At 34.0% G+C, this 108,866-nt stretch overlaps 12 protein-coding genes and 1 pseudogene across 17 annotated transcripts; 9 read left to right on the top strand and 4 right to left on the bottom strand.

Moving 5' to 3' along the window:
- Positions 1-3,114: 3,114 nt before the first annotated feature.
- On the bottom strand, positions 3,115-11,492 carry LOC128185388 (immunoglobulin-binding protein 1-like). The gene is made up of 10 exons (XM_052854995.1): positions 11,293-11,492; positions 10,041-10,153; positions 8,980-9,073; positions 8,608-8,720; positions 8,166-8,301; positions 7,980-8,049; positions 4,442-4,521; positions 4,071-4,213; positions 3,650-3,795; positions 3,115-3,412 (listed from the first exon to the last, which is right to left on the bottom strand). Exons 1-10 carry the CDS (start codon positions 11,398-11,400, stop codon positions 3,372-3,374), a joined length of 1,044 nt encoding a protein of 347 aa, XP_052710955.1. The 5' UTR covers positions 11,401-11,492; the 3' UTR covers positions 3,115-3,371.
- A 2,120-nt stretch (positions 11,493-13,612) lies between these two features.
- LOC128164099 (protein FMC1 homolog) lies at positions 13,613-17,693 on the top strand. Its single transcript, XM_052827870.1, has 3 exons — positions 13,613-13,712; positions 16,812-16,964; positions 17,327-17,693. Exons 1-3 carry the CDS (start codon positions 13,629-13,631, stop codon positions 17,414-17,416), a joined length of 327 nt encoding a protein of 108 aa, XP_052683830.1. The 5' UTR covers positions 13,613-13,628; the 3' UTR covers positions 17,417-17,693.
- A 1,829-nt stretch (positions 17,694-19,522) lies between these two features.
- LOC128182356 (GATA zinc finger domain-containing protein 1-like) lies at positions 19,523-23,838 on the top strand. Its single transcript, XM_052850957.1, has 4 exons — positions 19,523-19,948; positions 22,387-22,449; positions 22,562-22,742; positions 22,911-23,838. Exons 1-4 carry the CDS (start codon positions 19,637-19,639, stop codon positions 23,228-23,230), a joined length of 876 nt encoding a protein of 291 aa, XP_052706917.1. The 5' UTR covers positions 19,523-19,636; the 3' UTR covers positions 23,231-23,838.
- Positions 23,839-25,529: 1,691 nt separating this feature from the next.
- On the bottom strand, positions 25,530-35,437 carry LOC128182347 (serine hydroxymethyltransferase, mitochondrial-like). Its single transcript, XM_052850944.1, has 12 exons — positions 35,307-35,437; positions 32,722-32,871; positions 31,429-31,508; positions 31,095-31,295; positions 30,240-30,321; positions 29,917-30,039; positions 29,602-29,741; positions 29,172-29,334; positions 28,773-28,872; positions 28,511-28,666; positions 28,107-28,214; positions 25,530-27,963 (listed from the first exon to the last, which is right to left on the bottom strand). The coding sequence occupies exons 1-12, from the start codon at positions 35,343-35,345 to the stop codon at positions 27,836-27,838; spliced, it is 1,470 nt and encodes a 489-aa protein (XP_052706904.1). The 5' UTR covers positions 35,346-35,437; the 3' UTR covers positions 25,530-27,835.
- A 1,072-nt stretch (positions 35,438-36,509) lies between these two features.
- Positions 36,510-38,339, top strand: LOC128192492 (uncharacterized). The gene has a single exon (XM_052865214.1). It carries the CDS (start codon positions 36,510-36,512, stop codon positions 38,337-38,339), a length of 1,830 nt encoding a protein of 609 aa, XP_052721174.1.
- Positions 38,340-38,516: 177 nt separating this feature from the next.
- On the bottom strand, positions 38,517-46,649 carry LOC128183994 (alpha-glucosidase-like). 2 transcript variants are annotated; one of them, XM_052853263.1, is made up of 12 exons: positions 46,534-46,649; positions 46,119-46,204; positions 41,708-42,009; positions 41,322-41,501; positions 41,078-41,214; positions 40,861-40,989; positions 40,641-40,760; positions 40,437-40,540; positions 40,117-40,312; positions 39,670-39,948; positions 39,416-39,567; positions 38,517-38,877 (listed from the first exon to the last, which is right to left on the bottom strand). In XM_052853263.1, the coding sequence occupies exons 2-12, from the start codon at positions 46,193-46,195 to the stop codon at positions 38,667-38,669; spliced, it is 1,887 nt and encodes a 628-aa protein (XP_052709223.1). In that variant the 5' UTR covers positions 46,196-46,204; positions 46,534-46,649; the 3' UTR covers positions 38,517-38,666. The 2 variants fall into 2 exon arrangements, with proteins under 2 accessions (XP_052709223.1, XP_052709231.1); XM_052853271.1 differs by lacking the exons at positions 46,119-46,204; positions 46,534-46,649 and adding an exon at positions 42,812-42,991.
- On the top strand, positions 43,175-46,048 carry LOC128184017 (uncharacterized). 2 transcript variants are annotated; one of them, XM_052853303.1, is made up of 5 exons: positions 43,175-44,203; positions 44,357-44,491; positions 44,723-44,837; positions 44,928-45,321; positions 45,442-46,048. In XM_052853303.1, exons 2-5 carry the CDS (start codon positions 44,382-44,384, stop codon positions 45,579-45,581), a joined length of 759 nt encoding a protein of 252 aa, XP_052709263.1. In that variant the 5' UTR covers positions 43,175-44,203; positions 44,357-44,381; the 3' UTR covers positions 45,582-46,048. The 2 variants fall into 2 exon arrangements, with proteins under 2 accessions (XP_052709263.1, XP_052709255.1); XM_052853295.1 differs by having other exon boundaries at positions 43,175-44,491; positions 45,442-46,047.
- Positions 46,650-48,632: 1,983 nt separating the features above from the next.
- On the top strand, positions 48,633-53,541 carry LOC128184008 (uncharacterized). The gene is made up of 6 exons (XM_052853283.1): positions 48,633-48,992; positions 50,115-50,377; positions 51,247-51,382; positions 51,548-51,814; positions 52,062-52,182; positions 52,290-53,541. Exons 1-6 carry the CDS (start codon positions 48,905-48,907, stop codon positions 52,420-52,422), a joined length of 1,008 nt encoding a protein of 335 aa, XP_052709243.1. The 5' UTR covers positions 48,633-48,904; the 3' UTR covers positions 52,423-53,541.
- Positions 53,542-54,302: 761 nt separating this feature from the next.
- On the top strand, positions 54,303-58,430 carry LOC128183093 (lathosterol oxidase-like). Its single transcript, XM_052851959.1, has 6 exons — positions 54,303-54,494; positions 55,426-55,649; positions 55,787-55,904; positions 56,441-56,704; positions 56,971-57,058; positions 57,152-58,430. The coding sequence occupies exons 1-6, from the start codon at positions 54,338-54,340 to the stop codon at positions 57,270-57,272; spliced, it is 972 nt and encodes a 323-aa protein (XP_052707919.1). The 5' UTR covers positions 54,303-54,337; the 3' UTR covers positions 57,273-58,430.
- A 915-nt stretch (positions 58,431-59,345) lies between these two features.
- Positions 59,346-74,703, top strand: LOC128177981 (protocadherin Fat 3-like). Of its 4 annotated transcripts, none has more exons than XM_052844935.1 (29): positions 59,346-59,561; positions 61,095-61,226; positions 61,447-61,600; positions 61,682-62,245; positions 62,396-62,491; positions 63,371-63,751; positions 63,863-63,961; positions 64,067-64,177; positions 64,292-64,539; positions 64,696-65,112; positions 65,344-65,565; positions 65,718-66,297; positions 66,428-66,605; positions 66,752-66,855; positions 66,952-67,086; positions 67,389-67,524; positions 68,153-68,245; positions 68,820-68,999; positions 69,134-69,297; positions 69,513-69,681; positions 69,768-69,994; positions 70,203-70,409; positions 72,044-72,167; positions 72,532-72,656; positions 72,764-72,888; positions 73,080-73,229; positions 73,491-73,638; positions 73,879-73,907; positions 74,121-74,703. In XM_052844935.1, exons 4-29 carry the CDS (start codon positions 62,093-62,095, stop codon positions 74,308-74,310), a joined length of 4,791 nt encoding a protein of 1,596 aa, XP_052700895.1. In that variant the 5' UTR covers positions 59,346-59,561; positions 61,095-61,226; positions 61,447-61,600; positions 61,682-62,092; the 3' UTR covers positions 74,311-74,703. The 4 variants fall into 4 exon arrangements, with proteins under 4 accessions (XP_052700895.1, XP_052700909.1, XP_052700901.1 ...); XM_052844949.1 differs by having other exon boundaries at positions 59,350-59,561; positions 61,477-61,600; XM_052844941.1 differs by lacking the exon at positions 59,346-59,561 and adding an exon at positions 59,617-59,767.
- Positions 74,704-75,604: 901 nt separating this feature from the next.
- LOC128177972 (uncharacterized) lies at positions 75,605-79,662 on the bottom strand. Its single transcript, XM_052844913.1, has 3 exons — positions 79,543-79,662; positions 78,251-78,363; positions 75,605-77,047 (listed from the first exon to the last, which is right to left on the bottom strand). The coding sequence occupies exons 2-3, from the start codon at positions 78,357-78,359 to the stop codon at positions 76,239-76,241; spliced, it is 918 nt and encodes a 305-aa protein (XP_052700873.1). The 5' UTR covers positions 78,360-78,363; positions 79,543-79,662; the 3' UTR covers positions 75,605-76,238.
- Positions 79,663-92,213: 12,551 nt separating this feature from the next.
- Positions 92,214-93,344, top strand: LOC128192484 (uncharacterized; annotated as a pseudogene).
- A 5,587-nt stretch (positions 93,345-98,931) lies between these two features.
- LOC128158681 (thyrotropin-releasing hormone receptor-like) lies at positions 98,932-104,616 on the top strand. The gene is made up of 2 exons (XM_052821622.1): positions 98,932-99,052; positions 102,615-104,616. The coding sequence occupies exon 2, from the start codon at positions 102,630-102,632 to the stop codon at positions 103,833-103,835; it is 1,206 nt and encodes a 401-aa protein (XP_052677582.1). The 5' UTR covers positions 98,932-99,052; positions 102,615-102,629; the 3' UTR covers positions 103,836-104,616.
- The last annotated feature ends 4,250 nt before the right edge of the window (positions 104,617-108,866 follow it).

Here is a 108,866-nt window from a genome sequence, read left to right as displayed (position 1 = left end):
AAAATTCCACTGATGATAATGAAAAACCAACTATTGTGTGTTATAGACCTTATATGGTAGTGTTATTCTTCACCTTCAAAAAAGTAGGTCAATGACCTACTTTTTGAGTTAATGACCATTGAATATATTTGGGAAATTCAAGAAAAATCCATAAAATTTTTACACTATGATTCAGATTTTTTTAATTGTGAAAATAATACAAATTGCTTAACTCTTTAAGAAATGAAATAAAGTTTATGAATGGTAGTGACATTAAATAGATACAAAGCATTAAGTTTTCATTCACAATTTTTATAGATATTCTAGTCCGAATTTCCTCTATCAGTTTTCAAATTACTACCCATTTTTGATTCAATATTAGAGAAAACTGAATGATGATAATGCTAAAACATTTATAGTATTAAACGAAGTATATTGACCTTTCTCTGCTGGTATATAATTTATATGAGGTCAATGATCAAAATTTTGAGATATGGTGTCTTTTATCATTTCAAGGCATTTTTCAATATTTTTGTAGTGTGTGCCATACGATTATCTAAACGAAAAAGCAAGATAAAACCAACAGAAAATATGCAAAATTATGTTGACTAACAAATAAAATCTTAACTTTAAATATCATAGTACTACCAAAAATATTTCAGTGGAAAACAAAATCTGAAAAATTTAGTCCGAATTTCCTCTGTTTTGCTAAAAGTCAAACTTTGTCAGAGCCTAATTCCATAATTTAGTAAAAATATCGATGGTTATATTAATAATAATTCATTTCATAAACACTTTTTGTATTTAAAACAAATTTTACTCATGAAATTGAACTTTTTAACAATCCGGATTTGAGAACTCAAACCCTGAGTAAACAACGTCCTTAAATATAAATAGGCCTAATTTAATTCTGGTTGTAACGCGCTTTCTGATTGGCTAAAAAATTATTTTAGATCATATAAAAAATGTTGCCTACTTCATAGTAAGACTACCGTCAAAAACGTATCAATACGCCTGACATTACTTTTGAATTTTGTACAAATTTACGTCATTTTAAAGGTCAAATGACCATTTATCTACAATGAAGAGTAAAAAAATTAAATTATAAGCAACGAATTCAATATTTATTAGTTTTATACGATATAAAATGGTTTAAAACAGTTTACGCTTTTTTATAAACCGCTTTGTGGTTTATAAAGCATGAACTGCCCCAAACCATTTTATAAATATTGAATTCATTCCTTAACTATTTGAACAGTTGCTATAGTATAGATCCAAAGTCTCTTATCAGGTCTTATCAAAATCTTTGTTTTTGAGATAGAGATAGATTATTTGAACATTATTTGAGAGAGAGAGAGAGATCTGCAAAACGAGATTAAGGAAGCTGAGAGACAATAATAGCTATGTAGGATATGCTAACTTGTACGAAAGACGAATAGGGCCACTTAAAAAAATATTTTTATCTCGTAATTACGAGAAAAGATCTCGTTATTACGAGTTAATTATCTCGTTATTACGAGAAAAGATCTCGTTATTACGAGTTAATTATCTCGTTATTACGAGAAAAGATCTCGTAATTACGAGAAAAGATCTCGTTATTACGAGTTAGTTATCTCGTAATTACGAGAAAAGATCTCGTAATTAAGAGAAAAGATCTCGTTATTATGAGTTAATTATCTCGTAATTACGAGAAAAGATCTCGTAATTACGAGAAAAGATCTCGTTATTACGAGAAAAGATCTCGTTATTACGAGTTAATTATCTCGTTATTACGAGAAAAGATCTAGTTTTGAAATGGCGCGTTCCATTATTCTATTCTTTTTATATAAAGTGTATGAACTACTGCAATGTCTATTAATATACACTTACTTAGCATGATCATCGTTTAAAAAGCATAATTTGATATAAAATCGGACCAAGCAGTTTTAAAGAAATTCAGAAGAATTAGCAAAGCAAACCGATTAAAAAATTCATTGAACTGTATGTCAATTATTAAGAAGGATACGTGACTGTTATTTTTTTTCAGACTCCAAAATGTTTATATAAAATCAATTATACATATAAATCACAAATTCGGGTAAATCCTGTGTATCCATATTCATGACTGAAACTATATAGTCATTAAAGTTATCTGTAACTAATAAAACTGTGTTTTTACGACTATAGGACTACCTGGTATTTACTTCGGATGGGATTATAATATATATGAGTTGAATAGAAAAATTACATAAAGTTCTTTCCTTTTATTAATACCAGATAAAATGTCGAAACCAATCATTTTGATATGTAGAAATTAATGAATAATGATCGTTGTTATTTTTAAATATTGATCAAAATTGAATCAACGTTTCTGGAATGAAAAAGATAGACTTAAAGTGTGATCCAGTCGAATTCTTTTTCAGAAACGCACCATTTTATATAGATCTTTTCTCGTAATAACGAGATCTTTTCTCGTAATAACGAGAAAATTAACGCGTAATAACGAGAAAATTATCATGTAAAAACGAGATCTTTTCTCGTAATAACGAGATCTTTTCTCGTAATAACGAGATCTTTTCTCGTAATTACGAGATCTTTTCTCGTAATAACGAGATAACTAATTCGTAATAACGAGATCTTTTCTTGTAATAACGAGATCTTTTCTCGTAATAACGAGATAATTAACTCGTAATAACGAGATCTTTTCTGGTAATAACGAGAAAATTAACTCGTAATAACGAGAAAATTATCTCGTAATAACGAGATCTTTTCTCGTAATAACGAGATCTTTTCTCGTAATTACGAGATATCTAACTCGTAATAACGAGATCTTTTCTCGTAATAACGAGATCTTTTCTCGTAATAACGAGATAATTAACTCGTAATAACGAGATCTTTTCTCGTAATTACGAGATAAAAATATTTTTTTATGTGGCCCTATTCGGCTTTCGTAAACTTGAACTCATAAGGTGAGAATAATAAGTTTTCATTTTTTGTTGAAAGCTATCAATATGAAAAAAGTATCTTTATAGCATTACAAGGAAGTTCATTAAGATTATTCAATAATTATTCTTTTAGAACCCAGTAAACATTCATTTATGTATTACAATTATATATAGATTCTATAAATATTACTGCAAAGAAATAATTCACAAATCTAAGCAAAGTGATTTATTGAATCAGTGTATATTTTTTATCACAGGCGAAAGGTCTTAAACTAAACTTCCTCATAAGTTCATGTTAATGTCCACACTTGTATAAAACATCATTTTTTCATCCTCTTGACTCCGATTGTTGCGATGTTCTTGATTACTGGAGAGCACATTCAGGAATCCGGAAAACTGACACAGATGTAGCATAGAGACTGCAGCAGCAAAGTCTGTGACTTTTCCTTGTTCGGAATTCCAATTTTTTCATCCCATATTTTTCCGGTTTCCCCATCCTCTTCGATGATCTAAATCAAAATTTCAATTCTTATTAAAACTTATGCCGTCTATTAGCCAGATTACTATTAAAGGTTGGATACTTCCTTATACAAAATAACCCCGTTATTAACTTAAAAATTATAAATAAAGTTCATAACAAATTAAAAGTGGTCATCAGAACTGTCACTTCACTATAAACATATTTTGCATTATCTGATTGACAATTTTTACAATCTATAAATATTGATAACTTAATGATGTCCCACCATCTTTCCAATCATCAAATGCTCTGGTTTTCTGAATCTCTTCAGGGTCATCCTGCTCTTCTTTCCTCTCCTTTTCCTCTGCTTCCCTCTCCTGGGCCTCTTTGTCTTTTTCAGGGTCCTGCGCCCAGTTCTGCATACTGTGTCCTCTAAACCATTCCAAAATATCACTCATTAAAAAGGAATTTCAGAAATATATACTAGAACTTTTTTCCAATATGAAAACTAAATCATTTATAGTTTTAAAATATACCATGTTCATGTATGTGCATATGCAGATCATAACCTTTATGTTTTGAAATTGAGAAAAAAATGCCTAAAAGATTGTTTCCATGCATTGATACAGAAAGATATTACAAAGTCCTGGGGATAAGATATGTCCTCCACCTCAACACTTGTCTCCCATCTCAATGCTTTAACTTACTTTGAGGTAGGCGGTTGGAAGGTTCCATCTTTTACTTTCTGCTCATAGAACTCTTCGATAGTCAATGACGGAATACTGGGATATCCTGCACCAAACACAGCCTTCTGAATCATGTCCTTGGTTATAATGAAGGGGCGCAGTGCCTAAAGAGATAAGCATTTAAACAAAGAGTTGACTTGTGAAGTACGGGAAATCAGATCTTCTTTTATGTGAAACTTTGTTGAAATGAACCATCAAGTAAAATTTCTTATTTACAACTGACTTTTTTTTTAAACCACCACATACAGTTCAGGAAATAGAGATATGTAGTACAGTGAAAATGTATCAAAAGGGGGCATTTCTACAAATACTCAAACATTATTTTATTTTACCTTTTTCTTCTCCTTGGGTTTGTTTTCTGCCTCAACATCATTTAGTGTTTGACTACGAAGATCCAACATGGTGACTTCCACTAAAATAGAAAAAACATTTGTCTTTAAATTTTTCAACAAATCCTGTACTGTAGTTCTGCCAGGTAAATAAAAATGTATGCATTGCAATATACACCCCAAAATACATTTCCTTAGTTTATAGCATTGCTAACAGCCTAACATACAGTGAATATGCAACTAATAGTACCTTTTCCATATCACTGCCAGTATCAGCCAAAGACTCCAATATCAGCCTGAGGGCCAAAGGCCCGAGGAGTGATATTGGTTAAGGGCTGATATATGCTGTGGTCTGGAAAAGGGGTATGTATTATTATATCTATTACATACTTAGTAATAAAATAAAAAAAAACCCATCAACTTGAACAAATTGATTTTAAATATCCTTTGAAAGTAGTCTATACATGTATTAAATAAAAATATGAGATCTTATTGTTTTACGGTACCAAACAGAACAAGAATTTCCCTTTTCAAATTTACTGCTCCAAAACATTCGCAAGCATTTGTTGTTTCAAACTGCACTTAAAATGTCGACTGTAACAAATGTATTAATTTTCGTTTGTAAACATGCCTAAATGCCAAAACAAAAGAAGGCAGGAGTTCCACAAGGGGTGTGATACGTATCCGTATCAGCCCAAGGGCTGAAAACCTGTATCAGCCCCAGAGGCCGATACAAGTTTTGTGATGTTATCTGTATCACATATGCAAAACATAGGTAATCACAGATTACAAAGCTCACCGAGACGAGACATCACCCTTATGAGACTTCACCTTTAAGAGACCACCTTTATCATATTAAATGAAAATCATACTTTATGATCTTGGATATTCATGGATTCTGTTTTGACACAATATCGTATATCATCTGTTAAAAAATTGTATGATAATTATATGTTCATTTGTTAATCAATACAATATAAATATAACATTAAACATTGCATCCTATCATATTTACAACATATATCATATAGTACAATAAAATACCATAATAAACAATGATGAGATATGATATTGTAACATATGAAATAACATTGTATTGTGTTATATGTTATTGTATTTGATCAAATAAAATACAATATCATTATATATAAAACAATATAGTATTATATAACAATATCATAATACATAATACATCATAACATTGAAACATATGATATTATATTGTATAATATAGTATGATATTGTATGATACTGTATCATTTTTAATATATAATATGATATTGTATCATATGATACAATATAATTTGATACAACATTGTATCATATCAAATGATACAATATTATGTGATAAAGTAAAATATTATATAATACAATATTATATTATACATATTGTATCATATGATACAATAATATGTTTACAATATCATACAATAAAATTTCATGTGATGTGATAATATATCATATTATGAACCAATATCATATCATACAATATTGTATGATACAATATTATATAATATTACAGTATCATATTATACAATTTCATGTGATATAATTCTACATTACAGAAACTAATATCATATTATACAATATCGTATGATACAATATTATAGAATATACAATATTGTATCATAGGATACAATATTATATTTTGCAATATCTTATGCAATAGTATCATGTGATAAAATAATAAATTAATAATACAATATAATATTATACAATACTGTATCATAATATACAATACTATACATAACAATATCATGATACAATATCATAACATAAAATCTACAAAAAAATTGATACAATATCATATCGTATCATATAACTTTTTATAATATTACATATGATATTATATTGTGTCATATTAAACAATATTGTTTCTTACCAAACAATAATATATCATAGGAATCATGTTATATCATTTATCAACAAACACATCTATCTATCGAGCAGGTTTGAGTGAGGTAGGAGATTTCTTTAGCATCCTTGATAATGGAGATCAGGCTCTGCATCTGAAGCAACCTCTGCGTTTCATTTATAATATAGTGAAATCAACTATGCAGGTTAAAATCTATAAAACATGTGACGTGTTCCGAAAAAACTAAACCTCATCCAGCATCCGAAACCTATGGCTCAGATTCAGCATTCAGGCCTGTCAGGTGCATCAGTATACATAAGACGCATCTCCATGCAAGTTTGGTGAAGTTCAGACCAGTAATAACTAAGATATCATCATCAGAGGACACTAGCAATTAAAAGCCTTAACCTGCTCCAGCATCCGCAACCTATGGCTCAGATTCAACATCCATGCCTGTCAGGTGCATCTGTATCATAAGACACACCATCCATTCAAGTTTGGTGAAGTTAGGACCTTTAATAACTAAGGTATATTTTTAGCATCCTTGATAATTGAGATCAAGCTCTGCATCTCAAGCTTCCTCTGTGATTCATTCATACTACAGTTTAATCAACTATGCAAGTTTGAAATAGTACTATTATCTATCAAACATGTGACCTGTTCCAAAAAACTTAACCATATCCAGCATCTGAAACCTATGGCTCAGACTCAGCATTCAAACCTGTCAGGTGCATCAGTACCATAAGACATCCATGGAAGTCTGGTGAAGTTAGGACAAGTAATAACTAAGATATAATCTTCAGAGGGTACCCGTTTCAAAAACTTTAACCAGCTATAAAAACCTAAACCTCCTCCAGCATCCGAAACCTATGGCTCAGATTCAGCATTAAAGCCTGTCTGGTGCATCAGTATCATAAATCGCACCATCCATGGAAGTCTGGTGAAGTTAGGACAAGTAGTAACTAAGATATAATCATCAGAGGGCACCTGCAACAAAAACTTTAACCAGCTCCGAAAACCTTAACCTCCTTCAGAATCTGAAACCTATAGCTCAGATTCAGCACTAAAGCCTGTCTGGTGCATCAGTATCATAAGACACACCATCCATGCAAGTTTGGTGAAGTACGGACCTACAGTAACTTAGATATTGCTATCAAAGGGCACCTGTAACAAAAACTTTAACCAGCTCCAAAAACCTTAACCTCCTCCAGCATCCGAATCCTATAGCTCAGATTCAGCACTCAAGCCTGTCTGGTGCATCAGTATCATAAGACACACCATCCATGCAAGTTTGGTGAAGAACGGACCAGCAGTAACTTAGATATTGCTATCAAAGGGCACCTGCAACAAAAACTTTAACCTGGTCCAACAACCTTAACCTCCTCCAGCATCTGAAATTTAGGACTCAGATTCAGCAGTCAAGTCTTTCAAGTCCATAAGTAGGTCTAGATGCATCATCCATGCAAGTTTGGTGAAGATAGGACAAGTAATAGCTTAGATACAGGACCTGCAACAAAAACTTTAACCAGGTCCGGACGCCGACGCCGACGGTATAGCATAAGCTCCCCCTGACTTCGTCTCGATGAGCTAAAAACCCGTATTTATTAATATGTATGTTATGTACACACTTTATAATGTAAAATCCCCTTTGTTAAGGAAATAAACAAATGACATAATAAGACCTACCTTGTAAAGAATCTAAACTCTCTTTTGCATTTCCAATCCATTTTTTTAGTAAACCAATATAGTATTCCCTCTGTAATAGTAATTCAATATTAAGTTGAATCGAATAACATTACCATAAGCAATTGAAAGTCAATAATTTTTGTAAATTTTAGAACAGAATTTGTCCAATTTTAAAAGGCATGAGACCTTCACATCCTCATCTACATGGTCCTGCTTCATTTTATCATGGAGTTCTTTGACTCTGGCATCAAGTTCCTTTTTCTCCTTGAAGCTTTTTATTTTTTCTTCCCTTGTCTGCATCATACCTGCCATACCTTGTGGTCTTGATAAATACAATAAAATTAACTGATTGATTCTCCAAACAAACAAGCTTATTTGATATACATGTATACAACTTTAAATACATGTATTTCTTTAAATCTCAAATACTGTAAACTGAAAATGAGAGCAATTGTTACAAAACCAGTAAATTCTAGAAAGTTGATACTGGTAGAAAAAGGATTCAAAGACTGCTTTTTTCCCCACAGAAAATGGTACAAAACAAATACTTCATGAACATAAATTTCCAAAATATGATTTAAAGTATTCTTGTTTATAGTTCACTTTAGAAACATCCGCTCATGCTTACCCCCCTGAGAGTTTTGCCTTTTGGTCAGCCTCTGGGGTCAGGTTCAACAATCTCTTATCAAGCTTAGCTATTCCATAATTGTCACAGTTCCTGAGAAAATCTATGTAATATGCCTGGAAACCAAAACAAGTACCATATGAATGAATTGAGGATATTTTGTGTGCAGGAATTTCTTTCCTATTTTGGTGTCATTGATATACATGCATATGAGCATCAATTCTGAAGGGTTTTTTTCAAACACATACAGTAGTTTTGAAGAATGTAAAGTCATAGACAGTGAATTTAGCATTAAAATTAACTGACATATTTCTTCTTCGATGAGCATTGGTTTCTTGAATTAATTTATAAACGCATCTAGGAATGTAATTTTACTTTTGCCTCTTTGACCAAACTTCCTCGTTCCTCCATTTTCTTTACAGTCTTTCTCTCTGTAAAATAACCCATGAAAGCAGGCAGGAGAAGGTATCTGGAATAAATGTAAATTGAAAATTAGATTTACATAGATTTGTACATTATATTTCATACAACACTTCAAAAAAAGAGTGGTGAGCAAAAAATTACAAAACCACATGCAGACAATGATCAAAATACTTTTATTATATTATACTTTGATGACAGATACTGAAATCTGATTGGTTTAGATGCAGATTATAATCCTTTCTATCATCCTCAGCATTAGCAACACACTTGGCAATTAATGGGTAACACAATGAATTGCTACATGCACGCAAATTATACACATACGGTTCGCCGTAGAATTCATGTCAAGCAGTAACATTTTTTTTAAACTAAGACATTTAGTATAATAGAATAAATAGTGCCTGTTTGGAAGGGCAACAGTTGAAATTGACACCCATGAAAACCATAGTCAACCGATGCCAAGCGGACGTTGATAATGTTTTCTCGGGGTGACAATTTCAATTGTTATACCCCTGTCAAACAGTTACAATATAACTCTATACGAAAAAAAAGTCCCGCATTTTGACTATTGGACCGGAGCTGTTGGATTGGAACTGTTAAAATTGACTGTTAAAAAAGACTGTTGACTGATGACGTCACATTATGCGAAAACGTGTTATTGATTAGAAGGGGTATAACAAAACAGTTGTTGACTGTGTCTTGGGCAACAATTGATTTGTCGGACCGGCTCGCAAACTGTTGCCTGCGGCCTTCGGCCTTGGGCAACAGTTTGCGAGTCGGTCCGACAGATCAACTGTTGCCATTGACCCCAGTCATCAACTGTATACTGTTACCCTTCCAAACAGGCACTATTTACATGTATATAGTGGTACATTATATGTAAGTACCAGTAGGAGGTTGATTCTTTGTTGATATTAGGCATTGGTCAGCCTGCAAAAGCATTTACCCATGTGCAGTAACACAATGTATACATTTTTTGAAATACCCAGTACATGTTTATGATATTTCCTTACTTTATTTCATTTGCTGCCACTTCATCTAAATCTTCATTTGTGCTGAAGAGACAGAGATCATTGACCATTCTGATTGCCTTTATTCCAGCTGTTATTCCTGTGATTATTGTTTTCTGTCAAAGAAGTCATTATATGGAATATCACATTCATTACTTAGTACTTTCATTACTGTAGATTCCTATTTAAGTGCAAGGAATTAATATCAACATAAAATCATGAGATGCACATCTTGCAAATTAATCATTATTATTCATGAATCTTTGGTGTCAGCAATTTTAGCACACCCACTGCCACCTGGCATCATGATGCAGCATTCATACAACTTGTATTTGTCTCAATTGAAAGTGCTCTATGGTTTGCATGATTGAATTCATGTTTGGAATAGAGATAGAAGTAAGAATTAACACAAATAATAAGAGAATATTGCAACATAGAATTAAGAAAGCCATAAAGAATTAAAGAGAATCAAAGTGAAATTGGATGAGTATGAATGTGAAAACAATAAAGTGACTTGCAAGTGTAACTGTACTGAAGAATAAAGAATAAAGCATAATATGAATAAAAGCAAGATACATAGACTTTTGAAGGTGTAACGGATTGGGAGAAATAATGACGGACCAGACCGGGTTTCGAACCCGGGCCCCCTGAATCTCTAGACCGGTTCGTATACCAGCTGAGCTATCTGGCAACGGTATTCGAACCGGTCTGACAGTCACATTCCCCCCCCCCCCTTAAATGATCTTCGTCCCCGAAGATCACCCCAGGCTCTTCCCTTAGCTGGAGTTCACCTGTCAGTTCCAGGGGTTGGTCACGGCACCAAATGTAATGGGATGGGAGAAATAATGATGGCCCAGACCCGGTTTCGAACCCGGGCCCCCTGAATCTCTAGTCAGGTGCTCTACCAACTGAGCTGTCTCACGCCGGTATACGAACCAGTCTGACCGTCACAAAGGCAATTCCCTTCCATAGATCTTCAAAGTCCAAGATTATATTAAGGGGGAGTAATAAGATGGTTAGACTACTACATTCACAGTCGCCAAATAGCTAATGTCATAGAGCACCTAACCAGAGATTCAGGGGCCGGTTAGTTTCGAGTTTCTCCAAATCCGTTACACAAAAATTGTAATTGTTACAAAGGCTTAACGTCTTAAATAAGATTTGCTTCGCAATTAAATATGTATGTCTTCTATTTGTATTTCACGTGCGTGTTCGATCATTTTCAGACAATGTTTATTCGTTTTGTTTTTTGTACCTGCACATTGTATGAGGATGACGGTTCTTCTGTGCTGTCCAGCGTTTCCCAACAAGACCAGATTTTCTCATAGAGGTCAGGTAGTCTCTCTTCTCCACCTTCTGCCATTATCTCACGTCAAAGTGGGCTCATCAGACCAATAATTCTATAGTTAAACACACCGTCATAATCACTGCAAGGCTGAGGTTTTTCGGGATGGGATATGGGTAATAATAGTGAAATCAAGAGATTTATTTGCTTACAAAACATCGAACAGAAAGGTTAAACCTAGATTGATTTCATTATAAGATGAACATTTACCTAAGTGTAAGTGAAGATGATAATCTTACTATTTGATTATTTTATTTTTTCATGCAGGAAGTTTTCATCTGTACCATGTTTACACCGGGAACGGGACGTTTCGCCCCTATTGACGTTTCGCGCTGAGACGTTTCGCTCCTAAAGACCTTTCGCACTGAGACGTTTCGCACCTATATTATTTATTATGTATATTGCGATGTTTTCAGGCAAATATTATATATATGCATGTAATTAAAATTGACTTTATTGAAAACATATCTACAAATGATCATGTTTAATGTGGTACATTCACTGATAATTTTAATAATGTAAAAAGCGATTATCCTATCCACGTTCCAATATAATTATGTTTGTTTAGCAATCATTATTAAGTGTCTGAATCGGTTTTCTAATTAAGATATTATAACTAATTTGGAGGCTCTCCATGTCAAACTAAGGAGGAGAAATTAATTATGAGACGGGTGTTAATTATGAGAACTAGCGGCTACATATGCGAAGATCCCTTCTCCATTTTCATCATCATCAATTCGGTGTTGAAGTTGAAAGATTCATCTGAGAATGTCTGGTAAGTAATACAAATTTGTTATAAGTTATTGTTAAAGCAATATGAGCTGTATTTTTTTTATAATTTAATTTTGCTGCAAAAACCTGCTAGGTTGATAAGTCTGTGTGTAACTTAAATTTTTATGATAAATAAGATTTGAATAAATCATTAATTTTTGTCAGTAGAATGATTTCTCTTCTAAGGAATATACAGCAGATAAATTTTTGTACAGGGCGACAATAATTCAATTTTGCTCGGCATTTCCACAAAAGTATGGCTAACAGAAATTTAAAACCGAAGATATTTTTGTCATTTTATTAGAAAAAAACATTTTCGGGGGGAAAATTTCACCGTGAAAATTGCAGCTCATATTGCTTTAAATTAATATTGTGATAAATTCAACTGGACAGTGTTGCTGTGGAGATGATGACAGCAGATTTTGAAGCAGGTGTGTACTATTGATTTAAAAAAATTTCTCTATATGGCTAGACTAAGTCACTTTACTAAAGGTGAAAATTGTAGTTATAATTTATATTCATTTGTTCTACGAGTAAGAATTTGTATATTTATTCACTATTTATTTTTCAGGTTGGCATCGCAGGATGAACGTGAAGGCCCAAGGACTCTCTCTTCCTTTATATCACCTGATCCCCCTGCTGCTGAGGGAAGCAGAGTTGGTGAAGACAAGGATCGCCGCATGTGACCTGGAGAGGAACGTGAGGCAGATAGTGACAACCACGCAGAAGAAGATAGAAGATGCGGCAGCCAGATACATGGAGGACATCATCACCGCGTCCCATTTCCTGAAGGTCTGCGGATCTATCTACGCTGGTGTGTTTGACGTTTGAGGTGCGATGTGATGTACTGTGATGTACTGTGATTCTGTGAAACATTGTGTTTGTGTTGAGATAACTTACTTATTCATGTTTGTATATGATATTGTTTATGTATGTGTTATGTATTCATGTTTGCAGTTGAAAACATTGAAAATAAAAAAGAATATTTATTTTGCCTAGTTTTGTTGTTTTATCCAGGTGTTATCTCTAAATCATTGTGAAGGAAATATTATTTCATTTATACAAAATATTATAATTTGAGTAAATATTAATATGAAATATATCGTAATTCATCATATAAAAATTTATAACTATTTATATAATCCGATGTTAATATATATATATATATATATATATATATATATAATTATAATCATATATTAGAATAATTTGATTAGCCAAAGGTGTTAAAACTTATTTGGAGGCTCTCAATGGTAGGTTAATATCAATTTACTGTTACCACATAAATGTGTCTCATCAAATTTTTAATTACCCTAAGGTGTTATAACTCATTATTTGGAGGCTCTCCATGCTGATATCAATTTACTGTTACCACATAATTAATAGGCGCGAAACATCTCGGGGCGAAACGTCTCAGCGCGAAAGGTCTTTAGGGGCGAACCGTCCCGCACTCGTTTACACCGTCCCATAAGAAAATGGCTAATCAACAGAAAGTTAACCTGGGGCGTCTGCTATATAAACGATTAAGTCGTGAGATGAAAATTACAGCAAACCCAAAGGTACGAAATAAGATTTCACAGATTTTTATTATAAGTCGTTTACTTGTAATTATATATTATTGGATACAATTTTTTTAAAATAGGTATAAAACTTTAATCCGAATTTTCTCATTTGTATTACTCAGTTTCATGGCTTTTTAAAGCATTTTTCCTATTAATAACGTATTGCAACCCATATTTTCAATTACAATATGTAGGCCTCGTGCTATTGTTCACTGACTGCTTGTTCCTTTGTAATAAACAAGTGAACTTGGTCTGAAGATACGTATAGGTTGTTAGGTTTTCTCTATACTGATATATCTTGAAGGACAACAATAGATTCTATGGTGGCATATCTCTGCCCCTTGTGTGAAAGTTATTTTTCCATTAATTATGACGACATGCAAGATAAAGATGTTGACATGCACGATAGTTATGTCAACATGCAACATATAACTGTTGACGGCTTGGGGTAAAATGCTGACGATGGACCCTCCACTTTGGAGGGTCCATAGTGGAGGGGGTGGAGCTTGGTGTGTCAATCTTAATTTAGAGTTTGTTTGATCTGTCATTCCAATTTCATCATGCACCTTATAGCAAAAACATAAGGGTTGTTTATTAGAAATTGAAAAAAAAGGAGACGGAGGTCCTAACATTTAATGAATTTAGCAACTTCTAATGAACGTTATCAGGATACATAAATTACTCTATGTTTGTGTAACAATTATTCTGAGTCCAGTGAGACTGAACAGGAAGTTAACTCACCTCAACGTTGGGAGAGATTTATCTTTTTTTCCCCGAGTAACATTAATTGTATAAAAAATGCTACGGATGTGGACAATTACTTACAGAAAAATTTAGAAAACCACCCAATGATCCTGTTCTCGAACAGTATGATTATCGGAAAAATCTAAGTCTGAATTCCAAGTCACCAAGAGTGTCAGCTTCGTTGCAAAATATGTATTAATAATGCGGATTGTTGTTGGAGACAATGTCCGGTGTTTGAAATGTCTCATCCTTGTCATAGTGCATTTAGAAATTTCAGCACAATTATCTTCAGGACATAGGGACATTTAAAGGAAATGTAATATAAAATAAATTAATTATTTTTACAAGACTTACACTTTTGTAGAAAATTTGACATTATCATATTGAATATTTTCATAAGCTGTTATAAATTTAAAAAATTTTGTCCATTTCAGCAATAATGCAACTGTAATATTTTTACTATATATACATCTTGTGTAGAACTAATGAACAATATGTACTTTTAAAAAACCCAGCACCTAAATGAAAGTGCCATCATTCGTCATCGTCAATTAGGGGAGAGAAGTTTTATGTGCTTGTGTTTAAAAACAATGTGCCCCATTTTGTTTCTGATAACATAATTGGAATGACAGATCAAACGGACTCTGAATTAAGACTGACACACCAAGCTCCACCCCTTCCACTATGGACCCTCCAAAGTGGAGGGTCCATCGTCAACATTTTACCCCAAGCCAACTGTTGACATGCAAGAAAACTGCAATCAAATAAGAGTTATAAAAAATCTCAAATTTCGCCAACATGTGACATCCAAGATGCTTATTGATGTCAACATGCAACTTATTTATGTTTACATGCAAGATAAATATGTTGACATGCAACTTACGTATGTTTACATGCGAGATAAATAAGTTGACATGCAACTTATAAGTTGTATGTCAACATAACTAAGTTGTATGTTGACATAAATATGTTGCATGTCAACATATTTATATTGCATGTTAGCATAACTAAGTTGCATGTCGACATAAATAAGTTGCATGTCGACATAAAGAAGTTTCATGTTAACATAAATAAGTTGCATGTTGACTTTTAGCTATAGCATGACATATATGCAATAGGAGGACGAATACACGATGAAATCAAAATACATTGCTTGATTTACAAGCTATAAGTTTTAGTCTTTTTTTCACTCGGTTTAGCAGGGAGTTTTATTTTATTTGGTTACAGTGGTACAGTGGTTACAACTGTATTCTCTTGGTGACAAAAGGTAACATAGGTGACAAGCCTTTTTCTGTTAAGCAGGAGGTCTTATTTTATTTGGTTACAATGGCTACAGCTATATTCTCTTGGTGACATTAGGGTAACAGTAGTGACAGTCATTTTCTTGATTTACACCCCGGGGCTTATTTTACTTGGTTACATTGATTACAATGGTTACCCTAGCCCTATATGAACCCTAAACTAACTCTAATCAGACCCTAACTTACCATAACACCAAACCTAACCCTAATCCTAACCTAAACAAATTTGTAACCAATGTTACTAGAAACCACTGTAACCTGTCATAAGGACACCAAGGTTTGTAAATCATCCAGTAACCAATGTTACTGGTTACAAATAGAAAGGGGTAAAAGTCATGCAGGACTAATTTCTGGCCTTGACATTGACCCATACGCACATTGTATAATGCTTAAAAACTTATCCAGGTAAACTCATTCACTATTATAGGGGTATAATTTGTACCTGGTTATCATTTCTTTATGAGGACTTGTATAAATTTTTTTGGTTACATGTCAGTTTTTTTATTAGAGGTCAAGGTCAAAGCAGATCTCAAAGTAAAATCCTTATCCTTTGAAACAATTTTCTCTCCCTTCATACTTGGGCTTAACCTTAAACTATCTGTTAGTAAACATGTTAAAGTCAATGCAAATTTCTGTGCAAAATCATTTTTTAGCATACTTTGTTTGTTTTATTTGATTCATACTTCAACCAAAGAGTACCATAGTAAAGTGACCTTGATTTTGAACAAAGTTTCAATGTCAAAATTAAAAATGAAGTTAAGTTCCTTATATCTCGATAGTTTTTTGTTTTTTGTTGTTGTTTTTTTTTGGGGGGGGGGGGGGGGTGTTTCAATGATTAACAACTCGCCACTTTAAAGATATCCAAGGCTATATCACATATACCTATATACAGCTATATTTGATTTACAAATCTAAATAATATTATTGTTTTTAATTTCATAAGGGGTAGAAAGCAAATGATATGGATATAAATAATATTTAGTTATTAGTTATACTAAAAATAGTATACATGTAATGCGTGTATGACCAAAATCTTCATTTTCTTCAATAGGAAAAATTGTATGACACTCCAGCATTTCAATACATTGCAAATCAGTTCAGAGAGCATCAAGTTACCACCCAGAAATTATGCAAAGGACAGAATGAAGTGATGATGGTAGGTCAGACCTATCTTTGTATGCTGGAGAGTCTGCGAAAATCTGAGGTATGTCACATTCTTCCTCCTAGACTTACTAGGTAATTATTGACATCAAGATATCAATTTCTTTCCTGTTAATGCAATGGTTTAATGAATCAGATATCTTGATGCCAGTTTGAAAAATTGTAAACTTAAAAACCAGGTAACAGATTTGAAGAACAATCAAAACACAAACCAAACAAAAAAATTGTGAATACACATGCATACATGTACATTGACTGTAGATTTACTATTTTACCAGATCACTTATTATTATTAATTCCACATAAATACACTGTATATTTTTTTTTTTACATTTTTAAAGAGGTACACACACAATTATAATGATATCTATGAGGTTTATTCCATTTGTTTTCATTTAATTTCAGGAACTTGCTCAGATGTACAAAACCACAGAGAGATCTGTTGAACAGAGTGCAAATCTTGTTGGACTAAAAGTACCGACTGTTGACCATTGAAAGTAAAAATCAGAGGCAGCTATGAACAATGTGTCTAGCTATCTAACAACACCATTTAATGACGTTGCCTTATTTATTTTGCTTGCTATATGGACTGTCTAGAACTCGAAATGGATATTTGAACAGAGTTAATGATAAAAAAGAGAAAAATCTCCATAGAATATTTACAAGTAATTTCAAGTTTCAGATAACCAATCTATATTATATTTTCCAATTTTTATAGCAAATTTATTGCCATGCTGTTATTATTTTCAATGAATAAAGAATTTTGATTTAATCAGGGTTTTTTATCACCAGAATATTGGTGTCAAATTTTCTTTGATACTGCAATTTTCCATTTGATTATTATTGTCAACCTTAAGGTAAAATATTGATATATTTGTACGTTGCTTGATATTTTTTAAAGCTGCTTAGTCTGATTTTTTAGTAGTTAAAGGATAAAATTATTTTCATACAAACTAAATCTTTTAGAGAGTTACAAACTCTAAAAAATTGCAATCACAGAATCAGCATTCTTTGGAAGAATTGAAGCATATAAGAAAATGTTTGTTGGGGTACACAAAAATTGAGAACTTTTTTGTTTATCTTTGGACACCTGGTGAATCTTGCTTTGGGGCAAAAGTTATTCCTGCTTAATACTTGTATATTGTTCCAATCAATATATTCTAAAGAATCATCACTTGGTTCGCATGCACCCTATAAAGTGTAGATAGCTCCAGTTAATTTGAAGTTCAAAAGGTAAAAATGGTCTAGAAATTCACTGGTAGATTACTAATTATTAACCACTCAATATCTTGAAATTACTTTGCTTGAAAACACTTATACTTGTGCCCCAAAAGTAAAGGGGCACTTACTGATGTCCAGGTCATGTGGTCAAAGGTCAAATCACTTTAGATATCGCACGTTAATCTAAATACTGACCATTCAATATCTTTTTGAGAACCTGTTGCATTATAGTTATCAAATATACTACAGCAAAACTTGAATATAACGAACACGGATAACGCGAATTTACGGCTTTAATGAATTATTATTATTTCCCGGCAAATTTCTTATATAAACTTATAGAAAATTGATGTATATAACAAACAGGGCTACAACGACTTAATGGCTTTACCGAAGTAATTTTAAGACCCCCGCTGTCAAAATTTTAACTTATTTTATCATTTTTATAACGATTTTTTTCATTTCAAATTTCATTGAAAAAACATGCAATTTTAAGATGCATGTATAAAATACTCAATTTCAAATAGTATACAGAATTTTTTTAAAAATTGAAATGAAATGGTTATATTGACATTTTTTGTAAATGACGGTAAAACAAATTTTATAACTTAAGAATTAGTTTAGAAAACTGTTAGCCGGAAAAACCCTTAATTATTTTATAACGAATTCACTGTAATATTTTTTACGAATTCGTTATAAACATATAGCGAATTACGCCTATAACGAAGTTTTTCCTATGGTCTCTTGAAATTCGTTATAAACAAGTTTTGCTGTATTGGTAACTATATATATTAACTGGTTTCTATAGACATGTAACCACATAATTAAAGTACAAATCCTAGTTATTAATTTTAAAGTCACATTGTCAAGATTCAATCACCTCAGACAAAATGACATTGTTCATTAATATCTGGAGAACCTAATGACTGATGTCAAATTCAAATTAGGGGAGTTAAAAAAAATAGGTAAATGAATTATGTCCCCAATAAACATTTAAATGATATACGGTTACCCTCTATGTATTTATTTATAGATAGTATACAGTAATATTATATAGAGGGTATATAATTCATATATCACCCCTTACATGAAACAATTTATTGATAGAAATTTAGAGACGTGATTCGGGTGAACATAAAAGCCCTTGGGCATCTGGTGTAAATGTACACAGTAACAATATGCCGCATAAAATAAGAGGTCGGGTGTTTTTTCAATGTAATGTTCCAACTATTCATTTGCAATATACTTCGTTTGAATACTTGCAATGCTTTTGATCTTTTGGGATAATATTGTAATTTTTGCACCTTTTCGGGTAAATATTAGTCCTAGCTTAATAGTCTCTCTCGTGTGCACGCTTAATGATTTTATTGAAGATCGTACAAAAAAACACCAAGAAGACCAAGAAATTAAAAATGGAGGCAAAACACTGAACCTCTCAAGTAGAAAATATTTTATCGTTGATTTTGATATAGTTGGATCAAATTCAAAGTAAAAATGCCACTCGGCAATAAACCAACGTGTGAATTATGCAAATCCACAAATTCCACGATGTGGAGGAAAGGTAACAATGGAGATGTTATCTGCAATACTTGTTTTCTGAAACAAAGTTGCCCCGGTGGCGAAAAGGACGGTAATGATAGCAATGGAAGCATCCCCGAGCGAACGAAAAGTAACGGCAGCAATAGCCTAGCGGGCCCAGTGCTTAGAAAAAGTGCAAGGATTAAGCCAGCGAAACACAAGTACATAACAGCAGCCAAGGCATTGGCAACCAAGGGAAAAAGCAGACGGATGGTTTTTAAGAAGAGTGTAAATATCCTTTATATTTTTCCTTATTTTTTTTTTTAAACAACAGTTTGTTTTTTGGAATGTGTCCTTAAAAAGTGGCAACTTCAAAATTCAATAGACATACCGTTATTTGAAGGAAAAATAAAATGATAGCAACTGCATGGTTCTTCTAATGAACAGGTTGGGACCAATCTCCGAAATGAATGCTGGAGAAAACGTACCCAGGAGAAAACGTACCCAATTTATAGGGTACGTTTTCTCCAGGAGAAAACGTACCCGGGTACGTTTTCTCCAAGAGAAAACGTACCCTATGGAAATAATGAATAATGGTTTTCATAGATATTCTTAAATGAAATAAAATATACAATGAACATTTGTATCATTTGTTGCTGTAGTTTTTAAATGCATAGTCATAATGGTCAGGTACTTAAATTATTAAGACAATAATTTGTAACATAAACGAAACCGTTAAATAATTAGTTTTTATTGCAATTTCATTTGGAGAACTTAATAATGAGGGGTTTTCATAATGAGTATCTCAAGAAGTTGATATCGCGTTTTTTAAAACTATTTTTGAAAATTATCTATAAAACAAAGTTGCTTAATAAAACCAAGTCCAAGTCTTTTAAATATTTGTTTGATTCATATATATGGAAACTACTACGAGATGTAACATTAAACAGTCAATTTGCTTCCGACGCCACTGACATGTATAATGTGTGGAGAGTGAATATTTCTACCTCCTGCGCGGGGAGGCAATACATAATATTACATAATAACTCCTCAGGTATTTAATTGATTATCACTATAATTAAAATCGGGATCTTGCATAGAGAAACTCAAATCGGTAAAGCTACTGATAAATGGATAATTAGAAGAGGTAGACTAATATAAACACTTTATGACAGGTCATTATTTTGTACTAAAATAAAAGTTGCTACAATTATTATAAAGATATCATTCATAAAATGAATATATTTCTATACATCTATGCATTGAAATATGCATTAAAGTAGCATTTGAAAATTATTTAAAATGTCCAAATTATAAAATATTAAATTCCTTTATCTATGAAATTCTTACATTTCTGTATATTTATAATGCAAAATATTATTTAAAAGTATTAAAAACTATTAAGTAGTATAATTATGATTTTCATAGGGTACGTTTTCTCCAGGAGAAAACGTACCCGGGTACGTTTTCTCCTGGAGAAAACGTACCCTAGAGATTGGGTACGTTTTCTCCTGGGTACGTTTTCTCCTGACACCTCCGAAATGGGATAAAATAGCCCGTTTTGGGATATAATAGCCAAAATGGGGTATAAATTTACAGTGCTGAAAATAAAAAATTTTGATTCTGAAATTTTTGATATAAATCCGCATTAGAATAGATGAAATACAACAACTTTTGGTAAACAACTTTTTCTGTAGCTGTACTATTACGGAGATTGATCCATCAGTATTTCCAAAACTTCTTGGGGATCAATCTTATAAACTATAGACATATAAAAAAACATCTTAACCAAGGTTGTTGCATTTGATTCACATTAATGCAGATTTATATCAAAAATTTTCAAATGAATTTTTTTGCACTTTAAATTTATATCCCATTTGGGCTTTTATATCCCAAACGGGCTATTATACCCCATTTGGGAGATTGGTCCCAACCTGATTAAGGGTTGGAACCAATCGCTGAAAAGGGATGCATTACTTTAGATTCCATATTTACGTGAGTACTTTATTCTGCGTGAGATTTTAAAATCTGCAAGAGGTGCTTCTGGCAATTTTATGCAGATATTAATTCCTCACGTTTTATAAGGAATCTGCAGTAGCCTGTTCAGGATATAATAGCCCAAATGGGATATAAATTTTAAAGTGCAAAAAATAAAATTCTTTGATTTGGTAACTTTTATGGTAACATTAATGTATATCAAATGCAACACATTGGATTAACAAGATGTCCTATAGACCCCAAGAGGTTTTGAATATACTGAGGGATCAATCTCCATAATAGTATAGTTGTTTATTAAAAGTTGTTACATTTAATCTATCATATCATATTTTGAGCAAAAGAAAAATTTCCTTTTGTTTGCAGTTGAAATTTATATCCTTATTTGGGATATTCCCAAACAGACTATTTCATCCCATCTGGGCAATTGGCTCCAACCTGTTCAGTAAATCTTTTGTGAATAAGTGAATGAGATGATGTGTATGTTTGATATTCATTTCATTTGATTCACTTTTAAAGTAAGGCCCAAATAAAATATTGTTGGTCATTAATTGTTTGCATGTGGTTGCAGATTGACCCACTTAAAATATACCAGACCCCAATTTATTTTATTTTTACCTAGGCAGCTGCCTATTTATCAAATTTTTTTTAGTAGACTGTATGCCACATGTATTTAAACAAACTTAATAACATTTGATGAGATTAAAATATGTACATTGTTTTCTTTCCAGCAACCAATTAAGGCCCCTACTGCTGTGTCCACAGTTGTAACTGGAGAGAGCATTTATTATGATGTAAGTTTAAAAGATTAATGTATAAATTATTTTGGTGGTATTTAACCTCTTAGTCTTAAATCATAATCCTATACTAGATTTATTATATCTTTTAATTTCATTTCTTTTCCAGGGAATGTACTATCAGGCAGGTGATATTGTATCATTAGTTGACCACGATGGATCGGTATATTATGCTCAAATCAGAGGATTCATGCAAGATCAATACAATGAAAAAAGTGCAGTGTTGTCATGGTTACTACCCACACAAAATAGTCCAAAAGTTGGTTTCGACCCCTCAACATACATTTTGGGTAAGTTGTCTTCATGATTGCTTCAAAGCCAGACTACTTAAGTTTACACATATAACACTCGACCCACATGTATTTTATTACAGTTATGCTGCCTAAATACTGGTATGAATTGTCAAGATTTTCCTGGTTTTATATTTTCTTTTTATTTGTCATGTTTCATGCCCACAGGTCCTGAAGAGGACCTCCCCAGAAGAATGGAGTACATAGAGTTTGTGTGCCATGCTCCATCAGATTATTACAAATGCCGCACAGGTCCGTACTTAACTATTTCCCGTGAGCCAGAGCTGTGTTATATATGGACAACCATGGGAGAGAAAATTACCCCCGTTCCTAATTCCGATGAAATGTTTGGAATGAAAGATACCATAGGTTCAAAGGCACCAAGTATGAAGTTTAGTAAAGAGGACAAGAAAGGTCAGAAGAAACAAGACAAAGAAAAAAACTTTCCAGTGGAGGTTAAAAAAGAAATTATCGTTGATGACTCTTGAATGTTTAAACCTAATTCACATACTTTGTTACCAATAAATACTTAAACATGTTATTTAGAGTAGAAAGTAAAGGTCTGAATTAAAAAGAGAATAGAATATCACTTTGTAGTGCATCTCTTTTAGCTTAAGAGTTCTTGTTTTTAAAGAAATAAAACCACTGATCATGGACATTTCTGTTAAATGTGCTGATGATCAGTATTAATGTACATCACCACTATACATTTATACCCCTGCTCCGAAGGAAAAGGGGGGTGTTCTGTTTTACCTCTTGATGTCCTTCTCTGTTTGTCCATTTGTCTGTCCGTAACAAAAATATCTGCCGCATTTTTCTCAGCAACTATTCAGCAGATGCTTGAAATTTTAACGCAGTCTTTGTTTAGGCATGCCATATGGTGGGATCTCATTTTGTAGGAATCAGATGTCAATTTCCTAATTAATGTGGACAATGTTTATTTTTTGCATATATTTTCATTCAAGTTTTCGTCAAAGCAAAGATTCATTGCAGATGCTTGAATTTTTAAACACTATTTTTTAAGACACGCCATATGTTTGGATCTATTTTTGTACCAATCGGATGTCAACTTCCTATTAAATGTCACCTTTGCTTATTTTGTATATGTACATCAGAGCAGGGGTATTACTAGTGAGCATTGGCTCACAGATATCTTGTTTGGCATGCCCCATTGTAGCCTCCTATGCACAGCTGTGTAAATCAAGTGAAGTGGTGTAGCAATTCTGGAGTACACCGAGTGTACAGTTTTCTACACCAGTCAGAGGCATTTGTTATTGTGTGTAACACTGAAACCAGTATGTTAGGTGAACGTAATGATTAGAAACTTGACAGGGGATTATAAGTAATGTAATGGATTAGAAGTCCCATATATATTCTCCTTTTTATGAGAGCCATTACATTTGAAGTGTTTTTATTATATTGCATCTACTGGTATATTGGGAAAAAGCCTTAGATCGTCGCTAAGCATCACGGTCATTTGTAATATCTGCATCCTTGTCCACCATTTTTATGCCTATCTTCCCTACACTACACCATAAAGGTGTACTTGATATACAATTATACAAAATGTTTACACCAGTGTTCCTAATTAAGCTAAGTCAAACTATGACTTGACTAGATTCTATGACCGTCACGGGGTAGTGGGGAGGGGGGAATCTAGAATATTCTTATAATGATTTGACAAAACTCAAACCTGTATGTTCATCAGTAGATTGTGAAAGAATATTAATGCATTTCAGTCACAAAATTTAAACCCCAAAGGAGCCAATTACAGACCCCTAGAGACCATTATTTGAAATTATATACAATGGCTTATGCATATTTATTAGATGTTTTTTGTTATTTGATTTTTCGTCATAGGATTTTTATAACACCATACCTTTCAGCATTCCCTTATTATCTCCCCTATGAATAGAAGCCCGTTTTCTTTTTTTTTAAGAAACTTAAAAACCCTTTACCCAAACATGATTTGTGCAAGTTTTCTTAAATTGGCTCAGTGGTTCTGGAGAAGTCTAAAATGAAAAAAAAAAAGTTTCTTGACAAAAGGCGATCTCTCATAGGAAAGCGGTGTGAAATTAGTCCTTCACCCAAGAATTCCAAGTGAAATAGCCTTCAATTTCTGGACAGGGTCAGAAACTAAAAGACAATGAATGAAGGGAAAGTGCTTATCAGAAAAAACTTACTTGAATATTTGTGCTGCATTTGAACTACTAAAGAAAAAAACCAAACAATATTTGGGGCATTCAAAATTTTATTCCAAAAAATCAATTATACAAGTAAATGGTTTTGATTTCACTGACTAATTGAAATAAAATTCCATCCAATTGTAACAAAATACCAACCACTCCATCAAATAATAATTTATAAACAAATTTTTAAGGACTCTCCCTTGGCAATAAGAATTTGCTTTACTTGTACATGTATTTCTAACATGAATTCTGATCAGTTGTCCGACTTTCATTGAAAATGTTAATTTAAGCTATAGATATGTACATGTACTTTTAAATTACATGGATTGGTAAATACAGTCTAACACCAAATTAAATTATCCATCTACATAAACACATCATTGAAAACAATGTAAGCTATATACAGAATAATTCAAAACCTTGCAATAAAATCAGTTGGAAAGCTTTTTAATAGAAAAATTTAGGCAATAAACTGCACATAAAGATGCCCTCAAACCACACCCCAATGACCCCATACATACAAGCATGTCATACCACTCCAAGAAAAAAGTACATTACTCGTAGAGTGTACATGAAGAGAACTAATCTATTTGTAAACTCATGAATAAAAATGCTGCAGAATTTAAAAAAAAAAAAAACAGATTTGGAAATTCCTTGTTCTCTTTAAATGGGATGGTTAGCGAGTACATAGAGAACAGGTTATTTTTCTGTGCTTGGTCTAGATGTTACAGTGATCAATAAGTGACCAGCAATTTAAATGCATATTTACTAAAGTTTGATTTAACCACCCCCATTCTTCTGACTCTCTTCATTTCTCTCATCAGTAGTCTGGCCAGAGTAAAAGAAGGGGATGATTTAAATTTTGTCAGACTATATGTTCTACAAAATGAATTATACTCTTATCTTGTCATACTGTAATACAGCTTTCCTCATTAAATTACAAGTATTTCACTATCGATAACAATCTCTAACAATTATGACAAAAGTAAACAAAGAACTTGCTAATGATAATGACACCTAAGCAAAGCAGCAAAGAATTTTAGTTGAATCCAAAATTAATCAATACACATATACATGTATATTAAGGTGGTATGGGACATCTGTTGATATTAATACATTATTTTTACATTATCCAGTGTCTCTGTCTGTTATAACATGTACTACTTGTATCGATTTTGTACTATATAACCCATAATACAAATGACAATTGGCGGGGTTTGCTTAATTATATTTAAAAATTTAATCGTACGATGGCCTGAAATTATATAAATATAAGTAATAAGGAATCATTCTTTGAATATTATGAGGTGATAATTTCGGCCGGGGAATGATCAAATCTATCATAAAGCCCTCCCGGCTTTATTGGATTTGATCACGCCTCGACCAAAATTATCACCTCATAATACTCAAAGAATGATTCCTTATTCCTTATATAATTAAAATACTTTAACAGTTATGAAATGTTAAAATATTTGACCCCAAAAAATGGAAATCAAGACTTTAAACCCATTGCACTATGCTTTTAAGTAACAATTTCCGGCAAGAAAAAGTACAGGTATATAAAATTATGCTTGATTCAATTGGAAGTACAGTGTATGTCACAATATGTAGGTGTCCCATACCACCTTAAACATATGTGAACAAAATGGGTAATCAAATCATCATTGTTACGAATTTGGCAATTCTGGCAAACAGACAAAAGGAATTCAACCTGAGCACAAGGAATAGTTAATAAAGAGGTGGTGGATTAAATGGAAGTTTTAGACATGTTTTTTTTTTTTATGAAACCATACATTCATATGAAACATATGCACTTGCACTATACATGTGTGTATATCACAACACACTGTGAAACGTAATACTTTTTCATACGATTTATTGTGGAAAAGTTAAATATGGAAAAGTTGTGATGTTCATGTCTTAAAGTACTCCAGCCCATATTTTCATGTATAACATTTTAACCCCAATATTTTCCACATAAAATCACATACAAACTAGTACATAATAACTTTATTTTCCTTCAATTTAAGAGCAGTCTCTGAAAGGTACAATCAGTACCTCTTTGAGAACAGATCTAAAGCACCAATGTTTTGCTGAAAGTCCAATACACACAATGTAAAGTCATTAGTTACCCGGTCTTGTACTTTACCGAGATTGCTTATTAATTATTGTCTTTTAAAAGATGGTACAGGATACATGAATTATTAAAAATTAATTACCGGTATAAACAATACTAAGTGTGTATCAAAGAGAGAAAAGTTTTCATCAAATGCTCAAAATCAGTTCATTAACACAGATTTCCAACAATGTCTAAAATGTTTAACCTCTTGTGAATCTTAACATCATTTTGGCACTGCAATATAATACAATGAATAACATAGCACTTCAAAATTACATATTCTATATGCATTTTATTAATAAAGAACATTATCTTTTTAACTAACCTTAAGAATCACAAAATTGCAGGTATGGGTGTAAATATTCACACAAAAAATAAAAACATTCACCAAAAACAAATCATCTCACTGAAATAAAACACATCTTAACTCTTGGAATTGTTCAACAACTCAATTTCTGATCTATATGATGAAAATTTGGGAAAAAAATACCAGTTGCGTTGTCAAACTTAAGTCAATAAAAGAAAAAAAAAATTTACAAAAACAAAAGTTTTTAAAAGGAAATCCAAACAGATCTTTTGATAAGAGAATTCCAGTTGTGAGATTCTTTGCATTCAAATGTCAAAATAGGATTTTAAAATTGAATTTTAAGAAAATGATGAATCATTTCTCTTATTGTTTAAAAACATCATTATAACAAAATCAACATCTTTGGTAAAATTTTGAAGAATGTTTAGATTTTGGGTTGTTTTTCAATTCATTTGACAGATCAGATCTACACAAGAAGTTATCGTTCCTCTAGTCCTGGCATGGGGAACTGGCTGGCAAAGCTCTCCACCTCTCCCCGCAGCTTGTTGATCTGGCCCTGAATATCCTCATTCTCTATCACTGCATGGCGGAACTCTTTCAAAGTTTCTGTGGAAAAATATAATCCAAACATGATCAAGAACTAATATTTCTATGTTCAACAGGACAAGTGTCATATCTAAAATCACAAAAGAGAGACTTTTTCATTAGTTTCATTCAATAACAAAATACTTCACAAACTGAATGCTTACTTGAATACTTTTTGGCATTTATTCCTATCTGCACTCCTCGATCTAGAAATTCACAGATTTTCTCAAAATCCTTCTCCTTCATTCCACGGGAAGTCATTGCAGGGGCACCTGAGATTCAAATGTTCAAAATGCAAGAGCCATATGTACATGTATGTACAGAAAATGGTTATCATATTCATATCTCAAACAAATGATCAGATAATTTCTATCTATGAGCAACAAAGCATTGGAATCGCCAGACTTCATTTAAGATTCCCTAGGAATTAACATCCCCATCAATACTGTGACACTGCTTTACATGTACTTCATTTTAAAAAAAGAACATGTATAAAATAAATTGAAATTATACAGTTATGGCAGTATATGACTTTATCTTCCCAGGTGATTGTACAGTACATTTGTACCTATTCTGAGTCCTCCGGGAGTCATGGGACTTTTGTCTCCAGCACAGGTGTTCTTGTTGACAGAAATCTCGCACAGCTCAAGAATCCGCTCCACTCTAGCACCATCTGTTCCCTTGGATTTCAGATCCACCAACACAAGATGATTATCGGTACCCCCTGAAAAATCAGTCAGCTTTGTTGTGAGAAAGTACCAGTACTTTAAAACATCAGGCTGTTTGTATGTTCCATTAAGCAATATTAAACACTACTTGATATGACTTACCAGAAACTACATTATATCCTTTATCCAATAAGACTTTGGCCATGACTTTGGCATTTTTGATCACCTGCAGCTGATACTCTTTGAACTCCGGAGATTTAGCCTAAGAGAAAACCATAAAATAAACACAAACATACCAAGTACACATTTCCTGCATAAGTTTTATAAGCTTAATATTGGTTACCACCTTTTATTTGATAAAGAAATATTAAGTACATAATTTAAGCTGTGCATTACAGTAAAGAACAGTGTCTACAACATTGCACTTTTTTCACAATTAAATAACTTTGAAGAGCAATCATATACCGTAATCTGTCCCAGCTTATCAAATCATTTACTATCAATTCTTAACAGAATTCTGTTTTGTGAGACTGACTAACGTTTCCCAACAGAAATCATCACCTGTTTGAGGGCGACTGCTAGGGCCCCAATCTGGTGCTGATGAGGTCCCCCCTGTAGGGCCGGAAACACAGCGTTGTTTATCTTCTTTTCCAGGTCATACATGATGTCATTTCCTTTTTTGTCCACTCCTTTTTTGCCTTTACGGTAGAATATCATCCCAGATCTAAAGTAACATACAATTAAACCAATTTATATAAAATTTCTCCTAAATAAAGTTTCCTTTCAGAAGCACACTATAAAATATGATGAAGGTTGCAGATGGAGAGTTGGATAAACATATTATGTATGTCCAACTCTCCAGCTGCAACCTTTGAACTTAGGATTTTTGTTACATAATCCTTGGTTCCTGGATCTTGAAACTTGGGGACATTTAAGATAACCAGATAAAATATAGTGCTCTCTCTTCTGATGCTTGGACTGAATGCTTTACCTGGGTCCCCTCAGTGTCTTGTGGGTGGTGGAGGTAACAACATCAGCATGTTCAAAAGGACCAGGAATAACATCAGCTGCCACCAGTCCTGATATATGGGCCATGTCAGCCAGCATGTAGGCATTCACCTCATCACAGATCTGTCACAAACAGAAAGAACACACGCCATCAATGTTAACCAAGATCTTCTGGCACGAGACTTAATATAGAGGGCATTCATTGAATCACAGTAGGATAGCAATGGGGAATATGTTGGCTAAATGGTACAGAGTACACAACATTTTACGACAAAGAATTTCCCTTAGACATCAGTACCTCTCTATAAGCTTTGTAGTCCAGTAGGCGAGAGTAGGCTGTGGTTCCTGCAATGATCAGCTTTGGACGGAAAAGACGAGCAGATTCCCTGAGTTTGTCGTAATCAATGTACCCTGTCTTGGGCTAAAGGAATAAAAATGCTTCATGAATAAGCTATCTAAGAATACTGTTTACTCAAATAAATGTTTAATATATGTTAACATTCAGTATCTAATCAAAGATCCAATTTCATACCACTTCTCATCGACAAGAATTTAAAACTGCAGATGTAATTATGTAGAATTCTATTTTTCTATCTAATTTTACTCTTAGCATTTTCATACATCTATTCTGTATGGCATGGATTCAAAAAACACTGAAGTAGCTGAGATCCTCCTGGTATCAGTCATAAATCCATGAGTTAAACTGAAAACCAAAGCAAAAACAATGCATTTTTATTATTTCATTGTATGTACATGAATTTTTCTATATGTAACACCAGGCAAGAATGGAATATATAGTTCAGCTTCAAATGACCATCAATAACATGAACACTGCAAATACATGTATAACCTTGTTTTAACAGAATCTTAAAGGGGCATGGTCACGGTTTTGGTCAAATTCTATTTTTCTGTTTTTATTAACGTATTTATAATGCTTTAGGAATGCATTTCTAGTGATCAAGTCAAATCTGACGGCCAGTTGTAGAGTTATGAGCTAGATACAGGGCTCATAAATTTTTGTCATGTAAACAAGGCTCGTGCCCTGTTTTTGTTTACATATGTTCAATATACCAGTCAAAAATCATTTTCAAGTTGATTTGTCTGTCTGCTTATTCATTTTAAGCATGAATAAACAGTTCCTAACGTTTAACGCATTCATTTTAGGTCTACAACTGGAATTTTTACTTCAACATTCAAAACATAAACAAAAGCTTTGTTTACATATCAAAGAATTGTAAGATCTGTAACTTGCTTATAACTCAACGATGGACACTCAAATTTGAAATGACAATTAAAAATGCCTTAGTGAAGCATTGTAAACATTAATATTGGGGATATAATTTTTGACCAAAATCGTGACCATGCCCCTTTAAATCAAGTTCAAATACTAAATACATGTGTATCAATGTGAAAGCTAACTTTTCAGCATTACATATACCATGTAAAAGTGAATTCATTATGATCAGCAATACTCACTGTCCACCATCCGGTAGATCCAGGCCCATAATTCTGTCATGTGGCTTCAGTAAGGCAGTGAAGGCCTCAAAGTTAGCAGGACTACCAGAGTAAGGCTGTACATTCACCCCCCACTGGTGAGGGTCCAGGCGGAAAGCCTCCAAAGCTCTCGTCTGACACAGACTTTCGACTTTGTCGATGAATACATTTCCTCCATAGTACCTGTAAAGTGCCTCATTTCTTTAGGTCACTAACAAATTTATATACAATTATGAGATGATACATGTACAGTGTTTTAAATAAATTGTGATTGTAGGATGGTTAATACAGTGAGTTTACAGAATTGGTGACTGACCTTGCACCAGGGTAACCCTCGGAGTACTTGTTAGTAAGACAGGATCCCAATGCTTCCTGGACCGATCGACTCGCAAAGTTCTGAGATGTGAAAATGAATAGTCTTATATTAACAGTTGAGCAGTTCTATACTTCTGGTTAATCATGGTTCTATACTTCTGGTTTATCATGATTCAATACTTCTGGGTTATCATGATTCAATACTTCTGGGTTATCATGATTCAATACTTCTGGGTTATCATGGTTCAATACTTCTAGTTTATCATGGTTCTATACTTCTAATTTATCATGGTTCTATACTTCTGGTTTATCATGGTTCTATACTTCTGGTTTAACATGGTTCTATACTTCTAGTTTATCATGGTTCTATACTTCTAGTTTATCATGGTTCTATACTTCTGGTTTATCATGGTTCTATACTTCTGGTTTAACATGGTTCTATACTTCTAGTTTATCATGGTTCTATACTTCTGGTTTATCATGGTTCTATACTTCTGGTTTATCATGGTTCAATACTTCTGGTTTATCATGGTTCTATACTTCTAATTTATCATGGTTCTATACTTCTGGTTTATCATGGTTCTATACTTCTAGTTTATCATGGTTCTATACTTCTAGTTTATCATGGTTCTATACTTCTAGTTTATCATGGTTCTATACTTCTGGGTTATCATGGTTCTATACTTCTGGTTTATCATGGTTCTATACTTCTAGTTTATCATGGTTCTATACTTCTGGTTTAACATGGTTCTATACTTCTGGGTTATCATGGTTCTATACTTCTGGGTTATCATGGTTCTATACTTCTGGTTTATCATGGTTCTATACTTCTGGGTTATCATGGTTACTTAACATAATTTTCATGTTTGTTGACAGCATTTCTTGAAATTGATTTGATGTTGTTACATACTTTTATGTTGTTTACACATTTCTTAATAAAAATCAATTTGATGTTGTTTGGGTTTTTTAATTTGATGTCATTACATTTCATAAGTAACATCTATCTTAAGGAGAACACTGACCTTTGTACTTAAAATTCTTTTCAATTCATTATCTCAAGGTGAATATAAATAACAGAATTCATAATGAGCCCAATTATACATAATACACTGTTCTGATTTACATCATATGCTCTCTCTATTCACATGAGCTCACATGACCTATCACACACCTTACAAAGCAGTAGAGTTCAAGACCATTGTCAACATTTCAGTTTACAGGAGTTATTTATAGACAGTGAGGCACATGACAAGCTCCATTTACTACCTAGACCATTGACAACTTCAGGGATTACCTCAGATGCTATGAGTTCCAGACCATTGACCTGCCTCTTTTTCTCCTGTTTGATGATGGACATCAGTTCCGGATCATCCTCCTCCAAACTCTCTCTCCCAGTCCATAAGGTCCGTATAGCTTGCCTGGTCAAAAGCCTCCGGGACAGCATCTAAATTGTATAAACCAACATAACTATTCAAGAATCAGCAAACCAGTGCATTCCCTCACAAGAAGAGCATGTTTCCGTTTCTTTATATCTGGATGCAAAATATTTCCACTATAACACACAGATTGCTAACTAAAGGCATATTTTTTATTGATATTTTGTCACTGATAACTGCTACTAAGTTTGGCTCCTATGGTAAGTTGGTAACCGACATCTCCATTGAAGAAATCAACAAGGTGATTTTTATAACAAGTTACATTTATCTCATCACTTTGTGCTTATTCATGGTATTCCAGCATGTCATTTATTTTTAATTGAAATACAATGATTTTCTTCATAGATTTACATGTAGCTCATGCAAACATACTGCCATAGAGAAGTGATGTACAGATTTCCAAGTAAATGTTCCAAAAGCTAATGAATATTTACTGAAATTATAGTTCTTAAACCAGTATTTTTCCTGAAAACAAAAATAAAATATTGTTTAATCACCAGGTGTCTTTAAAGCTGCTTGGTCCGATTTTATATCAAATTTTATGCACGCTTTTTAACGATGGCTATGCTTAGTATATGTATAATAATAGACATTGCAGTAGTTTTTCCAGTCAATTATACCAAATTTCAATAAAGAAAAATACGTACAAAATTTGCTAACAAAACAAACGACATTAAAAGGTACCGCGTTATTTCGCCTCATGTTAAATTTCACCCCTGACGACGAGACGGCTATGATTGTATTACGACTTTGACCTCGCTTTAAAAAAAGGTCGAAATGATCAGACAAATTATAAATAAACATGTGTACGTTTTGTTCGCTAATATTTCTGAAGTCTGCTTTCTTTACAATCGATGCATAGCATGCGGGTTGAATAACCCCAATCATTTGGGGGACGAAACCAAGCCGTTTCCTTTTCTAAACATTCCCGTGATGCGTTTTGGTTTGTTTTTTCGTTTGCCCAAACAGAAATTATTTTTATTTACTTTGAATATTTCTAACTTTAAAAGGAGACTGATTCTGCTGGAGTAAATAGGAGAAAGTCCATAACTTTCTAAGATAAATGATTTGTATGGAAACAAATTTGATACTGTAATAACAAAAAAATCGGACCTAGCGGCTTTAAAAAATCTTTTTCTGAATGAACACACCTGCATTTTTGCAACACATACACTAAAAAATTGAAGCTTCCTTCTATCTCATCAAATATACCTTTTTTATTAACATTAAATATTCATTTTCGCATGTTTAGTAATGGTACATAACAGGTGATAACCAACTTAATATGAACAAAAAATTTTAATAACCTTTAAGTCTCCTATCTTATTCTTTTCAGATACTTTAAACTGATACACTCAATTACAAGGAAATTGAATGCCAATTGATATGTAAATTAGACATTAATCATGTTCATTGTTATTCTTAGATGTTAGACCTGGATGATTATCAAAGACCAGCAAAAAAGCTGGCAAAAGGCAGTCATTGATTTTCTAAAATTCAATTTATAACCACACAACATTAAGTCAAAACTCTGAATCTTTTCAACGGTCAGAATTTTTTTTTTTAAATTAATACTTTAAGAAATAAAACTTTACCTTTATGCTGTATGTTGTATTTGTGTACAGTATTAAATCAAGTTTAAGAATGACATTAACATTTTTTTATGTAAGACTCAACTTCTAACATCAAAATATCAAGGACAAAATACCAGTAACTGTTCAACATTCTGAATGATGTATTTTGTGCCAAACAAATAATGTGCCTGCTTAACTGCTTTGGAAACCTGGGGCCTTTTTTTTTTTTTTAATGAATTCTTACATTTTTCCTAGAATGACCATTAAAACACATTTATACATTTTTATTTTATAAATGCTTTAATAACTAGTATATAGTTGCAATATTGAGGCAATATAGTGTTCACAACTTGGTAATGTCACACATTAGGCCTATTATGTAAAACAATATACCGATGATAGAAATACTTAAATCAAGTAATGTCTTTTAATATTGACTTGCCAAATCTTTCCTTGAAATAACTGGTTAATTTTCAATTGAGGTCATTGTATCTTTAAAAAAAACCTACAGCCTGCAATGCCAGATAGGTCTAGTACAGACCAGTCAATGATTTTTAGTTACCATTGTGCAGCAGACAAACTTTTAAGTTTTCAGTCAAAATGTCACAGTGACGTTCATGAAAGAAAGATAATAAAAGCAAACAGATCCTGAATATGTCCGACTTTGAATCGAATTCCTTTGTAACATTCTTTTCTGAAATATGATTTACGTAAACTTCTACAACCTATGTCTTGATTCAATATGTGCACTGATATTATCAATCATGCGGGTTTAAAAAATATTTTATTTAGAAAACAGCTAATCTTCAAGCCAATCGTCATTTTCTCCCTAGAGTCTACTTCATGTTATTGAACTTATTCATACTTACATCTCTGATGCTGAAGGATATTATCCCGACACGAGCCATTGTAAACTGGTAGTCCGCAGATTCGTAATAAAGTCGGGAACCAGCAAAGACTAAATTACGGAATCCAGTACCTGCTACAATATTCGACTTTCTTTAAAGGCAATGACATCCGATAAAATTACCTATAGGAGTTTAAAGTAAAACGAGAAATTGTAATTGTATGACAGGAAATTAGGAATATTCATTTTTTTTATTTACAGAATTAACTATGTACAATGAACTAAAAATGCGATTCTCAGAGAGAGAGAGAGAGAGAGACAGAGAGAGCATTCAAATTCAACCCCCTCCTGTGGTAAGGATTATGATTTTTGAGGTTTAAACGTGAACAAAGCTGTGGGTTTTTTTGTGATTCTGTTTGTTTGTGTTTATGGTCGTTGTAATTTTTTTTATTTTAACGGGGAGGGGGTGTTATAATTACACCCCCCCCCCACTTGACAGAACGATGCTACGTGCATGATCGAGTATAAGATAAACATGAAGCATCAAAACAACGCCCATAAGTCTGCAGAATGCTCCAGGAAATGTGCATACGCGCTGTTTTCTCATACACCGGGAAGTTCTTTAGACACCATTGTCTTAAAATCTTTTTATTAAACCTGGCATTCTGTTGCATATATTTGTGAATTAATCTCTTTTTTATTCGTAGCTAGTCGAATATCGGTATATGTATTTACTTTTTCGCATTACAACGCAACAATACATATCTTATACTTAAACTGCTTAAAAATAATTAAATTAGTTCCTTATATTCCAGATTGTTTTAATATTCATTTAATATATATATGAATTGATGGAACTTGAAAAGATTTTTTTTAGAGCAACAAACATACTTCAGACTAAATGTCCTTTAAGCAAGAGCTCCTGGACTATTTCGGAATTAGTCTTCCCTTGCACATCATGCTAACCCAAGTCAAGACTATCAAATAACTCTGACTGTTATTTGAAACCACTGATTCTGTTTACGGTTTTAAACAACTACAAACGAAGAAAAACAACGCAAGTGAAGCATTGCCTTTTGGGTCACAAAAAGTCATTACAATGGTTTCCAACGAGCAACGCGTATTTAAACTCTAAACAAATGCAATTTGGTGATATCAGTTCAAATATGACCTGCGAATGACCAGTGATAATCTGTGAAGGGGGATTAAAAAACCATCTGCAGCCATGGATTCAGATGGTAGTTCACATAAAATCAAAGATGCCAAGGTACGTCAGCTATGTGGAAATTGTCAGCGCAAGATTAACATTGCGTGGAACTGTACAAACTGCAGGAAAATTCTGTGCTACAACTGTAAGTTTTTACACGCGAAAAACGAGTCAACACGGACCCATAAAGTTGTGGAAGCGCAAAATCTAAAAAATGGCGACGAGGATTCAACATCAAATAAGTCTCAAGACTGTTCCAGCCCTACCGATCGGCCTCAGTCAGCCACAAAGTCCGTAACAGATCTAAGGATACGAGAAACCTGCAAAGACCACGATGGCCCGCTTCTACATCATTGTAATACCTGCACAAAGCCCCTTTGCGACGAGTGTGTTCGAAACGAACATAAAACGCACGACTTGATCAAGATACAGCAATTTATAAAAACCGAGAAACATAAGTTACTACAAGAAGCGTCGGATGTCAAGAAAACTCATCTTGTTGAATTGAATGCAATGCTTGAAAACTGTGCCGCGAAAAGGAAAGAATCAGAAAATGGATTGAACAAAGCGTACGATGAACTGAATGAACACATTGAAAAACTTATTGCAGAGGTAAGGAGTGTGGCAGATGAAGTTACCGATGATTTTAAAACCGTCCACGTTGGAAACGAGTCCGAAATTAGCAAAACCGAAACCGAAATTAAGGAAGCAATTGGCGTTGTCAATGAGGCGATATCAATATGCGAGAACAGTTTGGATGCATCTATTTATAATGTGTATCAAGCTAAAGAGAAAATGTCACACCTCAATGAAGGAATGGTATTTCCGAAAGAACCTACAGTTCATCCAGTTGATTTAGAAAAGGGTCAAATCAATAGGTCTCTTTTAAGTAAAATGATATGCACGAGTATAGTGAAAGAAGAAGAGGAGGAGGAGGAAGAAGAAGAGGAGGAAGTAATAGAGGAACCCGTCAGACCCGAAAGCAGCAAACCAAAGATTCCAAAGGAGGAGTTTGATAGGTTTATCCTGTGTAAGGTCGGCATTAGCTGTTTGTCTGTTGGTGTGGATCACTCCATAACAGTGCGAGATACGCAGACTGCAAGAGGTATTCAGAAGGTGTTTATCAGACACGGAACGAAAGTGGACATCAAGGAACCGTTAGAGTTCGATAAGTTGGTCACAGATGTTTGTTGCTATGACCTCAAAATCACTTTGGTTACTTTTGTAGGCACAAGTGCCATAAAGGTCGTCAATCAAGTAAATGGCAAAATCGCGTCTTTTACGGATTTAGCTCCCCTGTTTCCGGTCAGTTTGTGGAAGACAGCAGACGGATCGATTCTTGTGTCCGTTGTAGAAAGCGAGGAGCTAGAGACCAATGAGGGCAGTACTCGCGCAGTTTACATTTTATCCCCCAAAGGACGAATCCTGAAAAAGATCGAGTATTTCCAAGGAAAGCGAACACTGAACAGACCACACCGGGCCGTGGAGAACAGCAGGGGAGAGATAGTAGTGGCGGACTTCATAGACCTGGACGACAGGGTGATCTGGATGAAGAAAGATGGAGAGGAGATCTGTTCCTACAAGGGACACGTTTCTCCCAAGTACCCACGACTGATGGCAGCCCAGGGTCTCGCCTGTGACGGACATAACAACGTCTATATTTCAGATGCTAGAAACAATGTGATTCATGTAGTGGATGGCTCGGGGAAATTTGTTCGCTTCATCGAGAACGACATGGACCGGTTTTTCTCCCCTTGGGCTCTCTATATGGACAGGGACACACTGTGGATTGGTACGACCAATGGACGTCTGTATCGTACCGTCATTCAGGGCATTGACATTAAATGATATATTTTATAGTCTTAAACCAATTTTTGAAAAAAGATACTGACAAATAACTAATTCACAATTTCATTGATTTTGCTGTTTGATATTATAATTTGTGTTTTATTTTGTTGTTTTTTATAGATTTATATTATTCATTATTGTAACAAACCAAATAAAAAATATTCATACAATAAAACATATTTGCAATTTGATTTTTTTAATGAAGAAAGGTATCAAGAGAAGAGCTGTAGAATTTGTTTCAACGTATCCAATTTGTCTGGATTAATGAGGTCATACATAAAAAAGTCACTCTTGATTATCATATTTGCAGTAAAAGTTTAAAGAGAATCAGAGTTCCTTGGCCACGTAGTCCCACGAGACTACCACTCCTTGCTGGGGACCTAGCGTAAGACTGCTTGTGTCCACGTCAGTGTCCGCGTCAAAACTCTCGGATCCGCCCGTCGTCAGCTCAAACGAGGCTTTGCTCTGTATGGTGCTGTGGGCTTTCGCAAAATCACGTGACTGTGCCGTGCTCGCAAAATTGATGGCCACTAAATACCTTAAATGATTAAAGAAAAACAACTTACTATATAGGTTAGGTATAATTACTTGCTTAAAGCAATATGAGCTGCAATTTTCATGTTGAATTTTTTTTTTTTTTTACGAAAATGTCATTTCCTGCTAAAATGACAAAAATATCATTGCTTTTAAATTTCTGTTAGCTTTATTTTTGTGGGAAAAGCCGTTAAGAAGACTTAATTGAAGCAAAATTGAATTATTGTCATCCTGTACAAAAATTGATTTGCTATATATTCCTTAGAAGAGAAATCTTTCTTCCGAAAAAATTACGGATTTTTTAAATCTTATTTATCATAAAAATTTTAAGTTACATGCAGACTTATCATTCTAACAGGTTTTTGAACCAAAATAAAATTCTAAAAAATACAGCTCATATTGCTTTAAAATGTAAGCGTGATTTTAATGTATTTTTGATATATAATATATATATATATATATATATATATATATATATATATATATATATATATATATATATATATATATATATATATATATATAATGTAGGGGAATCATACCCTTTCTTTCCATCAAATTCTCGAACAAAAGAAAACACAGCATCATCAACCACGGTTGGATAGTAGTCTCCTATATGGAAGGTGTCGTCTGATCTCAGGGTGGTAAGGTTTTTGAAGAAAGACATCAGAGAGTCCCCTTTAGCACTCTGATTCTGAAAAGTAAAATAATCAAAAACATAGGATACTTGTTTGAACCCAATCTAACAGAGAACAGACAAAGGCTGAGGGATATTAGAGTCTTCAGGAATAATTACCTTCACATTATTGGTTTGATAGTCAGCACCAACACTGATCCACGGACTTGTTCCGTTGGTGAAACCCCCATTGGGTGTGTTATCCCACTGCATGAGTCCCCTCATCGGTTGATTCCGCGATGTGCTGCTGCTGGGTTGAATACTTAGGTCGACCATGTTGATTTCGTCCCCATAATACAGGATTGGGGTGCCGGGTAGCGTCATTGACAGCATTGCAAAACAGCGAATAAAACTCTCGCTGTGATTGGTTGCAAAACGTTTTGTCATCTCATCACCAAGCTAAAGTTATTAAAAGTTAAAAAAGTGCAATTTACTTGTATACCGATATACCTTTAAAAGACAATGAAAAAGATGGCGATATCATGGTTCCATCAATAGTTTCTTCAAATCAAGATCAAAACAGACGTATATTCCACTTGCGTTGCGTAAATATGATTGGATACTTACGGACCACGTCGGCCAGCGACCTGAGGGTAGGTTGTCCATCCAGCCATTGACATATTCCCTAATGCACTGACCGCCACAGTCTGTAGGAAACTGTCTCCTCTTGACGGGGAGATGAACCCCGTCTCTCTGAAAGTGGCCGTAGTACTTCATCATCTCTACGTTGTTGGACATAGGGTCTGGGTCAGCCATTAGAACTCTGTGAAGGGGAAAACTCCTGATTTAAATTTTGGCATTCTACGTTGTCTGCTAAACAATTTGTTTTGCTTGTCTTTTCATTTACACAGTTTTTAAATGTTTTATGTAAATTCTAAATATCCTGCCTGTACTTATCCGTATACGCGTCAGTTGTTGTGCGCCATCTTGCAAACATGTCATAAATTTCTGGGAGATTCTTTGTGTAAATATGGTTGTAGTCACCGTATTCCTGAAAAAGTTAAATATAAAAAGTACAAGGACTATATAGAAATATTGTAACTATTGTATATAATAATTACTCACTTCTAAAACAAAACGGTGAAACTTACATCTCCTACAGCACTTGGGACTTTCGATTCATCCCGTAGGTCATAGTCCGTAAAGAGATAGGCGCTGTTCCTTATGTAGAACCCGTCCACCGACTTGTTCAACCAATGCGTCAAAATTTCCTGCAAAATACACATAGACGCGGTGTAACTTTAATCTTAATCCTACGATATAAAGGATCAAACTACTCACAACACCCTGATGGAAATTTTTTGATCTTACATTGAGTTTCTCCTTGACCTGCGGACTACGAAGGTTAAGGTCAGGCTGGTTGTGTAGAAATTGATGTAGGTAGTATTCTCCTGACCTCTCAGAAGACGTGTTCCATGCGCCACCCCCATACATGGATTTCTGCAAAAGAATCCATGGTATTTGAAATAATTGGCCATTCCGATTTTGTCTTCAGGTTTGGTCATGTCTCTTGTACAACTGAACATACCCAGTTTGTTGGTGTGTTTGTCCATACATAGAAGTTTCGGTATGTATCGTTCCTGAATCTGGCCTCTTGACTCCATTTAAACCAATCACTCTGGTCGCTGGTTTGTGAAGGGACGAAATCCAGTATCACTTTAAGACCTAATAATTACAACAAACAATATGTTATTCCAGAATGTAGAAATGAACCACAATTCAAGATCTTTCATATCACAATATGGAGTTTTGAGAACAGGAATTTATTGAACCTTTCCCGTGCGCATGCGTGATAAGTCTTTGCAATGCGTCGTCCCCGCCAACGGATCCGGCAATCTTCATGTGGTTCTTGATGTGGAAGTCGCCATCAGTTCCGTCATCTTCGTAGTCGGGACTCAGTGATATTACACCGACCCCAAGGTCCTTGATGTAGTCCAATTTAGATGCCACTCCTGGAAAGAACAATTTGAAAGGTATGTTTGACAATGATATCGATACAGAACATAATGCACCATATGAATGGCATAGGTACAGTTACCCAATGTTTTTGGAAGGGCTCTTTCATGAATTACAAGATGGTCCAACAATGAGACTTTCGCACACTTTTTCCTCATATAATGGTCAAGCAATGAAATATATCCAGATTAACAGTCATTACCATCTAAGTCTCCTACGCCGTTTCCATCGCTGTCCTTGTAGCTCCGTACGTAGATTCGGTAGATGACCTCGTTTTGCCACCAGGATCTGGAATCCGGGGATTTGCATTTCGGGTAAACCAACACCAGCGCCACCACGGTTATGATCAGCGCCAGCCAGCCCAAGAGGATGATGGAGATGCATATCATGCGCAGACGCCTCCAGAACGGTTTGGAGGAGTGTACCAATAACTCATCCTTTCCCATGCCGCGGAATGGGCTGCCATTGTTATCTGAGAGCTTGACATCAATGCTCTCTGATGATCTTAAAGAGAGAATGAAGAGCGAATTAGTACACGGGCAAATAATTGATATACACATGTACATCTAAAAATTGGTAAACTGTGTATTGCTAATTTAAAGGGACTTCGACACGATTTTAGCTCAAATATTTCCATATTTATTTTTTTCATTTTAACTAGAATAGTTATTATGGTGTTTGTTTTATATTATTTGCCAAAATATATATATGAAAGTCAAAGCGAGTAACAGAGGTTATGTCTTTGTTTTGTAAATAAATATCGAGTCCTGTTATTGTTTATATATGTGTTGGATTGTACATGTATAAGTTCTAATCCAATGTTAATTGGTTTTTGTTGTTGATGAAATCATTTATGAACACATTCAATAAGTTTATCCTTTTGACCACAAGTTATATATATGGTCAAAAACAATTTCTTTGCATTATTTATAAACAAATTTAAGACCTGAGCTTTGGATAAAACCTTTTTCCTCCGTATCTCGCTTGTAACTTGACTTCGAACATTCAAGTTTTGGTAAATCATTCTAAATACTACTACATAAGTAAACCATTTTATACCAAACAATAAAAGACATTTTTTCATTACAAATCGTGCGAAAGTCCCTTTAAAACCATATGCATATGTACAAGTCTTGACTTAAAGTTTCTATGTCATCCATAAAGAACATCTTGTACGGATTTATTTGCAACATAACTTGTACATAGTCAGACTTTGGATTTAGTAAGTTAGTTTTGCGAGCCAATTACTCAATGATCAGTACTATAAACGTCATGAGAGTACAGTACATGTAGAGATAATACTTACGAAGGTTTTTCTGGTGCATATGAAATAGTAGATATTTCAGGCATGATTTCCACCCAACTTACAAAGCAAGTGCTTATCTTAAAGGTTAACCTTAAGATAGAAGAGTTCTCCAAATCACAGAAGGCAAACAAGTCCTAGGAAACCCAGCTATGTAGTCTAGACCATGCAGACTGTTTAAAAGTTAGTCCCGTTTACCGGCCGCGTACAAAATTGGGGTACTATCACGTGAATAAGATACACATGTGTTTATTGTATGATGTATTAACTATTTGTTTATCGGTATTTATCAGTGAAACATTTGCGTCAGAAATCTGATTAAGAAATGACAAGATAATTCAGACTTGTTCGGCATTTAAACCATGTCATCTTAGTTTACACAATCATGTACATGTAAAAAATGCGACTTTGGGAATTTTGGTTAATGCACTGCTAAGAACAGTTTAAGGGTGTACAAAGTATGTTAGGCCATTGCAAGTTTTTTCTTTGTTTAGCGTCCACCCAAAACTCAAAAACCTGTCTTTCTATCAGGAAAAAAACCCACAAACCCAACTAAAGGTTCAACAAAATAAAATTTGATATATATTTTGAAGTATTTTCTTCATTTTGTAACAAAAATAACAAATACCTACTATATGATTTCCATTTTAAATGTTTTTATATTTGATTTCTGATCCAGATTTAAAAATGCGATTCTGAGCCCGACATATGAAAAAGCGATCTAATTTTATGAACAACAATTGTGTTTTTTACATCTCAAAACCAATCCGTCCGCGGACGCTAAACATAGAAAAAAAACTTGGAATGGCCTTACTTAAAAGACATGAAGATTTGTATAGAAGTAGAATTGGTTAGAATGTGATACCCAATTAACCTTTAATTTTTTCATTCAAATGAACGATTTGCTCTTTATAGTTGGTTCATATAAGTGCAACAAAATGGTTCAAAGTGTATGAAAAAACCCAATCGTTTCATGGGGAATACACAAACAATAAAAATTAAGGGAAAACAACGAAATGGGATACATCAGGCTCCAGGATCATGAAGCAATTTTAGTTTTAAGTGAAAAATTGTACACTATCTTAATATTTCCTGATTGAAAAACACTAACAAAACTGAAATGCCATTAAAAGAGGGCTGATATAACGTTGTTAATTAATAATAATAAACGTCATTTTATGATAAACAATCATTTTATAACTACCTGAAATTTTGATTTAAGTCTGAAATTGCTTCATGATCCCGAAGCTAGTTCTAAAACATATAATTGTGACGTTATTTGGCAAAGGACCCTCGATAAACGTAAAAGTAACGTCACAATTAAACAGGTCTGGATTGTTACGTCATAAACACGCCGTAACGAAGGCATTGCTGCATTGTTAGCTGTACACAGAGGTATGTTGATGAAATTCTCTCATCTGTTTAAACAATAATTGACATTTTTAGTGTAAATGATAGAAAAGATGCATAATATTTTGTGAAGTGAATGTAATTTGATTGAATAAGATGTCGTTTTCAGCTTAATAATTGGTCCAATTACTTGATTAGATTGTTTTGGGGAGACTTTTTAAAGATGGCTGAGATTGGTTCCGATGAATTTCCATTCCGATTGGAAATGTTTATAAAGAACAACGGAGAAATTAACGTGAGGGCGTTAATGGCTGCTGATCTGGGGGACTTCACGTAAGTCCCTGTTATAAATTCTTTGTAAAAGTTTTGATCTGGTTTTAATATACAAAAAAAAGCTATAAACGGTTTAGTTTCTATACGTATGATTATGATGTTAATAAGTCTATATTCAGTAGTTCTTTAAATATTTTGATATTTATACAGAATATTTATCATTTATTCATTGTCTGTATGTATCATTTTTTGAATGTATTAAACCTTCTATGTGCTATATTATTATTGCAGCCCCGAAGATCTCCTGTACGAATTCTACACGCGGACTTCTGCTGAGATTGCCGACATGAAAAGAGACAGAAGACGACTAGAAGCAGAAATCCCGCAGGCGACCAGGGGCATCTTGGTATGAAATTTTGAAACTCGAAATATAAATTGGCGTTAATGGAAATGAACCTCGTTCGATACAATTGCACATACAACTTTCTTTTTACAGATGAAGCGTAAGGAATGTGCAATTGTTCAATCAAACATCACCAAATTGAAAGCAGAATTCACCGATCTGAATGAACGTAATAAGTTGTTGAAAGAGATCATGAGGCTAAATCTGTCCCTGAAACCACGATTGGCCACGCAGAATCCCACAGAGCTCGGCGGCTGTGCCACACTACCAGATATACACCGGAGGGGAGCCCAAGTCCTCAGGGTCCATGACTCACAGAATCCCCGAGGTCAGAGGCAGCCTTCCCTCTGGGCCAGGGACTCTCGCAGTACACCGAGTCTTCCGTCCATAGACAAGGCTAGACAGCGACCAGTACCAAGCTATGCCCAGGAACCAGCTGGCCTCTGTGGTCAAAGAGGAACAAAAGCAAGCCATTTGACCAATGAATGTAAGTAAAGACTTTTCAGTAAACTCATTTACTGAAATGTAGTATGTGAAGAAATGCATGTCTGTGAATGTTAATATCATATACCGGGTATATAAGTGCTCCGTTTTTTTTTAATTTCAGACAAGCGGGTCAAAAGCTTAACAAATACCATAGAGAGAAAACGACAGTGTTCTCAAAGGAAGAAAGATGCTTCTCTGTCCAACCTCAGGAGGCGAAACGTACCGCTAGGAGGCGGTAGATCCCAGAATGCCATGCATTGATCGAATAATGTGTAATGGTTGGATGTAGATGTCTTTTTCCTATGCACTTCCACTCTAATTTAAACTATCCATTTCGTCTGGTTTTGCTCCTTTTTGTAATTGCCAATTCTGATTTGTGTTAGTCATTAAATGTAAATGAACAGTGTGTATTTATAACTTCGATTCCTTCACCTTGCATTTACTTACATGGTATTTTAGATTTTATCGCAAGTAACAAAGAGATGTAAGGTTTACCCAGGTAGGCTGCCAGAGCAATAAAAGGGCGGTCAATTGGTTTCGGGTCTGTTGTATAGCTTATTTTAAACACTTAACTGAACATCCGACGTCTGTGGTAAATCATACGCAGGCATTGTATTTTCTACTTTTTACCACAGGGGCCAAGCCCGTTTTAACATTAATTTCAATGTAACCATCTTTATTTATGGTTACATTGAAATTAATGTTAAAACGGGCTTGGTCCCTGTGCTTTTTACTAAACAGAGAGAGAGAGAGAGAGAGAGAGAGAGAGAGAGAGAGAGAGAGAGAGAGAGAGATTACCTTATATCTATTTCATCAAACTTATCATTTGACGAGGGCTTGTATGCTAGAGGTTCTATATTGTATGACTTGCTCATATCTACAAACTGAATAAATTAAAGACATGGTAATATAAGTTGCAACACACACTGAAGATAGATACGTAAAAGAAAAATCTATATAGTGTATGCGTTATACCGGTATCATCTGAATAGTAAGAAGTTATGCAGGGTCACGTTTGTCCTACTTTACGAAACCGCTGTACCCGGGTTTTCTTAATTAGCTACCTTTATTTTTTCTCTAAATCACAACCTGACCTTTTACTTCTAAATTTTAGAAAATGTTAGATTTGTGTACATAATCATTACAAATCCCACATGTACAAATATGTTCACATACAATAAACAAAAGATAAAACGAAAACACAACAACCTACCTGTAGGGAGGAGATAAGACAAAAATGGCGTTCACAGGTGAAACTTGTATCACTGACACACCTGAGTTACGGTGCACAGATATGCAAAGTTTTTAAAGTATTTACCTGCTTACCTGAGACAAGGGAAGATAACCGCTGAAGTTTTTTTAGTTTTTTAAAAGTATTTAAAAAGATGGTTCAGTTAAAGGAAGAAAGACAATTAAAGAAAATAGTCAAAGGATTTTATATGATATAAACCTAATATGGCCCCCGTCATTCGCAACTTTTAAACGTGTTTCAGATATATTAAATTGTTACCCGTTTATTTAGTTTATTTGCACTCGCTTGCAGCATATAACGTCATATATGACGCTATTTTTGAATTTCAATCATAATCAGTCCCAAATTGACATACATCTTATCTTTTTTTTTAATGGAAATAAATAGCGACGCTTTGAAAAGGAACATTTTTTTGTCACATAAGTCTTGGGTAAATACATCTTTGATGAAAAATTTTGTTTGTTCAAACATTCTCTTAAGGTTTTCTAAAAAAAATATTTGAAAACAAACCTTTTATGCTAAAAATGCAAAAATGGCGGGAGAAGGTTTACTTTATGATGTCATATTTCAAAATTGTGGGCATTTGGATCAAAATGAAAATTAACAAAAAACTGCACATAATTATCCGTATAAAAAAGCAAAGAATTACAGAGAATGGATGATGTTCATTTTACGGGGCCATAATAGGCCCATACCATATATTGTCGTTTGTTTAAAACCATATTAACCCAATGGATGTATTGCGCCCAAACCCTGTTAAGGGACATAGTCATGATTTGAGCTGAAAAATTTCAAATTCTAATTGCTTCCTCATTTATGATTTTAAGAATGTCTTATTGAACTATTTTTAGTAACCATATTTTAAGTGTAAGTCATCGTGTTATAAGCGAGATGTAGAGACTGTACAAACAAATTTTCTGATGATAAACAACCGACAATCTCAACTTCCTGGGTCTTTCTCATATTCGGGAAACCCAAGCCGGAAAGACTCGGAAAAATATGCGATTAAAGCGACTGACAGTTCCGAATAATAGTATCGAAACATTTCAATATTATTGTTTTTCGCAGGTCAAATTAAAAAATAGCATGATTTTGTATTATATACTATTAATCTCTGCGTTACCAATGGCTACCGAGGATTTCAAAGTAGAGATATGAATATCATAGATATTTGTATATTCCATTGACTTGTATTCGCACAATAATTATAATGTGGATTTCGATCACAATAATTGTTGGGTGACATTTTTATTATTTTGAACCAGAACACAATTATGATTTGATGATGAAAAGTAATTATGTTGGTATTTTTTCTTTTAAGTTAAGATTATGTAACTATTGTGAAAAGATAATAATAGTGCAATTTAAGTGAGGTTTGGTGAAATTATAAACAGATTTCACTGTACGTCCTGGTCCAGCACCCCCCCACCCCCCCCCCCCCCCAAACTTCTCATCCGCCGAATCTACTGAAATTGAAATATTTCATGTTCTTTAACTTTAAAAATTCCATACTGTTTAAACTTATAAAAATATTTTTGGAACGTTTTATTGAGTTTCAAATTTTACGTCTAGTCTAGATCGAGAGATTTAATTGTGTACTAGTGGCAGATCTTTTTTAAGTATTTATTGACCCGTATCAAGTTTTCTGGCAGATACCCTATGTACATGTATTTATTAATTTTGAGAAAAAAAAATATGCATTTTATTACGATGGGGAAAATCTATTTATAAACAATCTTACACTAAGCATCGGTATTGCAAGTAACCACCGTACGCGTACGTACGTTATCGCTAAGGAAAATTCCTTGTAATCCTCTTTCATAAATAGTTTCGATCAATAGTACCAACTTTACCTTACAGTGAACCATATATATATATATATATATATATATATATATATATATATATATATATATATATATATATATATATATATATATATATATATATATATATATATATATATCAACATTTGTTTAAAATGTTAATGTTTGTATTTAATGTACCGAGTATGTTATATATATTTTTTTAAATGAGACATATTTTGCTGAGGACGTAAGTGGCGATACAACATAATAGTGATGATATTACTATACAGAGAAAATTTCCCCTTCGTTCGCCCCATTTAGTTTTGATCGCTTCTTGCCCCCAGAGCATTGACGATAAACACCGGTATCATCAACAGTGGGCCCAGTTTTTGACTTGACGGACGCTAAAGACAAGCAATATTTCGAGGATGTGATACAAGTGGAATTTACTGGTGAATACAGGAAGAAAACCTCATCCGGCTAAATACTATACATAGAAAAGGTGGACTCATTAATAAAAAAAGATGGGGCTAATAGGAGAAAACATGTCGGAATCGTTCTCCAAGTTTGCATTCATGGTCATTGTTTTCTTTTTGGCGACTGCTACAAGAGGTTTGTGTTTATTTTCCATGCTAATAATTTTATAAATAATATATTTTCATTCATAACTAATGAGCATAAGTGTTCATTTTCAAAATTATGGAATGTTTATAAAACTACAACGTTAAATTTACATGTTATTGTTAGAATGATTCAGGGAAAATTCTACAAAATTCTTGATTTTTCCTGATTTTGTACTTAGATAAACATAAATTCTTTTATCTCTCACTAAGACTGCATCGACGGAGAGTTAGGGTATTTAAATTTTATCGATTTGACATATATATTGAGTGAAAGACCCGGTAGGATTATCGATACGTGCTCTAGTTTCTAATAGGATAACAAAATATTTATTCAAAAAATTTCATCAACTAATAGTTATTGTTTGTGGTCTTACAATACAATATTGAATTTAGACGCCCAGTATTTAATTTAATTACATGCCACTGAATGTTTCTGACCTGCTGATATTTGTTGAGCAAGAGGGAGACAATGAAATTAATAAAGATTCGAATTCAATGCGCTTTCTTTAGCATGTCTCCCTGACTTGAAGATTGTTTTTTCTCATATATTTAAATCGATGTAATATAACTTAGAACCCATCCTGCCTCCCAAATGGAGAGCCCTTTTCCAGGCTTAAACATTGCTTCAAATCATTTAACTGGTAGTTTTTGACAATGGCATATTCTTTATTTCATGCAAGATGATGTTTTGTAATATTACAAACCATATAGAACATTCATATTCCGTTTTATTACTAAATATTGAGTAGACCGGCTTTTTCAACAATAGAACAATTTATAGATGATTCATAGATGCAATAAATTGCACGAATAGATGGATTACCTGACAGAATAGATACTATGGTTGTTCGTTTAATATGGAAATAGAATTGAAAATCTTTTTTTACGCTCTATTTTGTTATAATTTTAGAAACGCCTTGAATACAGGTTCTTTCCTAAATATGTTCACTTAGAAACTATAGCGCCTTTGTAAAACCTAAGGAGCTTTTTTTTTAATTTTCCAGAGCTGTGGGTTGTGTTATCAAAGCAGCTTATTATCAAGATTTTACTTTGAATATCATCTATTTATAGAATGAAACGGACACATTAATCATCTGTAACACTATTGTAGGAGAATGGCTCCTGGTGATAGTATACATGTTCAGGGACCAGCTTCAACAAATAACGGGCTTAGGACTGGATGAGCAGGTGCCTACTGTGAGCGCTGACAATGTCACCACCGGCACCACCCACCCTCCCCAATCCCTGCTGGAATCCCACCACCTCCAGAACGTGCACTGGTTCGTTCTGATGGCCGTGTCCACGTCTTTCATTATGTACTATGGCATGGCGTATGGGTGGCACTATTACTACTATGTCAACCGCAGGCACTTGGTAATTAAGCATTTATTTAAATAAATGTAGTTACACAATATTCAGAATCGTGCTACCAACACACCCTTGGTTATGATCCTAACGTCTGCACTAGATTTCTGTTAGCAGATACTCACATGGCTGTATAAATCATCATTCTTTTTTGTTATATTAGAGAAATTGTTTTTGTTAACATGTTTTGCAGTTTTACAAGAAATCCTTCTTTTTCTAGCAGTCGGGCAGGTAGGAAATCGATTTATGTCTAGGAATTGTATGTTCTAATATCTAAGGTCTAATAGCACCTTTGGGTAACTATCGATTCCTTGGTTACTTTTATCTGTAGCAAAATATACAGATCTCTCCATATTATCAGTCGATATGTAATCGTTCCTAAAACTCCATACAAGACAATATCTAGCATGCATCTGTACTAAATTTACACTTACGATACCTAAGGATGTACCCATCAAAGCGAAATGCTATATTGTTATATTGGGGTTCTTTTCAAGTGGACGTGAGGACTTATTGCGCTACTTAAATGTAGGAACATTATTTACATAGTTTTATATGTAATGGTTAGCTTTTGGTATCTCAAACTAAATTTGGCATTGAGGTAAACATTGTGAGATTCTAGACATTGAAGCTGTCCATGAGTAAAACATTAGCATGAATTACATTTCCTTCACGCATAACAATGTGAAACTAGTGAAACAAAAAACAACAAACAAAAACTGAAAAACCCATAAAATTCATTTTCTTTGAAAATACAGTAATTATTATATTTATATACAATGAAAAGGTAGAGTACTCGAATATAAAGAATTTCTGTTACATATGTTCGAATGGTGTGCTGTGTTGTAACATTGTCGACTTATTGTTTTCCTGTACAGGCCAAGGAGTGGAAGTGTCAGCCGGACAAGTTCTTGACCCCCGAGAACGAAAGACACGAGATTCTCCTGGGCTCTTTGAACATGTTAATAGGGTCAACGGCTTCTGGGGTCATTGCCTGTTACATCATGAACGGCGGTAAAATAGTTTACATGCATTCAACATCATCAACAGTGTTTTATAGAACTGCAAATTTTTCATTTAAATTATGCAATTATTGTTTTTTAATTTGAATGCATTTTTAAATCTCTCAGTAGGTAGGGTCTCGATTGGTTTCACCATGGTTTCTTCTTTGAACTTCAGGGCATTCTAAAATGTACTACAGTGTACCAGAGCGAGGCTGGGCATACTTCCTTTTCTCTCTAGTGGCGTTCTTTGTCTATAACGAGACAATGGCCTACTACCTTCACCGTCTGTTCCACAACCCTTGGCTGTATAAAAAGATCCACAAAATGCACCACCGGTACCACCAGCCCACGGCCTGGAGTGCAGTGGCAATGCATCCTCTGGAATTTATCATGTACCAGGGGTATCTGGCGGCCACGCCCTTCCTTGTCCCAATCCATGCTTGTAAGTTAAAATGAAAAGAGCAGTATACGTCTCGAAGAAAAGTTTCCAAACCATATTTCAGCATTAGTCATGGCGAAGTCACAATGATGTTTTATCATCTTGAATATAGAAGGAAGAGAAAAAATAATACGAGTAACGTTGTCATGTTTAATTATTTTTTTTGGAAATTGCTTATATCACATCTGTAAAATTATATAAAAGGATGGGGTTTCAATGGGCTATATCGGTGACCTTGTCCTTTTTCCAGTCCCCTTCCTGTTTGTGTTGCTTTATTCCTACTACTACGGACTCTGCGACCATTCCGGAATCAAGATGGGCGCCATCTGGCCATGGCAACCGCATTCCTATTTCCATGACAACCACCACAAGTAAGAACCATAATGAATAAAATCAATAATACTAGTAAACAGTCATGATTTTATATGACTTACAAAACAGGCATTTGAATTATATTTATTTTTCCTTTGTTTACCAGACATTTTCACGTCAATTTTGGATTCAACACGTACTTTTTCGACTGGTTCCATGATACTCTGAGGAAAGAGAGCAGAGTTTATGGGGAAGAGGTTTTTGGGGGACGAGGAAAACAAAGCCAGAAATCGGAATAGTCATTTAGAACAAAGCAGTCTTCCTGTTGGTGCCACTGTATGACCATAAGATTCTGTTGTTTGTGAAAATGGTTAATTGTGAAGATAATGTTCTGTTGAAATATTAATGAATACTTTTTATCAATGTAACTTTTCAAGGGTACTGCAAGAACGTAAGAGAATGTTTATATATAGGAATTTAGAGATAAATGGGGATATTTTTTTTTTGGGGGGGATGGTCAGAAATATTATTTAAGTCTATTTCAACTTGATTGAAATGCAAGGACATCAAACTGTTATTTTAAAAGAGATAAATATTTTCTGTTTGTATATAAGATTGGCACGTACTGTGTGCGTGTAACTGTGTGTGATTGTGATGTAACACGTAACAGGTAACCAGGTACACACCAAAGAACAGAGTCTGTGTGAGGGCCCGATCTGGGCTGGTCAGGTATTGATAATCCACTATGACGTGTAATCTGTGACACAGATTTCACTGATACTCAGTCGTGACTAGCCACAGGAGAGTGCTGATATTTATTTGTTTTCACTGACTGTAGTTGTATTTTGTTAACTGTGCTATAGTAACTTATTTTCATTGTTGTTATGGTTTTTTTTTTTATTTTACGCTAAGATCTCTGTCCACGTACCCATATGACAGTTATACGATCGCATTACTTGATGGGTATTTGGAGTGGTCCGTATTGGCAGTATTTACACAATATATTTACATGGAAACATCCCAGTCCTCTCCCGCGCCCAAATGACAGCGAATACAACGACATCCCATTTGTATTGCTTGACGGGTGCCAAGGATGAGGTTAAGGGATTCTAGCATCAACCCACCCCTCTTATTCCCTACCCCAATCATAGTCACCAAAACATCAAATGACAGCTAATACAGTACTATCTCAGATGTATTGCTTGATGAGAGTTATGGTTATGAAGGACACCCCACCCCCACCCCCAATCAGAGGTCAGAGTATTTTGACCGACCGATATTATATTGTTAAAACTCCAACAAAGATATCTATTTTTTTTAAAACACAAGATAGATTGTTAAATTCAATACATGTACATTGAATTTGTAGTTTGAAAAAGTTTAGCTCTATTTGTGGAATTTAAATTTAAAGTTCAAAATCATAATAGGATTTTTTTCCCACAGCACGACCATTCAAAATTAATTCCCCCGAGTAGAGTGTATGTGGATATGGGGTATTTGTATGTAAACATAAGTTTAAATAGAATTGTTATGTGTCGCTATTTAATTGACAAATATTTTTTCCCCTCTACGCATATGACGGTGCTAAGGAACCTGATACCTAGCGCTTGATGTGTAGTCGCTTTTATGCTTATGTCTATTTTAATAGATAATTTTAAAGTACTTTCTTTCTGAGTTATTCTGAGCTTCAATTTTAATTTTGATTAAGTAGAGATTTATGTAGTCTTAACACTAGTCAGCGCCAAATCAATGGTTTACATTATATGGAATTTTGTTAAATTTTGTTTTTCAAACATTTGTTGTCAATAAAAAGATAAATTTCAGAATTTTAAGTATTTGTTCTTTGTCTACGTTCCTAATAAAATACACTGTAAGTATATCAAGAACATTCATCAATTCCTGTATTCTCTTTTGAGAAATGGACAGGCATAGTAGGCTATGCCTGTCCACTTCTCAAAAGAGAATACAATTTCAGTATCGATATTGATTTTGGTAATTGATAAATAAAATCCATATCCCATGTAAAGACGAGAATCTGGGATTCTTCTATAAATTATATTCGGACTTTAAATTTTCTGAAAACCCTGACCCGATCAAATTTTTGATAATAAAAGATTTTTTTTGTTCGGATACAACACACAAAGTGCGCTCAACCAGAAAAAAGATTGCGAGTGACCTCCCTTTACAGTTGTTTACATTGGTAGCAGAACCGACATGATTTTCTTTCAACCACCTGAACGAAAAGTCCGGCGGAAAAGGATTAAGCGATCCCCGCCTTCAGAGAATGATGAAGGCCTTTGTATGGGAATATTCCAGACCTCACTTAACATGGGCTTCATTGTTCTTGTTTTTATAATTGCATCGACCAAAGGTATGTGAGATCAATGCCTTCTGAGTTGTACAGTGTTGTTTTCGGGTACAGTGTACTTACACACACGGGAACCTATAACAGTTTCTGTTGAAATGCGGAGGGTAATATGGTTTTTATCAATTTATGTTAAAATTGGCGGGTAGAAACACAATCCACTGATATTTGTCGGACGAAGTCCTATATGCTTTAGCCAAGTTGAAAGTTCAATTACATGATCTAGTCTGTAGGCATCTATATATATACGTGATGCTGTTTACGGTGACAAAATTCAATGATTCTTTTAAAAGACGTTTGTTTGGTAAAGGAGAGAACAAACATTGGAAAAAAAAATTTAAATAACGTGAGTTAGAAGTAGAACTACATACTAAACTTGCTCAAGAGATAAAAAATAAAATTCCGGTGATATTGTAGTATACTATATGCTTATACAATATTACACTAATTCAGTGATCTTTAGTAAGTTTGTGCGAATTGTATTTGCATGTATTCATGGATTGGGGTAATAAACAGATCGTCAATATGGGTCGTTGCGGCCCGAGAGTGAATAAATAATTGACGGAACATGCAAATCGATCGAGACTGGAATGAACACAACGCTGAATAAAAACCGAACAGATAGCCTAGACACATGCTGAGAATTTGCTCTGGGTTTCTTTTTATTCTGTGTTTTAGTTTAAATGATGAAAAGAATGGGAAGGAGCTATGGGACTATCCAAAAGTGAAGCAAGCTGGCAAAAATCTATAAGCAGGAAAAACCCAACATACATGTAGCAGACCAATTAATGGTTTCTGTTTGAAGTCTTTTAGAAGACAAGCGTTATGATGTTTTCATTGTATCAAGCTTTTTAATTATCATTCTCTATTTCATATAGTCTAAAACACTGTAACGATTATAGTATGATGCTATAATATTAATATACTTTCAATGTAGGAGAATGGATCCTTGACGTCATCAGGTATTTCCAAAACAAAAACAAAATCACCTCACAGATACCGGTCCTCGATGACTGGTTACCCTCCATACAATGGCCGGAGTTTAAGAGAGTCCAGAGCTTGCCAAAGTTTCTATTTTATTCGGTCATACTTTCTGTAACATCATACAATGTCATAGCTGGAATCTGGTACTGGCTCTTCGGGAGTGCAAAGCGGAAAAAGGTAGTCCACGTTTGGTTTGTGTTTCATATTCATCTACCACAAATACTTGTATGATATGAGATGACATTAAACATTTCATATATTAATTTCACTGTATACTAGTAAGTTACATGTACAATACTTTGTATTTGTTGAAGGGATATGGTGACATCGAGGAAGATTCTTCACTCTTCAATGACGCAATGTTCAGCTCCTTTAATGTCGCAGTGATGTCCATTGTTTCTGCTCTATTGGCCTGGTTCACATCAAATAAAGGTATTGAGATACATTTACTAAATGTCAACTAAAATTTGCAATGGTTTGTGTTTGAACTTATGTGATTATACACCTTTACACACGTTACGAAATATCCTTCTTATCTGAGCTTCCTCGAGCTTATTTGATCCTTTTTCCTAAAGAAAAATGTTTGAAATGTTTTTGCTTAATTTTATCTTATAAACATTTCTTGTTTGTGTAAAATACCATTTTTTGTGAAAAATTTCGTTGTCACATTTGCGATTAAGTTGTTATGAACCACAGGCCCACGGTTTATTCATGCTACATTGTAACTATTATACACAAACTTTCGACAGAAATCACAGATTTGTATTATTATTGAAAATATTGACCATGTCTGAGCTAAGTATAAACTTAAGCTCCTCCCTAAAAAGAAATTGGTATGGAAAGATGAAACAGAATTGCACTATGTACTTAGTGGCTCTAATAAAAATTTTAAAGTGATAAAGGACATCGATGAACATGTAAAAAATCTAAAGCCTAAGTTAAGTATTCTTCATTTCCCTGTATTCCAGGTTATTCCCGCCTCTATAATGATGTGTCAGATTGGGGTTGGTTGTATTTTGCCGTGTCAGTTCCCGCGCTATTTTTGTATCACGAAGTCTCCTCATACTATCGCCATCGCACTTTTCATTCGCCAATGCTGTATAAAAATATCCACTTCTGGCGCCATCGGCCCAAGGAGACCACGTGGAGTTTAATGGTGATGCACCCAGTGGAGTGTGTGGCGATGTTGTTGCAGAGTCTACTACCTATGTACATGTTTCCTACACACATAGGTAACAACAATTTTTCAGCAATTGTCATGGAGAAAAATCGGATAAACGTTTTGGTTTTATATAGTAATAAAAACTAAATTCAATATCAAGTTCTTATAACAAAACAAACGAGTTTTACCAATAAATTGTCTTTCATTTTTCATAACAGATTATTGATATCATAAATCACCGTTTTGCTCTTTCGTACCGTCTCTGCAACAGTAAGTTTGTTATCAAACTAACAGTCCATCCGTTATATATTGAACTTCTAACATTTTTATTTCAAGGGGTTTACTTGTTCCTGACTATGGTCACCATGTATAATGACCTAATGTTTCACTCGAGTGATAGTTCATTTCAACAGAACCATAGAAAGTAAGGCAGTCAATTATACTCATCCCATTCGTAATAAACATACTAAACTATCCCCTACATCAATGGTATAATGCTGATACTATTGACTTGTAGGTACAAAGACGTCAACTTCGGCGTGAACTCAATACTTCTGGACTGGGTCCGTGGAACACTGCATCATGACATTTATGACACGCTGTATGCCGAGGCCAACCACTACAATAAAGAGGACTAGAAACATGTCCGAATGTAGGAAGTCTAGAAAATTCCTGTATATTGTTGTCTGCCTTGCTATCTGCATAGGTTTAGGGAGTCTACAGCAAAATGACTTACTTCGTTAGACAGCCAAGCCGAATCGGATATCTCGAAGTAAAAACGACAACTTCAAACATCTGGTAGATATCGGTGATAGGAATCCCTTGGGTACTCATATCATATAGATCCTAATTTTATCGCATGGATCGAACTTTTTACAGAGAGTCTGCAACCAAAGTAGAACAAAAACATTCAGTATTATGTATAGAAAAATAATCTTGTAACAATTCAGAACTTACAGTTCTAAATTAGTTGAATATTAACCGCAAAGCAGTGGTCTATTAAACATAAATGAATATTCATTTAATAATAGTTTAGGCTGTCATTGTTGACCCTTATAAAGGGATAGGGTGTTTAAGGTGTTTACACACGAAGAACCATAGAAAATTCAAGTCGTAGAAAAACTAGAATAAACTAGATATCTCCATGTTCATATTAGTGGTTAAGAAATGCAGTAATATTTAATTTATGACCTTGATAAGGTGATACAGATTAAAGACAGATATCGCGTGATGAAAGTTTTAGAACTGGATATTTTTAAAAGTTGGTATTGACTAATAAAAAACTTGGTACATTCATACACCTGCGTGTATATCATTTATATGTACGAGGAATTTATAATAACCATGATATGTAATGCTCGATCCTGTCACATGATGATACAAGTAAACAAACAGGTTTTACCGGCACATGTATTATATTATTATCTATGGATTTTTAAAAATGAGATATACGTTGTCATTCATCGTAATCTTAAATGATGAGTGTTTGAAACACGCTTATACCGGGTACTTGTGTACTGGCACATTTGTACATGTAGCATAATTGCACTGAGTATGAATTTCATATTTTTTATTTTGAATTTATCAAATATTACGTATTTATCAAATCCATTGTTTAAAAGATGTATGAACATGATGCTGGTGCCTCAAATTATATGCTGAAATTGGAACTCAAGATAATACAATGTACTTTCTCTGGTACAAACGAGCATTGACTGTCCATGTGAACTTTATATTGGTAGTTACATAATTGAATCTCAAGGTGTGACCTAGTCATTAAAGACACAACCAAAGCTTTTGTCAACTCGAGTTGTTTTTTGTTGTTTTTATTTTGCCACATTCTGTAAATTAGATATATACAACTATACAATATATACAACACTGAGCGGGCATGTTTTATTGTACGTTTGGAATTGCAAAAAATTATCCAATATAATTACGGAAAACTGGAAACTCGATACGAAGCAGTTTACAATGTCCATATCCCGTACAGAATGCTTTAATGTAGAAATAGATATAAAGATGTGGAAGTAAATAGCTTTCAATTAATACCGGTGGAATTTGTGCAGTTTCAGCCAAATCGGAGAAAAAAAGTTTGTAACTGCAGCAGCTAGTGGACTTGCATTTCCAAATATTCGTTTGAAAATGTACTATCCGGTGATGCAATACCGGTATCTTCATTTATTCTATTTATGGTTATTCAATTTTTGTTCAAAATACAATATTAGTATTTTATCTATCTTAAATTTTCATATTGTTGGAATCTGTACGTTAGATTTGATTTCTTTCATGTTAGATTAACAAGACAACTTCAATCAATAATCTGTCTTGTTCACGTCCATGAGCTTTAGCTTTGTAATACGTAATTACATAATTTGCTCGAGTTGATATAATGCCACTAGATAAGTTTTATACATAAACCCATATCTAATTTGGCGCTTTTCAAAGTCTGCACAATGGAGTTTGGCACAAGAATCATGTTTTGTGGGGCTAATTGCAAAGCGGTTTTAAATTTACATCCATGATCTATATTTGTGTAAAGATTTTGAATGGAAAGAAAAAACTAATAGAAAAGGTAAAGAGTTGGTAAAAAATACCGTGTTGACAAAAGGATATATGATAACTTTTATTTGAATCCTCAATTTATTTTCGAAAAAAAAACTCTTCATGTAGTTCGTATGAAATGAAGTATAATTATACAGATAGATTTGTACATATTGGAACTTTCCAATGCTGTTCCATGATGATCAACCCGCTCAAGAAATTTCTGAAATGAAGATGCAATGTGGTTTACCAAGAACGCAGAAACCACCGAAGCAAATAAAACTTCCGCAATTCCGATGCATTTTAAGAACTGTGCCAAGTTTAAAGCCACACTTCGTCTCCTGGTATCAATGGTCACCAATCAGCGCTGGGACGCATTTAAGGTTTTTATGATTTTTGTTTTGTTTTTGTTTCTTTTTGTTTTTTGGAGTTATGCATTCTTTGCCAAATATCAAAGTCGACGAATGTCCTTAATTTGCTTTGAACGTATTTATGAACTAGTATACTATTTCATTTACAAAATAACTATGCAATGATTTGCTTGTATATTTTTTTCTGGTGAAAACGGAAAATGTTATCGCTGCTTCTGGTAAGACATAGTAAGGTGATAAAAGAGATCTATAGTATATTATTTACAGACTGAAATCAACGGTACGATTAATATAAATAATTGATATGCATAATTACATGCATAAAGCTTGATGTACGCGCTCCTTATTAACATACTAGACACAACAACGATTCAAATAGAAACCGTTTGTTTGTTTGGTTGTGGTTTTGGGGGGGTTTTTCCCCACCTTTTTTCATGCAATTTTCCATAAGGGATGTTTGGGATTTTTTTCTCCATACCATATGATTTGCATGCATGCTGTTGTCCAGTAATTGTTTCAAAAAGACATGGACTAGTTTAAGATATTCATGTTATTAGCTGTATGAAAGAACAAGGCTGATGTGTTCATGTAATTCAAAGTTTAAAGTTTAACGCAACTTGTGTGCATCCAAGCAAAATTACATGTATAAGCAAATTCATGGAATTAAGCCCCATTTTCTTTTGACCAATATTGCCTAAAAATAAAAATGATCTAAAATTGATACTGTTGCGTTTAAAAGCACGCCTGCAGAAAAGGAGGGAATTCTGGGGTTGGTTTCCAGGATTGAACTCTAAACGATTCCAAGTTTCGACAAAATATTTTGTCTTAAAATTAATGTTAAATAATGCATTACTGGAAAGCAAATTCTTTCTTCATCGGAAACCTCCGGATTGAACATACATGTACATGAATAGTAGATGACACCCCCTTCAGTTTTGGTCATGAATCTTAAATTTCATAGGTAATTAACAATTTGAAATTCTTTGTAACCTCGAAATCATATTCACCAGTATCATAGGCATAGTCTTCATCATTGTATGGTTAAACCTCGGATCACCGTCAATACTAGTATACTGGACGTGAATGAAGCGCCTTTAAAGTCTTACAGTTTCTTGGTCACAAATAATGCATAGACTATTTTATAAATGCTTTTATTTTAGGTATGAAAAAACACCATTTATATGCCTCCCATCCGCCTATTGTTTAGATTGTATTATACATGTATTACTGGTTAACTACATTTAATAGTATCTGTCAGTCGGAATAGCTTTGTCTGCTGTGTGAATTGTTCAAACAATGGTCGCATATCATTTTCTTTACGCTTCGTGAAATTTTGACATTGTTTAAAAGTTGTCATTTCAATATCATTAATGTTATCAAAAATAATGTTTGTAATCTTAATATTATTTTAACATTTATGTGGGGCATATTTTGCTTACTATTATTATTTACGTCTGTAGGGAAAAGAAGAGAATTAACGCCATTTTCTTGCTATGTTTATAGCGTTTCCGTCGGGGTTGCTAATGCATACTATTCAATTTGTAGAGAATAAAAAGTTGACGAAGTGTACGAATAATGAGACGCTTTAAATACCCATCCATTACATAAGAAGAAGTTGGTAACAAGATACGAAGAAGAGTGAACATAACATGCAAGGAACATAATAAAATGAGAAAGGTATTAAAACGATCTCGGCTAAATTACATACATTGTATAGATATATTTTTTTGAGTATGTGTATGCCTTATATGTATATTATAACGTATGTGATTACTGATGTTAGAGTTAATTTACTGTAAAAGTGAAATAAAAAACGTGTTCCTAAATGTCTGATATGATATATTATAAGACATTAAAGCAATTTAAATTCTCTAAGAATTCATCGTATTGACTTTAGTTTTTCTTATCCTTGGAAATCGCAACAAAGGGAATTTGATATGCCACGGCAAGGAGGAAGTGAAAATACAAGCCTTTTATTCGCTGCTGGCAGACTTGACAACTTCTGAATGTCATAACAGCCATACCGTTCTTTTCCCAGCAATATCTGAATGGTAAGATACACGCATTTGTACTCTTCTTATATAGCGCCAATTCGCAATACAACATACTTAAACTTGTACGTCTATTTTCAGGTTTACGCTTTTAGTACCACAAAATAAATATTCCGATATGGTGGGTATTTTTAAGAGTAATTGGGTACTTAGTATTGAAGACCGGAGGTAACGTATCAAACGTCGCTGTTGTCTGCATTTGTGGCGTCTGCTTGCAATGTCCACGTCTTTAAATTAACTCAATTTTCAGGTCCTGACAAAGGTAGGTTTTTTGTTTGTGGTGTCTGCGGTTGTCCGCGTCTCTTTTGGCTTTGTCGTCTGCTTTTTCCGTGTGCGCAGTATGAGTGAGGAATGAGAGGAAGTTGAACAGCATTGCCTCAGTAATTACTTTTTTTCCAGGGATAATTTTTATTAGGACCATACACCTTAATTACTAATTTTGTAAAACAAAAATTGCAGCAACCACTCCCAATCCTTGTCTGGAGTATCGAGATGCTCGTTATCTATCCGACGATTGTGGAAACCATAGCAGCACCGGATACTGCGCGCAAAGCAACAGCGCATGTCTGCCTTCCGAGGACGGCTTGGACTGGACTTGTAGATGTATCCATAGCCATTACAACCACAATTCGTCGTGTGTTCCAGGTACTGACGTCCTGGCATGTTCATGTATTAAATTTTTAGACTGACTTGTGTAAAATATAATTTTGATTCAGGTACTTTAAGTATTCCAACAGGACAGCATGTTTCTTTATAAAATTGAGACATTGAACACGTGTTCATTTTCTATTCTAGTTCCAAGTTCCCTTTTCGAACACAAGGTTATGGCTTTGGGCAGTCTTAAATCTGACAGGATTGTTTTACTATCACAGGAAGATACAAATAATTCAGGTATGTAGCAGTTATTACATCTAAATATTAACATTTTATGCTGATCGTTAAGTTTCCTGATACTAAGTATTACGTTATATGGTCATAATTGTTTCTACAGAACATTTGTTTGAATTCGGAGATGCTGTTGAAGATGTTAACAGCAATAGTAGTAATTGTGTGATCAGGACCTTCAATTCCGGATTTAATTGCTCCTTAAACAGTTCAGGAATTATTGTCGGTGTTAACAAAGTCCTTGACAGTGCATTATATCACGTGATAGTACACGTTACTTTACAAATTGGGTCGGAAAATGCAGAAGTTGAAGATACACTCTCGATATTATTTGAGGTCCAGGCGACTCAACAGAATCAGACTATACTTATTGCCGAAGGAACATTAAAAGATACACTGATAACCACGGTAGATCTAAAAGTAAATGACACCAATCCATCAATACAAGGAAACGCCCACTTCTTGAGCATGGACTCCAATGGACTAGTGAAGACGAATCAAACGACATTGCTAGACACAGATTTCGTCTCTCAAATGTTTACAGCAATTGTCTATGATAATATCTTCCTTAACATTGTAGTATATAAGCTGTCTCATCAAATAAGCATTAACGAGAACACAAATGGTACTGTTATTTGCAAAACTGATCAAAGGGTTGACAGTGCGTTATTACAGACTAAGGACTATTTGCTGTTACTGCCCGACGGGTCAATAGTAGTGAAAGAACCGTTTGATTATGAAATGATTAAAGAATACATGTTTGAATTGTTCGGTCAGGTTGACGATAAAAACTTTACGATTAAAATAACTTTAAATATTTTGGACGTAAACGACAATCCACCTGTTCTCGACAATAATTACATGTTCACTGTAACCAACTCACAGCTCCGTGCCATTGTGGGCGTGGTCCCGGCGACTGATCCAGACACCGTTGGAGTACTGAACTACAGTATCACAGATGAGGGCGGAGATTCCAGATTCCTGATAGGTTCTTTCGGTGAGGTGTCCATGGTGAACACAAGGAGGGGAGGTAACGCCATCGTTACTGTGACGGACGGCGTGTTCTACGTCAACGCTTCCGTCAAGGTTAATGTCGTGTCTGGAGAGACCAATGATACTCACGAACATTTTAATGTCTCTAATTGTTCTATATTTGAAAACAAAGATAAAGGGACATCTTTCTGCAGCGTCTTTAAAGAAGGATATGTCGATTATACTTTTGACCCTCTGAGTGACCGGACTAAATTCAATTTGAATAGCACTACGGTAGGAATCGTATTGTACTTAAAAATGGTTAAGTTTACCGGCGCTTTTGGTATATTACAACAATAAAAGTTATGAATGTACATATAATTTATTTGAAGCAATTTTTTGTAGGGAAATATTACTACGAACGCTCCACTGGATAGGGAAGATATTGACCATTACGACTACTCCGTAATAGCAATACAAAGCAAAAACCCCTGTAAATTCGCAGTAAGATATTCCAACCAAAGGCTTATTAAGGCTTTATGTTCAAAGTTAATTTACAGATGATAAACTGAGCACTAGTGTCCCTATTTTATTTATCTCTTATTTTAGACCATTCCAGTGAAAATCTCGGTTCTGGATGAAAATGACGAAACACCAATGTTTGATCAACCGGTATATAGAGGAAAAATTCGAGAAAATGCGAATGGTACCAAAGTTACGGTAATGACACTTTTCGAATTCTCTGTTTACTTTAATATCAGTCTAAAATAAATTTCTGCGCATTATTTTGACAATGCATCTTCATCAAAAAAAATTATGAAATTATTTTTTCAGTTGGAAACCCCATTAAAAGTAACGGACAGAGATTTGAATTCTACTTTCATATTCAATATCTCTGGGACGGCGTTTACTATCAGTTCCACTGGAGAGATTTTCACATCGGACGAGACTATAGACAGGGAGACACACTCCAGCTATAGCTTAACTGTGATGGTCTCGGATGAAAAACATGAAACTTTTTCCATTGTGGAGATTTCAGTGGAAGACATGAACGATAATCCGCCAATGGCTTCTAACATGACGTATGCAGTAGAGATTTATCTAAATACCGATTGATTATTGATATACTAGATAATTGGTCTGATATACTATGATATATCAGAACTTCAATACGATGTTGATTAGTACATGCATTCTGTCAAATTTATAAACAAACCTTTCGTTTTCTCTTGATACAGATTCTCAGTTTTTGAAAACGCAACAGAAGACACAGACATTGGACAGGTCTTTGCAACAGATGCAGACATAGGAATAAATGCGCAGCTCATCTTCACAGACGCAAGCTCTGGATACTTTGAAGTGAATATCACTGGATTCTTGAAAGTAAACCGATTGTTAGATAGAGAGACAAAAGATAAAGATGTTTTCACTGTCAGTGTCTGTGACAGTGGAAGGGACATATCATTGTGTATAATGCCCTGGATCACTGTCAATATACTGGACGTAAACGAAGCGCCTATTTTTAAATATAATAAAGAAGTACCTGTTTATCATATACCAGAGAATTCCAACTGTTCTTCAATATCGGATCTTACAGAATTCTTTGTAGACGGGGATCTTGGTGTCAACAGAGAACTTGACTTCAGCGTTTTGAGGTTATATTATTGGTTATTAAAAACGACAATTTAGGTTTATAGTTTTAAAAACGTCAGCTATAGTTTTTTAACATGATGTAAAAACTCTTAACCTATAATAAAACATGACTCGGAAATTTTTTCTTTAAATTCGAATTTAAGGCTTAAATTCGATTTTACTTTTATAACAAGCTAATCAAAGCATATAAAATCCCCGTCTTTATGTGTTTGTTGATTGTTTTATATCTGTAGCGAGTCGGATACATTTCACATCGATTCCAAAGGTAAACTTTCCTGTCCCGACTTAGACTACGACGATAGCTTGAATAAGGTGTATGCATTAACTATCCAGGCTACTGACAGAGGAGACCCTCCCTTGTCTACGAATGGAACCATAATTATCGTTGTTGAAGATGTTAACGATAATGCCCCTATACCTAGTGATGAAACCAACTTCGAAATTGTGTTTTACAGGTAATATTTGATTCATCTGAAGTTTTTTTTTATGGAATGGGTTTCCCTAATTCCTAAACGTCTCATTTTTAAAGTAAAGTCGAGAAAACAAATCATCTCTATTATAAGGAAATTTATACATTAAAATGCTATGTATTAACATTTTTTTTCAGCGGGAGATGTGAAAACTGCTCTAAACTGGTGGCACTAATTACTGCAACAGACAAGGATTCTGGTAGCAATGGAGAAATAGAGTTTCAAGAAATTCGTGGTAATGCCAGTACTTTTCTCGAAATAGACAGCAGCACTGGATTAATTGAAGCACCCACTAATGATATGAGTTTGTCTAACGGAACTTACCTGTATATCGTGAATATTACCGATAAGGGCACTCCGTCCCGTGGTACAACAGTCACTCTCTCATTTAACGTAGCTGTATTGATGAACACTCAAATTTCTAGAGTTTTTGACAAGGACAAACTAATATTTAATTGGACTGAGAATGTTGCTTTTCCTTCACCTTTCATTCCTGTTAAAAATTTCACCAAAAATTTCACAATAAACCCGGCCATGTCCATTGAGAAATTTGTTTTGCCCAACTACAACCTTGGGGATTTCTACCTAAATGGTTCTGAGCAAGAATTTCTTTACGTGAACAGAACCAAACATTCAACGTTTTTCGACCGAGAAACACAACAACAGTACAGATTCATTATCCAAGCAAAACTTCCTCTCTACAGCATGCTTGCTGAGGTAAAATACATATTACGGTACTTTATCCTGAGAATGTTTTGGCTTTTTCTATTTGTTTAAAAACAAATTAGTTTACAAATTTCATTAATGCGCGGTATAATGTATTTTGGTTCCTTTTTTTATATTTTAGTTAACCATTACTATCATTGATGTCAATGACAATCCGCCTCGATTCCAATCTGACATAGCACAAGTAGCTGTCATCAAAGAGAATGCCACCAACGGCACGTCTCTTGACCTTACGTTTGTTGCAACGGACAGAGATGAGGGTGAAAATGCCCAGATAGCTTACAAGATTTCAAACGATAGTAAGTCGATCCCCTAATACACGTATTGGTGTGTATCTTGCTTTTCTTACCATACAATTGGAAGTATTTTATACTATTTAAAAAAAACAAAATAAAAAATAACAAGATTACTAAGTGAGTTTATACACGTATTGCCCATTTTACAGATTGTGACAATGTTTTTCAACTTAACAATTCTGATTCCGGAAATATTGTTCTAATTGGAAAACTGGATTATGAAGATAAAGAGTACTGCAATTTGACTCTTACGGTAAATATTGAAAATGTGTAGTATATAGCACCTTTGCATTAGTTGTCTAAAACTAGATTGATATAATAGTTTTAAAATGGCTTCGTTTTGTTTAAGGTATTCAACCCGAATAATGAAACCATGCAGTCTTCCGTCGATGTTCATATCGAGATTGTGGACGTCAATGATAACTCGCCGTTATTTGATCAGTCCGTTTACCATGTATCCATCAATGAGAGGGTCAAAGACCTGGTAATATTGCAGCTATAGTTTCCGACATTTTCATCAATACACTTATTTCACGATTTAAGGCTGACTATCTGTAATATATGAGTAAAGTGCAGATTAAAATCCATTTCAATTGTTCTAAAATTAATCGTTTCACCAAGTTTGGATTATCATATTAAAGAAAATTGCCGTAGAAAGTTAGCATCATACGTTTGTGGATTTTGACCATATATATAACGTTCTCGCGGGAACACCAAATTTAATTTTATTTAACTAATTAAATTAATGAAGTCCTTTTCTGTTTTCAAAATTATTTACAAAACTAGGCAGAGGAAGAAGTGTTGGTATATATCAATGGATTAAGTGTAACTGATCCAGATTCCAGACAATTTGGAAAGAAGAGTGTTCGAATTTCCATCGAGAGACCATCCGAATGTCCTCTATTAGTTAGAGAACACAAAGGTTCGCCACCTTTTCATTAATTTGAATTTCATAGTAATTATTTAAATTAACATTCTAGTTATCATATACCTTGATCATGATATTCACTATAGCATTGAATGGTTTATTTTTGACGTCGTCGTTACATTGTCTGCTCACCTGACGGCAGTTATTGACAAGACGACGTCAAAAATTAAATAAATCATTTAAAGCTTATATTTACATTCCTTTACAGATGAAATCAATTATTTACTTAAATAAATCGATACAAATTGCAGATCACGGAGTGAGTAAATTAGTAACAGCAGGAACAGCTGTTTTATAAAAACCTATTTAAACTGGTTATCACATAGACTGCTAAGTTGAGATCGATGAGCTTGAAAATATAATTCATGAAAAATAACTCTTGAAATATTGCTTTTAACAATAAAATTAACTTTTTGTTGAATAATTGTAAAACATGGTGATCAGACAGCATGTATGAAATATATTTTTTAACTGATAACATAGAAATCCCTGTTTGTGGACTACTTATGTAAAGTACATGTTAATTCATACGCAGTGATTAGTTGTTACATTTAGAGGCATTTAAAGACAAAATTTAATGGAAAAACACGGTAGAATGTTAATAAACCTTCTTGAATTGCAGTTGACAATTTTGTTCTGATGATTAACCAGAGTATGACATTAGACTATGAGTCTACCATCAACTTTAACTGTACATTGAGAGCGACGGATGGAGGTGAGACAGAGAGAGGAGTCACAATTATTGGTCTTTTATACTGATGTATAGATCTGTACTACTGTATAAATATCATTTAGCATATACCGGGTACCTAGTATATCAATTGATAATCTAGCTTTAAAAAAATATTCAATTCTTAGCCAAACGCATAAAGTAATTAAATCAATAACGAATGTCTTAAAATGCTTTAGTATCAAAATTTACAACAATATAGGCTACTTTACAAAAAATAGCCCACATTAATTACAGAAGGCTTACTAAGGAGGCTCGGTGGTCAACAAAAGTAAACATCAGATCTATCTCAATTTTAAGATATGGTTTGTTTATCTTTAAAAAATCATTTAGTAAAGAAATAGTCCATCGATTTTTCCTTTTGAATTTGGATTTTTTTTATATTTTATATTGAACTCTTCTTCTAAAGGAGATTAAAATTGTCTACAAATGGCAACGACTGTCGAGCTCTCTTAACCAGAGTTTTCAACAGAGATATACGGTTGTAATAAAAGAATTTCGGACTGTTTTGTCCAATTTTCATTTTTTTTTTCACTTGGATTTAAAATATGTTTGGTAGGTAATTTGTCATCAACTGCACTTTTGGAAATCGAACTTCTTGACATAAATGACAACTCGCCAGAGGCAGATGACGTCATTGAGAGAGAAATCCCGCGAAGTTCGGAGATCGACTACGTGATTGTTAGCCAAATAAACGCCACTGACAGAGACAGTGGCAGAAATGCTTTATTATCATTTGGTAATAAATACTTTCTTGCACAATGATAATTAAACTTGCTTCTTCCTTTTTCATTTATTCCTAATCATGTACATGTACTGTAGGTTTCATTAAATTGCTCATTACCTTCATTTTACGAAACGTTTTTTTTTAAGATTTCAGCACCAACGATGATGGATATTCTTACTTTAAAATAGATGCTACAAATGGAAAAATATCTATCGCAAAGAATTTGACGACTCTTCAGTTGGACTCGGTAGAGCTTACAGTCATTGTTAGCGACGATGGTCTCCCCCAACCGCTGTCCACCTCAGTCATGGTGTGTTTGTTTTTCCTTTCCTTACTTTTCATTTCTTTTTAAGGAGCATCAAGGACATTTGGTGTTTTTGTGTTATGATTGGTGATAAAGTATTTTATAAAATTCAAGATTTAAAAACACGAATATATTTTTATTCATTTGAATAAAAAGTTATTTCTCTTCCGAAGACGAATATGATTTTAAACATAAGACATCTGTATTGATTTTTCTGACAGGTCATGATTATTATTACTGATGACAACGAGCGCCCTTTCTTCTCTCAAGCTGAATATCGGAAAGGAGTTGAGGAGAACACCAAGTTAGAAGGCGTGCTTATGACAGTGACTGCGCAGGACCGGAAGAAGGAAAATATAACTGCATGCAATTGCACTTACCGACTTATTGGTGTGTATTACATATACTTATAAGCAAATAAATGTTTTTTCTTTGTCTATATTTATTTTTTTTAAAATGATACTTTTGCATTTCAGATATCAGTGATAATTCCAACGATTTTTACACGATAGACGGTGTCACCGGGGATTTGATTGTAAATGTGAGTGGGTATGATAGAGAGGAGGAGCCATTTATCACCCTGACGGTGGTGGCGAGGGACGAGGGAGGTAAGGAGACCAGCGCCAGGGTCAATATCACAGTGCTGGACCAGAACGACAATGACCCAAAGTTTCTGGAGGATTTCCAGTTTGAAGTCTATCAGGTAGGATCAATCGAGAGTTGGGCTACAGTAACTGACAATGTTATTTTGAAGAAACTGGTCCCATATACTAGTAATGTATGCTAATGGATTAAAAGGGCTTTAAAAGGATTGATTTAAAATAATAAATTAATTCTATCCGTGTAAAAAAAAGCCAAAAGAACATATACCTGCAGAGGTTGAATACGTTGTGTTTTTTGTATTGTTTTAGGAGGCCCCTGTCGGCACGTGCTTTGGTATGGTGACAGCAGAGGACAAGGATGAGGGAATGAATGCCGTCACACTGTACAAGATCATCAGGGATTCCAACACTTCCAGTAACTACAACGATAGCGTGATCGTCATAAAAGAAACCACTGGAGAACTGTGTAGCAATGAATCCCTGAACATTGGGGCAGTCAGAGACTTCACGGAACACGTATGCTTAAGAGAACATACATTATATATGAAATATATGTACCTTTTATTGAAAAAAAAATCAGCATTAATTTTATTGGTGTTTCGCGTTTTACGACCTTAAAACTCCATCTATTTTTAGGTCACCTAAGTAAACTCAGGTGACCTATTGCTGTCTGTCGTCGTGCGTCGTGCGTCGTCCGTCGGGCGTTAACAATTTTACATTTTTAACTTCTTAAAAACTACAAGGGTAATTGTTACCATTTTTGGTGTGAGGCATCTCTATGGTAAGAGGATTCATGGCTCTACCACACTGGGGCGCCACAGGTGGGGCCAAATATGCAAAAAAGCCAAAATTTCAAAAATCCTATTCTTTACTCCCACACATGTGAGGAAAAACTAGTTGCATGGTTATGATATCCATGAAGCCGTCTTTCAAAATTATGAAATTCATGGCCTCTGGGTCAGGGGTTCAGGCTCTAGGGTGGTGCCAATATGGCCATATAGTAAAAATGTATTAAATCTTAGAAAATCTACTTCTCTATTCCCATATATGTTTGTTAAAAACTAAATGCATGATTATGATGTCAATGAAGCCCTCTACCAAAATAGTAAAATTTATGACGCCTGTGTCAGGGGTTCAGGCTCTAGGGTGGGGCCAATATGGTCATATACATGTAGTTAAAATGTATTAAATCTTAGAAAATCGTCTTCTCTACTCCCATATATATTTGTTAAATACTAAATGTCTGGTTATAATGTCCATGAAGCCCTCTACCAAAATTGTGAAATTCATGACCCCTGTGTCAGGGATTCATGCTCTAGGGTGGGGCCAATATGGCCATATAATAAAAATGTATTATATCTTTTAAAAAACCTTCTTCTTTACTCCCACACATGTGGGCAAAAAACTGAAGACATGGTTATGAAGTCCACTAACTCCTCTACCAAAGTTGTGAAATGCATCGCCCCAGGGTCAGGGGTTCCAGACATGGGGGGGGGTGTGGCAATATAGTGTTAATGCATATAATGTTTAAAAATCTTCTTCTCTACTCTCACACATCTGTATGAAAAACTGACATCATAATTATGTTTACCAGAAGTCCTCTACTAAATTTTAAAGTTTCTGCCCCCTGGAGTATGTGTTTTGACTCTAGGGCAGGGCCAAAATGGATGTTTAGGTGTTGATGCATATAATGTTTAAAAATTATCTTCTTTACTCCCACACACCTGAAAGGAAAACTGAATTCATGATTTTGTATAACAGATCTTTACGTTTTTTCCCCAAAATTATTGGTTTCATAGTTCTTTTTGAAAGATTTCAGGCAGGGAGGTGGTCGTCATTACAATTTTATAATTTTTCTTCTCCAGAATGAAACCTAATTAAATGCATATATGAGACTCCTCGACAAGTTTGTGTATGGGTAATATGCTACTCAGGTGACCGTTAAGGCCTAATAGCCTCTTGTTGTTAATATATCGTTACGAAGTAGTTCCCTAGATGCAGTTATGCAAGGGGGAAACATATTTCAAAATTAAGATTAATTCTCTTTATATACGTATGGGTTTATATATTTTGGTGATGACTTTTGCCCTTTGCAAATGGTTTCAACTACATTTTTTACATTTCCCCTCTATATAACCTGTAACTTTCAGGTAAGGGTGGAAGCTATTGATAAAGGTGACCGCAACAGGAGAAACAGAGTGACTGTGTCCGTGATAATCAAATACAAGGACACAAACCAGCACCACCCTACCATCATCCAGGTCGAACAAGGCGGTATGTGAACTGACTTCATTCCTCTCCTTTTTACGATAGAGTTTTTTTTATCTCAGCTTCATCGAACTGCATGACAATGTAGTTACAAGTATATACTTTATGTTTTGTTGGTCTTGGAATGCAACCTTTTTTATCTTTAAGATAATGAGATGTGTGAAAATATTGGAATAATAGTGGATGGCGAGGGGGTTGATTTTATGGGTTTTATGTATACAACTGTGTTGATTACAACTGAAAAATTCAGTAGTACTTTCAAATCCTACTTATCAGCAAAGATTAACTTGTACTTCGTTGTTTTGGTTTGGTAGAGAAGATTCTTTAAGCAAAGGAAGCTTGACTCTATTTGCTCTATGTAACCTTGCAGATATTGAACCAATCAGTCTGAAGAGTCGTCAAACGAATATACCTGTCACGACCTTGAGTGCAAATGACCCTGACGAGGGGAAGGACGGCGAGGTGGAGTTCAGCATACTGGAAGGAAACGTTCTGGTAACAACGCTATTTATATCGTTCGAAATTCATTTCAAATACTGAAAAACGTTTGAATGTAAACCTGAACATGATGTGCTAATAAGATGTGCGTGCTTTCTCTTTAGGACATGTTCACGATAGACAGAGATACGGGCGACCTGTCGTTCAGCAGTAAGATTACGATGATAGGGAGCCATCCAGTCTATTTAACTGTTCAAGCTACGGACAAGGGTGTCCATCCAAAATCAAGGTTCTGCTTGTTACATGCATCTCATATCCTTAAACTTACAAATATCATTTTATTATTTTAAGAAGCTTTACTTTCAAATTTGGATCCATTCAATTCATAATCCTTAAAAAATACCTTTGCATGTAAATATTTAGATTCTAAAACAAAAAGAATGATATTTCCATCTTAATGGTTTCAAAACCCCTTTTCAGCACTTTAACGCTCAATTTGACCTTGGAAGGTGAAAAGGAGAGCTACATCGCTGATAAAGTCAAATCTGCAGAAGAGTTTATGACCTACACGTGGTCGCTAGTGGGCGTTGCCTGCTTCCTCATCCTAGTCACGGCGGCTGCGGTTTTCGGGTGAGCTAATTTTCACCCCATCTTAAACAAAAATATTCTACAAACCAATTTTTTAACTAAGTTAATACTGCATTGACTTGTTACTAAATTATATTAAATTCTTCCTAAATTGAATTGTATCAACAAACATCACATTTCGATAAAGATTCATTGAATTTCATTTTCAGTCGACCTGTGGTTATCTGTTGTCGTGTGCCGTTTGTTATGTGTTATTGTTAATAAACTTAAAAATGCATTTTTTACTCTGTTTTATATGAGTAGGTTTTGCCAGTCCCGTATAAAGGCCCATAGGGATTCTGAGTTAGATGACGACTTCCGGAGGACTTTAAACGGTCTGAAGCATAACGTGAGCTACGGTTTCAACATGCCACAGATGCACATGTTTCAGCAAGATCGGACAGACACAAACGTAAGTCAGCTTTACGTGCACTATATTCAATTCATACATGTATGTATAAATATCATGACTACAAGTATCAGAACGAGTAAAATTCATAATAAATTGCTTAGTGGTATATGTAATTTTATAAAGATTTATTAATTTTGGTCATTCTCTCTCTCTCTCTCTCTCTCTCTCTTATGACCATTAATTAGAAAAGATATAATGATCTTTTTAGTCATAAAACAACCATTTCTATTACCAATATAGGCACAAAGAAGAACACGCCTTAGATCTGAGTAAGTACACTAATATTTCTATATACAAGAAATATACAAGACCGTCGGTGTTTAGTTTCCATATATTGATTTGAAGTAGAGTTCTTAATTGTCTGGGTTTTTTTTTCTAAAAAATTCATATTCAGTTGATGATTAAGTTAATAAAAAAGCATTAGTTAATCAAACTTATGTCAAATCTTCATAATTTTTCCACCATATACATTTGATTTGTAGCAGTACCAGTTTTGAAAGTAGTCAAGACAGGTACCCCCCAGAGAGAGACGTGCCAGAGGAGTTCGACCAGAGGAGGAGTTTCAGAATTTCTCTGTTTGATCCATCCCCGGAACGACATGCCTCGGCGCCCCAACTCCCACCACCCAGGGAATCTAGTGGGCCATTAATTCCTAAACCTGACTATAATTAGCAAATGTCATGTACCATTGTATGAGTTGTATAAAGTATTGAAGTATCATTTTTACATCTTTGATTGCGAGTTTTCAGGGAAACACTTTATATATGAGTGAAATTGCTTTTCATGCCCCATTACTTTACCATGTGATTATAATATTTATGTTTATAACCAAATATTTCTTGCAGCAAACTGTTTCGTAATGTTTCAATTATATAATCAACACCACATTGTGATTGTTTTGTTTACTTTACGCTTCTGGAATACTTGTGCACGGGTATTTTACCACTCATAATTACTATGTATCAATACTTTACCTTCATTAAATTGTTATCCATTGTTCGTAATGTTCCATGTCTCATGAATGATGCATTTTAAAATCAATATATTAAAGAGTTTTTTCCGTTGTTTTGTGTGTGTGTGTGCGTTGTTTTTTTTTTTTGTTTGTTTTTTTTTTTTTGGTGTTTTTTTTTTTTGGGGGGGGGGGTTCAGATATTCACACAATTTTTTTGTCATAATATCTTGTTTTTTCCCCCTTTTCTGTAATTTCTTCATCTCGCTCTAAGACCACTGCATTTTCTTCGCAAACATGCAGTTAATTGGGAGATTGTCTAATTAATCAATACGATAACATGTTATACAACATTCTAAACATTGTTCTCGGCAGCTGTAAGGGTCCGTTATGTGAAAGGTATGCAAGCTAACGTTTGTTCAAATTAACTGAGAAAAAAAATCTGTTTATTCATATTCTGATAAGCGTTTCACTTAAACTTTGACACGGAAGGATATTTCGAACCTTGTGACTGGAAAACTCATGACCTATATTATCCGAAACCTATTTCACACAGGAAAAGTACAGAGAACTCATAAAGTCGCTGTCCATCAATGCTAATCCATTCAGGGGTTTCAATTGCCCTGATGTATTGCGCAAAGCTTCTCCATGGGATACTTATCATCAAACTTCATATAGCTTATTGAGTTTCGGTAATTTCTACTATTAACAAAATTTAAGTCAACTCTGCAAGGCTTGCTGGTTTATTTATTATTCAGCCAAAGTACATGACTAGATCTAATCAATATTATGTTCAGATAGAAAAATATAAAATATAGACATTCTAATAGAACACTGAAAAATAAAAACCTTTTAAATGAAAATGCTGTTACATGTGTGACACTCAACAAAAGTGAAAAAAAAAATTCAAAACTAACTCAAATCCAACCAAAAAAATAAACATGTAAGTATTTTTTTTCTTATGAATCAAAAGCACTGAATTATATTTTTTTTATTTAGCAAAAACATGCTGTTAAATAAAGACAAAATTCCGTAGACATATACCTATAGGTACAATTAAATGGCAAAAGAATGGGACCAATATTATTTACCCTGAATTTAATAAAAGATTTATGTACATTTGAGTTTAACTTTTAATTTGTAATAACATGTATCTGCTTAATTCATTAAATTTCAAAAATGCAAATGGTAAACATCTGAACTGCAATGGGTTCTTCCAAATTGATAGAGAGTTATAAAAGATGACCAATTGAAAAAAAATGTAGAAATGAATTTTATAAAACAAAGTACAAGTAAATCATTGTTTCACTATCTACACATGGCGTTATGATTTCACAACTTTTAAGTCTGGTACAATGAAATACATAGAAAAATATAGGTTACATGTATTTACAACCACCAAGTAAAACAAATGGTTCACATAACTTATGGAAGACCACTAAGGCGTCACAAAAATTTGTTGTTCATTTTTTAGTGCCAAAACCAACCAAATCATGGATAATTGTCTCTCTGCTTAATAACTGATATTAGTCGTGATTACTTCAATTCATCCTATCAGATTCTTCATATTGAAAAATGTACATGCTTTAACTATACAGATTGAAACTGGCATTGTTTAGCCAAGCTTTAAGACAGGGTTTCTCTTGTCAAGCTAAAGAGTTGGTTCGTACTCGGTGTTTGGATTAATGGGAGTTCGGATGTGCCTGTATACCATGATAAGCAACTTCAGAAGCAGCAGAAGAGAAGCAACACTCAACATGACCACCAGGAAGATGGAGATTGTCTCCCTAGTGTCTAGATTGAAGTTTTTGGAAACTGAACCTGCCAGGGCAACAACGAAGACAATGTTAGGAGTGAAAGTGTACCTTGTATAGTTGTCTAAAACAAAGTTGTCAAGAACAAACCACAACACGATAACAAAAGACAGAACTCCAAGGATGATTGTGCAGGCCAGGCTATTTTCAACACCTCCTTTATAAATCATCACCATGGCAACATTTAGCAAGGTTGCCACAGTGGTCCACGTAGCATAGATGGCCAGACCATTCTGAACCAAAAAGCGAATCAACCAAATTTCCTTGGTGGCATTTGCTCTGACAAGAAGGCCTAAGTTATTGTACAGACGTTTAAAGGAGAAGAACAGACAGACATACAAAGTGAGTGGAGTCAGAGCTATGACAACTAAGGACGCAATGATCTCTTGTCTGTCCCAGACAAACAACCAAGCGATGTTTGCCAGGTTGTTGATGATGTATACTGCATAAATCACTGGCGGCATGATGGGAAGGGTGTAGATGTAGTGGCCCTCTCGAGTCTTGCGACATATCGTGGATAATGCGTATACCAACCATAGAGCCTGCCACGCATAGATAAAGCCCCAAATACTAAATGTCCATCCTGCTGGGGTTATTTCAAGGTTAAAAACATCTGAAATATCTCCAGTAGTGTTTTTGAATATTCCTGTATAAATTAAAAACAAGAAAAAACTTATTAAATACTGATGATAAACTGGAAATTATCAGAAATGTTTATAAAGGTAGAATGACATGTTTAAAGCTGCAGCTTTAAGGCTACATGTTGTATAAATGAATATTTCCATTTATTGTTAATGCAGTGAAGGTTCCATTTTGTGTTCATTGAATTCAATCTTCATGAAAAAGTTATTTCTCTAATAGTCATCAAATTTGATTCCAAAATCAACTACAATGTAGAACTTCATGATCTTGATAACAGTGTTGCATATAACTCTGAAAACTTTTTCTCAGCACACAGTGTTTTAGATATCATTGTCTAAATGTATAACGTGGCATTTCTTATGCTGCTTTGTTTTGTTACTAATTCTAAGCACTGTGTGCCAGCAATTAAGATATTATAATATATATTATATCATAATCTTATGATTATTGTGTGCAATGACAATTGGTTAATTACATGCATGTTCCTTTACATCTACATTATACTATCATCTAGAACAGGACATATGTAAAACTGAACATAATTTGGCTCCATCAATCATTCCTGAATGCCCTCAAAAAGACACCTTTTTGGCTGTGTATAATGATTGACAGTTTCTACTTTCCAAATTTTTTGCCAAAGCATGACACCTCTACTGTATACTGCATTAAAAATGACTTTTGATCAAAATAATAATTCACCTTTAAAACTTTTGAGATTATGTAACCAATTTTGACTCAAACTTGTTATCTAAAATTTACTAGGTTTGTTTCATTTACAAGATACAACCGAAGAAATTCTCAATTTAAAAGCTTGGACAACACTGCAGACTGATAGCCAGGTTACAATCATCTTCATTGTTGACCACCCTTGTAAATTAAGATAAACCAGGGAGGAATGTTACTGCCAAGGTATACCCCATTTATAGTAGCAATAAGTCCAGTTACATGTATATCAATACTGCTACATGATTTATGATTGTTTTCAAGGGGGAAAATTAGCATTATCTCATTAGATTGTCACATAAATATTTTAGTTACTTAGTTTTATGTAAAAATTATATCATTTTGTAAAATCCATTCAGTCAAGCCTTTATACCAAGACAAGTTACATTCATTTGATTAAAATCAAAGACCTCTGATCATCATCAAAGACAAACAAAGATTTTTTCTGCATTTATGAATCACAATATAAACAATCAAATCTCACCAAGTTTCTGCCCCTCCCCTCCTGCCAGGGCATTGAATGCGACCATAACAGTCCAAACCAGGCATGTCAGTACAATCAGAAAGATCCATCCCCCTCTGTGGTCCTTCATGGTTCTGCAGAGATCAACAAGAGGTTTCATCATTTCTTTACATTCAAAAAAGTTTCAGTTCATGAAATTAATAAAGGTAATAGCTGGAGCTGACGAAGACTTCATAGCTTGTTATTGTCTATATTGGGGTCACTGTATGACCACATGCAATGTCAAATAGGTTTCTAAAAGTAAATGAAGTTTACTTGGAACCTCCAACCTCAGAAAAATTTTCTGGATCTTCGCATCTTTGTAATTCTCCTTTGTTTAGGACTTCACTATTAGATTCTTCTTTCAGTAGAACTCTGTTGTTCATCAAGTTCATACATCTCATGCATTTACTTCAGTTAAGTTTATTTAACACTAACCTCCTCCCTTCCCAACATGCCCCCTACCCACCCATCCAATCCCAAAAGAAATAAATGTTTTCATTTTCTTATAGATAAATACATGTGATTCCAATCAGGTGAGTTTTCTTTAAATGTAAGACAGTGGTGTGTGGGTCGCGAAAGTGTCCATACATGACAGTTTTAACTGTTCACATTTTTTTTCTACTCGGGACAGGTCAAACAGGGTGTGTCAGTGTGTACCTTTTTTTTAACAATGAAAACATAGCATATTATTATTGAATCAATATATGCAGCTTTTGTTATTGTTAACATTGTTTGTTTAAGTACAGCCAACATTTAATAAGGCTAGATTTGCATGATTATTTGATCATTGTTACGATTTTAGTCTATGCAAGTCTGTTCACTTGCAGAGATGAATATACAAATATTTTCTCGAGGGCACACCACAATCACTGTCATGCAATAGGGCCATTAATGTAAACGCATACTTGATCTTTATGAGATAGACCTACTTGCTGATCTATATAGCTGACCATGTAGATAATGGTCTGTTACAACAACCCCCCCCCCCCCCCCCCCCATACTTCCCAGGCCATATAAACAAAACAAACACACAAAGTGTAAATAAGAAAAACGTAACAAATTAACTATAATAATAAAACAATTAAAACTATAAAAGAAAATTATTCCAACACTGCCTGATGTTTAACACACAACGTCACTGAGTAAATAAAGCCGATCTAGTGGTCAGTCAAAATGCCCAAACACCGAACATTATTTTGTTTATAAATGATTTAATTTTACCGTTTAAATACAAATTAAACAGATATTAACGAGCAAAGCTATTAACTTACATAAATCTTTTCTCTCTTGTCGTCTGATAGTTGCGCAATTTGCGCTTGCGCTTGTTTATCTCGAGTCAAAAAACGTGACCGGAATAAATTCGTAACGCTACTCGGTTGTTTCCGATTTCGTGACGTAAAGGATGTATAAAATGTGTAACGCGACACGCGCCGTGCCGATTTTAAAAATTTCAAGTCGGCTACATAGTGTACAATGTATGATGTAACTATCGACATTTTCTTTTATAGTGTTATGTTTCGATTGATAATATTGTAACTATGGAACTTTTCTTGTAAAGTGCTATATATCGATAGATAATTACCGTCTTCCTTGGAAGACGGTAAAAAGAGTTGAAATATACAGTCTTCGGGTTGTGCACTTCCTCTCCTTTGTGATTGGTAGAAAAAAATGATGTGAAAATTTACATTTATTCCATTAGTTGAAATAGTGTTCGGCACAAGGGAGGTAATTTTCTGATGATCTTTTTCACGTACGACTTAATAAAAAATTTCGTATATTTCAAATCTTAAAAAGTGAGAAAACGAAAACGCAATACAAATTACTATGAATGAAATTCAGCCTTTGGTTTTCAGGTCCAATTAGTTGAAAGCAATATTCTATAATATCTATTTAAACTGTTTGCTTTTCTTTTATTATTTTTATTGAAATACAAAAATGTAAAAAAAAAAAAAAAAAAAAAAAAAAAAGATTTGATGCGGTATGGTATCGGTAGAATGGTTTGCACCTTAGATATGTAAAGTTACATGTAATATTTGTTAAACAAAATGCTGAATGCAGCGATATAACTTTGATTTTATCAAAATAATACGAGTCTACGACCCTCCTTAAGACCTCTTTTACCCTACTATAGTCGATATCAACTAAGAAGCTCGGGTACGCATTTCTCAATTTAAGACACACAGGCTTTAAAGACACATAATGGCATGAAATGTTCCACACGCCACGGTATGTAGAGGAAGGTGACATTTATATAAAAAAGAATTAAATTGTCTTTGATAACTAATTGCTGTTTCGGGTTTGCTCTTAAGACGGTAAGCTTTTTTGTAAAAGCTAAACTTCCTTGGAAGACGGTATAAAGAGTTGAAATAATTTACAGTCTCCGGGTTGTGCATTTCCTTTCCTTTGTGATTGGTTGAAAATACGTGATGTGAAAATTTACATTTATTTCATTGGTTGAAATACTGTTCGGCGCAAGGGAGATAATTTTCTGAAGATCTTTTTCACGTACGACTTAAGAAATTTCGTAGATTTCAAATCTTAAAAAGTGAGAAAACGAAAAAGCAATACAAATTGCTATGAATGAAATTCAGCCTTTGGTTTTCAGGTCCAACTAGTTGAAAGTAACATTCTACAATATCTATTGAAATTATTTGTTTTTCTTTTAGCATTGTTTATTCAAACATTTTTACCAAAATGTAAAAAAAAATAATAAAAAATTGATGCGGTATGTCTAATATCGGTAAAGTTATTTGCACCTTAGATCGATAAGTGCAGTGGTATAACTTTGATTTTATCAAAATAATACGAGTCTACGACCCTACCTAAGAATTCTTTCACCCTATAGTCGATCTCAACTTACAAGCTCGGGTACACAGTTCTCAATTTTAAACACGCAGGCTTAAACGACACATGACACAAAAATGTTCGGATAAATCCACTCGCCATGCTATTTAGAGGAAGGTGACATTTATATATTAAAAGAATTAAACTGTCTGTGATAAATAACTGCTGGTTAGGGTTTGTTCTAAAGACGGTAAGCTTTTTTAAAAAAGCTAAACTTTTGATGTAACTGTATTGATAATCGATATGCATATTATTTACATCGGGTTCGGGGTTTAATAAAAGTCAGCTGATCAGGTTCCCTAACAAGCTTATCTTTTAAAAAGATTGTTGAGCTTGCGCTGTAGCCATCATAAAACGCAGAAGCAGATTTATAAAACATTGGTTTAAATTTCTGAATCAATTGATTAACAATAGGAAGGCACAGTGGTCATGGTGGTGTACTGAAATTGTGGAGTATCAATTTAGAATTGTGAATCTAGAGTGGGCTTCACATGGGCAATGGCATAGTTCCATGGCCATGCCTTAATCATTATGTTTATACTGTAATTACCGTCTTCCTTGGAAGACGGTATAAAGAGTTGAAATAATTTACAGTCTCCGGGTTGTGCACTTCCTTTCCTTTGTGATTGGTTGAAAATACATGATGTGAAAATTTACATTTATTTCATTGGTTGAAACACTGTTCGGCGCAAGGGAGATAATTTTCTGATGATCTTTTTCACGTACTACTTAACAAATTTCGTAGATTTCAAATCTTAAAAAGTGAGAAAACGAAAAAGCAATACAAATTGCTATGAATGAAATTCAGCCTTTGGTTTTCAGGTCCAGCTAGTTGAAAGAAACATTCTATAATATCTATTAAAATTATTTGCTTTTCTTTTAGCATTGTTTATTCAAATATTTATACAAAAATGTAAAAAGAAATTGATGCGGTATGCCTAATATCGGTAAAGTTATTTGCACCTTAGATAGATAAATGCAGTGGTATAACTTTGATTTTATCAAAATGATACGAGTCTACGACCCTACCTAAGATCTCTTTCACCCGATCTCAACTTACAAGCTCGGGTACGAAGTTCTCAATTATAGACACACAGGCTTGAATAAATCCACTCGCCATGCTATGTAGAGGAAGGTGACATTTATATTAAAAAGAATTAAACTGTCTTTGATAACTAAGTGCTGTTTAGGGTTTGTTCTAAAGACGGTAAGCTTTTTTAAAAAAGCTAAACTTGTTTCAAAGAACAATTGATACTGTTTTGTACCAATCGTATCTTCTTGGGCCTTTCCTGTAAGCTCGGAAAACAATATCCGAGGTAATTCGAGATTTCTCTGACTCTAACCCCCGCTTTTAGGTATCACACCGGTAATTATTTTCACTATATAGCACTATAGAGGAGAAAAAAATTCTTAAAAATCAGTTTGTATTTTTCATGACAAAATATTCGGAGGTAATGTTATTTGTTACCTATCTAATCAGCTAACACCATAAAAAGGGCAAGCGATACGTCATTTTCTCAAAATATCTAGCTCCAAACAGGTCTACCCTCAAAACCGCGTGTTTTCCATTTGTATGTAAACAGACTGCACACTCCCCAGGAAGCTGCTGCATGTGCCCTGAAAGAAGTCGTCCCTGTGAAAAAAAGACCACCACCTAACAATATACATGAAATGTCCTTCTCAGTGGTACAAATACTTTAAAACTGAGTAAAGGAAAATGTAAAAATGCAGTCATGGAAAAAAAATAATTCTGAAGTATATATGAAACTACAATTCTGAAGTATATATGGAACTACAATTCTAAGTTCATTTTGATTGTTCGATTACCGGTGTGATACCTTTATATACATTGTGACGTGCGTGCGTCTCCCCCGCACGTCACAATATAAAAGCGGGGGTTAGAGTCAGAGGAATCTCGGATTATATCCAAGGTTGTTTTCCGAGCTTGAAGGAATAAAGCTAGCTATTTATCATAATATTTAAAATAACTTTGCATTATAAGACCTCAGCTACTGTTACTTTTTGGCATTTACAATAGAACACAAAACTTCTTGTGAAGATTATAAAACGAAATTCAAATGGAAAAGTTTATCTACAGTAGTACAGTTTTCCCAGAATGCCTTACTATGGAGTCGAACATGCGTATTCCAGTGAAAAAGACTAACGTAGTTGCTAGCGCTCGAGAGCGCTAGCAATTACGGACGGACCTTCTTGTCGATCCTATGATTGATACAACTCAGCCTGGTGAGTTATTCACTAACTGGGCACTCTGTATGTTAGACATATATACCTTCACAACAATGGTGTCAGAAGTCGTCGTATAGATCTGTTATTTTTTTTCCAGATTAAATACCCCGCACAATAATTCATGCATTTTGGCGCCATAATTGAATTTTTTTTTCGTGTCTTCCAAATTCGATCGCGAAGATATTTATCCATTTCAATTAAAGTATTAGTATATTTTTGAAAGATTTGCATGGTTTTTTTTATGTTTTGATTTTTTCCCCCTATTGCGTTTTCTGCTCATTTTTAGCTCACCGAGACGAAGTCAGTGGGAGTTTATGCTATACCCCGGCGCCGCGTTGACGTCGGCGTCCGGACCTGGTTAAAGTTTTTGTTGCAGGTCCTGTATCTAACTTATTACTGGTCCTATCTGAACCAAACTTGCATGGATAATGCATCCAGACCTACTTAGAGACTTGAAATACTTGGATGCTGAATCTGAATCCTGAATTTCAGATCCTGGAGGAGGTTAAGGTTTTTGGAGCGGGTTAAAGTTTTTGGAGCAGGTGCCCTCTGATGAATATATCTTACTTGTAACTGGTCCTATTGTCACCAAACTTGCATGGATGGTGTGTCTTATGATACTGATGCACTAGACAAGCATGAATGTTGAATCTGAGCCTTAGGCTTCGGATGCTGGAGGAGGTTAAGGTTTTTAGAGCTGGTTAAAGTTTTTGAAACAGGTGCCCTCTGATGATGATATCTCCTTCGCATCATACTTACCTGTTACAGTTTACGATAGCTACTCATTTCAGAATTTGTATCACCGCCAAATTTTAAACACTCCCCCAACCTTAACAGCGCCCCTACTACAGCGCATGCTCGATCATCTTCATTCTTGGCCACATTTTGATAAGACATTACCACATCGACAAGAAAGTTTTTATTTTTTACGCGACTGTATTTCGTCCCTTCATGATGGGGAAAGATAAAGATAAACATCTTCTAAGGGCTCTAGAGAAACGGGGAGGCGAGTTCACCACAGAAAGAGGCAAACGATAATAAAGTTCACGGTAAGGAACATCAACCTCGTTGGTAAGAACCAAACTTCTAAGAATCCTGGTAAGGAATCTCGCTACGAAAAGACATCGTCATCTAGCTGACAATTTATCCCCCTCGTAACAGATTTTTCGGAACCAATAAGCTCCGATCTATTACCGGAGATTAATTCTTCGACTGCCATGTCCAGACGAGAAGTCGATGCGATGTTCGACTCGAGGTTTTTAGCCTTCGAAAATAAAATCATTAATCTCCTATCGACCTCAAATAAGCAGTCCTCGGCATATACGACCGCCGTTTCCAATGAACCCCCATTAAACGTAATGGCGGAAGATGACAATGCATGCAGTTTTCTGGGTTCTGAATCGCCAATTAAACGCCGCCAATGGCAGAGTGATGGCATTATTGTTAATGCTTGGAAAGAGGTTGAGAAGCCCCTGCCAAAGATAGCTTCTTTTAAAACGCTTCATATATATCAATATAGGTGACCAGATGAGGACTTTGACAAAATTGGCAAGAGCCCTGATATTGATGCTTCAGTCAACACTTACATAAACACAAAAAAATGAAAAGGGTCTTCGGGGTCCTCGTTCTCCTCTGAACGTAAGGCAAACGTTGCCTTTGCAGCTATTGATCAACGTTTAAGATTTCAACAGAGAGCAGTGTCTCATGCCTCTCTGATATTGTCTGCCCTGTCGAAGGGCTTAAAAGGTGAATCAGAAATTCCTGATGATATTCTGTCACAGTTGTTGGGGTGACTAGCAAATGCTATAGTAGACATTGGTGACATTGGTGTCTGAACGAGCTTCTACTCACTGTGTTCTTGCCAGACGCAACATTCACACATTGATGCTATGAATATCCCAGACTCATCTGCCAAAAATGAATTATTTAAAGGGCCTCTAGAGGGGGACAAATTATTTTCTGGCAAAGTTCGGGAAATTACTCACAAATCTACAGAGATGATTAGAGAAGTGCGAGAGACATCCAAGGCTTATGGGATGCAACCCAGTGGCCAGAGACGACCATTTCCTGATAAATCTGATGGCGGCAAAGCCTCTGATAGAAAATTCAAACGCCTAGACAAACCAAGCAGCTATGAATCAGGCGGAATAGCGAGCGTTTTAAGCAGCTCATACAGAAACACTGAAAATAAAAAAGCCTAATACATACAGACGCTCAGGTTGGGATAAACAAACAAAATCAAACTTTCAGCCATCAAAGTTCCAAAAAAGGGAAAATATTATATGTCCCCAGCCAGTCATGGAAGGTTCCAAATGCCAGTTTAAAAGTTGGAAGAAGACTCCAATATTTTGTTACAAGTTGGGAACAAATTTCAGACGACAGTTTTATACTCAGAGTTCTATCAGAAGGTTACTAAATAGAATTTCTGAAAAAAGCCTCTTTCGTTTTCAGGCGTAAACCACACAGAAATTCCAAAAGACACAGAAAAAAGAAACATTATTTTGGAGGAAGTAAAGTCTCTCCTACAAAAAAAAGCAAATGAAATTGTAGACCCCAAAAATTCAAATGCGGGGTTTTATTCAACCAAATTCATTGTACCAAAACAATCGGGGGGGGGGGGGGGGGATCGAGCAGTTCTGAACTTAAGAAAATTGAATAAATTTGTATAGAATCAGCATTTCAAAATGGAAACTTTAAGATCAGTAATTTAGTCACTAAATACAGGGGATTGGGTCTTTTCTATAGATCTTTCAGATGCTTATCAGCATGTACCTTTCCATTCAGAAAGCAGAAAATTCTTAAGATTTGCAGTAGAAGGAAGTTTATCAGTACCGAGTACTTCCCTTCGGAATTTTTGTTGCGCCTCGCCTGTTCACAAAAATAGTGTCAACATTGTAAGGCCACTTGCGTCAAAGGGGATTACATCCCCACGCTTATTTAGACGACTGGCTAATCAAAAACCAAAGTTATCAACAACTGAAGGTAGAACAACAATATATGATAGAGCAAACTCTAAAATTGAAGTTCTTGGTGAATTAGAAGAAGTCAAATCTTCATTTAACCCAGAAACTCGTTTTTCTGGGTGCCTTTAATGACCTAAAAAGGCATGATTTTTCCTACTTTAGAATGTTACCAAGCCTTGAGAGACTTGATTTATCATATACAAACATCAGAAAAGATCCAAGTCAGAAGATTCCTAAGGTTATTGGGAATAATGAATTCTTGCATAGATCTAGTGCCTTGGGCAAGATTGCACATGAGGCCCATTCAAATGCATCTCCTGTATTACTGGAAAGTAACGGTGAAGAATATTTACTAAGAAATACCAGTTACAGATCATGTAAAGTCACACCTAGACTGGTGGAAAATAAAAAAATAACTTTTTCAAAGGGTTACCTTTAAAAGAAAAACAAGTCTCTTAAACCTTGGTAACAGATGCTTCCATGACATGTTGGGGAGCGCATCTAGGTCAGATGCAGGTGTCGGATGTTTGGTCAAGGGATCTAGCCTTGCGGAACATAAATTACTTAGAAATGATGGCAGTTTTTCTTGCCATTAAACAGTTTCAAAAGACACTGAGGGACCAAAATGTGTTGGTCAAGACGGACATCACCACTGTATTGACTTACATCAACAAACAATGGGGAATTCTCCATCCCTATGCATTCTGGTATGGAACATGTACCAGCGGACCATCAAGAACAACATAGCCTTAACTGCGCAACATATAGCAGGAAAAGCCAACATATTGGCAGATCTGTCTCGAAGATCCAAAATACTTCCAACAGAGTGGATGCTGAACCAACCTGTGGTACAGACAATAGTCAATATGTGGGAAAGACCACAAATAGACCTGTTTGCAACACGTTGGAACTATCAGATTCAGACCTTTGTGTCTCCATTTCCAGTCGAACTAGCACTATCAGTGAATGCTCTAAGTCTCAGTTGGCAGGGAATAGTGGGATATGCCTACCCTCCAGTAATCCTAATTCCAAAAATATTGCAGAAAATTCAGTCATCAAACTGCATAATAATACTGATAGTCCGTTCTAGACAAGACATCCATGGTTTCATTATGTAGCTCAGTTATTAATAGACTACCAGTGAAACTGCCAATGCTACAAAACGTGATCAGTCAGCAAAGAGGCAGGTTTCATCATCCAAACGTAGAAATGTTAAAGGTGACAGCATGGAAATTATCCGCAAACAGTACCTTAAGAAGAGTTTTTCTAGATCAGTGTCAAAAAGAGCAGCGTACTGTAGACGAAACAGTACAAACAAAACGTACAATAACAGACTCAGACTTTATTTTGATTGGGCCAAAGAGCAACATATTGATCCCTTGCAAGCATCTGAACCTCAGATAGCTGATTTTCTTGAGTTCCTGTTTACAGTATAAATTTAAAGGCTAGAACTATTGCAGGTTATAAGTCTGCAATAGCTGCTGTTCATCCTTGTTGGGATGATGTAGGTGTTGGTCAGACAAAAAGTTTAGAGAAACTCTTAAAAGCATATTTCATTGCTCGTCCTCCAAAGGGGAGACTCGTTCCTACGTGGGATATTGGATTTGTATTACACGCTTTGTGTAAACACCCCTTTGAACCTTAAGGTCAGGTAGATATGAAGTATTTGACTTTTAAAACATTATTTTTGGTTGCTGCAGCTTCAGGTAGAAGAGTCAGCTGTTTACATGCTCTTGTTGTTGATGGAGGACATATTAGATGGAACAGAGATAGTGTTTCTATTATTCCTTCTACTGAACTCTTAGCTAATTTCTTAAATTACATGACAAACACGATTACACTGCCAAAAATGTCAACATTTTCTTCAATTAGAGAAAATGACTTACTTTGTCCAGTACGTGCCTTGAAAATATACTTTAAGATGACAAAGCACTTGGGAGCCGGGTCAAATAAATCATTTATATGTCATAAGAAAAACCAGCACAATCCAGCCTCTAAAGATTCAATACACGTATCTAAATGGATTGTGAATACTATTAAGATAGCTTATTCAGATAAAAGTTTGGAGGAAGTGGGAGCACATGATGTAAGAAGTTTCTCATCATCTTGGCCACTGTTTCAAGGAACACCCATCTAAGACATCATGAAAGCTGCATCTTTGAAATCAGAAAAGACTTTTACATCCTTCTATATGAGAGATATGTGCAGGAAAAGCTCCCTTTGGAAGAGCTGTGATGGCAGCTGCTCACTCTGATACCCTCAGAGGTAAGTTGTTTCTTATCTTTCTTTCAATTTATAAGATATTTTCATTTTGGTATGGCACTTAGTTATTACACCCACCTCCATTTGGCTTCAAAATCTGTAGCTATCGTAAACTCTAACAGGTAAGTATGATGCGAAGGAGATTATAAATGTCTTTGGAGATAATTATCTCCAAGCATCATACTTACCTGTTAGACTCCCTCCCAACCTCCCCACTTATATCAGACAGAAGGCATCTCGAATGAAGATGAGCATGCGCTGTAGTAGGGGGCGCTGTTGGAGGAGTGTTTAAAATTTGACTCGGCGGTGGTAACAAATTCCGGAGTGAGTAGCTATCGTAAACTCTAACAGGTAAGTATGATGCTCGGAGATTATTATCTTAAAGGAAATTTATAATCTTAGTTATTACTGGTCCTAATTTCACAAAACTTGCATGGATGGTGTGTCTTGTGATACTGTCAGATGCACCCGACAGGCTTGAATGCTGAATCTGAGCCATAGGTTTTGGATGCTAGATAAGGTTAAGTTTTTTGAAACAGGTCACATGTTTAATAGATAATAGTATTATTTTAAACTTAAATAGCTTATTAAACTTTGATATAAATAAATCGCATAGGTAGCTTAAGATACAAAGCATGATCTCCATTATCAAGGATGCTAAAAAATATATCTTCGTTATTAATTATCCTAACTTTACCAAACTTGCATGGATGGTGTGTCTTATGATACCCATGCACCAAACAGGCATGGATGCTGAATCTGAGTCATAGGTTTCAGATGCTGGATGAGGTTTAGCTTTTTGGAACTGGTCACAAGTTTTATAGATAATAGCTTGCATAGTTAATTTAACTATAATGTAAATGATTTGTAGAGGTAGCTTCAGATGCAGAGCCTGATCTCCATTATCAATGATGCTTAAAACATCTCCTACCTCACTCAAACCTGCTTGATAGATGTACAGTGTATTTGTTGTTAAATTATATAACATGATTCCTATGATAAAGTATTGTATGATATGCTACACTATTATTAATTATGATACAATATTATATCATATGTTATATTGTAAAAAGTTATATGATACGATATGATATTGTATCATTTTTTTTATATTTTATGACATGATATTGTTTCATGACATTGTTATATAAACTATTGTATATTATGAGACAATGTTGTATAATGTGATATTATATAATTAATATATTATTTTATCACATGATACTGTTACATATGATATTGCAATATATAATATTGTATCATATGATACAATATTGTATATAATATACTATCCTATCTTACGATATTGTATAATATGATATTGGTTTATATAATATATTAAAATATCACATGAAATGGTATAAAATGATATTGTATCATATAATATTTTACTAAATCATATGATGTTGTATTATATGATATGATACAATGTTGTATCAAATTTTATTGTATCATATGATACAACATCACATTAGATTTAAAAAATGATACAGTATCATACAATATCTTACCTCCTGCTAAATTGTACGAAAAACATTGGCTTACAGCAGTTACGTGGAGACTATGTATATTCCATACATAGTCAGTAGAAAATAATACCCCCTTTGAGCATTATGACGTCATTTTAGAGCATTATGACGTCAGGTTTCGTACTCAAATTGAAAGTGTAATATTATTATAAAAACTTGATTTTAATTGTTTTATTTACTTTTTATCATTAAAATAAAGGCTGTCGTTAAGATATAATCGTTACATGGTTTGTAGTTGACCTAATATGGTTTATACATGGTCAGTAAATTCTATATTGGGGCTCGAGCTCTGCTCTCAGTAAATTCTATATTGGGATTTACTGACCATGTAACCATGTAGTTGACCATATTGGGTCAACTACAAACCATGTAACTAATAATACAATATCATACTATATTATACAAAATGATATTATGATGAACAATATTGTGATGTATTATGTGATATTATATTGTATCATATAATTCTATATTGTATCATATATTATGTATTATGATATTGTATTATGTGATCAAATACAATAATGTAAAACACAATTCAATGTCATATCACGTGTTAAAATATCATATCTCATCATTATTTATTACTGTATTTTATTGTATTTTATGATATATATTGTAAGTATGATATGATGCAATATTGTATTTTATATTATTGTATTGATAAACATTGTATCTTATAATACCGTATGAAATGAACATATGATTATCATACAATTTTAAACAGATGATATCCATGAATATCCAGGATCATTAAGTATGATTTTCATATAATATGATAATGGTGGTCTCATAGAGGTGATGCCTCGTCTCGGTGAACTTTGTAATCTGTGATTACCTATGTTTTTTCTAGTGTACACCTACATGTGTTTTAAGATCACAACATGACTATTTTGTCAGATTGTCTGATGATTTAGTTTATACATAAAGTAAGATCAATACTAGGTAGGTATATGCAGGAGTAAAAGATCAAGATCATGGCTACACCTATTGATATCAATAAAGCAACATTTGAAGAGTTAAAAAACATTAGAAATATTGGGGACAAAAGAGGAAAGAAAATTATTGATATTAGAAGCATCAAAGGTAAAGTTACTTTAGAAGATCTCAAAATCATTCCCTGCATTCTCAGCTCAATTTGGGATCCCTTGTTAGACGAAGGTTTAATTGTTGTACCATCAACTTTAGTAAAAACCAGCAATGTGGAACAATCTGTACACACAGGGGACACAGTAGGGTCTAGTACACAAGAACAAGACTTGCTAAAAAATTGATATGTTGAAAAAAAAGAGAAAGAAGAAATTATTAGAAAGAGGGAATGTTATTAGAGAAAGAGGGGATCAACTGAAAGAAAAAGATCGTTCATTAGATGAAAAAGAGAAAGAGTCATCATTTTTGCAAAAAAAACATGAAAACAACCAGAGAAAAAGGAAGATAAAATAGCTGATGAGTTTAAGTTAATGTTTGAAAGAAGAGAGGAAGATTTGACGAACAGCTACAGACTTTAGAAGATCAGAAAGAGAAAATGAGATCATTAGAAGAGAAAGAGAGAACAGAACGAGAAGATTCATTCAGGAAAAGAATGAGAGAAATAGATCAAAGAGAGAGAAAGAAATAGCAAAAAGAGAGAAAGATATAAGACAAATGATATAAGATCTTGGAGTCCCATCTAGTCCACTTAGTGGTAATAACAGAGTCCCATCTAGTCTACTTAGTGGTAATAACAGAGTCCCATCTAGTCCACTTAGTGGTAACAACAATTCAGGAATGTTAAATAAAAGGGTTAGAAGAAAGCCAGAATATTTGAAAGATTATGTTTTAGATATCTAAATTATACTGGTGTTATGAAAAAAATAAAAATGAATTTAAAAAATTCCTCATTTTGAGGACAGATAATAATCAATGACTCAATAATTATCACTTATGTATATATATACAACGGTGTGTTGGTTTTATGATTTAATTTCTCTTGGGTCTCCTGATTACAATAGTTTGTTTATGTATTTATAAGCATATATTTTTTTTTAAAAAATGTGTATCATGAAGTTTTATTACCAGTATTTACTATATGGTATATCTTATAATATTATGTAGTTCATGATGGAGGATGAATTCGTACCCAACTATGAATTTGGATCAGACATCGAGCCACAAAGTCCGCCTAAAATTCAAGGAGCCACCAAAAGTAAAATAGGCAAACCATGTCCTATGTGCTTGGCAAATTTACTCATGTTAAATGGCATATTATTAGAGATCATTTACCTTGGTATGCTTCACCATCGACGTATTGTTCAGTTTGTCCTATTAACTTTGGGCACGCACATTTTTTTGGATTTACACTATCAGAAAATTCAGAGCAACAATTACACTTCTCAACATTTGGATATTTTTTGGGTTAATTTCATGTTTGGTCTTTTGTTACGCATAATTCAGATTCTGAAATTGGAAAACTTTGAAAACTTGTACAAATTTATCAACAACGATGAGCGCTTTAAATGTTGCCAAGGATCAGTGTTTAGTGATGAAGATTCAGTAGTTGGAGAAAAATTTCTTCACCACAAGTTTTTTAGTGAAAAATTGCCACTGGTTCCATATCCTGTTACAAATGCAGCTTGTCTGTTACATTTGTCAAATAGTGCTTAATTACTAACAAACAAAAATGATGTGTGGATATTAGATTCTTCATTTGTATACTGGAGTGGAAATCGAGCAACTGAATTAGGAATCAAAAACTTAGAGTTTGATAAAGATGTTCTTGCGATCTTTTGGAAAGGTGTTAGAGGAATGAAGTGGGAGAGTTTAATAGATATCATTGAATTTTGTAAATCAAAATTTCTATTCCCAGATTTCATTATAATTCACCTTGGTTCCAATGATATTAAATGTGCATGTTCAAAAAGGTTAATTTTAAAAATTCAGAGCGATTTAAATGCTGTTATGAGGGAATTTTCTCGGAGTCATATTTTATTTTCAGAAATACTTTCTAGGCTTGTTTGGAGGATCTTAAAAATGGGAAGAAGGGGAGAAAGAAAGAACGATTATTAATTCAGAAGTTAAAAAAACTTAGATAAGGAACATACATCACCATCCAAAAGTTATTGCGAGAAAATCATATATTTGTTCAGAGATGACGGTGTTCATCTTTCTGACATAGGAAATGATTATTTGATAGAGGATTTTAAGCTTAGGATAAACACTTCATTATATAGTTCTGTATATGCATTTTGATTCTATGCGTCACATTGCTATGACACACTTATATACTGCTGTCTATACAGTCGGCATGTCTCATTGTTCACAGCTAATTGTAATTTGTGTCATTTGGCAACCTAGATTGTTTTAATATGCTTTTATAACTTTTATATACCAGCACTTAAATAAAACGGGGAAGAATGTAGTGATAATCGATAAGTATATTATTTACATCGGGTTCGGGATTTAATAAAAGTCAGCTGATCAGGTGCGCGAAATCGACAGTTTATAGTAACCCTGATTACAGACGGACGTTCTTGTCGATCCTGTGATTGATACAACTCAGCCTGATGCGTTATTCGCTAACTGGGCACTTTGCATGTTAGAAATGTACACCTTCACAACATAACTATGGGCATTTTATTTCGATAGACACCCAGAAAAAAAACCCAATTCCTTCGGAGTTCCATCATCAGCTGAACATAAGTAATTTTCTTCAAAGCCATCCTTACTAGAAATAAAATTGTCTAAATTATTACAATTTTATGTTGCACATGAACACCAATGATCTGCTGATCTAGCTATGAACATTGTATTGTGTACGTTCAACTGTTACTGGGTATCTGCATACATGTACCAGGAATATATATAGTACCTTGCAGGTACATGCGCTAATTACATGTATTTTTAAATTACATACCGGTAAATAGATAAAGCCGTTCATGAAATCGTGTTAATGAAGTCTGCTGCACCATCTGCACAGATACGAGATACCAGAGAAGTAATAAGTTGAAGAAAACACCGAATCACTTGATGCCTTTGTGCAACTCTCGAGAACAGATGCTAGCATGCTATATTGCATGATAGGCAAAACTTAATGATATTCGCAGAAATATTCTTGAAGCCTTGGAGGGTTACTATAACAGAGCTTATAGTATCTATATCCATCAGTAGAAGCCAATTGAGCCGTATTTTCACATGTACAGTTGTTTGTGTTTTGATATTTTGTTATTCACCCTAATACTTTCTTTTCTCAGTGCGATTTAACAATTATGCCAATTGGATAAGATATGACTGAACAACACGACCCATTTGCCTCTCTAATATCTCATGTTTCCAATAATTGTCTTTATTTTTTATGTTTTCACTCTCTGACCAGATATTTACAGTAAGTTTTCAAAAATATATCATTTTTATTGGCGGCGGAAATGATAAAAAAAACTGATTCTGAATAAATAAAACAAATACTTGTTGCAGATTCAATTTTCATTTGCAAGAAAACGTAATGCAAAATGTAGTTCATTACGTTTTGGTTGTTATTTTTTATGTAGAGTGGTGTTACAAAAATTGCATTTATTTTCACATATATTACAATTGTGTTGTCTCTGAAATTAAAAGAAATATATTAATTATCTGGTTTATATTTTTGCCGTCCATTTTCTTTAGTTAAACGTTTTTACCTGCTGAACACAATACATTTTGTATGTTTCTTTAAACTTCACTGTTTATGACTTGCTTTTATCCTTCCTCTTATCGCTGTGCTATATAAATGCTGTCTTGGAGTGTTCATCTACAACGCTTGTATTAATAGCACTGTATATTTAAACGTTGTATGTACAATTGTATGTTATCTATTCTCCTTTTGTGATGGTTGCTTTACATTGCCAAAGAGTAACTTCAAAGACGTCTATGGTTACGCCAGTCACGTTTTGTGTCATAATGTAGCAATGCAAGAACTATGACTTCCGGAGAGCGTCCAGACAAAGTATATATAAGTCACAGTGACTGGATACCATTGTGCTTATATAGAGACGATGACATTATCTACTTGTGATGGTTTTATGAGTTTAATTCCCCAAAAATGTTGAAAAGTAAGGAAGTTAATTCTTTAAAATTTACTGTGAACATCACAGAAATATCAAGCTACGTGTAGTTATTGGATTATTCTTGTTCTATTAACAAATATATGTTTAATAAGTGTTCTATCAACTCATTAATACATCATAACTGGGTTATCAAATCCTAAGAATTAAATAGGTCTCCAAAGATGTGCGGCGGCTGAATTCATTTCCATTAAGAGGGCAGTTATCTTAGTATGTTTAGGAAGATATGATAAACTGTGAAATGGACTATGACATCTTTTATACTGTTATACCTGGGTATCTTAATCCCAAAAATCCAGCATTTTAAAAAAAACAAATATGAAGAGTTTATGATTTATTAAAAGCAAAAGCTTTTTAAGAATTCTTCTAGATGTTCGGGTTTTTATTTTTAATGTACAGCTTCACAAAACTTATTTTAATTGTTTTAAACGAGGAAATTAAACTAGAACTTGCCCTGTTTGAAATAAAATAAGCCTTGTGGGTGTATAAATTCCAGTAATTCAGTTCTAGTTGCTCTTTGTATCATTTTTTTTTTAGTTTTAACGTAGATATACATGAAAAAAGGTTTCCTTTTGAATGTTTTAATAACTGATTGTTTTGAGACTGATTCCCCGCGGTTTAAACACATGTTTATCATAAGTATGTAGAAAGTTAGTGGACAGAATTTTTTTTTATTTATTATATTTAATTCAAATATCATTTTCATTTTTAGGTAAAATATTCCATCTGCATATCTCGATTGGTAATTTATGATTGCTTGTTCTCTATATAAAAAAAAAACATTAATGTCTTCAGAGGGACAATGCCACTGTTTCTGATGAACCTTTAGTTCGATGCCGATTGACGGGCGGAATTTTCAAGAGAGATTGAATTTTATTGTCTAATCAGTCACTTCATTGCAATGAACATAGAAGAAAACAAATGATGTAGAATACATACGTGAATGATGTGTAATAATGGAGGTTAATGGAAATCGATTTTTAATCGATAACAGGCCTCTCGATTAACAGCGCGGCTTATCTCTTCCTTTCATCTTTGAACAGATGCAGTCAATGAGGCTAATTACAAAGGTGAAACTTTAACTTCATTACTTAACCTCGATAGAGAAAATACCAAGGCCACAAGACAAAGTAGCCAAGGTTTAATTTTTCTACAAAAACATGCCCGATTTTTCCCAGGGTTGATAATTAAATGTATACTTAGACGCTAATTACTGCTCATTTGTCTAATGATAGACACTTTCATATTAATAATATGATTGGCCCCTTTTTTTTAGTTGTTTCATACTCTATGCAATAATCAGATTCAACCCAAATTAAGTTTTATGCTTTAATGTTGGCGTGGTCAGAATTGCTCGCCTTTTATCGCCGAGGTGTCGCTAAGGGACTCATTGTAATATCCCCCTACAGTGCACAGTCTTTTTGTGAACTTTAAGCAGTCCAACACCCCCGCAATGTAGCATCAAAGTGGTAGAGCAGAGATTCCACTTCCATTGTAGGACTATGCTGGAAAAATATATAAGCACTCCTGGACATTAAAACCCCAAGTCTTTATTCATGATTTATCCAAGTTTCAAGAAGAATCCCAAAAAATATAACCATATGTATACGAAATACTCGAATCGAACATGTGCTTCGACTCGATACATGAGGAAACCCTTAGCATTGGCATAACTGAGTTGATTCTATCAACTGGTAAAAAGCTGACTTTTATTTTTGGTTGTATACACCGCATCTTCCATAGAGAGTTAAATTGTATGCTGAATCCTCTTCTATTTATTGCATGTCTGTTGAGCAGGAATAGACTAGGCACATTGTTATTGTTGTAATCTTGCAATTTAACTGAACATAAAAGACACAAGGATTAGGTATGAACATTACTTTATACTAGTATATATGGACTTTACATGCTTGGAGCCAAATAACATCTATATCCACATTCATTTAAACTTATTTTCATTAAAAAAATTTTTTATCACATCATCATTTCTCTTTGGGGCTCTGTGTATATATTTACATTTTTTCTCTTCAGGGAGTCAAGGATTGGTTACAAAATATGCCGAGCCTAAATCTTGATAACACTGTTACACTGCACAACAAGTGCATGGTATCCTGAGACATATCATGGACACATTTTCTGCAGCATCTTTATTTTGAGCACTCATCCGTGTATACAAGCAAAATTGAGGAGATAGAGAGGTATAGAAGTTTTCGACGATATCTAAAATAAAATCTTTTTTTTTCTCGGAAATATTAATTACAATTTATCAATATGAAATTGAACAGAGTACCTCCCATTCTATAATGTTCATTCATACTGGCATTTATACATCTTTTCCCAAGTTTGTTGGCTTTTGTGATAGTTGATACATTTCATTTTATCAGTTATTTACATCGTTATTAACACAACCGGTAGGAATATTTATTAAAATACATGAGGTTAGTTTTTACATTTTCTTCATGCACAACCTGTTTTATTTGATTTTGGACGTACACAAAACGTCAAGTTATGTGTAGTTCTCAATACCATATCAAATAAATATTTAATGCAAAAAATCAAGAAATTATCATTAAACTTTTTTTTATTTATGACAAATATTTATTAAAGTCGTAAATATCTTTAATAATACAGAATTAAAGACCCTTAAGTCATGAAAAACTTCTACAGGCATAAAGCTGAACGAATTTAATCACTTAATATATTTTTTAAACAGCCGTTATTACATAGAAGAAAATTAAAATCCTTATGTACAATTGATGTAGACCGAATTAGTTTAATGATATAAAGCATATGTGTTGGCAGTTAAAAAACAGGTAGATATTCAACCATGCACTGAAACAATGAAATGATTTTTGTGGTCAATATTATTGAATCCACTGCAGAATCCCAAATTTAATTTTACAAGTACCCCATGCAATGAAACGTCCCACAGCGGATATTGTTGATGATGATATTGAATTGATGACGACGGCAGTGATTACAATAATTAGTGTTAATGAGCAAATAATAGACGGAAGCAGCTTTCTATAAAGTAAAACATTCTGGACTCGATGGCAGTCTTGAATTCCTGCCAGTAAGCAAGAACACGATGGGAATAACACCTTATCTCCCGCGACGCAACGGGATGCAAGAGAAAGCGCCTGATGTCTCCAAGCAAAACAGAAACTGATATTTCTAATTATGTTAGAAATGATGTTGTACATCTTCTAATCAAACAATATACAGCAGGGGCCAAGACCGATAAAATTCGTCCAAAGCCATAGTTTTATAAGTAGGTTTCTGTCTTCACGTACCTTGAAATAATCTGTAACGATAATTATGGTATGCATTTTTGCATCTCTCCAACAAAATAATTATTGCAGCCAAAAATTATTTAGAAAGTCAGCAAAATAAAAGTTAACAGCACTTGAAGAAAAACCAAAAAAAAAAATCCGGCCAAAAAACTAATAAACGGTGAACATCTTTAAATTTGCAAACATTTTGTGATATGCAATTCTAAACTCTCAAGACCTTCCGTGTTGTCTTATTCAGATTTGACATTTTGACTGCTTGTATAAACTCCACATCCCTGAAGACATCTTAAACTAAACAAAAACTCCGAACAGACAATAACATAACAATATGCGTAGGTGATAAAGGTTTAGGACAACTTACATTTGGTCGTCTGAGTCTTGTTTACTCTTGAAATTCGGCATTGATTATGCTGTCAATCAAAGCGATTCTTGACGCAGAAGATTGGTGGAAGCAGACGATATAGGTTTGTTTCAAATGGCTTTAACGCTTCTATGGGAACAGATTCATTTCAACTCTCACTACACAGTGGACGCATTGCCTACAAAGTTTCCTGTTTCTTTGTCTCCGGTGAGTATAGGATAATATTTAATCTTTTAATCAAATTTTCTTTTATATATATGAATTAATTGATCTGAAAGTTGGCAAAATTACTTTAATCGTTATTTATTGTATTTTGATTTTTCCCCAATAGGTACATTGCAAAAATATACAAATAAATATAACGATTTTTTTTTATTCTTACGTGTACAAGTATATCAATTTAAAAAAAAGGAAAATAATACACCATATCTATACATTGTAGCCTAATGAAATAATATCATTCAAACATTTACTCAATTTTGTCTATAATTTAATTTTTTCACAAAGTACACATGAATATAGACAATCAATTTCACAGACTTTAAGGACAAAACGCTTGTGTTTTTGGGTTTGTTTTTTCTTTTTACTTTTTTTGGGTCTTTTTCAATATCTGAAGCGTCATTATAAATTAAGCATAGGAACCATCAGCAAATGCAACAAATCAAGTGTCATTTAATTAAGTTGGATTTATTATCGGTGCACTCCATAATCATTTTCACCTATCGCCTTATCTATATATCTTAAAGTTGTCGTTTTTTACTTGCTGAACCTTTTTGGCTTCTTCAAAAAGTATAAATCACCTTTGATTGCGATTACCATGTGATAGTCACGCGCTTTATTAATGTTAATACTCTATAGTATCAAAAAATAGATAACTACTTTTTGTATATTTATAACTGTTTGTAAATACCAAGGAGACTACAGATTTACATATGTTGTATTCTACCCCCAAAATCTTAATGTGCTTGCTTGTTTGTTTGTTTGTTTGTTTGTTTGTTTGTTTGTTTGTTTTTGGTGGGGGTTTTTCCGGGGTTTTTTTTGTTTTTTGTTTTTTGTTTTTTTTTTTTTGGGGGGGGGGGGTTATTGTACCGAAACAAAAAACAAATACAAATAAACAAAACGTAAGGGAGCAAGCATACATGTATATACCTGGAAGTCAATGCAAAGAGTAGTTTCAAATTTGAACAACATATGTTTGAGAGTTTACGAAAGTACACATTTTTAATGGCTCAATTAATAAAAATCATTTCATTTCAAACCTCTGCTAACAAGTGGATAATTGTCTTGCACCATATACAAGTTTATTTGTGTGTATGTTTTATAAATTATTTTAATATATTATATCACAATCAATAATGGTACATTCATCGACCAGTTGAACGATTTTTATATTGCTATATTATATCCATTAATTATTTACAGAGAATAAAAAATAGGTTCAAATATCCCTACATTATCATTATGTATTATTATTTTCTGATCGGTATCTCTAGTTATATGAGTCCTGGAAAGTTTTGGGATAAGTCCTGGTTCCTTTATTTTACTGTTGCTGTGTAGCACATTGATGCCTTTTTCATAAAGTGAAAAGTACGTTTATTATTCATTTTGCCACAGATGAAAAGAATTTTTGCATAACTTACACCAGTTTTCCCTATACTTTTATGGACGAAAATTACCAAACAAATCTCGATGCTAATTATTTTTTTAAACTTAAGCACTTTGTCTCCCGCGATAAATCATCAATATTAATGCTCGTGAGAGTAAGATATGCAACCCCTTGGGAAAAATAAAAGCATATCTTCATCATCTGGAATATTTGTAAAAGAAAAGAAATATACAATCTAGATATCACTCTGTAGCATATCGCTCACTCCGCATTAGTAGACAGAATATAAAATACGCGGGTTTTGCATCCGAGTCGGAGAGCGATGTGTCCCTTGTGTTAGCCAATATTGAGGCGTAGATTCTCGGTATACTATAGGCCCATATATTAGATTTATAAAACTTTCACCCCCTAGTCTGTGACGATATCCAGAGAACGGCAATGAAATTAACTTGATTTATGTCCTCGGGCGAATCTTCATGGCTTACAAAACAAAAGACTTGAAACCAACAGCAACAATGAATTTTTGGTACTGCACATGAAATTAGTGTATATTCGTCTTCCAATTAGGAAATGACGCCCCGTTTTCACGTCCATTAGATCCAAATGCTTTATTTAGCTTTAATTTCTCTTTGTTCGTTGTCGTTTTATGTTTTAATTATCAGGCAATCTAAAGCATGAGAAATGTCAATCAAGAATTTTGGACTATATGTAGAGGGATGGGTAATCCACCACCAATCTAGTCGCGCAGTCACAACTTAACTATACATAAAATAGACATGGTTCTTTAGAAATTTTGTCTTCCGACACCTATTTTCTTGCACGAAAAGACCTTTCATTACAAATTAAAATTATTAGCAATTGAGATTCGTTATCATTGTTCGTACTAGCGGGTTGCATTATTGGAAGCTGAGTTAAGTCATTATTAAGATTAAATTTTAAACTCCTTTGGTTTGCTTGAGTTCTTTCTGAAAGAAGTTATCAAGAACGATTGTTCAAAATCATAAGAACTGTGTTGCTAACTTCTATAATACTGGCAATCTGTAGGGCAGCGACGTCAGAAAATTAGCACTCTGTGTGCTCTCAACAAAGACCCTTCAATTATTGGAAAAATCAAACAAAATCAAAATACCGAAACAATAAGAAATCAGAACTTTCCCTGGACTATTTTTTGTTTGTGCTTTTAGTCAGCAGGGTTACTCAGTTGATTAATTGGTTATTGATAATCCTTTCCTTCTAATGTCGTGAGATGTACGCTGACAAACAATTTCAGGTTTGTTTTGGTAACTATCTGACTAATCCTGACCAAATAATAGGGCTACGAATCATCAAAATTTCTCCCTTCCAATAAAAATAACTCGAATTTTGATCAGATTGATTTCTTTTAGTTGTCATGATTTTTGTTGTTTTTAATCAATGTCTATTGTTTCCATAAATACCTTTTCCAAAAGGAAGTTCGCAGAAAGGAAGTTTTAAAAGAAAGTGTTGTCCGACTGGGTTTTTTTGTGGTAATGTTTTATGATGAAAATACCAATGACCAAATATGGATAATTACTATAGTGGTCATGTTCAGCTTGCAAAAATGTTTGAAATGCAAAAATACATTACTGCTAAAGAGTACTTACCCAAAACAGGATATGGATGGTACTAAAGTCTACGATGAAAATGTTAATGTAGTTTTGTTTACCGCGGGAAAATCCACGCGGTGAAACACAGCAAGAACACGGTGTATGCGAAGAGATGGTACTGTGGTCTACTGTAAAAACCACAAAAACATTTTGACAAGTAATTCATATTTACGCTATCTAAACAAAAATAATCAAGTATGTACAGAAACAAAATGGCAAAATTACGGGAATTGACTTTGAATCAAAACGACGCCCGTCATTCAGGTATCTTGGCTCAGCAATATGATTTTAGTCTATGCTGAATTGATCAGTTGATGATTTAAACAAAACGTGCATCTGATGTTCTTTGCAAATCGATACCGAACAAGCTTCGTGTAAATATTTCATTATATTTCATCACAGATTTTAGGAGGAAAATTAAATTGTTTATTTCACAATTCATCCCATTAGAGAAAAAGACGGGGGAAACTACACTAAAACTTGTGAAAATTCAGTTGTTAAGAGTTATTTTGTTTTTTAGATTTATTTCGTTTTTCAGATTTAAAACAAGAAGATGAATACCACAACGCAAACAGCAGTGTTATTCATTACTTCATTGTCAAAGTGCGTTTCTACGTCACTTCCGGGGAATGACACTGACAACAACACATTTCCGACCAACTCCACGACAGACTGTGGAAGCACCGTCGGGGTTGCGGGTCGTTCCTTTGAGGATTTCGAGGAGTTTAAAGTAGCACTTATTATCAATAAGTACTACCTGTACATTATATGTGGTATAGGTATCCCCGGGAACATTGCCGCTCTTGTTACAGTCTGGAAAATGAAACCATTATCTTCCTCTTCAATTTTTATGATAGCATTGGCAAGCATGGACACATTGACTCTAGTTATCAAAGAATTATATTATCAGTTGACCTATTTCGACATTCAAATGTTTGATTTGGGATGTCAGTTTTTTGTCTTTATAGGTCAGTTTGCAGGACACTATGCAAATTGGATTCTCGTTGCAATGACAACAGAACGCTTCATTGCCATTAGGTTTCCCATGAAAGTACAAAAAATCTGCACCAAGACAAAGGTCATAACTGCGCTGCTGGTCATAGCGGTGGCAATGATAGTGCTCAACGTCCACCATTTTGCCACGGTTGACGAGGGATACGACTCTTTTTCAAAATATCAATGTTCAATAAAGAAAGACCACGAATTCTTCATGACGAAAATCTGGTATTGGATGGATGGGGTGGCGTTCTCTGTGGCCCCATTCTGTGCTTTGATCATCTTGAATTTCTTCATCATTAATGGCATACGGGACTCTGTGAAGAAACAGCGAGACTTGACGAATCTCCAGCAGAAGCAAACCAAACAGCACAATCAGATCACAGTTATGCTGGTCACCGTCTCTTTAGTGTTCACACTTCTGACCCTGCCCAACTCTGTCTTCTTCATCTCCAGAGGATACTGGGATTATCAGCAGAGTAACTATCAGATAGCTCTTCATATGTTGATCTATCAGCTTGTGTTTGTCCTCACCGACCTGAACCATGCCGTCAATTTCTACTTATATTTTCTCAGTGGCAAGAAATTCCGCAAACACTTTATCAGTATGGTGCGTTGTGCGTCTAATACAACCACAACAACGAGGACCACACTAACTAGATCGTCCCGATATCAGATGTCTGTCACGTCAACGCCAAGTAACCATACACTGGTCGAACACGATTCGGCCTGCAGTCGCAGCATCAGTAACACGGTCACATAGTTAACCATTGAAACCATCTACTCAGGGATTGAAAAATATGACAATTCATTATCACGATTTATCATGCGGAAGCTGTGTACACGTACAAAGAAAACTAGTCTTGCTATTGTTGATCGGGCGACAACGTGTATTAATGGGTTAACCGTATAATTGAATTTTTGTGGGATAATTAAGTAATCAGGGAAAACTTCTCAACGGATTTTATTTGATGTTCAGAGATTTATTTTTTCTAACCCTTTTGTAATTACTGCAATACGTTTGGAGAACAAATGAGAACTCGGCACAATTTTTCCCTTCTGTGTATTGACGACTTGAATTATGACCAATCATGCAGTCTTTGGGGATGCAAGAAAGATATTACGTTCATCTGGAAAATGACAACACATTTTCGTATTTGAAGAGTGACTTATCCTTGTCGTAAGAGTGTTCAGTCTTCTTTGGACATATTAAATACGATAATTTCTATTTATTTTCCATAAAGATGACATCGGGATCAAATAAAACGTTGACAAGTTCTGTCTAGATCTGCTGCCGCACAAAGTCCCAGGGTACAAATACACGCACGTAAAGTGCATCTTACAATATCATGCATTTCATCCCGTGATTGACAGCATTTAATATGACTTTTAATGGCAGAACGGTATAGATAGATATATAATATTTTAAAAAAGATGAATTTATTCCCAGGTTTTTGATGATAATGAAAACCTTGATTGTCTACTTTATTCCTAATGGCAGATGTGTCGTTTGTTTGTTTGTTATATACATGTAGTATCTAGTTTGTTTATTTGTTTTGTTCTAGATGTCGATTATCGGGCTGAATAACAATATCCTGGGTAAGATTCACGTGCTCAATAATATGTTCATATGCCACAACCATTCAAAATAGTTATGTTATGATTCGACCCAGTCTAAAGCCAGCGTCTATTAATTATAACTACTACCCCAATGTAAAACTACATCACTGAACATGAGTAAATCCCCCATGACATGCACATATATTCCTTTAATTTGCATTTAACACGCGAATATCTACCTCGCTCACTTAAAAAGAAACCACAAACTAACTTGATATATACAGTAATAAGAATATTTTGTAATACACACTAGTACATGTATTATTCTAATGGTGAAATAATATCAATATAAAATGGGAGAATGCATGGTTGGATGCAAGGCGTGAAAAAAGTCTTGAGTTCGAATGACTGCAAAATTAGATAATCGGTCTTTTATAAAAAACAAAAAACAAATAAACAAACAAACAAAAAACCTGTGAATTGTGATTCCCTTAGTTTAGCGTCTAGTAACTGTACATAGCGTCTCTATTTCATGTTACATGTTTTTGCGGTATGAATTAAAAGGACTAGAAAACATCGATGCTACCTCTTCCCCGATGCCTTGCCCTGCCAAACCCATCCACCCCCGGGCACCCCTAGATGTTTAGATTTACTTAAATTTGTTCAAGCTGTGATCCCTGCAAAAACAAATCATTTTAACAAGGCCTTGGATTTTTCATTAGGACGTAACAATCCATTTCTTGCATCAAAACAAGCAAAATATACACCGATTGCGTCGTCTTAGCTTAAAAGCCAGACAAATCTTGTTGATTTCAAAGAGCCATGGCTGAGTGGCTAGCGACGAAATAGACAGGCCTACATCACATTGCTGTTTGACATAATTACCTAAAGTCCAAGCTCTTGTTAAAATGGTTCTAAATAGATCACAAGAGGCGTGTTTTTAAAACTCATCACAATAAATCCAGAAAATATAGTTATCTCACAGCATATGAGTTAAAATACACAGACTCGTGAAAAAGATTCATTAATGACACCCCACCCTGCAAAAACTGAAAGGGATACGTAAACTAAAACATTAAAATGTTCCTTCAATGAACCCGTGGCAATCTGTTTGTTGTCTTCTTCGTATCTTTTATATTGATTTTTATGACTGATCGTAATCGTGAATTTGTAAATATTAGAGGTAGAATTAAGAAATTTCATCTATGTTTTCTTTTCTGAATTCTTTTTTCTCTTTATATAGTCCATACCATTTATTTTGGGGGGTTTTAATTCGTCATAATCATATTTTAAATAAATATATTTTATAACTGTAATATGAATGTGTTTAATTAGATTTATTGTTATATAACTACACTATATATATTTAAGATATACATCTATGTATTACTGACCTTGACCCAAGGAGAGGACTTATATAGGTCCCATCTGTTTATGCTTCTCATAAAATATTGTTTAGATGAAAAAGTATCCAGAATATGATATAACTGCTAATTTCGAACAGAAAATATTTAATCGATTGAATCCAGGACTCTATGTACATTTTACACAAAATTATTTTCAATAGATTTTTTTCATTTTCCATCTATTATTAAGGCTTAATCACCAAAACCCCGAATTGAATTTGCATACTTATTCTACACAAAAGCCTCTCCAATACATTTTGCATTAATTATCATCTATTATTCAGACATATAGCCACCAAAATTTGCATTCAAATATTTCTAGCTAACTGGCGTTTCTAAATCAGTTTGGACATCTACGTTGTAGACTAGTTTTGTAAACTTCTGTCAGAATTATTTATTCCTGCTTTTAACCCAATTCCAATATGTCGAACAATTCAATAGTTAGGCAAAATGGAGAAGGAAAGAATAAAAACATTTGAATGTTCATAATGTTCAAAACTTCTACAGCTGATTAACAATCAAATGTACTGATCCTTGTTGAAAGATATGCGTTTCCCTATAAGATACTAAAATGCACTCAATGTTTTCCTACATTGTGTCAATGTTATACTTAATTAAAAAGCATAAACATGATTGTAAAATCTGGTTTAAATACATATGTAAATCTAAAATATGGCATATATTTACATTTTCCAATATCTTTGTACATGTCTGTAATGACAATGCGGATCGAATTATTATAATTTCATCATTGACACACAGCGTAAGTAGCATTATTGGAGTTTAAATACTAGTAATTATACGAAATAAAAAAGCGTATAAAAATTTCAAAAGTTCAATATTCAATATTACAATTGCTAAAAATTATATAGATATAAATTATGTATATTTAGTAAGGAATCATTGTTTGATTAAATCTATCATAAAGCTCTTCGGGCTTCATTCGATTTCATCACGCATCCGGCTGTAATATACCTGAAGAATAACCTCTTTTTCCTTATTAAATGTATATGGTTTTCGTGAAAGACACACCGTGGCAACAGTTAATCCACAATGCTCAACACATAAGAAGCGCGACCTAACTATTCAATCAAACACTGGAAATATATGAGCACAATGTATTCATGTAAGTATCAACGTTTTCAATTTCAACTCTTTGAAAAATGAGCAGTAAATCTTGTTCCAAGTATTTTGTTCATTTGGATGCCTCAAAGTTCTTACTACTTTGTATATGATATGCCATTTAGTAATCCACAAAGCCAAAAGTTTGAAAAATCAGATGTATACTCAACCTACAATGATTACGAATGTAGATTTTTTTCAATACTGTTAAATTCCGTTAAAAAGACTCTTGATACTGAGTCAAGCAGACAGCAATAGCTCATTCAAAACCAACTCGTAAAATGTTGCCAATATCCGTTTCATCTTGCACCAGCATCGACCAAATGTTTCGTAATATCGGTAAAAATTTGCTTATATCCCAATAATCTAATGACCTAAGAACATACAAAATAACAAAATATTAACCCCAGGCTCCAAAACATCATTCATCACAAATGTTATTAGGATCGAGAAACTGATTTAGAACTTTTCAAACTTTTCCCTGTCTACAGATCTATGAATTCAATGCTCGTTAGTTTGAATTTTGTGCATGATGATTGCTGAAAATACGAAACCATTATTAATCTTTCATCAGTGCTTATAAGTTGTTACGCAAGGAAGTGAAAACAAATAAGCAAACTTTATTATTTATCATTTTGAACAGAGAGAGAGAGAGAGAGAGAGAGAGAGAGAGAGAATTTTTTATACGAACCACAAAAGAAAGCAGTTTACTATTTAATTGTTCTTAACATTCATTTTGAAACTTCTAGGACTTCCTTCTTCATTAGAAATCTTCATGCTCGGAACAATATATCCGTTTGAAGAAACAAAGCATAATTTTGATGATTAATCCTTTGTATTGGACCAAAACCCCGAATTTGATTTGCAAACTTATTCTACACAAAAGCCTCTCCAATAGATTTTGCATTAATGACCATCTATTAATCAGACATATAGTCATCAAAATTTCGAATGTGCATTCAAATATTTCTAGTTGACTGGCGTTTCTAAATCAGTTTGGACATCTACGTTGTAGAATAATTTTGTAAACTTCTGTCAGAATTATTCATTTCTGCTTTTAACCCAATTCCAATATGTCAAACAATTCAATAGTTAGGCAAAAGGGAGAAGGAATTCAACGAATGAAAACTTTTGAATGTTCATAATGTTCAAAACTTCTACAGCTGATTAACAATCGAATGTACTGATCCTTGTTGAAAGATATGCGTTTCCCTATAAGATACTAAAATGCACTCAATGTTTTCCTACGTTGTGTCAATGTTATACTTAATTAAAAAGCATAAACATGATTGTAAAATCTGATTTAAATACATATGTAAATCTAAAATATGGCATATATTCACATTTTCCAATATCTTTGTCCATGTCTGTAATGACAATGCGGATCGAATTATTATAATTTCATCATTGACACACAGCGTAAGTAGCGTAATAAGAGTTTAAATAATAATATGAAATTAAAAAAGCGTATAAAAATTTCAATAATTTAATATGCAATCTTACAATTCCTAAAAATTATATAAATATATGTATTTTTAGTCAAGAATCATTCTTTGACTAAATCTATCATAAAGCTCTTCGGGCTTCATTCGATTTCATCACGCATCCGGCTGTAATAAACTTAAAGAATTACCTCTTTTTCCTTATTAAATGCTGTATATGGTTTTCGTTAAAACAGTTAGTCTACAACGTTTTCAATTTCAACT

Source organism: Crassostrea angulata, chromosome 1 (assembly GCF_025612915.1).
Source record: "Crassostrea angulata isolate pt1a10 chromosome 1, ASM2561291v2, whole genome shotgun sequence".
NCBI classification, from domain to species: Eukaryota; Metazoa; Mollusca; class Bivalvia; order Ostreida; family Ostreidae; genus Magallana; species Magallana angulata.
The sequence above is the reverse complement of the archived record's forward strand: the minus strand, read 5'-3'. Positions and strand labels throughout refer to the sequence as shown.

Excerpts from the sequence above, each read along its gene's own strand:
- LOC128158681 (XM_052821622.1), top strand. The coding sequence starts at position 102,630 with ATGAATACCACAACGCAAACAGCAGTGTTATTCATTACTTCATTGTCA.
- LOC128177981 (XM_052844925.1), top strand. The coding sequence starts at position 62,425 with ATGGCTTTGGGCAGTCTTAAATCTGACAGGATTGTTTTACTATCACAG. Across the intron at positions 66,856-66,951 it reads ACTGCAATTTGACTCTTACG|GTATTCAACCCGAATAATGA; the intron begins GTAAATATTGAA and ends GTTTTGTTTAAG. Across the intron at positions 70,410-72,043 it reads TCAGAGACTTCACGGAACAC|GTAAGGGTGGAAGCTATTGA; the intron begins GTATGCTTAAGA and ends TGTAACTTTCAG.
- LOC128184008 (XM_052853283.1), top strand. The coding sequence starts at position 48,905 with ATGGGGCTAATAGGAGAAAACATGTCGGAATCGTTCTCCAAGTTTGCA. Across the intron at positions 51,383-51,547 it reads CTGTTACATCATGAACGGCG|GGCATTCTAAAATGTACTAC; the intron begins GTAAAATAGTTT and ends TTTGAACTTCAG. Across the intron at positions 51,815-52,061 it reads CCTTGTCCCAATCCATGCTT|TCCCCTTCCTGTTTGTGTTG; the intron begins GTAAGTTAAAAT and ends TCCTTTTTCCAG.
- LOC128177972 (XM_052844913.1), bottom strand. The coding sequence starts at position 78,359 with ATGAAGGACCACAGAGGGGGATGGATCTTTCTGATTGTACTGACATGC. Across the intron at positions 77,048-78,250 it reads AGGGGAGGGGCAGAAACTTG|GAATATTCAAAAACACTACT; the intron begins GTGAGATTTGAT and ends TAATTTATACAG.
- LOC128182356 (XM_052850957.1), top strand. The coding sequence starts at position 19,637 with ATGCCACTCGGCAATAAACCAACGTGTGAATTATGCAAATCCACAAAT. Across the intron at positions 22,450-22,561 it reads GAGAGAGCATTTATTATGAT|GGAATGTACTATCAGGCAGG; the intron begins GTAAGTTTAAAA and ends TTTCTTTTCCAG. Across the intron at positions 22,743-22,910 it reads CCCCTCAACATACATTTTGG|GTCCTGAAGAGGACCTCCCC; the intron begins GTAAGTTGTCTT and ends TCATGCCCACAG.
- LOC128192492 (XM_052865214.1), top strand. The coding sequence starts at position 36,510 with ATGGATTCAGATGGTAGTTCACATAAAATCAAAGATGCCAAGGTACGT.
- LOC128184017 (XM_052853303.1), top strand. The coding sequence starts at position 44,382 with ATGGCTGAGATTGGTTCCGATGAATTTCCATTCCGATTGGAAATGTTT. Across the intron at positions 44,492-44,722 it reads GCTGATCTGGGGGACTTCAC|CCCCGAAGATCTCCTGTACG; the intron begins GTAAGTCCCTGT and ends TTATTATTGCAG. Across the intron at positions 44,838-44,927 it reads AGGCGACCAGGGGCATCTTG|ATGAAGCGTAAGGAATGTGC; the intron begins GTATGAAATTTT and ends TTCTTTTTACAG.
- LOC128183093 (XM_052851959.1), top strand. The coding sequence starts at position 54,338 with ATGATTTTCTTTCAACCACCTGAACGAAAAGTCCGGCGGAAAAGGATT. Across the intron at positions 54,495-55,425 it reads TATAATTGCATCGACCAAAG|GAGAATGGATCCTTGACGTC; the intron begins GTATGTGAGATC and ends CTTTCAATGTAG. Across the intron at positions 55,650-55,786 it reads GGAGTGCAAAGCGGAAAAAG|GGATATGGTGACATCGAGGA; the intron begins GTAGTCCACGTT and ends TATTTGTTGAAG.
- LOC128182347 (XM_052850944.1), bottom strand. The coding sequence starts at position 35,345 with ATGGCTCGTGTCGGGATAATATCCTTCAGCATCAGAGAT. Across the intron at positions 29,335-29,601 it reads AAGACACTGAGGGGACCCAG|ATCTGGGATGATATTCTACC; the intron begins GTAAAGCATTCA and ends ATGTTACTTTAG. Across the intron at positions 27,964-28,106 it reads AAATGCCAAAAAGTATTCAA|AAACTTTGAAAGAGTTCCGC; the intron begins GTAAGCATTCAG and ends ATTTTTCCACAG.
- LOC128183994 (XM_052853263.1), bottom strand. The coding sequence starts at position 46,195 with ATGAGCAAGTCATACAATATAGAACCTCTAGCATACAAGCCCTCGTCA. Across the intron at positions 42,010-46,118 it reads TTTGATGAAATAGATATAAG|ATCATCAGAGAGCATTGATG; the intron begins GTAATCTCTCTC and ends TCTCTCTTTAAG. Across the intron at positions 40,313-40,436 it reads GCGTATACGGATAAGTACAG|AGTTCTAATGGCTGACCCAG; the intron begins GCAGGATATTTA and ends TCCCCTTCACAG.
- LOC128185388 (XM_052854995.1), bottom strand. The coding sequence starts at position 11,400 with ATGGCAGAAGGTGGAGAAGAGAGACTACCTGACCTCTATGAGAAAATC. Across the intron at positions 10,154-11,292 it reads CATCCTCATACAATGTGCAG|AAAACAATAATCACAGGAAT; the intron begins GTACAAAAAACA and ends CTTCTTTGACAG. Across the intron at positions 3,413-3,649 it reads ATTTGATGATTGGAAAGATG|ATCATCGAAGAGGATGGGGA; the intron begins GTGGGACATCAT and ends ATTTTGATTTAG.
- LOC128164099 (XM_052827870.1), top strand. The coding sequence starts at position 13,629 with ATGGCTAATCAACAGAAAGTTAACCTGGGGCGTCTGCTATATAAACGA. Across the intron at positions 13,713-16,811 it reads AAATTACAGCAAACCCAAAG|GAAAAATTGTATGACACTCC; the intron begins GTACGAAATAAG and ends TTTCTTCAATAG. Across the intron at positions 16,965-17,326 it reads AGAGTCTGCGAAAATCTGAG|GAACTTGCTCAGATGTACAA; the intron begins GTATGTCACATT and ends ATTTAATTTCAG.